Source organism: Haliotis cracherodii, unplaced genomic scaffold (assembly GCF_022045235.1).
Source record: "Haliotis cracherodii isolate W230 unplaced genomic scaffold, xgHalCrac1.p SCAF_2, whole genome shotgun sequence".
NCBI classification, from domain to species: domain Eukaryota; kingdom Metazoa; phylum Mollusca; class Gastropoda; order Lepetellida; family Haliotidae; genus Haliotis; species Haliotis cracherodii.
This window is the reverse complement of record NW_027266275.1, coordinates 19,490,707-19,628,283: the sequence shown is the minus strand read 5'-3', so window position 1 is coordinate 19,628,283 and position 137,577 is coordinate 19,490,707. Positions and strand designations below refer to the sequence as shown.

General features: G+C 39.3%; 4 protein-coding genes across 6 annotated transcripts; 3 read left to right on the top strand and 1 right to left on the bottom strand.

Moving 5' to 3' along the window:
* Positions 1-16,069: 16,069 nt before the first annotated feature.
* Positions 16,070-31,839, top strand: LOC139467496 (sodium-coupled monocarboxylate transporter 2-like). Its single transcript, XM_071249036.1, has 12 exons — positions 16,070-16,441; positions 17,020-17,085; positions 17,630-17,681; positions 18,139-18,206; positions 19,407-19,561; positions 19,838-19,978; positions 22,876-23,005; positions 24,968-25,056; positions 26,802-26,917; positions 27,705-27,743; positions 31,342-31,460; positions 31,702-31,839. The coding sequence occupies exons 1-12, from the start codon at positions 16,070-16,072 to the stop codon at positions 31,837-31,839; spliced, it is 1,485 nt and encodes a 494-aa protein (XP_071105137.1).
* A 12,282-nt stretch (positions 31,840-44,121) lies between these two features.
* Positions 44,122-46,160, top strand: LOC139469923 (sodium-coupled monocarboxylate transporter 2-like). The gene is made up of 4 exons (XM_071252281.1): positions 44,122-44,155; positions 44,718-44,818; positions 45,784-45,902; positions 46,023-46,160. The coding sequence occupies exons 2-4, from the start codon at positions 44,734-44,736 to the stop codon at positions 46,158-46,160; spliced, it is 342 nt and encodes a 113-aa protein (XP_071108382.1). The 5' UTR covers positions 44,122-44,155; positions 44,718-44,733.
* A 9,993-nt stretch (positions 46,161-56,153) lies between these two features.
* LOC139467495 (sodium-coupled monocarboxylate transporter 2-like) lies at positions 56,154-70,098 on the top strand. The gene is made up of 12 exons (XM_071249035.1): positions 56,154-56,525; positions 57,897-57,948; positions 58,118-58,185; positions 59,020-59,174; positions 60,693-60,833; positions 61,406-61,535; positions 61,813-61,924; positions 63,819-63,980; positions 64,601-64,668; positions 67,157-67,374; positions 68,991-69,129; positions 70,030-70,098. The coding sequence occupies exons 1-12, from the start codon at positions 56,154-56,156 to the stop codon at positions 70,096-70,098; spliced, it is 1,686 nt and encodes a 561-aa protein (XP_071105136.1).
* A 3,399-nt stretch (positions 70,099-73,497) lies between these two features.
* LOC139469919 (Golgi-specific brefeldin A-resistance guanine nucleotide exchange factor 1-like) lies at positions 73,498-121,221 on the bottom strand. Of its 3 annotated transcripts, none has more exons than XM_071252275.1 (38): positions 120,935-121,221; positions 119,933-120,043; positions 118,198-118,267; positions 116,747-116,878; positions 115,433-115,551; positions 114,643-114,751; positions 113,659-113,768; positions 111,560-111,835; positions 110,375-110,581; positions 109,540-109,696; positions 107,098-107,318; positions 105,702-105,800; positions 105,108-105,302; positions 104,422-104,602; positions 99,408-99,524; positions 98,797-98,927; positions 97,071-97,273; positions 96,636-96,759; positions 96,122-96,247; positions 93,946-94,028; positions 93,374-93,437; positions 92,132-92,304; positions 91,893-91,992; positions 91,493-91,669; positions 91,042-91,109; positions 90,599-90,791; positions 90,028-90,143; positions 89,321-89,712; positions 88,694-88,866; positions 87,506-87,740; positions 85,576-85,911; positions 84,872-85,002; positions 83,791-83,892; positions 83,004-83,117; positions 82,227-82,395; positions 81,561-81,731; positions 80,619-80,866; positions 73,498-78,726 (listed from the first exon to the last, which is right to left on the bottom strand). In XM_071252275.1, exons 2-38 carry the CDS (start codon positions 120,029-120,031, stop codon positions 78,685-78,687), a joined length of 5,763 nt encoding a protein of 1,920 aa, XP_071108376.1. In that variant the 5' UTR covers positions 120,032-120,043; positions 120,935-121,221; the 3' UTR covers positions 73,498-78,684. The 3 variants fall into 3 exon arrangements, with proteins under 3 accessions (XP_071108376.1, XP_071108377.1, XP_071108378.1); XM_071252276.1 differs by having other exon boundaries at positions 80,726-80,866; XM_071252277.1 differs by having other exon boundaries at positions 85,576-85,779.
* Positions 121,222-137,577: the final 16,356 nt, after the last annotated feature.

Below are 137,577 nucleotides of genomic sequence, written 5' to 3'. Positions count from 1 at the left end.
TCAGGAATGACGCCCTACGCACCTGTGTGACGCTACTGCTTGAGGAACGTGCAAACTGTAGGATATGTTTCTGTGTGAGGTTTTACGGACATGAAGGTTCTTGCACAGGATGTGTGTTGGCAACATTTATCTTTGTTCTAACACTAGGTATTAACATTTATATTTCATGATCCCCTTCTATTCTTAATAGTACATAAGCGACAAAACCCTTTCCATAGCCCAAAGAAATGTCTGCTAAAAGCTGAGTCGACTCTACGATTACGCCTGTATAATGAGCATGTGTTTATGAAACACTATCAGATAGTGCTGATACCACGTGTTCGCCAAAATGGTGAGCGTATCCTGCCCAACCGGTGACACGCGTCACAAACACATGCAAACCCAAGTCAATTGTTCACCTAAAAAAAGAGCATGCTCGATTGTACCTCAAAAGTTATGAAATGTAGATCAGCTGGCTACATCAGTGGAAGGGAATTGGCTATTTGAAGGTTATTGAACGATATCAGCTCATCGGTATACCCGAAGCTGAAGTTTGTGAATTTGGTAATCCGAGTAGAAATTCCGATTCATATGTATAAAGAAACAGATCAGCGAGACGTGGAGCACAGTTTGTACCCATGGGGAAGCCTACACTTCTTTCCTAAATGCCTTACCACCAAATTTTACATGGATGTTATCAATGAGAAAGTTCAGCATTTCACATGTTGTTTTCTCAGTAAACATCAGATGACATTTTCTTACTCTTTTGACAAATGGTCTTGAACCTCAGAAGATAGATGTGTAACTGTATCTATGGTCACCACGTTTTGTAACAAAAAACCCATGGATCATTGAATAAAGTTTGAACTTAAGTTCGTCATGTTGGATAGTGGTGTACAAAGTTGAAAAATCAAATGTTATAACCGATTTGAACTTCTGTGGAGGACATTAGTTCACTTAATTTCTAATTTATTGTACGATAAACAACGGCTACGAGTCGTTCATTTCTTATATGAGATATCGACATTATGTACGGCCTATTTAATGATGATGATAAGATGTAAACACATGTATTTAGACGTATTTTAATAAATTAATGATGACCTCCTCAATAGGTCAATTCCATTTAATGTCGGACAATTCTATGTAATGCACAGGTCGGTATTTCCCGCATATTCTCACGCTCCTTGCGTCGATTACATAAACCTATTCTCCAAATACCGATTGTCATATCTCTCCTGCTTTTGGAAACGGTCGTTCGGCCATTCCGTTTATCTACGTTGCCCGGGTACTTCTGTGGGGAACATCTCGCAAGACACATTCCACTCAAAAATAACGTCGTCCGATATACGACGTCATCAAGCTGCGAGCGCATGTTCGAATCCCCAGAAATGAAGTCATGGTAGAACAATGTTTTATCATGAAATAAGCCACGCTTCGTTCTCCATTGTTCTTTGCGATTTATCGCGTAACTATATAATTTATATATAAACTCCTTTATCCACACAAGGTCTTTCGCCGTTCAACGGCTCTTCAGGTGTAATGAAAACTTATATCGTAGTCCTTGGCGGCGCACAACAGTCGTATTACACACACACGCACGCACGCACGCACGCACGCACGCACACACACACACATACACACATACATACATACATACATACATATACACGTTCCATCGTCACGTTCCATTCGTGTTAAAGTCATGAACTATTCTTGAGTAGGATATAAGACGCTTTTTGTGCACTCCCAAGGGTAACCTAAAGTTCAAAGAAGTTTCAACAATGAGGTGATGACCGTGCTGTCAAAAGGCGGCTGTAGACAACAACCCGGTGAGACGCGCTAGATAAAAGGTGTCACAGTTTGAATTTAATGAAATGGGGTTGTGCCTTCTGTATACTAGCAGCAAATACATAATTATAAAACATAAGTGAACGAAAAAGGAAACTTATTCTTTAAATGATCATCATATTAATGGTAACAGTGTCGCTAATTGTTGATGTAATTGCTATTAATGAGTGAATATTTCACACACTAAAATGACAAACATTTCATAGTCAGCGAGGGGAGTACAAGGAAGTGGGGGTGGCCTCAACAAACGGAAAAACAAATTCATTGAAAAAATTAATTTCGCTTCAGACTGCTGAAAACTTTATTGCATGGCCAAAAAATACATCGTTGCAAGACGTAATTTATTTTAATTCTATTTAGACTCTTAGTTTTCATTAAGAAGGTGACTATGTCACTGGTATTAATATATATGGCCTTATACTAATTATTCGCAGTCGGTGATTAAACTGTTAAACTCTCATCGTACGATGGAGTAAGTATTATTATACCTCTTTCTCCGAGATCAATTGAAAATTATAAAACGTGCATTACAGTCGAGCTACAGGTGAAATGGGGTTTTACGTCACGTTTAAGCTTAGTGCACTTATAATCCGATGTGCAAACTCGTGTGTGTGTATCACTCGGTAACCCACTCTGATACCATGTCGCGGTTTAACATGGATACCAATCTCAGATACAGGATGAAGCATTTGAGCCGTCCAGTCAGTCTTTAGCCCCACACTGCCGAGCACCAGGCAGGGTAACAACAAGTACCATCTTTTCAGGCCTTTTTGGACGGCATGTCGAACCAGCGACCTCAAACGGTTTATCCACTTGACACATTAATCAAGAGACATCTGTTCTCAAATAATGGGTAACGGTCAAGGTTCATGATATGAAACAAAGGCGAGGAAACATACTATATGTTAGTGGGCTATTTGATTTCACGCCAGAAATATTGTTTCAATTACCGTTATGAAAACCGATATGATTCCCGATCGAGGTGAACTTTTCTCGACTTGCCTTTGCATATGTTTGTGACAGGTGCCAAAATGGGGCTCACCTTTTCGCGAACATCTGCTTTTGTCAGAGACTTCTTATGAATATGCGGAAAGTGTGTGTAGTGTGTACTTAGTGTGTGTGCGTTAGGTGCTAGCCATGATAATTTGTGGGTCATCAGGTGTGGGTGGTGTGTATAGTGTGTACTTAGTGTGTGTGCTTAGGTGCTAGTCACGATAGTGTGTTTGTCATCCGGCCTTGGATAGTGTGTATAGAATGTACGTACTATGTGTGTCAGGACAATGTGCTGATAGTCTGACGAAGATAGAAAGCATATTACATGTATATGTACGAGCCATGATGTGATGACCACTTGGTGTGTAGAGTGCGATTTTGAAATAAGCAAAATATGCTACTGAACTAGCCTTCTAACGATGGCGTGACTATGTTTTATACGAACTATGTAGTGTATAACTTTGAGTATGCCGAAGGCTTTAGAAGCATGATAATACAAAGTGCAATGATATGGTGAATCACTCTTATTGACAGCTAGATGAATCGTTATCTGTTGATAGCAACAGCACAAACGCAGATCCCTCGCTTTTAGGTGGTGGATTGTGGGTGGCGCAAGAGAGCGCCAATTTCGAAGCACCCTCAACATATTAAATTTTACAGTTGATCGTGCATACAAAATGTAAATGTTTAACACCTGTTTTATAACTAACCTATTTTTGGACATATTTTCAACACAATTATAGAATTACTGAATTCAAATAGCCAAAAGGCACCGTCGTTTTAAAAAAAGATTTATCCGCGTTTGCATTTTCCTTAATGTTTGCCGTAAAAGGCGACTATGCTTGTCGTAAGAGGCGACTAACGGGATCGGGTGGGCAGGCTCGCTGACTTGGTTGTTGCATGTCATCGATCCCAATTGTGTGGATCGATGTTCATGATGTCAATCACTGGATTATTTACAGATCGCCGTCATATAGCTGGAATATTGCTGAGTGCGGCGTTAAACAACCAACCAACCAACCCTATTCTGTTTTATACGTAACTGAAGTAGTTTTATCCATGGACATGCATACATGTTGTAAATATACTACGGTTCATCAGTTTGGTTATAGCTATCCACTTTCCGTCAGCATGGGATGGCATTACACGATGTGTACCAAAGCTTTTGTTTTGTTATAAATGTGTCTGTCACAAATGAAGAAAAAATGTTTGACATTCATTGCGAACCTCATAGCCTTGACCAGTGACCTTTCGAGCCACGGATATAAATCATACTAGATGTCAAGTTGACCGTTTGACCATCGCTGTCTTCCTTAGGTGTCACACTGACTAGTCTATCTGACCAGCGGGGCGAGAATGACACAGGCAAGTACACTCGATCCTCTGTATGATTGTGTTCCAATGCGTAACTCATTTTGCGGATCTACAAATGATAGCCGCTTTGATATATATTCCGATTATATCACGGCGTGGCAGCTTCATATGCAGGGAAATCCTAAAGTGACTCCGATCGCACCACAGTTACGGTGCTCGCAGGCATATGATCATAATCTGGGCTTACTGGGACTCGAACCTGCGACCGGCGGATCCTGGCAAGGATTTAACCCTGTACTTTTAGGATAAGTTGGACTATAATACGTAATTCTTCATGATCACGGTTATCATAGGTCTGCATACACGTGTATTGTGTATTTTGAGTAAGTAGGGACATTTTTCATTTTTGTTATAACCCAATACTTGAAAATATTTTTATGAAAACGGTTGGGTAATTTTGCGGTTTTATATATATTTCCATAACGTTATATTAAGGGGGTGAAAGATGATTCGTGTAACAAATGTCTCAACATATAGGTTAGGAGCGGCGCTGTACTGAGTGATGCACCAACTAAGGTAGTTTGGTGTTCTTTTTACACGAGTGTGGCATAAAAGAGCCTATAAATTAACAATCAAAAAGTGATAATTTTTCTTTGGTTGATTTGAAATCTAATGCAGTCTTTTCTATTTTCCAGACAACTTATTTGATCACATTAGTCCTGCTCTTCAGTTGTTATGCATCCTCTGATTCTGATAGAACGGAAACTGACGTTGATACTGACGACTCACACAGTGACCACAACAGAGGTGACCATGTCGTGCTGTACACATTGCAGCTATTTGATAGATATTGCAAGGTAGGCTGGAGGTTGTATGCATATGTATGGTTGTATATTATTTGTCTTTATGGAAAGGATGTTTCAGCTCTTATTCACGAACAGAAATTGCTTATAGCATAAGGACGGATAAATAAGTTAAACAACGCCTGGTTCATTCATATAACAATAGTTAAGCTATGACAGTATAAAGTAATACAAATTCCCTGGCACGTTTTGTGTTATTCTAGTTATTTAATTATGGTTCACTATTTTAGACTAGTCATTTCATTACTCATTTTACACGCACAGCAATGGGAAATGGAATATTTTCGTTGTGTAGTAGATCTCTTTTGTTTGTAATGCTACAAAGGTCATATTGTAACCGATTTAGTGTGAATTAAAACAAAGATCCAAGACACTGGTCACGTGGTGAGAACGTTTATTCCTGATAACACACCCTGAAACAATATATCATTCAGTAAATACAGCGTCATACAATATACTTGAGGCTTAAAAACAGGCCATTACACAAATTTGGTGAAACATGAATGACATTATATGACAATAAACAACAAAGGGCGATAACTCCTAGATGAACTCATACATTCAAATCAACTATATATGGTACAGACACAGACGTCTTAATGCAATACGCATGCCAAATGAAATAGATGTGATACTCAGTATCACATAAACATATACAAGAATGAAAAAAATATTATTACTCCTACCCGGTGTATGGCACTAGGGTGCATACGACGTTCGCTCCGCCAAGCCAGAAATGCCAAGCGTACCTAAAATCTGTGTAAACAATATACAACATTAACTTTACAGTAACTACATATCAACATATCTATTATCATTACAAACGCATGGAACACATAAAAAAACAGCCTCGGCTGAAACCACATCCGTACTTACATCCACATATACATTATCCTTCCTATCACATGAAATCAGTCAGTCAAACGCTCAAACATGTAGCAATTCACTCATAGGGAAAATATAAATACTTGAATGAATTAGATGAGTAATTTTTATAGTTTCTATATTCACTAAATCCTGAATAAAGTATTATTTACACTTAGGTTAGATTTACCATTGTTCAGGTTGAATGTACTGGTTTTAGTTATACACTTACAATACAAATATAACATGTAAAATGTACACACTTATAAACCAATATGTCACGATATGGCTGAAATATTGCCGATGTGACGTAACTATAAACCAATGTCAAAGATTAAACTAACCTGTGAGGTATTTACAACTGTTTATGACTCCATGGTTTTACAATCCTGCTGGTGCAAAGGGTGAATCTGAAGTGCAGATTTGAATTAAGAAAGAGGGTAACAGTTTGAATGATCCAATCGGTGTTAAATCAGGCCACGTAATAATGTGGTAGCCCTACCTGTCTACCCTTAATTATATTAGAATGAAACGAACTAAAGAGCTAATAATAGACCCAACTCTGAAACCTTCTGCGTCATTATAACTATAGTCTGTTTCAAAATTACCAAACCTGTTGATAGAATAATACATTCATCAGTTAAAATAGGAAATGATATACCTACAATTCTTAAAGCAATTGTCATTATACAAATATCAACGCAACGCTTAAATGACTAAAGACTAATATTTACATAACTGTATAATACAATAATATGTATCTGCTACAATATCAACATAGTGATTATTGACCTTTCAAATGCTTATACGTTTAAGCATTACTAAATCGTTATTTGTTATATGTAGTATGATGCCAGAACATAGGTGTTCAGCTTAAACTCATTGCACAGTTCCGACGGGCGTCACGAAGCCACGCCTGCAATGGGTATTGTTGCCATGTCCCCCAAGCACGTGTTGCCGCACGCACGCACGCACGCATGCACGCACGCACGCACGCACGCACGCACACACACACACACATTCACACACACTGACACTAAAATATATAAATAGTTGGATTCACTGCACATGGGAGGTAACAATGACATACATACTAGTAACGAAGACACAATCTTTGTACTTGGTATCATGTTAAATAATCTTATAGTTACAAGCAAATACACTGCTCACCCATACACGTACACTAACAGCAGTCGTAGTGAATAGGTAACACTGCAAACAAACTGACATGCATGGTTTGCTCCCCGTTGCGTCGGTATGTCGCTGACAGTTCTCACGGTTCTTTTTCAGTGTTTCGTAGTGCATCCCGCATCTTCAATACAATAAAACTCTCCTGCCTTTATCTTGCCGATTGTAGACATGTAACCACCATCACACAAATAAATGCAACTTCGGGGCGTGGGGGAAACTCTCGAATGTGATGCTCATGACTTCAGCAAAGTATATATCTAAATGAAAATATAAAAATCTTAATATATTTATTACACAGATTGAGGTACGGTGAAGAAAGTTCAGTAATCAGCTCTTAGTGAAAATGGTTAAGGTGTTGGACACGCAACTAACACCGGTGAGCGCAGGTCATTTTTCACACCGCCCCTCATTCATAATCCCTTAAATAAACACAAGTTAAACAACAAGAAACTTCAAAGTGCACTGCGATTCGCCTTCATGCGAATACATAAAATTAAAAAAGTCACCTCCATGCGAAGACCCCAATACAACACGTGGCTGTAAAGGCCTTTGATAACGTTTGCGCATAGGGGACAAGATGGCGCCCTAGTTCCAAGCTATTTCGGCAGTGAAGGAGAGCAGCGCTCTGATTGGTTGAATGGCTTCCGGTCGGAACTATGTAGAGATCGGGGTATTAGTCGGCATCGTTGACTGTACATAGAATTTCAGCAAACCTGTATCAAACTGCACCAAACCTAACTGAGTTATGATTTGCACAAACGCATAATTTATATCAATATTACTGAGGTAATGCAATTTTATCAGGGGTATGAATGTTACCACAGAAAAACGCAACACATATATCAGGCAAAACTGAAAGAATATTTTGTGTGATAACCAATGGAATCGAAAATCGAAAATGATAGGCATGCCACTGTCGTGTGTTGATGGGAGGAAGATCTGTTACAATCCCCAGAAATCACTCTTTTGAGTTTTATGAACATGTGTCTTTAATGTTGTTTGCCACACTCAGCAGAATTCCAGCCATATGACGGGGCCTGTAAATAATATAGTTTGAACCGGACAATACAGTTCTATTGGGAGCAAAGGTCCTCGCCGCATGGGCATAACGACATGCAATAAACCAAGTCACCGGATCAAACATTCCGATCCATCTGTCGCCTCTTACAACCAGTACAGGTTGAGGTTTCTAGCCGGAATCCTCACAGGGCGTGCCAGTAATAATGCGTGCGGCCTCCTTTTGTCTGGGTGCAAGCATCTTCTCTCCGTCGATTCGAGGTTTCTCGTTCAGAGCATGAATCAGCTTTTACCTGTTGATCGACCCAATACATTTGCATCTGCCAGGGAGATACGGAGATGTAGATACAGAACGGTCTACCCGTTCTTGGTATGTTGAATGTTTTGCCTGTCTGACTATCCTTGCATCAGGTTGGTGGCAGCAACAAGGAAAAATACAAAGTTCTCGCAACACCTATTGCTCTAGTGCTAGTACATTTCGCACATAAAGCCTGCTTTTCACGGGGATGCCGCTCGGACATAAGTGTGGTCATGTAGGAGCTATGGTTCTGTAATTGTTTGCATTCGATTGTGTTTGTTAATGTCCATTCCACATTCAATTTGGTAAACGTCCCTTTGTTTGTCCAGTTGTGTAGATGTTGGCAATTACATCCAGGGTTTTGAGTTTAAGCAGCATTATGTTTATATTATACATTTATATACCACAATTATCCAGAGACTATCTGCTCAAATTGGGTTTATTTGTTCCCCGACCTGTGGATCCGTACTTATTCCAGGTATCATTCTCAACTCCACGGGGAATATTCAATCCATGCTGCCTACAGGTGCTGGAGGGCGTTCACGTCGTTCTAGCAAACATAATTACCATCAATGGCAATGGCGACAGCTTAAAACCTACAAATCTACATTATATCCTAACTCTGATTACTGGTTGTCTAAAGTCCACCTTTAATAGTCATTACTTTTTCGTATCACTTATGAATGTTTTCATCTCTATACTTTTTCAGCAATATTGATGGATCTTTTCAAATTTGACAACAGGTCATATAATACTGTCCTTCGATGACAGCGTAATGAATTACCAAAAGTTGTCATCGCTATATGGCTGAAATATAGCCGAAGTGTTGTAAATACCTCATTCACTCACCATGAGTGAGTGAGTGAGTTGGGTTTAACGCCGCTTTTAACAGTATTCCAGTTATATCACGGCGTGTCAGCTTGATGTTGGAGGAAAGCCCAAAGTGATGCAGGTCTCAGGCGTTTACCACTTCGGCGAAACCCACGAGCACGGGTATGGTGCTGACAAACCTAGAAACATAATCGGGGCAAACCGGGATTCGAACCCACAATCATAGGTTTCTGGCGTGCCCAAGGGACGCAACTCTGCATAGCGAATCGGGGCACCTGAGATGCCCCTTATCACCTCGAAGGTGAGCCGAACGATTGGTTTATTTATAAATTAATCATCATATGGCATACTTAACTTTCTATAAATATATTCATGTTTATGTTCGTGTGACATATTTATCTTCTATTTCAGTTAACAACGATGGTAGAGATGGTAATGCTGATGACATCTGTGATGTCTTTGATGTTGCTGATGCTACTGGTTGGGATAACAATGTTGAAGGAAAATGGAGTACGCAGTTTGCCTGAAACTAAGCACCTATAGGCCGAATCCGAAACATGGCGCGTTAATATGTGCGTAGCCAATGAATGAATGTCATGTAGTGTTCATGTCATGTGTATTACAATTAAAATAAATAATTTATATAATTCCAACCAGCATGATTTTGTACTATATAACCAGGCGAGAATATAATATTAAAGGGTAAAGCAAACCAAAACAGGAACCCTTGGTGCATCGTTCATAGTAAAAGAAAGTAGAAAGAAAGTGACATCCTTGAGCCGTGCGAGTGCTTCTAGCTACTGAGTGTGTTTTAAATCGAGAAGAACCATACATGGTCTGGTTAGTGGGAAGGACGTTTGACATCTTACATTGAGCATATTGAGAATATGCTTAGTTTAACGCCGCTGTCAGCAATAATTCAGAAATAACACGTCGGGGACACCAGAAATGAGCTTCACACATTCTACCAACATGAGGGATCGAAGCCGGGTTTTCAATGTGACGAGTCCATCTTAAACCACTAGGTTACCTCACTTTGAAAACGAATTTAGCAGCAGCTACTGCTTGACCTGCAAAGTGCAGTGGGTACAGTTAGGGTTAGCAAACAATTGTTGTTGTTTTCTAAAAACAAAAGTTACGATGAGAAATAACAATTATTAAATAACAGCCCTGATGCTGTCCATATGCAGCAGCCGTTCTGAAAAAACCCAACGTTTTTGTAGCTTCACATGATAATCTAGTGGTACCATGAGTCTGCCTGCTCGGAACATTCCTGATATGATGTTGTCATCCCGTGTAAAAATAATAACAAAAGCAGACAAACATTGTGTATGAAAGGAGTGAAATGCAGGTTTGTTATTTAAATATTATTTTCTGATGCACCATTGGTCTGTCACGGAAGGCTTCGCGAGTTTGTATGCATTACCGTATGCTGTATGTGTTGTGGCGTGCGCATTGTCCCGACACTATACGTTGCATATCTACCAGAGCGTACATTGCGAACAAAAGTACCATAAACGCAGATTCGCATATGATAAATACCTTTTACGAAATTAGTTTTAATATGATGGTTCAAAGTATAAAAAGTCATTCAAATCCGTTTTATATCTATGTATTTCTATGTGATATCTTTATGATCTACCATACTACAAGTCCAGCCTTCCACGTGACGTTGCTTGTGATAACTACACTAACAAATTCAAAATGCCAGCACCAGAGAACAATCAATAAGTGCCGAAACAGATCCCTTGGGCGTAAAAGGCACAATAGTAATGAAAATCATATGAATGGATCCCTGAAATTCAGCGATGACACCAGGTGTTGGCGAAAAGGTCAAGCAAGTCATGCTCTATCGGTACCATCCGCCACTAACACAATTTGTATAAAAACGTATGTGTTTTTGGTTGCCTATCGTCGTAGCTAGTAATAGTGGGCGAAAATAAAGAAATTACTCCCGAATGGCTGAACTTCAACCTCAATAATATAGCCTAGAAATTAAATGTTAAATAACATGACTGATGACAACGGATTAAAATTAAAATCCCTTGCACCGGACTAAAGCCGTGGCCCTTGGAACACCACGTCTTCCGAATTGCCCTCGGTGTTTAATTGTTCATTATAAGCGCATATAAGATAGCAACGCGATAAATGGCAAAACCACAACGAGCATTGTTCTGTCATGACGTAAATTCTGGAGATTCGAACATACCCTCGCATCTGGATGACGTCGTAAATTTAACGACTCTAATTTTGAGAGGGTAGTATTGTTCTCCATAGATGCAGCTGTGCAACTCAGATAAACGCATTTGCTAAACGATCGCATCCAAACGTGGGCGAGGTGTTTAATGGGAGAAAAGGTACAGATAATGACCGTCAATTGTTTTGATGCCTTAGAGAGTATTTAGGAAATACCAATCTTAACCTAACCATTCGTAAGACTTGTTCATTGCCGCCGATATCGGATTGTATTCAGGGTGTCATCATTACTTAGATATGGGTAAATAATATTAAAGTTTGTGCATTGTAGTAACATCCTCAAAGAGACTGTAAATAATGCTGGTATCTCTTATAAGAAATAAGCGAGTGAGTATGGTTTTACGCCACCTTTAGCAATATTCTAACAATATCACGACGGGGTACACCAGAAATGGGCTTCACACATTGTACCCATGGCGGGAAACGAACCATATAAGAAATAATTCAATTCGGGACCGGGTGACTTGGTTGATGCACGTCATCGATCCCAATTGCGTGGATCGATGCTCATGATATCAATCACCGGGATGTTCAGACTCGATTATTTACAGAGCGCCGTCATATAGCTGGAATATTGCTGAGTGCAGCGTTAAAGAACAAACCAACCAACCCTCCAACCAACCAACTTTATTCAATCATGTAACTCATCCAACTGACGAAATCAGAGAAGTAAGAACATTCAATCAGATGTCGTCCTTTGTCTTTGTCCTCAATTTGGAAGATGATTTCAAAATACCCAGTTCATATATACACTACATGTAATTTCCCATCAAAGACCAATATATTTGTCCGTTTCATGCCGTCAGCTTCATAATCACCTGATTCGGTGAAACCACTGTGACGATGTGGGTCTATCATGCAATGGGCAAAGTCACAAGAACACTTACAAACATAAACACTGAAGAACTGAAATACAGGGATTTAGCAATTGTACAGTGGAGAGAGGGTATCTACAATTCAACGCCTCTCAATACACATAAGCTAACTGGAACACAAGCATTCATCCAGAACACACAGCCATCCATTCATTTAATCCTAAACGATGTTTATTCTCTGGCGTTAATGGTTTTACATTTACATATATCAAAGTACCAAAATTAATAATTAATCCGCAACTATACTAATTATGTACATGTGTTTCCCTGTACGTCACTGGGTTCTCACAGATGGTGTCTCATGTAAGGATGCTTCGTTGTGTGACGTGTAGTTTACCTGAACATTACTCTCCCTTTTGGGAGATTCATGTTAAATAACAATACAAAATTAACATATTTGATGTTTTCAATGGTGTTTTGGAATCGTGGTCAGACGCGTATACAGTCATTAAAATCGAAGATCTTTCTATACAAATAGCGGTTTAGAACGCCATGGAACAATTCCATTCCCTCGTTGCCTTCACTGCAATGTTCGACGTCCCGTGTGACGGTGACTAGGTTCGTTGTTCCAGCAGTAAGTAAGTACAGCCAGCAGCTTCCACGTACCAACTTAGGAGTCAGTGAGGTAATTCATTCTAATTCTTTGATCAACATTTATTCCATAACATTTCCTATTCTTTAGTGTTTAGGTACAGTTCATGAATATATAACATAGTGTATACAAAATGATGTCTTCTATATTAGAGTAAGTTTAATAGGACAAAAATACAGCTCTTAAGACAACTTCACTACACTGTCACTTATACTGAAACAAGAAAGTATGATTGTTGTTATGATCAGGTTTCAAAACGTTCAATTTAATTTTTTGCAGTCGCAGGAGGTGTGTGTCAAACTTACCTTTCTACGTTATGGAAAAAGTATATTTTGTTGTCTATATAGAAGAAGAAGTTTATTTATGAATGAAGGCCACAGAGTTCATTTACGGGAATAATATATACTATGCACATGTACAACGTTTCTTACAACACACGTTCATCTTGTTTGACATTTGTATTTACATAGGTAAATGTCTTTTTAAATATATGGACAGGTTTTTAATAACACAATCATTTCTGGTAGATAGAAGGCTGATAAATTTCGGGACAGATGGTTGCACATGGTAACATTTTGGAATTAAATTTTCTCTACTACTTTTATAAAAAGGGCAAATTAAAAAAAGGTGGTATTCATTTTCTATTTCATAGAGGTTACATTTCATACATAAACTAAACGATGACTCTGTGGTTGTATTAAATCGGGTTTTCTGTACATTTAGATTATGGCATAAACAACGGAATTTACATAAAGCTCTAAGAAAATCTCTTTCACATGCTAAAGTAGACAGATATTTTTCTGGTTCGAGTAGTGATTGATAAGATGAATAAACATCAATGAAAGAAGAATTGTAATTTTGTAATGCCAGCTTTGAAATTCTATATCTTTACATCGTTGTTTGAATATAACCATGAAACATTTCATATCGCCGCAATCCTGAGACAACCACACATATGAAAACCCAGTGTGAAACAATACAATTGTCTTATATAAGAAACCCAGTTAGTTTGACTATTTTCGTCAAATGCTTTTAACATATGGTCACAGGCATACGGATATCTTGTTTCATGTAATCTAAGTAGTCGACACCAGTACTTAATACAACGACTGTATAGTGTACACACAATGATGTTCTTCCCAGCTCTCCTAGAATTGCATTTGTTGATGTTTCTTCACCAACGGAGAGAACACTTTTAAAGAAATTACTCTGAACCTTTTCAATGCATTTTCTACTGGCACATCCCCAAATTTCTGAGCCATATAAAAGAACAAGAGCAATCTTTAATCAAATATTTTAGCAGCAGTAAAAAATGGGAGAGATTGGAATTTCTTTATCATATTTAACAGGATAAGTCGCTTTCCTTGCTTGAATAGCTAGTGTATCACAAGCTTTAGTCCAAACAAGCCTTGAAGAGAATAGTAGACCAAGGTATTTGAAATATGATACAACTTCAGTTTGCGAACCTTTATAAAACCATTTCTGTTTTCCTCACATAACCACCCTTTCTAAAAACTATGACTTTCAAAAAAGTTCAAAATGTCTGTGTCTTGAAGATGTGAATGAATGCCCTGCACATTCCAAGCGCAGACATTTATGTTAAATGTCGAGCTGAGAGGCGTTGTCTGTTGACGGGGCAGTTGACGTGACTCGGGCTTGTACTTCAGTGGGCCTTGTCTGAAGGAGCAGAAAGAGAAGCGCGCGAAAAAGAGCCTTCGGCGCGTCTCCCTTCACCCCTCCCCTAGGGGCCGGGTGGGCTATCCGCCCTGTCCGCTGGAAAATGGTGACGGGGTCTGCTATGGGTCGATTAGTTTAACCTCGTTTACTGCCCACCCGTTGTAATCCCCCATTAATGTTTAATACAAAAATATCGCCTCTGATGAGCTTGTCATAAGATAAGTAGGCCGTCTCGTCTTCCCCTTCAGCGTCCAGCATGTGGTGGATGAGTCCGGCTCTTGTCTGTCGTGTCTTCGACGTGTTGTCTTCTCCCACTCGTAGGGTCTCATTCTTCTTTAACTTATCTCTAGCACTCGAAAACACTCTGGATTTGTCTTTGTAAGAGCGGAATTTGCATATAATAGGTTTTGGTTTATTTTTGCCTTTTAACCGGTGTGCGCGTTCAATAGGAATTGAACCTGCATCCTCGATGTCCAAATCATCCTTAAAAAAAGTTCGCACTTATTCCTCAGGCTGATCCCAAGTTTCACCCGGAGACCCCTCTGTGTTACAATGTTATTGCGTCTGCTCGGTGCTTCAGCCTTATCAACACTATCCTCTAACTCTGTCACATGTTTCCTCAGTTCAGTATTTTTTTATTTCAGTTTATCAAATTCCTTATTGAATTCAGATTTCACATTATCAAACTTTTTGTTCAAGCCTGAAATTTCCGACCTGCTACTTTTCAAAATATCCGCAGCATTTTCCTCAGTATGATCAGTATCGTCATTCAATTCGTAGTCAGGGTTGATTGCCTCGCCGACCTGGTTCGACTATTAGATACCCTATCCCTTGGCCCAGGGTTCTTTCAATGTCACATCAAACTTCTAAGAGACTTTCAATAAATGGTTCAAAGCTACCACAATTTGTATCAGAATTGTCACATGTGAATTTGTAGACTCACTGTACTGCTCGGTACGCCTGTCCCCCACAATCAGGTGTGAGTCGGCCGCTCATGTACACAAGTAAACAGAGATTGAGTAGAAGGAAAATTGTTTTTGTAAAAATGTTCCTGATAAAGTCAATTTACTCACTTTGAACTTTGATGAGTTTGGGGTAAAAATGTCCCAATGCGAGCACACCAACACTGTTGTGTAAACCAGGTCGATTTTGAGAATTGAGTGTACTGTTTCATAAATTACAACATATCTCCATTCAAAAATTGAAAAATAAGTATTTATTCCTGGCATATGTATACTAGTTTATCAACTGATAGATAATCAATGAAACTGATTTCAGTATTGAGGTTATGTTATACTTTTGTCAGCCATGTCCATGTCCATGAAGTTCATTGTAATCGTAACTGCAAAACACAGCAAAATATTTTACGTGAAGAAAATGTATGTGAAGAGTTAATAACAAGAACGTATAATCTTACTGTACTGTTCACTTTGTTTCGAATGTTCCAGTAAACATCTGAGATCCTACCATGAAGACCGAAGGAAAGTATAGCTTTGACACAGGAAAGATTCAAACTTTCGGAGTGGCTGACTACACCATTACAGCCGCCATGCTAGTGTGTTCTGCCGCCATCGGTGCCTTCTACGTCATCAAAGACCGTCACAACAACAGCATAAAGGAGTACCTTTTAGGTGGGCGCAGCATGCACTACATCCCCGTGTCAATGTCTCTATTAGTGACATACCTTTCGGCTCTATCATTGCTGGGAGCGCCTGCGGAGGTGTACAGAAGCAACACCATGTTGTTCTGGTTTGGTGTTTCTGTTGCTGCTGGTTGTTGGATAGTTTCCAGAGTTTTCCTGCCCTTCTTCTATCAGCTCGGAATCTCCAATGTATTTCAGGTATGCTTTACTGACCTGCCTTCAATTTCATCTGTCTGGAACTGAATCTGTATTTTGAAGTCAAATTTAAGCCGTTTTGTTATTCCCGAAATACTCTTGTAAAAAGGTGACGCTAATTTTCGGTGTCATGTGTTATCCTTGGTGAATGATGAGGAGCAAGACAGCAACATTATTTAGAGACCTTGAAGGGTAGTCGGATAATGGAGTCTGGAACAATCAGACCAGAGATCTGTACAAAAGCAGACAAGATATATTTCGGGATAAAAATGTTATCTGGTGGTATTGTTGTACGGCTTCAAACATGTGTATTCATTTCTCTTTTTCGTTTGTTTGTTTGTTTGTTGTTTAACGCCGCTCTCAGCAATATTCCAGCAATGAGACGGCGGTCTGTAAATAATCGAGTCTAGACCAGACAATCCAGTGATTGACATCATGAGCATCGATCCACGCAATCAACCAAGTCAACGAGCCTGACCACACGATCCCGTTAGTCGCCTCTTACGACAAGCATAGTCGCCTTTTAGGGCAGGCATGGCTTGCTGAAGACCTATTCTACCCCTGATCTTTCTCTTTTTCAGTACCTGGAGATGAGGTTTGACAAGAAGGTCCGGACAGTTGTGGTGATTTCTTACCTCTTCCATTCGGTAAACACAGTCACACATGCTTTTTAATATCAAGTTATAAATCAGCCGATAAATGCGAAATAGACTGAGATATTGGCTTTCATCACATCTGAGTGTATGTTTTACAAGGCTCACTGCACGGATACCCAAACTGAAAACAATAGTTAGTTAGCTTTTAGACAGCTCCCAGGAATGTCCATGCGGGTGCACATTGTGTCAGTGTGAAGAACTGAGCCAGGAACTGATACATCTGCGACAAACAGACTATGCATCAGAATCACTCACATGTTTCGCATTAAGTAAATGAGGTAATTTATGCATATTTGAGGTAATTCCTCTAAAGAGGCAGAGAAGAGGAAGTGCTTGTTGGCCACATGAAATACCATTCCTATCAATATTGCTATTCTACATGTCTAAAAGCGGCGTAAAAACTTTCTCACGCACTCCAGTGCTGTTGCCACACCAAATGTCCGGTTTCGATTCCGATTCGTCATTTATGGTGTCCCCCACTAGTCTTCTAGAAATTAGAGACGCTGATCTTTCACGAAATTTGTTTTCTTCACAGCTTTTCTACACATCGATAGTTGTCTATGTGCCTTCTATAGCTGTCAGTGCAGGTAGGAATGAATCAAGAGATATATTTTACAACTTAGTGGCATTAATAAAACAATTTTTAATGAATATCTGTCAGCAATGTTTTGATTTCGGTTGCGCCTAATGAGATGAACATGTATAATCTAGCTTATACAAGTTGCAGAAAGAGTTGAAGAGAGGTGTATTTATATAACATGTGCACGGATTAGCACATACCATCTGTCACTTTGACCATCAAAGACCATTGATTCCGTCTCGAATTACTTCACTAGTTTTACAATTGAATAGGTATCACCTTTTGGGTCTTATTTCCAGGCCAGAATGTTGTTATTTGTGCCATAATTGTGCTATTCTGACTTCATCAGTAGGTAGTTTTTCAGTATTAAATTGATACACACAACAATTGAGCAACATCCTAAACCTAGCCAGTATTTTTTTTACCATAATACCGTTTTCATTGACACCTCAATATGCTTGCAGTGACTGGGTTCAACCTATGGGGAATCGTCATTGTCCTAGGAGTAGTCAGCACACTGTACACTGCTATGGTAGGTATACACTCAATTGATCCAAATGTCTTCATATGAAAAAGTAAGGAATGTTCTCGTTATACTGCTTCGTGTTCTTTATAAAAGTTGCAAAAATGAACACTCTGATCAGATCCCAATTCTTAACAAGACCCTCACAACACTCGTTAGATTCCCGTTTCAGGTTACGTCCCCACTAAACAATGCATGCCAGACGTTAAATTCCTAGAGTAGATTACGACCCCTTCCGCCCACACCACAATGCATGTCACCCGCTAGATTCCCGTGGTAGAATACGTCCCTTCTACACAATGCATGGCATCCGCTAGATTCCCGTTGTAGATTACGTCCCCTCTTCACAATGCATGTCACCCGTTGGATTCCCGTGGCATAACACGTCCCCACAACACAATGCATGGCACCCGTTGGAATCCCGTGACATAATACACACCCTCTACACAACACAAGGCACCTGTCAGATTCCCGTTGTAGACTACGTCCCCTCTACACAATGCATGGCACCCGTTAGATTCCCGTGGCATTTAACGTCCCCACTACACAACACATGGCACCCGTTAGATTCCCGTTGTAGACTACGTCCCCTCTACACAATGCATGGCACCCGTTAGATTCGTGTTGTAGATTACGTCCCCACTACACAATGCATGACAACCGTTAGATTCCCATTGTAGACTACGTCCCCTCTTCACAATGCATGGCACCCGTTAGATTCTCGTGGCATATTACGTCCCAACTACACAAAAATGGCACCCGTTGGAATCCCATTGTAGAATACGTCCCCACGACACAATGCGTGGTAGCCGTTGGATTCCCGTGGCATATTACGTCCCCACTACACAATACATGGGACCCGTTGGATTCCCGTTGCAGATTACGTCCCCAGTGCACGACACTTTGCATGCCACCTGTGGGTATTCCCATGGCATATTATTACCCCAGTATACTATGCCATGCATGCAACCCTTTGGATTCCCCGACTAGGTTACACAACCAGTACACTACACAATTAATGCCATCCGTTGACTTCCCGGGGTAGGTTTGTCACTCGTGGGGTGTCATAATATGAATATATTCCCATTACGTCATGCATACCACATTTATGGATTCCCGATGACAAAAGGTTCTCATATATCTCACACTTTCTATAATTGATCACACCTTCTTGTGTATAAGATTACTGCAACTCCTCTTTGACTCTAGGGTGGTATGAAGGCCGTGTTGTGGACGGACACGCTCCAAGGTAGCATCATGGTCATTGGGTGCATCGTCCTCGTCGTTAAAGGCTCTGCAGCTGTTGGTGGTTTCAGTAACGCCTGGGGCATAGCAGAGAAGAGATCCCGGATCAAGTTTGATGAGTAGGATGGTCTCTTTATCTCGAAATGTAGTTCACATAGAAGTCAAACCAATAATTTATCCTGGTATCTACGTATGTTTGACAACGAATACTCATTGCACTCTTTGTTCCCTTCGGAGTTTGTCTTATCATATCATTTGGTCAGTATCAGAGTACGTTTTCCTGTTTAATGTATTGTATTGACGTTTGTGTGTGATTTTGAATCAGTAAAAGTGAATGTTGACTCAATATTTAGCAGTTTCATGTACATTGAAAGATTGATTCGTCACCTTTGTAGATTCAGCTTCGATCCCAAAACCACGCATTCGGTGTGGGCATATGTATTTGGAGCTGGGACCATGTGGATGGGTTCTTATGGAACCCAGCAAGCGGAGGTTCAGAGGGCATTATCTTGTTCAAGTCTCAGAGGCGCTAAGATGTAAGTTGTGGGAGTGTGCGAGAGTATTTCAGGGACATTACGGCGAGTCGGCTTGACGTAGGAGGCCTTTGGTGAATCGAGGCCGAGAACGTGCTGTCAAACCAAGGGTCACCAGCCGAGTGAATCTAGGAATCAAACACTTGATCGGCGGATCCTTGCAACTAATTGACACTGATTGGCGCCAGCGACTGCTAGGCCACCCTTTTTTGTTTGTAAGAATGAAATTTCTGTTATGCAAACAACAACAATATACTTCACAGCATGTAAGGTTAACATCAACTCATATAAATATCGTGGCTTACGACATAAACTGAAGTACAAAGAAAGTACACACCCTGATTATGTTTCTAAAAATCAATAGCAACAAAACGTTTCAGTGCTGTTCATGACACAAACAAACTCTGTAGCTTCTGTATTAAAGGAGTGAGCTGCAGTCAAGCAAACTCAAGGTGTGAAAACAGATTCACTCTGAAACAGGAATCACGATTTTGTCTTTGAAAGTCAACAGTTCATCGTCACAACCGTCGACGGCAAAACACTTCATTATATGGTATGACATCCAATGGCATTGATTCCAGCCAGTAAGCGTCATCACATGTTAAACGTAAGCCGCTGGATGACATTGATGGGGATCTGTCTGCACTGCTCCTGTAGAGGCTGTTCCAGGTGCTGCCTCCCTAGATGGTCACAGAGAAATTCAATGGGGCATAATCAGCAGAGCAGACAGGCCATGGCAACACATCAAGTTTATGACAGTTAAAGACGTTTATGGTGATTCTGGCGGTACTGGAACATGATCCCCAATCGCTGTTCCGTTGTTGTAAATATATAACGTGAACGTCAGAAAAGTTTTGTCTTAATTATCCGCCGAAACAGGTTAGATTGGGCGTAATATTACCGATAACAGTACACTCACACTCACACAATTTGCATAATGTACGTGTTAGGATTCTACCTGACACGGCACAGCTGTTAGAAATGGACGACCAATTGACGAGTCCATCCCTATACCTGTGGACTGTTAGATTCAACTGTATGGTGACCAAAAGGGTCATCTATTTCCCACAAATGGCTCCCTAAACCAAAATACCACCGTCGCCACGTTTTGGATACATGCTAGGATATATTGTTCGCCTCCACGTGGGTATAACCTAACTGTACCATCAGCATGAAACTGGTTGAGTCATCACTGAACACTTGTCCAGCAAAGACATTTCATAAGAGGTTGCAAGGTCAACGACATCCCGCGACAACACTGTGCTTCTACTGATGGCGTGACCTATTCCCTTTGATGCTGACGATGCCGTCCACTTCAGGGACGTCGTTGAACTGCTGACAATCTTAACATGTTACTGTTATGCTTATTTTAAATACGGAACTCTTTCCGAATGACTGTTAGTCACACACAATGCAGGAAAGGCCCTTTATGGTGTTCTTTGGACACAAACACGATGGTTGCGTTTGAAATCCCTTTTACAAGGATTTTCAAATTCATATGTACACATTTTGGAAATAATTCTACAATATCAGGCGCGTAGTACTTTCTATTGTATAGCACTGTGCACAAATCTGTGTGGTAAATCTTTGAAAGATTGATGTTCTGGTACAACCAACTTTGTTTTGACCCTTGAATATTTGTATGGTGGTCATCTCCCTTGTTGATAGTGCAAGCCACGCGATGACGCAGGAGCAGACTACTGTTTCTAAGATCCGCGAACAGGCCAGAATTTGACAAAAGAAATCGTCTCTTTTATCTCTGCAAAACTTATTTCGAGTTAACTTGTTTACTTGTCCTGCTTGACAACGGTATAAGGATCTATACCGAAACGTCGCATTTTACAGTATTGAAGAAGTTGTTATCCATAAAATTATGTCTACCTAATCGCGAGTTGCATAGCACGGTCGGCATTCCTTTCCCTTCTGTTTAACGTTTGGCTCAGGCAGTGATACATGAACAGGCGTGTATTCAGCTTGCTCTCGCTAATACGATGTGGTCCGCTGAACAAACCGGTTTGGAAACTTGGAGAAGAGGGCGTCCTTCGGCATCAGGTTAGGCAGTAGGTAGAACTCTTAATGACACTGACTACTGGAAATCAGTTCCACGGAAAATCCCTCTAATGACTCTTCTGAAACGCCTGGCCTGGCGTTCTGGTAAATTCCCTGAACGTTTTGATAATGTGATTTTTAGAGATGAGTCAGTGTTCCAGGTCCAAAGAATATCTGTGAAGTGATGGTCCTGAGGAGGAGAGGCGGCTCTAAAGTATCACTGTGTCTGGCAGTATGGGCTGGTATCTTTATGAAAGGAGTTACCCCTAGAAAAGTATGGTCAAATTCTTTAGGAATCTGCCATGGAACAAAGTAACATTCCATTTGTGCTACAGCAGGGACAATGCCCGACCCAACACTTCAGCGTTCACAAAACGCCAGGTTTACAGAAAACGTGATGAATTGTCCGGCCGCTTTACCCTTATCTAGCAGCTCAGGAGGTCGTTTAGAAGTTGTAGCCTGGTAATCTTGCGCGATGGAAGGACACGGTCAGCGAGACGTGGTTGAATCTAGCCTAGTCTACAACAAGCAATTTAATAGGCAGTGTGACGCTTTAATCGAGGGTTCGTAAGCACAATACTCGTGCCAGTGGGTTTCACCAATAAAGTAAACGTCTTACGCTAAATCAGTGTTCAAAGCGGAGTTAAGAACATCTCACTCATCCAGAAATGATACGATAATACGTCACACAACTATAATTTCAAATTGTGATATATACTTCACAAGTTGTGGAGGATTCAGAGTGTTCGGCACGCAGGTCGGAAACGAAGCATGACATTTGGCTTGTAACCTGCATATACCATAACATTAATTACATCAAACACATAAATGAAGTTCTTGTGGTTTTTCAGGGCTCTTGGCATCAACGCAGTGGGTTATTTCTTGGTGTACGTTCTCCTGGTGATGGTTGGGATCATAATGTTCGCCTTTTACAGCGACTGTCACCCCGTCAGCTTTAACATCATAGATAAGGACGACCAGGTAAGAAAGGACACACATCGCGTATGGCAGAGTTATATAATTCCAGGTATTTCTAGGCCGGTCCCTATAGTATACGTTAATTATTATTTATCATCCAAAACTGGCTCCCACAGGAGATATCGCTTGGAAGAGATCAAGTGATATCTACACTGTAGATATTGCTGCAATGAAATTACATCACAATGCTTTGCAGACCATTGTGACGTTACTGGTTACCATGACGTCACAATCAAATGACATCACTAATGGCTCTGCTACTGAAGCTGTTTGCAGTACTTTTTACACTGAAAACACTCCTGATTACTGTCTACAAATTTAAAAAGTTGAAAGAATGATGTTGGATGATAAATAAAATCTCACCCTCGTGTCTTTTGATATCAAAGATATCAACACTCGTTGATAAAACTGGCAAAAATCCTCGGCAAGCCTCGGAATATTTCCACTTTTATCAACTCGTGTTGATATATTTGATATCAAAAGACACTCGGGTGAGATTCTCTATATAAACATAACATAAACAGCCGGTGAAAAGAAAGAATGCACTTGAAAACTGGATTTGACCAAAACAATACAAACGCTTTAAAAATGTTACTAGGCTGAAAACAATCTCCGTAACAAAGATCTTACTTAAGATCCAAAACGAAACTATGATACCCGTATCAAATAATCGAATGACCATTACTTTTTTTGCCACAATAAAACATGGGTGTATCCTTACATGGTGAAAAATAACAGCAGAAAAATGAATACCATTCGTATGTCATATATTAAAGGAATATCCAGTAAATTTACTTCCATTAATGCACGAATGTGTATGCCTACTGTTACGCGTCGATTCTCAAATTTTTCAACAGTATGTTAACCCAGAAATCTGTACGTAAAAGAGCCTAGTGTGTAACCAATAAACAAACGTCAAATGCTGTACAATCAAGACATGTATTACAAGACTTAACTATGTTAACAAATCAACATAATAGTACTGCACGGCAATTACAATGACAGTATGCAATAGAGTTGCCATGCAATATTCAATGGCAATAAATAATATGATGGCAGTGGTCAGTATTAAATACCCAATTACAGTGACGATAGCAAAAGTCACTGATAATAATTTATAAATATTCACCCAGCGGCGACAGTGGTCTTCTGAGATGGGCTAGACAGGGAATCAGGGATGATGAGCGATCCTCACATGAAAGCTGGTTTTGAAGCGATGAAAAGCGTGAGAGACGAAATGTGTAAGAAATACGTAAACACGCTCTTGTCCCACTAAATATACAGCATAACAAGCTACTGGGTCTTTCAATACTGTGCCTTCACCACATAGAACATTACAGAAATTCGAAAACATATTATCAGGGTATACGAACCGGAAGTTTACACACCCACTAGCATCTAAATATAGTAACACATCCTGATCACTGTCCAAGCACGTTGCAATGAGCGTCTACCGATTCTCAACAGAAGCATTGTAACACAGTTACAATCATTGTTAAACAATAAAACACACAACCATATAATACTACAGGGGTTTGTATATTTGGTGGTTGGAAACTGATTATGTAACCATGTATCTTTCAAATGTATTGTTTGCGGTATTGGCTGTACTGTTATTAAAGTGAATGAAGGATCTACATGTAAGGAAAACAAATCGTCACTTGACTACCTCATAATGTCTCGCCGGGCTATAACTCATCAGTAGTTCAAATCTTTAGGATCGCGTTATTGACGGGACTCCACAAAGTCACTACAGTCTAAAAATATAACTTCACGTAAACATTCTGTTTTATATTTTATAATGCAACACATTGAGCTATTATTGATTTGAGAAATGCGTTGAAGGGCCATGTTCTACAAAGCATCTACCTCTAATAGTAATTACTCTAATAGTTATGATGAGCAGATCATTTTCCTTACACACATTATAGAGTATCCTGTAACTTGAAACATGTTTATCTGCAGTTGCTTCCCCTGATGGTGATGGACATCCTGGGAGATGTGCCGGCGCTGCCAGGACTCATAATATCCTCCATACTGTGTGGGAGTCTCAGGTACATATTGTATGTGGGTCTCAGGTACATAATGTATGGAAGTCTCAGGTATATACTGTGTGGGAGTCTCAGGTACATACTGTGTTGGAGTCTCAGGTACATATTGTGTGGGAGTCTCAGGTATTACTGTGTGGGAGTCTCGGGTACATACTGTGTGGAGTCTCGGGTACATACTGTGTGGTAGTCTCAGGTACATACTATGTGGGAGTCTCAGGTACATACTGCGTGGGAGTCTCAGGTACATACTATGTGGGAGTCTCAGGTACATACTATGTGGGAGTCTCAGATACATCCTGTGTGGGAGTCTCAGGAGCATACTGTGTGGGAGTGTCAGGTACATACTGTGTGTGAGTCTCAGGTACATACTTTGTGTGAGTGTCAGGTACATACTTTGTGTGAGTCTCAGGTACATACTTTGTGTGACTCTCAGGTACATACTTTGTGTGAGTCTCAGGTACAGAGTGTGTGGGAGTCTCAGGTACATATTGAGTGGAAGTCTCAGGTAAATACTGTGTGTGAGTCTCAGGTTCCTAAAGCGTGAGAGACTCAGGTACATAAACTGTGAGAGACTCAGGTACATCCTGTGTGGGAGTCTCAGGAGCATATTGTGTGTGAGTGTCAGGTACATACTGTGTGTGTCTCAGGTACATACTTTGTGTGAGTGTCAGGTACAGAGTGTGTGGGAGTCTCAGGTAAATACTGTGTGGGAGTCTCAGGTACATATTGTATGTGGGTCTCAGGTATATACTGTGTGGGAGTCCCAGGTACATATTGTATGTGGGTCTCAGGTAAATACTGTGTGGGAGTCTCAGGTACATAATGTGTGGGAGTCTCGGGTACATACTGTGTGGAGTCTCAGGTACATACTGTGTTGGAGTCTCGGGTACATACTGTGTGGAGTCTCAGGTACATCCTGTGTTGGAGTCTCGGATACATACTGTGTGGTAGTCTCAGGTACATACTGTGTGGGAGTCTCAGGTACATACTATGTGGGAGTCTCAGGTACATACTATGGGGGAGTCTCAGGTACATCCTGTGTGGGAGTCTCAGGAGCATATTGTGTGGGAGTGTCACGTACATATTGTGTGGGAAACTCAGGTACATAAACTGTGAGAGACTCAGGTACATAAAGTGTGGGAGTCTCAGGTACATAAAGCGTGAGAAACTCAGGTACATAAACTGTGAGAGACTCAGGTACATAAAGTGTGGGAGTCTCAGGTACATAAAGTGTGAGAGACACAGGTACATAAAGTATGGGAGTCTCAGGTACAGAAAGTGTGCAAGTCTCAGGTACATATAGTGTGAGAGACTCAGGTACTTAATGTGTGAGAGTCTCGGGTACATACTGTGTGGGTGTCTCAGGTTCATACTGTGTGTGAATCTCAGGTAAATACTGTGTAGGAATCTCAGGTAAATATTGTATGGGAGTCACATGTTCATACAGTGTTGGAGTCGCAGGTACATACTGTGTGGGAGCCTCGGGTACATTCTGTGTGGAAGTCTCAGGTTCATACTGTGCTGGAGCAGCAGGGACGTATTGTATTTCAGGTAAAATTATGAACAGTATGAGTTGCCAGATAAGATTCCTTAAATCACGTTTATATCTTGACATGGTTATGCAATCTTTTTACATCATATTACATTATCCGTTATGTGTTGAAAACAAACTGCATCGTTTTGGTCAGTAGTGTACAAGTACGCATCATAATAACTAAGTTTTTTTCTGTTTTTCTCTTTATCTGCAGCACGATTTCGAGTATGCTGAACGCTCTCGGCACTGTGATCCCGGATCAACTCATCAAGCCATACTGCCTGAAGCACCTCTCAGATAAAGAAGAAATGAGACTAGCTAAAGTTTCAGGTAATGCATGAATTGGTTTCTATCTGTCAGTTTGGCCGTGATAAAACAATGCCCCAGGACAATATGAATACTCTTAATATATTCATAGATTGATCCATAAACAACGCGAATAATACTATGAACAATATAACTGATATCAATCACAAATGCATGCATACTTCTTAAAAGAAGTTAAAGAACAACCGATTCCATGACAGATTAGCGATAGAAATATGAAGGAATTGGTTGTTTTCAATTGCATCTGAGTAGCATATATCAATGTATTCATTTCGTACATTAACAAGTTTTTTGACATTTGTTTACCCAGTGCTTGTTTGTGGAGTAACGGTTATCTGTGCATCGTTCATCATCTCTCAGCTTGGTGCAATATTTCAGGTGAGCATGCATTAGTATCATGTTTCTTAGGAACAAAGCGCAGTTCCACATATACAATACCGTTTCGGGGGGCACGGGTGGCCCAGTCGTCTAAGGCGCCGCGATTCGCTGTGCAGAGTTGCGTCCCTTTGGCACGCCAGAAACCTATGATTGTGGGTTCGAATGCCGGTTCGCCCCAATTATGTTTCTAGGTTTGTCAGCACCATACCCGTGCTCGTGGGTTTCACCGAAGTGGTAAACATCTGAGACCTGCATCACTTAGGGCTTTCCTCCCACATTAAGCTGACACGCCGTGATATAACTGGAATACTGTTAAAAGCGGCGTTAAACCCAACTCACTCACTCACTCAATACCGTTTCAATTAGTCATATCGATTTGTGTAAATTACAGAGCTTATCTTTTGTGTTTCAGGCTTCCCTAATGATAATTCCAGTCCTGAACGGACCCATGGTGGGCTTATTTTGTCTTGCAATGTTTTGCCCATGGGCGAATAGAAAGGTGACATATATATCATTCACTGATCCGACATGTAAAAGAATTATCAATAAATAGTTCATACTCCTACGATACATAAGAAATAGCAAGGTTTATATGTACCAAATACTTTTCTAGCAGGTTATTATGAAATCATTCTATCAATGGACGGTAAACTATTAATGCTATGACCAAGCTTCCTTCAGCAAAGACGACATAAAATACTCTCCTACCCAGAGTTTCTTGCCTTCAACCTACACTGTAGTACCTTTGCCACAAGCCACCGAGATTCGTCACATCTTACACAGTATATGTTCTTTTGTCAGAAAGTCTAGACATTAGAACGTAGATATATCCTGAAATGGTGAACTTACATTAAGAATATATTCTACAAAATGAAAGTCTAGACATTAGAACACAGATATATCCTGAAATGGTGAACTTACATTTAAGAAAATATTCTACAAAATGAAAACTGTTTCATTTGCGTATTTATCCGCTGCTTACAATGATTATACGGTTGTACGTGGAGACTTCAAATCCCTACGGGTAGCTAGCGATACCGTCACTTTGATGAATAAAGATGGATGGTCATGCGCCTCACTTTTGTAGTTCTACAAGCATATCTGTATAATTATACAAAACAACCTGTAAAAAATCACTGAAAATCTTTCATTTGGCCGGATTGGTCTGATTTCAGAATTAGCGCGTGTGTTTACAAACAAGAGAAAAGTCACATGATGTGCAAAATTCGCTTGTCGTGTAATCCTAAGTCATTACTGCACGAGTGTCCGAAAATATTAAACAGCAATATGAAACATTTTCAGTGGTTGAATATAATTCCCCTCGGAGATACATTACTCACACACTCACATTTCCACGGAATTGTGCATCAAACGTTCCTTGTGTATTTGATGACGACCATACTTTGGACTAGTTTAATGTTCAGGGATGTATTATATGTTATTTGTTAACGAAATCTGTTTTGCTTTGTTATATGTAACGATGCATTTTATTTGATTTCTTTTAAACATCGAAGGGGGCGCTGAGCGGTTACTTGATTGGAATTCTTATCACAGGGTGGATTTGTTTCGGAAGCTTCGTGCACATGTCAACGTCGCATGGAGTCAAATTTCTAACTCACGGCTGCAATTGGAACGCTACCTTCACCTCTAACAACGTAACCCCAACAACTACGACAGAGGCTCTGACGTCACATGATTCAAAGAACATGTCAAATACAACGCCAGAGTATGTTCCTTGACCGTAACATATATCAATCAACAAATATTTATTTAATGATTTATTGACACATTAATAATGTAATTTTATCTGTATACCTATCATTATGACAACAAATTAGTGTCTGTTATACAACTAAACTGATATTAAGTTGACTATACGTGTAAGCATATAAGAGGTTTAACACAAATACAGTTGCATCTTCAAAATTATGGCACAAGCTTTGCACAGACGAAACAAATACATGCATTACCTAATATGAAGAGTATGCTGACTTTAGACGGAAGATCGGGAGATTCTTAGTATTTGTTTCTGGATTTAAGTGATGAACATGTGTTTCACATGGAGATACTTCTTTTAGTTTCTTGCTAAAAGTAGTAGACAAACTGTCACATGGAGATGCTTCATTTAGTTTCTTGATACAAGTTGTAGACAAACTGTCATATGGAGATGCTTCTTTTGGTTTCTTGATACAAGTAGTTGACAAGCTGTCACATGGAGATGCTTCTTTTAGTTTCTTGATACAAGTAGTAGACAAACTGTCACACAGAGATGCTTCTTTTAGTTTCTTGAAACAAGTAGTAGACAAACTGTCACATGGAGATGCTTCATTTTGTTTCTTGATACAAGTTGTAGACAAACTGTCACATGGAGATGCTTCTTTTGGTTTCTTGAAACAAGTAGTTGACAAGCTGTCACATGGAGATGCTTCTTTTAGTTTCTTGCTAAAAGTAGTAGACAAACTGTCACATGGAGATGCTTCATTTAGTTTCTTGATACAAGTTGTAGACAAACTGTCATATGGATATGCTTCTTTTGGTTTCTTGATACAAGTAGTTGACAAGCTGTCACATGGAGATGCTTCTTTTAGTTTCTTGATACAAGTAGTAGACAAACTGTCACATAGACATGCTTCTTTTAGTCTCTTGATACAAGTAGTTGAGAAACTGTCACATGGAGATGCTTCTTTTAGTTTCTTGATACAAGTAGCAGACAAACTGTCACATGGAGATGCTTCTTTTAGTTTCTTGAAACAAGTAGCAGACAAATATGCAATGCGAGCTGCTCGTTTAGTTTCTTGATGTAAGAAGTAGACACTTTCATGTGGAGATGCTTCTTTTAGATTATCCATATGAGTAGTAGAAAGGCGTTCTTCTTACGACGTTTGGTGATAGTAAACGTGGACTGTCATCTGGGGAAAGTTTCTTTAGTTTCCAGATCTCCTGATTTTGTTTACAGCGACCCCTTCTACCCGATGTATCGCCTATCCTACCTCTACTACTCACTGGTTGCTTTGTTTGTTGTCACCAGTGTTGGCTCCATTGTCAGTTTCTTGACAGGTATGTGACACATATGACCTTTGAGTAAACAATTATAAGTAAGAATGGGATGCTAGACCTCCCAAACAGTGGTTTGCAGCAGGCACCTTCTGACCCTTTGCACCATGGGGATACAGAGTATATGTAGATCGCCAATTCCTCTGATTTACTTAAAAGTTAACTTGATTGGCTTTTGGTAATCACAAGAGGAGTTTGGCTGCTAAGATGAACACTTTGTCATATTATTTTGCGTTTAAGTAGAAAAAAATCTTTAATCGAGGACTGTCTTTGAGAAAGTGAATGAGTGAGTGAGTTAGTGAAGGATTTTTAACACCACAGGCAGAAGTTGTCAAGCTTTAACGATTGCCTGCATATAAATCAAGTCAGTATCATATAAACCAATGACTACCATCATGATTTGTTTTTGTTTGTTGCTTAACGCCTTACTCAGCAATATTCCAGCTAAAATGGGCGGTCTGTAAATAATCGAGTCTGGACCTGATAATCCAGTGATTGACATCATGAGCATCGATCCACGCAATTGGGATACGATGACATGCATCAACCAAGTCAGCGAGTCTGACCACCCGATCCCGTTAGTCGCCCATTACGACAAGCATAGTCGCCTTTTACGACAAGCATCGGTTGCTGAAGACCTATTCTACCTTCATCCATTCACGGTATCGGTACAATCAGCCAAGTAAAGGCTCCTGATCTCCCCAATTTTTCGGCTTTTGAGACATTGGTTGGATATAAAGGACCACATTAGAGGTGATATTTCGAGAGGAAAGAATTATGTGTTGACAGAGGTATATGGAAGACCGGGAAATCAAGATGTACATAAGATATTATAGAATATAACCCGAGTGTCTTTTTTTAACACTAATTGATAAAGGTTTACTGTGGCTTATCATAGTATCTTGCATATCCGTTACTGTTTTATTACAATGATAATATCATTTCCCAAAAGGCAGACATGTATATGACACATTGAATGACGCATTTTTACATAGGTCCGGTCAAGTCTGAGTCCCTGGAACCTCGCCTGATCTGTCCTTTGTTTGACATGCTCTTCCCCTTCTTGCCAGAATGTGTTCTCAAACCTCTCCGATTTGGCATCGTCCATGAAGGGGTGAGTCTTGCGATTGAAAGCAAAATACACAACAACACAATTGTCTTGAAAGAAATCCATTTGGTGCTTTCCGCAAAGATACAAAGTATATCCAATTGACTTGTGCTCATCACATCGTATGTTTGCCATTTGAAAAATGACATCAACATTTTCTGGAATATATGATAATGGAGAAATCATAAAGAATTTTGAAGAGATATACCAACCGGTTTTTTTTACCTGAACTCATTTGTGTTTCTAGAAATATGGAACAGCTGTAGCAGATCCAGATCAGGATGTAGACGTGGCCGGGATGAATGAGAAGTTCATACCTTTACGTGACTTGGCAGAGAACAAGGGTGGACACACTGAAGATACAACTTGGAATAAAAAATTGTAGAAACCATATATAATTTAATCTGTATGAGAAGCACATGGTGTAGATTGAATATCCCACCAAAACTGGAATGTATTCAGTTGCCATCAATATTCTTGCGCCAGATTAGTGGAGTTTCGAAAGGATTTTGTTTGTTATGACTTACAGTGTAGTGCATACGAAAATACCCACTGGTTATCCAACTTCACATATTGTTATGCCTTTGCTTCAGGCACATGTAAATAAAAGGGACAAAACCCTTTCAACGTTATGTACGATTCCGATTATATTACGAGCGTGTGTTTCGTCAGTACTTTCAAATAGTGATGATACCAGGTGTTCGCGAATCATTGAGCACATCCTGTCCCACAACTGACACCCGCCACAAATACATGCAAAGGCAAGTCAATCATTCACCAGAAAAACAAACACGAAAACATATTCCAGACAAAACAGGGACTTGAATGGGACATCACACATCACACATCACACACGTGTCAAATTTGAAAATTATTGTACTCCACATGTCTACCATAACATGTTTTTGTTTTACTGAAATTGTCTTAGGCGTTTTTCAGAGTTCTCTCATTTAGCTGATTCGTGGTTCGCTGGTGATTGGTTTAAAATGCCAAATATACCAACGGAGGAAACGCTTGAGCCCTGCCTCATCCCCATTCCACATTCATCTGAGACACCCTGATTTAACATCTTCAAAGTTGCATAAAAGTATCTCACTTCAACAATACGTAGCCCCCTAAACACACTTGAGTACAATGACACAGTTAATACATGGAGTATTTAAGGATAGATGATTCAACCTGATTATGTTCAGATAGACAGATGTTCCCTAGACAGATTCATATAAGTACACGTGCTTTAACTATGATAATTCAGATCAATAGTGTGCATTATTGAACAACACAATGTGGTTCGTTGTTTATCAAAATTAGTAATATCACAATAGCTTAATGTACTATTTCTGGACGATAACAGCGTAATGCCAACTGGGGCAAACATTTAGGCTGACTTGGTTGATTGTGGTATAGAGTAACATCTCCTTATGTTCCCCTTTATACTTATAATATTGTCATTACTGTGTGCTGTTGAATCTGAAATATTGTTCCTACTGTTTTGATGTGACATATTCCCTCGGACATGTCTTTCTAAGAAACATTGCTCTTTTCGCTTGATGTTGTTTGTTTATTGTGTAAAGATGCCCCTCCCTCTCCCAGCCAAACATGTCCCCGAAAGGTTTTGTGCATATCCAGAATTAAGAATTTGTCAAACGTCTCTGTTCCACTTTTTCACTGCGATAATCATGTGGCACTGTCAGCAGTCATGCTATGAATATCACTTGTGGCATGTTGACAAGGACGTACCCAAAGCAAAACAAATCTGTACAATGAGTAAAGAAGGCTGAAAGGGTCGTTCTCGGCACGGGTACTACAAATATGTACCCAGGTACGTTTCTATAAACAGAAATGTACCCTAGCCATAATCAGATGAAAGAGATGTTAAACTGCAGCATGGTATCACAGTAAGCTAGCGCTGGAAACGTATTGATCAGTCTAAAAACAGTCAGTACCCCACATCTTTAAAAAGCCTGTAGTTAGTTTCTAATAGGCTTTGAATGCCGTAACCCTGATTGAACCCTTTTTTGAGCAAGCGTCGCATAACGGTGGAATATTGCTCGACATGAAGGGAAAGTTGACCATTGGAAAGTTGAAGTAATCCCTCTTGTCATACAGTCTTGGCATTCGGGATAGTTTGTCAGTCTGAATGTTTTTGCATACATGTAAATATAAAGAAGATGAGGTGGTCTCGGTAGTCTCTTTTATATGTGTTTCATATTGATAAATCAGTAGAAGGGAATTGGCTATATATAATGAGCGATGTCAGAGTTAAACTTCAATTCCCTGGTTATGATTTTGCCATCTTAAACAGACATTCCGTTTCATATGCATAAAGAAACAGATTAAGATTGGGAGAACAATTGACTCGCATGGGGTTTCCCAATTTCACTTATCTACACCTACAGTGAGAATGCATTTAGCAATGCTCTAACCTTATCACTGATTCGGATCCCTGAAAGGGGCTTCACACACTGCAACCATGTTGGGAATCGGACCCATGTCTTTTGCGTGCCGAGCGAACGCTTTAACCACAGGTCATCCCCTCGACCTCTCAAAGTTCAGCTGAAGTACATATAGCTCGCAACTGGTATCTGTATTCACCTATAAACTCTCACGTTTTGGTACTTTCACACGGCAATCATGTGGAACTAGAGGCCTACGTATCGTGTGTATCGCAGTCATATTAAAGCGACCGTGAATTTACAATAAAGTGAATTTAACAAAGCCTTGTAATTGAAACTTCCCGTCGTGGCTCAAGCTAACAGAAGCGAGACTAGCGAACAAAAGTATCTTTCAATCAGATTCATTATGGGAAATAAGATTTACATAATCAGTATGTGCAGACTTCAGACGCGAATAAATTTATTCAAATAATATCATTTCAAGCTTTGTTTTCTATGTGTATATAAGTTCATGCAGTGGATTGCTTTACTATAATGTGTGACGTTCTGTCTGACCTTGTCAAGGATTGCCCCAAATGGAAAGGAACATTGGAAGCTGCTGTCGATCTTCAACGCACAAGTCAGTAACGTATATACAATTGAATCTTAATACTTAAATAGCATTTCCTCACCAAAATAATGATAATTGCGTCTTTTCTTCAAGTACATGGTTCATCTCAACATGAACTAATGCAATAATGTTTTATATAAATTATATTTCATTTACATTATACATTATGCGGGGCACATTTGCAGCTATTGTGATAATTTCTCTTCGGTGCATTGCTAGATTATAATCCCACAGACTGTGTGAGCGGATGTTAACAATTTTAAAAGACCAACAGTGACTATTCAAACAATATATTTTGCTCAAGGGACAGGAGAAGCTAGTTGTGTACATATCTTTGTTCATGTGGTATATATTTTAATAACATTTTGGCTTTAGTTTTTGTGCTCATCATTTGTCTACGTTCCTAATGATCTAAAATGAATGTTTTTAATATTTTCTGAAAACGTACATGTTTCTGAAGTGTTGAAAGACAAATATATTTCTGTAATACTATTCAAATAGTAAATACAATTCAAGACCCTTCTTTTAAAAACTCACACTGCAAGGTGTAGGGATCTGAACCATTGAAATGACGTGTAGCAACATACAATGGTATGCAGAGTGAGATTTTTTCATGTTAGTGAAATGAAAAGATCATAAAAAATCATCTTACAAGGAAGCACAAGTCCTAAAGGGAATAACATCTCTCAAAATGTTTTAAACTATTCTGGTTTGTTCATGACATAAACTTGAAAACCCTCGTTTCTGTAGAAATAAAATGATGTTCTTATCCTGTGGAAAATATTCAAACATCAATCCAAGACAGATGTCCTTTTGGTAAGATATGTGGCACAACAATGGATTACGGATTTGATCTTTTAACAAGAGTAATAAGTATATTGGCCAAAGAAAATAAATACTTCAGTGTAAGGCTGTGATCACGCAGTAACGTTAAAAAGTGACACTTATTGTACGTTTCTTTTTTGTGCCATCTTAAGCATTCACCTAATCATTGTTGACGATGTTAGGAAAAGATAATCTCATAAACTGCTTTACCAAATGTATTTTAATTAATGTTTTTACCATATAATAATAATAGGAATATTACACTGAGATTAAACCGTACTCTCACTTCACCTATCCTCAATTCCATCATATTAGTTGATGGCTAAAGATTTTCACTTGATAGAACATTTGGCTTATGATTAACAATGCCTCAAGGTCATTTGGCATTTATCTTGTAATTTCTGCTGATTCTGCGTCTATTATTAACAGGTTTTGGCGGGGAATTGCTCTGTGAACCTATACATATATATGTTATCACTTGTGTGTAATATGCAAATTCAAAAACAGGACTTAGTGGCCAAAAGGTTCGGTACGTTTCGTCTTCTTGTATCTTTTTCAAAGCGCCAGGGGGGGGGGGGGGGGCTATTACATCTTATTCATTCTTCTTTTAGTTTTGTACTACTATCAATAGGTAATCTGTAGGTGCTACCGATAGGGAATATTACATTCCGTTTTAAACTTTTCTCTACATTCTACTTTCGACACCACATGCTTTTTTATTTTCTTCACGCTAAATTGTTATGCACGCTAAATCGAATATTCAGTTTATCCAGTTCCTATTTCGTCTTATGCCAAAGGCAATAACGGGACATAAGTACAATCCTATTGACGAGCTAAAACGGTGAAAAAAATCCAAAAGTAGCGAAAAGAATGTGGAAATTTTGAATGAGACAAAATTGAGAATTATTCGCCAATACTGAAAGCGATTAAACTATACTGCCTCGCGTTGTTTCAAATATTCTAGAAATCATATCTGTGCCTGGTGATTTCATCATGAGGGTGGACGGAAAGTATAGCTTTGACACAGGAAAGCTTAAAACTTTCGGAGTGCCTGACTACACCATTACAGCCGCCATGTTAGTGTGTTCTGCCGCCATCGGTGTCTTCTACGCCATCAAGGACCGTCATCATAGCAATATGAAGGAGTACCATTTAGGAGGGCGTCGCATGCACTACATACCCGTGTCAATGTCATTGATGGTGACATTCCTTTCGGCTTTATCATTGCTGGGGGCGCCTGTGGAGGTGTACAGAAGTAATACTATGGTGATTTGGTTTGGTGCCTCTGTGGCTACTGGTTGTGTGATGGCTGCCAGAGTTTTCGTGCCCTTCTTCTATCAGCTCGGAATCTCTAATGTATTTCAGGTAAACTTTACTGACCAATAGCAATTTCGAACTAATTCCTTATATTTTCAAGGCAGAGTTGAGCCAATTTGTACAATCCGAAAGACACTAATTTGAGACTATTACTAATTTTCCTAATTGTCTGTGCAATATTTATTTGGAGTACGATGTTCCTGATCACGCAAGCGGAAGCAAATTATTTGTTACTTTTTAATAGGACATGGGCCAAACAACAAGGGATATATGGAAACATGTAAGACAAATGTACAGAATATAGTTATATGAACTGAGGGACAAAAGAAATTAAACCGAGTTTATTTTTCGTGTAATTGAAATTGTCTGTTTTTTCCATCACTCATTCCTGCAAATATTTGTAAACAGTAATCTGTGGCTGGGTAATACTCTGTAAAATTGAATTGGTTCAATGACGAATGGGGTAAGAAATGAATTTGCAAAAAAAACATAACCCCAACATTGTTTGAAATGTTGTAGATTTGAGCCGAAGATTATCCATCAACAGTTGTGTAGTATGAGAAATCAAATTAAATCAAACTATATTTTATAAAGTAAAGTATTAAGTGATGACTAAGCGCTGGTATAGTCATTATGTTGGATATAATATCAGTTACTTAAGATTCTTTCAACTGAAAATCAACATATGATAAAATAAACTGAGACGTATAGTTTCTATTGCCCCTCAGTCAACAATGGTATTGCCTTGCATTGTTTGGACTTTGAAGTACACTTTTAAAAAATGTATTATTTCTTGTTTTCCAGTACATCGAGATGAGATTTGACAAACAGGTCCGGGCAATTGTGTTGTTGTGTTTCGTCATCTATTCGGTAATCATTAAACCGTTTGCTCCTGCTATAACGAAATCAAATGGACGTTTAAGCCAATCTCACTTTTAAATGACGTAACGCAAATATCGTACTTTTTAAATTATATATTTCAGTATGGTGCGAAAAGTTCAAAGATTTCAAGGCTTAACGTTAAATTTATCAAATGTCTGCACATACTAAGATTTACTTTTCATTAATCTAGAAATCAGCCAAAGAATGCTCAATACATAGTTGACTTATGAGGATATTGATAGTCGCAACCCAAGATCAGAGGTCTACGCATACGTGTACTGCAGCGGTTCTCAACTGAAAACTGCACTGTCACTGGTGTGACTGCCTTATGTCCCTACATTACCACCGATAGCTCTTTCAAAACATGCTGGTATAGGGTGTTACTCAGCTTTAAGATTTGTACCAGAACAACCTCATCATTGACACATTGCATCCATATGGGTAATTGAAGCACGCCGATGATGATCTTTCTACTTTAATACAGGTATTCTACACATCAGTAGTCCTCTATGCGCCGTCAATAGCTGTCAGTGCAGGTATGTATGAATAAACAGATGTTCAATAAGTTACAATCAAAACATATAGATACCATTGTTTATCAAGTTTTATTTGAAGAGGCTGATCTCATTTATACAATTGATGCTGAAGTAACTGTGGAGTAAGGCGTGCACGAAATTAACACGTGACATAATGACCCCAATAGATGAGAGATTCGATCTCACAATTCTCCACTATACGGTTCATGCCCCATAAGGCCATTTCCAGTGTATAGTTATCTAGATAATGGGATAGGTTCCGAAAGTAAAGCGGTGATAGAGTGATAATGCCATTATTACATATTCATAAAACAGAATAATAACCGTGCCCAAGCCTGATATTTCAATATGATGGACCACGCACTCTAACTGACACATGTCTTCTGTATCTCTCTGCAATATGCTTTCAGTGACGGGGTTCAACCTCTGGGGAATCGTCATAGTCCTCGGATCAGTCAGCACCATATACACTGCGATGGTGGGAATAATTATGAATGCATTTAAATTGTCCAAATGTCTTCATATTAAAACTAAATGTAAATGGAGAAGATACTGATCCAGACATGTAAATGTAAAGGTAGAACTCCACTTTTGAGGGGGATATTGTTTTCCATGATACTCAAAAATAATGCTCATAATATGATAAGTGTATATATAAATGTAATGACATCCCTGTCAGACGTTGAGTATTATACTCTCATCCCTACCATTGGTTCTAAACGAAAGATCCTGTTTCCAGAGAATTGGTACAAGCACCCAAGCATGACATCAATGGAATTCATAGAGGGATTCTGAGGAAGAATAGGCCCCCCGTACACTATTTATGTCAGCTGTGGCAATACCCGGCCACATAGATTCCAGTTACTGCTATAATATAGATTATACTTTTTACATATTATCACACGTAGTTTGTTTTTTTACACGATTACTGCATCTCCTTTTTGTCTCTAGGGTGGTATGAAGGCCGTGTTGTGGGCGGACACTCTACAAGCTGGCATCATAATCCTAGGGTGCGTTGTTCTCGTCGTTAAAGGCTCTGCAGCTGTTGGTGGCTTCAGTAACGCCTGGGTAATCGCCGAGAACAGATCCCGGATCAAGTTCGATGAGTATGATACAGATGAATACTATCATAATCATTAAATGATATTTCACCACGAAATAAAATCCCAGAGAGTATATCTTAACCCAATGTTTATCAGTATCAGAGTAAGTTGTGATTTCCTCTTCAATGGTTGTCTGTGACTTGTCTTTTTATTCTCCCTGGGAGTATTTCTTAACCATACTATCAATGTTACTTGAAACGAAAACTTTTTAATTTTCATTTCGTAGTTTGATGTAAAGAAGAAGAAAATAAATATTATAACATCTCTTTGAGAATCCGTGGTCCATTGGATAGAGCCTGGTGAGTGGAAGGTCGATGGTCCGACGAACGGTCGTATCATACCAAAAGACGTTAACGCGATTTTTAAAAAAAAATCAAAAAATCGCGACGTCTAAACCCATTTCATCTCCCTTGTTTCAGGATCAGCTTCGATCCGACTACCACGTATTCAGTGTGGGCGTATCTTATTGGATTTGGGACCATGTGGATGGGTGCATATGGAACTCAGCAATCGGAGGTACAGAGGGCATTGTCTTGTTCAACTCTCAGAAACGCTCAGATGTAAGTTGTGCTAATGGTGTTTGAGTAATATGGGGATGAACACCAGGAATAACCTAGTGAAGAGCCGATACTGGCAACCAAGCGAGGCAATTCGGCGCCAACTACTAGGTTGTGACAATTAAAGATTTCTGTTTAAATAAGAATCGTATTTTTTTTATGAACAAAAAATAACAATACTATACGTGATTTTACAGCATGTATCATTGATGGTTAATGATATAACATAAGTGGTGTTTATTCAATTTGTAGACATTATCACATTATGTGAGGGACAAAGAAACGATATTTCTCGGTTGATTTTACCAAATATTTGATTTTCAGTAGAAAATGTCGTAAGTTAGCGATGTTATAATTAAAAACTGGTCTGTGTTGGCGCTTAATCAGCATCCAAGACATACGTCGACATGGTTATATTTTGAAAAATATAATTTGATTCAAAACATTGACAAAATACTGATTGGTATCTTGGCAGGGGACATGTGATCTTAAGACCATGTCTTACACCAGTCATTCTTGAACCAATTTATCTTTACACAAAATTACCCAGCCATAGGTAACGTTTTACAAAGTGTTGGAATGATTGATGGTCAAATAGACAGATTACATTAAAAACAAGCTCGGTATACACTTTGTTTGCGCCTCATTTTAGTAAAATGTTAGAATGATTTTAAGAGAAATTCCAACATCTATTCATATCGACTGCAAAAATATTGAATGATGGATCATGTCTGTAGCTTTCATTTCAGTCTTGAGAAAATGGCATAAAGACTTGCATTACGAAAGAATTGTGTTCAATATTTCAACGTTGAGTATGCTTTGTATCTATCCATTTGAAGTGTATTCCAATGTACTAGCATGTGATTTGTATAAGGTGTATAAGCCCTCAATGACCGGGATGACAGAATGAGTATTTTAAATATTTTATATTTATTCACGAGGAATTTGTGTCAAGTCAAAACACGGTAATATAGTATGTGGTTTGTTTTTTGTACGTTATGCGGGTTGGTTGTTTAGAAATTATCTTAAACAAGAGGGAAAACCTTAATTGATCATTACAGCAATTTGTAATGCAAATCATTGCTGCTTTTAAGTAGCACATACTTTCTACCTTTGGCCTCTCTGCATAAACGATTGATTTTCAGCTTGCAGTTAAATTGATTTGGATAACGAGGAACGTTCAGATTCACGTGTCACCGTTATTGTGTACAGCACAGTCAGTGGCTGACTGACACCGATATATTGGTCGGTGTAATGATACCACCCGGGAAATGTCCCCTTGTACATTATTAACGTTTTAGGCACTCTCATCGAGAACAAATCAAGACCTAGACTTTCGGTGTATATGTAGCATGCTTTAGTTATAATACTATTTTTCTCGTTTCCTGTTCATTATGGTTCTCATCGTTATCTTTTATTATAACCCTATGGTTCGCACGAATGGAAATCATGCTTTGATAATTCCGAAGCATAATTTCTAAATTCAACTATTTACAGAAACTTTTTTTTAAATATTTACATTTCAAGCATTCTCCAGGAGAACAAATTATGACCTAGGCCTAGCATATAAGATGCTATCACATATGCCGTTGCGGCCAAAAACTGTTGTTTCAGACTCCAAGGATAATTTGTTGGTCCGCTTGTACACTACCTACATTCTCAATTTCCTGTTCATACTGATTCCCATCATATAAGTCTACCATACGAATGTATGAGTACGGTGATCAGTCACACAGGTATAATTGGAAATTCTTCACTCTCTCTAAGTGTAAAGAAATTCAAAGCTTTAGGTACTGAAGTCGAAAACGACTTATGACCTTAAACTTTACCTTGCAACCTCCACATACCATCAATCAATTATATCGAACAAATATATGCAGTTCTGTTGATTTTCAGAGCTCTTGGAATCAACGCAGTAGGTTATATCCTGGTGTACGTACTGCTGGTGATGCTGGGTGTTATCATGTTCGCCTTCTACAGCGACTGTCACCCCGTCAGCTTCAACATCATCGACAAGGAGGACCAGGTAAGACAGGTCCCACCTCTTTTATGGAATAATTAGTTTTAGTTTTAGGTACTAATGTAGGAAATTGCTGGAACACATTTTATGGCCATCAGATAAATTCCAGTTATTTCTAGTCAGGTCCATTGATACTTAAATCATTATCCGGGAATCCTACGATGTTGACATTTGTGCATAAGATATGATATATGATAAATGGATTATATATATGTCATCAATAGAAATGCATATTAGGAAGAGTATCTAGATTGAAACACGTATGTCTGCAGCTGCTTCCCCTGATGGTGATGGACATCCTGGGTGATGTGCCGGCGCTGCCAGGACTCATAATATCCTCCATACTGTGTGGGAGTCTCAGGTACATATTGTGTGGGAGTCTCAGGTGAATGCATACGAGTGTCTCAGACTGTGTAGTAGGTGTCAGATCAGTGTGCACATCATTTCTTAAACAAAGTTGGTAGAACCCTTATTAATGAGAGAAATCATATACAGGAGTATACAGAAGCATAAAGAAGTATAGAAGTGAAATATTAAATGTAAATGACCTCGTATATGTCTTCATATTTGTTGATTTGTTCATATGGGGCAAGCCGCCAAGAAAGGTTACTTTATACAAAGGATTGTGTCTGTATTATGCTTCATGCTTTATGTCAACAACACTTCTATTTCAAACAAACGTCCACTCGAAAGCGTTCGAGAAAATGATAACAGCTACATGTATGAGTGACTGATCGTTGACAGATATACTTTCTATCCTTCTCTTCACGAACAGCACGATTTCGAGTGTTTTGAACGCTCTGGGAACGGTGGTCCCTGGTGATATTATTAAGCCATTCTGTTTGAAGCACCTCTCAGATAAAGGAGAAATCAGACTGGCTAAGAGTACAGGTATTGTATGACTTGGATTTTATCTGTCAGTTTGGCCGTGATATAAATCGGGGCATGCAATGCTCCGTCATTAAGGTCAATTTATGACAATGGTGAAACCATGTTCTTGCAACATGAGTGAGAATGTTTTTTCTGATTTACTGAAATAAACAGTCGTGCTCGAAGGTTAAGGTCTCGACACTGGAATAGGAATCATATAATTATTGCCAAAGATTCTTTCAACCAATCAGGCTTCACTTCACTTGTTTGTACTCGAAGCAACATGTATTGAAGGCTCACTCATATAGATATGAATGGTAGAGTTGCAGCCATCCTCTTCAAACTTGAATAAGTATAGTTGATACAGGTGCGGGTAAACACAAATTTAAAACTGCGTTCGTGATCAGTGCTTATTATGGAACCCCCAGAGCCAAGGTGTTAAATGACTGATACATGTATAATGTTGCTTGAACAAAAATATTTATATAAATCGACCCCGTGCTTCAATATATTTATTCTGTACGTTAACGATTTCTACCATTTGTTTACTCAGTGCTTGTTGGTGGAGTAACCGTCATCTGTGCATCCTATTTTATCTCTCAACTTGGTGCCTTATTTCAGGTAAGTCTTTTTTACACTGTGTCATATACATCGTGACATGCCATACTGTTCCCATCAACCTTATCGTGTACGTTACAGAGTATGTTTTATATTTCAGGGAACATTGAGCATACTTCCAGTGCTACATGAGCCAATGGTGGGCATATTTTGTCTTGCAATGTTTTGCCCATGGGCGAATAAAAAGGTGAAATTAATAAATTTATTGCCAGGATTTTATTTTATATTAATTACTGGACAAAAATGACCCAACCTGTAATATGTCTAAGCTTATACAACATAAGTGATACCATGATGTTATCTATAATTCGAAATCATTCCAAGCAGGTTATAAGTGAGTGAGAGAGTATGGTTTTAGCAATATACCAGCAATATGACGGCGATGGTCATCAGAAATGGGCTTCATACATTGTACCCTTGAGAGTAAATGAACCCGGGCAGTCGACGTGACGAGCGAACACTTGAATCACTAGGCTACACCATCGCCTGAACCGTTATAAAAATAAAAATAATAATAATAATAATAATAATAATAATATATAATGCTATAAAAGTAATACTTTTAAGATCAAAAGGAAACAGTAATGAAATGTTGACCTTATATGTCATCAACTTGAAACGTCGTACCTCAATCACTCCATTCTTAGACATACTTAGATATGCTTTATGTAATTCTCTCCTGTTGTATCAAATATTTTTTTTTTCAGGGGTGTAATTTATTTGTTCATTTTGTACTGAAACATTTTCTTTGTTTCCTTTCTACACTGAAGGGAGCTTTAAGTGGTTACTTCGCTGGAATCCTCGTCACAGCGTGGTTTTCTTTTGGAAGTTTTGTTCACAGATCATCGTCGCATGCAGCCACTTTCTTGACCCACGGCTGTAACTGGACCGTTACCTTCACCTCTGATAACGTCACCCCAGCCGTGACGGCAGATGATTCAAAGAATGTGTCAAGTGTGCAGTCAGAGTAAGTTTCTTTAACAAAACCATTCATCCAGAGTTGAGACCGACCTTCATCTGGAGAGACTTGGTATTGCATTATTGATATTAATATAGGAACTTTCATCTGGAGATGCTTGTTATTGAATTATTAACATGAGTAGAGGGAATTTCATCTGGAGACGCTTTGTATTACATTATTAGTATGAGTAGACGGACTGGAGACGCTTGGTAAAGTGTTTTTTCATTGAGTCGTAGACTTTCTGTTCACAGAAATTCGCCTCGATGGTTGGTTGGTTTGTTGTCTTACGCCACTTTCAGCATTATTCCAGCTATATGACGGCGAGTCTGGACCTGACAATCCAGTGATTGAGATCACGAGTATCGATCCACGCAATTGGGATCGATGACGTGCATCAACCAAGTCAGCGAGCCTGACCACCCGATCCCGTTAGTCGCCTTTTACGACAAGCATAGTCGCCTTTTACGGCAAGCATGGGTTGCTGAAGACCTATTCTAACCCGGATTTTCACGGCTCACCGTCTTGAGATGCTTCATATTCATACTGTTTTGTTTTGTTTTGTTTACAGCGACCCCTTCTACCCGATGTATCGCCTGTCCTACCTCTACTACTCACTGGTGGCTTTGTTGGTAGTCTGCGCTGTTGGCTCCATTGTCAGTTTCTTGACAGGTATATGTCCAACTCCACCCCCTGGTTGATAAATCGCTCCTTGTCTTGAGTAATTTGCAGAATATCTCCATATCGCCAAAATATTACGATTGTCTTAAAAACGAACGTAATCGTTGGTCCGGTGATTAGCCTTTTGTTGTGACCTTGTTTTTACTTTTTTTAGTCATATTACCGTATATTCCTTGACCCTGGCCCACATTATCTATGCCCGTCTTCTCTGGTCCAGGTAAAATTACTTACAGGCTGTCACAGTATAGCTGCACGGCGTATGAATAAGGTAAATAACAAAACATCATTCATCCACACGCCTCCTACACCACCTTTCCATGAAGTTATATACGACCGCCTGTAAATAATCGAGTCTGTACCAGGGAAATACCAATGATTGAAATCATGACGAAAGTACGAACGCGAGCCATCAGCCAAGTTACAGAGTTAGATCCACGTTGATTGACTTCTGTGGCCAGCATGAGAAATTGAGAACCACCTCTACCTCGGAAGGTCATCGGAATGTTAAGAGGAAAGGCATATGTCTTGACTTGTTTGATAGGCATTACTTAGAAGTTGGCGGATGACAAGATAGACACAAGTTTTATGGATAACAACTTCTTTAATACTGTAAAAAGGGACGTTTCGGTATAGATCCTTATACCGTTGTCAAGCAAGGACAACGGCTTGACAACGGTATAAGGATCTATACCGAAACGTCGCTTTTTACAGTATTTAAGAAGTTGTTATCCATAAAAATTGTGTCTATCTTGAAAGGCATATGAACTGACATCCTGCATCGTGGATCGGAGATCAACAAAACTTTGATTAAGGGCTGTTCGGAATAAGGCGACAGGTGTTTTCATTGTATCTAAAGCCGCTTCTTGCATATCTATGAGCAGTTAATATCAATTCTAATGTCATTTCCCTAAGCACATACCTGTACATTAAACACAACATGACATTATCCTCCATAGGTCCGGTGAAACCCGAGACCCTTGATCCACGTCTGATCTGTCCATTGTTTGACAAGCTCTTCCCTTTCCTGCCGGAACGTGTTCTCAAACCTCTCCGATTTGGCATTGTCCATAAAGGGGTGAGTCAAGCTATTAAGAACCTTGAACGAGAGTCTTAAATGAATGTTGATTCAAAAGATATGTAGTTCGCTTTTGTTATGTGACGATTAAACTTACAGATTACTCATTAATGTTTCTAGAAATACAGAAAAGCTGTAACTCATCATGATCAGGATGAAAACGTGGAGGACCTGAGCGACAATGTCTTGCCTTTGAATAACAAGATAGAAAGCACTGATGACAACACTGAAGGGACAACTTGGAATAGAAGATTGTAGAAATCCTATATGGGATGTTCGTGAGTGCACATGACTTAGTTACCACGGAGTTCACATGTTTGTGAAGAAGCGCCTAATCTACAAATACATGTAACTGCAATCTCGAAAGGAGGAACATAATGTTGCTTTTTGATATACAGTCTAATGTTCTCGTGAGAAACGGATTTTTTGTCTAGCTGAAGATATGATGTACGTGACCATACTTCATGCACAACGAATGGGACTTCTCCCAGGAAGCGCTGCCTAGTCAAAACCCACCCACTTTTCCCAATGTCAGTCAACAGATTGGGAGGTACCAAACCTAAGGCACCGAGAACAATGGGGGCTCGGACAACTTGTTATTATTATTATAATTATTATTAGTATTATTAGTATCATAAGTATTACATAATACCCTCTGAACGCCAGACACTTCATGCCAAAGACACTGGATTGCCCGGATACCCCCTCTGTTGAAGGCCCCCTGGTGGTGTAAACGTTCTCCACAGCAGAAATGACGTCATAATCCTTTGCATAATGCTTTGCTTGCGCGACAGTTCTTTCTTCACGTTGGGTTAGAGATGGACATCTGACGGAGTCAAATCTGATGAATATGGAGGATGTTCAATTAGGTCAAAGCCACAGTCATGTATTGCAGCCATGTCGACAGCAGACATATGTACAGAATTTGCCACAAGGTCTATTCTGTATATTCTCAAGCAGTTGACTTCGAAGATAATAACGCCGGTCATTTATGTTTTGACCTATATTTTAGCTTAATGTTAAAGAAAACTGGGATAGAAAAAACAAACCATTAGAAATAATTGAGCATTTATCCTTTGTATCTTTATCGTGTATACATCCAAAATGTGAATGTTGGTACTGTTTTAAATCATTATATTAGCATTGTGTCATTTTCGTATCAGTACACGATACAAGTGTTTCTTTTATAATATCGCAATGTATTATCTTAACTATTGAATGGATGGCATATATACCGAATAAATATTGTATAATTTCTACCAGTGTTTATTTATTTATTGTTGATTTTTCTAATGAAGATGATGGGGTACATCTAGACCATGATGGGGACACGGGTGGCCCAGTCGTCTAAGGCGCCGCGTTTCACTGTTCAGAGTTGCGTCCCTTGGGCACGCCAGAAAACTATGATTGTGGGTTCGAATCCCGGTTCGCCTCGATTATGTTTCTAGGTTTGTCAGCACCATACCTTACTCATGGGTTTCACCGAAGTGGTAAACCTCTGAGACATCACTTCGGGCTTTCCTCCCACATCAAGCTGACAGGCGGCGATATAACGGGAATACTGTTAAAAGCGGCGTTAAACCCAACTCACTCACTCACTACTATTTTAAGCAACTAACTGACCTGCATGCACTTTTCGACAGATGGGTGATAAACCTTCGCCGCAAAAAAACCTAAAATCAATATTACAGATATCCCATCAGTTGATGTGTTATTTATTATCTGCCAGATAATCAAAACAGTCCTTGAAAAAGAATATATGTTGTCATTTTCTCCGTTGCCTGTGTCCTCAATTTCGTAAACAATATAAAGAACAAATATTTCTGAAGATCAGTGAACACACCAGGTTTGGGACAAAAGGGTATTAGCATGTTCTTCCCTACCGGTAGCACCCGCCACGCACACAATTTGCATACAAAAATAAGTGATTGTTTGTTGCCATAGTTTGCAACCATATTCAAATCAAATATAAACACTGTGATTCATTTCGTTGAGCAAATACACGGTTGAATGACGCGATTTTTTTTCTGTTTTAGCACAACAGAGTGTTAATAGCATTATTAATAAATAATAGCTGCCGTTGCTGGAGTCGCAATGTGTTTAAGGTGACTTTCCAAGCAATATATTGTAACAATTCACATAGATGGAATACATGAAAGTATCTAGTATAACGTATTAAGGGTAATATGAGTGGGCATTTCACAAAAAACAACTTCCGTGTAGGTTTTGTGAGGAGTAGTAGACTTTATCCGTCGCTTTTTTCGTATTTCAGGTCGTACCACGTGGAGGATCGAACTCAAAGTTGCAAGCTTGAAGCTAAGCTTGGCTAATGAGTTACTGTTATTAGTCAAAACTTTACCATAACACCACGAGCGCAATCACAATTAATCAGTCCTCTGTAATAAATCAATGCTTGTTTACCTTGATATATTATTGTACGGCCTTTCCTCAAATGACATTGGCTCCATTCGTTAAAATAGATAGCTATCCCATACCCTACCCCAACACAACTAACTCTGAGGATGGAAGAGGCACGCGAAATCTCTGAAGCGAGAGCCACAGTCGGCAGCCTGGGCAAATTAGCGCTATAGTACGATGCGCCTGGTAAACTATTCTCTCAGAAAACCTAACGAAATCTTGACCAGCGTCAAAAGAAACGCGCACCACAGAAACATGTAGAGAAGTATGTACGTTAAGAAGAGATGTTTCCAATGTGTACCACCTGAGGACAAAACTAACTATCAGTCAAGTGTTACCAAAGCGTGTCTTTATTCTTATCACGATATGCTGCACGCGATTTCCAAACATTACGGCTAATCTTGCACCAAACAGATGGTGCATCTCAAGGCAAGGATCAATGACTTCACATGTGATGCGCACATGAGGATCGGTTCATTCAACATTCCAGTATGAATATGAGTCTTCATATATTAACCAACATGTTTATATAAGGTAGGATTAATGAAACGAATAACAATATACTGACCATCCCGACAAATGACAAATGAAAATTACAACATATCATGTCTATGTCATTTGAAATAATTTTGAAAATCGTTCTTATCATCATGATACCGAGAGCTACACAGTCATCGTGTTATACCAGTGTACTTGGTGCAAGTAAAGAAATAGTTAAGAGCATATTCATAGTGGTAGCCTCAAAAAACTGTTTGGCATATGATAGATGTTTTGTCAACGTTGAATCACGTGTTTAATATGGCGTTAGAAAGACATATTTCTGCATATTAGTTAAAATACAATATTTATAAAACAAATGAATATTCAAGATTAGAATATGGCATGAAGAAGGTTTGATGAACGGTAACAATGCTTGAACACCCTTATCTGCGCTATTCAAACAGTGAAAATATGCCTTCGTTATAAGCGACTGGGGGGTGTACGCGGCGGAACTAATATTAGACTAAAAATATACGGCTAGCGCGTGCAAATCAAGGGCAGATAAGCATGTTTTTGATAGGACCAAAAGTTAGCTGAGCTCGGTTGACTGCATTGTTACCGATTTCTGAAACACAAACACAGGACACTATACACTACTTACAGAAGACGTGCTGCTGGCAAGTGCAGAAAGCTTGAGAATTCCATCATGTGCAGTTGACATTTTTAGTAATACTTTTAATAATTTTAAAATTAAAATAAAATTGTGTCAAATTGAGTGAGTAGGTATGTACGCCACTTTGAGGAATAGCACATACATACCATGATGGGTGACATCACAATTGGGCCTCACGCATTGTACCAATGATGGCAAGCAAACCAGGTATTCGGCATGACACCTGTACCACAAGACTATCCCACCACCCCATGGTTCTATGTCGTCAGGTGTAATTATTATATTAATATTTTACGCCACTTCTAGCAATATTTCGTCATGACAGGGTATGGGCTTCACACATTGTACCCAAACGAGGAATAGGACCTGGGCCTACTGCATGACGTATAAATCCTTTAACCAGTAGGCTACCTCTCAAGCAGGATGGTTAACTGATATGTGTAAAACAAAAATATGCATGTCAAACATGAAGCACAGCAAAGAATGTATATTTTTCTGCTTTAGTTATTATGAAGTTAGTCATTCTTGCAATCCATGAATGCAACAAAACTGTTTTTTTCTTTATCTAGGGGATATACAGTGGAGGAAGTATATCAATGTTTTTCATTCCATCTTCTAGAATCTTGAGATAAGGTTCAACAAAGCCGTGCGAAAACTGTTATTGAAACTTGCATTGATACAAAGAGTCATGTCAAACTTTCTTTCTTAACGACAGGGAGTGTATGTATAGTCTTTAAATATTTTTCTGGTTAATTGATATTGATAGAATTTATCTTGAGTATGCCCACAGTGGTTCAAGGATCAATAAAAACGAATGAACACCGTAAGCACAAACGAATAACGTGTGTCTGTTATCTATTGTGCAGATAAATAAAACAATGCAGGTCACCTATCGCTGAAGCGGGACCAGTGGTCCAGTGACGTCATACTTCGAAATTTGTGGTGCAGCTTCTCAACCCCAAAGAAGTTGACGGATGACAAGGTAGACACAATTGTATGGATAACAACTTCTTTAATACTATAAAAAGCGACGTTTCGGTATAGATCCTTATACCGTTGTTCCGCCACCTACTGTATATATTCTGTACTAAGTCCCTCTTTCAGTCTTGCTTGACAACAGTACACGGATCTATACCGAAACGTCGCTTTTTACAACCCCACCAGTCTTTATTATTCAAGATGGTCAATACTGCTATTGTACTCTATGTACCGTCTCTGACTGTCAGTTCAGGTAAGTTGGTCAAGTGTTCTTATCATTCAATGTGCTTTAAGTGTATTAACACGATTATCATGTTAATATGTTTCATATAATACGTTCTTGATACAAGGCACAAAGTGTTCGACATGGGTGTTTGAAAAGGTCCAAATCAGTGACATTTTATTTTTTAAATGTATGTCTAACTGATCGTTAATGTAATTGACTTGGTTTATTATAACGCAAAACTGCCTGTTCGCATCTGTATTTGTGACGCTTGGTAGTCTTGTCACATGTCACATGCACGAACATACGGTCGTCGTTGGTCCCAGGTAATCACAACTTTAGCACTAGTACTGCGTCACACATAGAAGCGAGAAAACTTCTATATTTACGAAACCAGTTATACAACATTCTATCATTTCATATCCCACTCATGTATGTTCTACACGTGATATTTCCATGTGAAAGCTTATACTGAGTTACGTGGGTGACGCAAGCCTTTTTTTGGTTACATATGTTGAAATTCGGTACTTCCGCCCATGCGCAGTAGTAATGTTGTCGTTCGCCATGCTGTATGCTTTGTTCAGCTGAGAAAATCTCACCTCCTTCCTCAATACCGCCTCCAGTCCATGTTTACAGTGTCGGTGCTTATAGTGTCTTGCACCAGACAAGCTGTACACATTTGTTTTTGTTTTGTTTTTTAGAATGTGTCAGCCCTTTGTTGAGATGGCACTTTTGCAGTTTGTTATTTATTAAGTCCAGGGGATGCTGTCTTGAACCCCATCATTCATTGTTTGTAAACTCATATTGTCTTTTGTACATATTCTGTACATTCCGTAACTGTCTGTAGGGGCAGGGATTCTCATGATGATTGATAGCAGGTAGTTAAATATCCATAATGTTTCTGGGTCGGAGGTACCGTCATGTTGACAGCAATGTATGGAGTACACCAAGCTGAGGTACAGAGGACACTGTCTTGCTCCACTCTCGGATATGCTCAGAATTTTGTAAGCTTTTGTTTTTGTTTGTTTGTTTGTTGTTTTAACGCCGCTCTCAGCGGTCCAGCTGTAATACGGATATCTGTAAAGAATCGAATCTGGACCAGACAATCCCGTGATTGACATCATGAGCATAGCTCTACGCAATTGGGATACGGTGACATGCAACAACTAGTTATCAATGAATAGCCGAAAAATACTTCGAAAGTGGCATTTCAAAGACATTATGTAGTAGAATATTCGTCGAAAATGTGATTTGTTTTCTATTGTCAAGTTATAATATGCTGAAACTAGTCATGGCAATATTTAATCACGTGTTCAACGCTTCCAGAGCTATGGCGATTAATGGCGTGGGAGTTGTCTCAGTGTACGTACTTTTGGTAATGACTGGCGTTACTATCATCATCGATAAGGACATGCAAGTAGGACATTCACGATTTCATGTTGGATTCGAACTAAAAACAAATGTTCGCTGTTTGAAAACAATATCAATATAGATAGTTCAGAGCATCTTTCATAAAAGTGATACATTTTACGTTAAAGTGAAATGTGATGGTGATGTCAAATATGAACCCTCAACTTGATTTTAAAATAATTTGTTTCAAAACGAAAGACGCCGACAGTTTAAGACAGGAATTCAGGAAGTATTATTAAGACAATGATGGAATCAAATTTTGGCACCACTAGTTTTCAATATGTCTCTGCACTTGCTTCTCCTCCTAGTGATGGACATCCCGGGAGATGTTCCGTGGACTCATCATGTCCTCCATACTGTGTGGGAGTCTCAGGTACATACTGTGTGTGAGCCTCAGGTACTTACTGTGTGTGAGTCTCAGGTACATACTGTGTGGGAGTCTCAGGTAAATATTGTGTGTGAGTCTCAGGTACATACTGTGTTGGAGTCTCAGGTACATACTATGGGGGAGTCTCAGGTACATACTGTCTGGGAGTCACAGGTATTACTGTGTGGAAGTCTCAGGTACATACTGTGTGGGAGTCGCAGGTACATACTGTGTGGAAGTCTCAGGTACATACTGTGTGGAAGTCTCTGGTACATAATGTGTGTGAGTCTCAGGTACATACCGTGTGTGAGTCTCAGGTATTACTGTGTGGAAGTCTCAGGTACATACTGTGTGGGAGTCACAGGTACATACTGTGTGGGAGTCTCAGGTACATACTGTCTGGGAGTCTCAGGTATTACTGTGTGGGAGTCTCAGGTCCACACTATGTGGGAGTCTCAGGTACATACTGTGTGGGAGTCTCAGGTACATACTGTCTGGGAGTCTCAGGTACATACGGTGTGGGAGTCTCAGGTCCACACTATGTGGGAGTCTCAGGTACATACTGTGTGGAAGTCTCAGGTACATACTGTGTGGGAGTCTGAGGTACATACTGTGTGGAAGTCTCAGGTACATACTATGGGGGAGTCACAGGTACATATTGTGTGGAAGTATCAGGTACATATTGTGTGGGAGTTACAGGTACACACTGTGTGGGAGTCTCAGGTACATACCGTGTGGGAGTCTCAGGTACATACCGTGTGGGAGTCTCAGGTACATACTGTGTGGAAGTCTCAGGTACATACTATGGGGGAGTCTCAGGTACATACTGTGTGGGAGTCTCAGATACATAAAGTGTGGGTGTCTCGGGTACATACTGTGTGTGAGCCTCAGGTACATAATGTGTGTGAGTCTCAGGTACATACTGTGTGGGAGTCTCAGGTAAATATTGTGTGTGAGTCTCAGGTACATACTGTGTGTGAGTCTCAGGTACATACTGTGTGGGAGTCTCAGGTACATACTGTGTGGGAGTCTCAGGTACATACCGTGTGGGAGTCTTAGGTACATACCGTGTGGGAGTCTCAGGTACATACCGTGTGGAAGTCTCAGGTACATATTGTGTGGGAGTCTCGGGTGCATACTGTGTGTGGGTCTCAGGTACATAATGTGTGGGAGTTTCAGGTACATACTGTGTGTGAGTCTCAGGAACATACTTTGTAGGAGTCTCAGGTACATATTGTGTGGGAGTCACGGGTACATACTGTGTGTGGGTCTCAGGTACATACTGTGTGGAAGTCTCAGGTACATACTGTGTGGGAGTCTCAGGTACATACTGTGTGGAAGTCTCAGGTACATACTATGGGGGAGTCTCAGGTACATACTCTCTGGGAGTCTCAGGTATTACTGTGTGGGAGTCTCAGGTCCACACTATGTGGGAGTCTCAGGTACATACTGTGTGGGAGTCACAGGTACATATTGTGTGGAAGTCTCAGGTACATAATGTGTGGGAGTTACAGGTACACACTGTGTGGGAGTCTCAGGTACATACCGTGTGGGAGTCTCAGGTACATACTGTGTGGGGGTCTCATGTACACAATGTGTGGGAGTTACAGGTACATACTGTGTGGGAGTCTCAGGTACATACCGTGTGGGAGTCTCAGGTACATACTGTGTGGAAGTCTCAGGTACATACTATGGGGGAGTCTCAGGTACATACTGTGTTGGAGTTTCAGGTACATAAAGTGGGGGTGTCTCGGGTACATACTGTGTGGAAGTCTCAGGTACATACTATGGGGTGTCTCAGGTACATACTGTGTTGGAGTCTCAGGTACATACCGTGTGGGAGTCTCAGGTACATACCGTGTGGGAGTCACAGGTACATACTGTGTGGAAGTCTCAGGTACATACTATGGGGGAGTCTCAGGTACATACTGTGTTGGAGTCTCAGGTACATAAAGTGGGGGTGTCTCGGGTACATACTGTGTGGAAGTCTCAGGTACATACTATGGGGTGTCTCGGGTACATACTGTGTGGAAGGCTCAGGTACATACTGTGTGGGAGTCACAGGTACATACTGTGTGGAAGGCTCAGGTACATACTGTGTGGGAGTCACAGGTACATTATGTGTGGAAGTCTCAGGTACACAATGTGTGGGAGTTACAGGTACATACTGTGTGGGAGTCTCAGGTACATACTGTGTGGGAGTCTCAGGTACATACCGTGTGGGAGTCTCAGGTACATACCGTGTGGGAGTCTCAGGTACATACTGTGTGGGAGTCTCAGGTACATACTGTGTGTGGGTCTCAGGTACATAATGTGTGGGAGTTTCAGGTACATACTGTGTGTGAGTCTCAGGTACATACTGTGTGGGAGTTGCAGGTACATATTGTGTGGGAGTCACAGGTACATACTGTGTGGGAGTCTCAGGTACATATTGTATGGGAGTCACGGGTACATACTGTGTGGGAGTCTCAGGTACATATTGTATGGGAGTCACAGGTAGATACTGTATGGAAGTCTCAGGTACATAGTGTGTGGGAGTCTCAGGTACATATTGTGTGGGAGTCACAGGTACATATTGTGTGGGAGTCACAGGTACATACTGTGTGGGAGTCACAGGTACATACTGTTTGGGAGTCTCAGGTACATACCATGTGGGAGTCATAGGTACATACTGTGTCGGAGTCTCAGGTACATACTGTGTGGGAGTCTGAGGTACATACTGTGTGGGAGTCTCAGGTACACAATGTGTGGGAGTTACAGGTACATACCGTGTGGGAGTCTCAGGTACATACCGTGTGGGAGTCTGAGGTACATACTGTGTGGAAGTCTCAGGTACATACTATGGGGGAGTCTCAGGTACATACCGTGTTGGAGTTTCAGGTACATAAAGTGGGGGTGTCTCGGGTACATACTGTGTGGAAGTCTCAGGTACATACTATGGGGTGTCTCAGGTACATACTGTGTTGGAGTCTCACTGAATAACAAACACATTGTTTTAGGTATTTGAGAGCAAGAGCATTTCCTGTTTCTATGTTTAGTTGTGTGAAGTAACCAATCCAACATTTTCTTCTCCCCACTCTGATATGTGTACTCTCTCATATAACCAACTTTCATTGGACATAAAAGGCAAATAGTGACAATCAATATGAATGGATTACTGAAAATCAGTGGAAACACCAGAAGTACTCCAAGAGAGTCCGTATGCCCTGCCCTACCGGTGGCAGCGGCCATTGAACACTTTGCATACAAAGAAAGGGATTTTTTGTTGTCACAGATGGCAACCATATTGAATAATATTAATAAAATACGCTTTTGTGATTCATTTCGTTGAGCCAATACACGTGTGAAAAATAGCATGATTAAAAAAATGTCATCAATACTAGAGTAACATTCAAACAAGCTGTTTAATAAAATACATACACGCTTTACATTTGAGGGTGTGTTACGTGTGGTCTTGTCATCTTTCTCGATTTGATTCAATTGTATACATTCTAGATGTGAATGTTTGAATTTGATTTGTATTTGTACGGATTCTTTTTTTATTGTTCAAGGCACAAGACGTCAAAAAATTATTTGTGTTTTTGTGATAAAAGAAGAAAAGTGATGACATTTATTTCTGAGAAGTCTTACAGATATCTTGTGACCTATTCAACACTTTGATTGATCATCTACGCAAAGTTTAAGAGGTTAGTGCATCACAGGATGAAGGTTCAAGGAGACTACAGTATCACGACAGGGAAGATCAAGACGTTCGGGTTAGCTGACTATGGTGTTACCTCTGCCATGTTGGTCGTTTCTGCCGCGGTAGGGATCTTTTATGTCATCAAGGACCGTCACCGCGGCACCATGACGGAGTACGTGTTAGGGGGACGTCACATGCACTACATCCCCGTCTCGATGTCTCTGATGGTGACGTTCATCTCGGCATTGTCGTTGCTAGGAGCGCCGGTGGAGGTTTATAGAAGTAACACTATGATGATCTGGCTTCCGGTAGCTGCCGTTGCTGGAGTCCTTGTGGCTGGAAGGATCTTCATTCCCTTCTTTTATCAGCTTAATATTAACAATGTGTTTAAGGTGAGTTTCCAAGCAATGTATTGTAACAATTGATAGCTTGTATGTATGAAACTATGTGGTATATATTTAGGTATCGAGCGGACATTTCACAAAAGGCTTCGGCGTAGGTTTTGTGTAACCTATGCACACATACAAGGGACACTATCGATATTTACCGAAAACGTGGTGCTCATGGCGTGTACAGAAAGAAAATTCCATGATAATTTATCACTTTAGTTCGTCCAGTCTTGGTGGCTATCAATAAGTCCAGTAAGGTAGCATTTTTATTAATACTTTTAATGATTTTATAATTTAGATATAATTGTTTGGTGTCAGTGAACTGAGTGAGTAGGGATGTACGTCACTTTTGGGAATACCACATCTTAGATAATTATCACGACGGGTGACACCAATATTGGGCTTCACGCATTGTATCAATGATGGTAATCAAACGAGGCATTCGACATGACATAGATACCACTAGACTACCCTACCACCCCTCAATCAGGAGGACTAACTGATATAGGCGAAGTATAAACAGGCATGTCAAATATGAAGCAAAGGAAACAGAAAATAGAATTTAAATACCTGTTTTGGCTAAAACATTTGCATTTTGCTGATTTGCTTTATCCAGGGGATATACAGTGGGGGATATCATATGTTGTGCTTCATTTCTTCTTCCAGTATCTTGAGATGAGGTTCAACAAAGCCGTGCGAAAACTGGCTTTAACACTTATCTTGATACAAACGGTAATGTCAAAATTTCATCCTTAATGGCAAGAGTGACTGAGTGCGTGAGTATGGTTTTACGCCGTTTCTGGCACAATTCCAGCAACATGACGGCGGGGGGCGTCAGAAATGGGCTTCATACATTGTACCCATGTCGGGAATCGAACCCGGGTCTTCGGCGAGACGAGCGAACGATTTAACCACTAGGCTACCTGACCGCCCCTTTGGGCAAGAAGTATATATATATATATTGATATCATTCAGATTAAGTATGTTCTAGGAACACCATAGCGGTTAAAAAAAATAATACGACTGAAGACCTTAACCACAAATTATCACTTGTCTATATCTATTGAGCAGATAAATAAAACAATGCAGGTCACTTGTTGTTGAAAGGTTACGAGCTGCTCACTGGCCATGAGTCGAAATCTTTAGTGCAGCTTCGCCCTCAAGCCCCTTCCACACACCTTAGCTGCAAGAATCCGCATATGATATGGGTTCGAATCCCAAATTCTCTACAACATATATCCATATTTTTCAGTACGATGCTTTTTGAACGTTTCACTATAATGAGTAGGGCCTTCGTCCCATGTAGTGTCTTCCAACACGAAGCATGGGTTCATGGACGTGTGAACCCAGCTCACCCAGTCTTTATTGTTCCAGATGGTCCATACAGCTATGGTACTCTATGCACCATCTCTGGCTGTCAGTTCAGGTACGTTAGTTGGTCAGTTGTACTTATAACCATTCAAAGTGTTCGTGTATTAACACAGATCATGTTAATGTATTTTATATAATACGTTCTTGCTACAAGTCACAAATTGTTCGACATGGGTTTTGGAAAAGGCCCAAAGCGTGATATACAACATATCATTATATTCCAGTTACCGGGCTCAACGTGTGGGCTTTGGTGTTTGTGTTCGGCTCTGTCACCACCCTCTGTACAGCACTGGTGAGTCTAGTACAATAGATATATTGGCCATCTATGAATAAATATTACTCATCAAATGAAATGAACAAACACACAACGTCATTGGGCCGATTTAACTAATGTACACAACACTTTTAAATGCAGGCTTGGCAATATTAACATTCACCTTGTTGCCAGTAAATCGTAAGTTAGGCAATAGTGAGTGAGTAAGTGAGTGAGTGACTATGGTTTTACGCCGCTTTTAGCAATATACCAGCAATATCACGGCGGGGGACACCAGAAATGGACTTCACACATTGTGCCCATGTCGGGAGACGAACGCGGGTCTTCGGCGTGACGAGCGAACGCTTAAACCACTAGGCAACCCGACTGCCCCAGTTAGGCAGTAAGTATTGAAGATAATTATATATAAACTCCTAGAATAAACGTATGGACATATTGAAGATAAAACGCAACGCAAGAAAATAACAAGCCTCGAGTATCCACCTAGACAGATTTTATCAGACGTAAAAGGCAGAATCGTTATGAAATTTATATGAATGGATAACTGAAAGTCAGTGATGACACCCGGTGTTCACAAAAAAAGGTGAGCACGATCTTCCCTGTTGGATGCACCCGCCACTCACACAAACTGCATGAAAAGTCAGTGTGTGTTGCCTGACGCCGCACAGCAAGATACGTGCCATGCGACGACGGCCTGTTAACAAACACGACAATCAAGTGATGGAGGCCAGAAAGTTTTCAAGAAAGACGAATAAAACATTAAGAATAGCTCTTCTTGCTACATCTTCCTAAAATGAAAACACGTTCAACCTGTTGTGAAATACATGCCTCTGATCACGCTGCATGCTACAGGGTGGAATGAAGGCTGTGTTGTGGACGGACACGTTCCAGGCAGTTGTTATGGTCGTCGGGGTTGCTACCCTGATGGTTCGGTCTGCTGCAGCCGTCGGGGGTTTCAGAAGCGCATGGGCCATCGCCGACAACAGATCCAGGATTAAGTTGGATGAGTATGCATACTGGTACCGTAACTATTTAATAGCAGGAGAGATAGTCGTACTGTGTATAGACTTTGCCTTTTAAAGCGATCATGACTTCCTGTATCTTGGTAAAATACCAATGGTCAACCCAATGCCGTGCAGTGACAAAGGTTCTCAAGGGTAAAAACCTGAGGGTTTTAGATATATTATGCGGTCGTTCAATTTAAAACAAGACCAGCTGTCCATTCAAGCATTGAAACCCGTGTGTTAACAAAACATGGAATTGAATTCACGTTTTATTATTGACTTTTTTATGCCTGTGGATGTTAAAAGCATTATATCAACATGAAAGTCGTATGCAATATACGTGAAAGCTTTAATTTCCCATTTGATAAATGAAAATGCAATATTCTCACAGAGACACGTCAGCTGGTGTTGACTGTCAGTCTGATTAACTGACTAGGTGCAGATAGGATAGGATAATACTTCATACTCGCCAGGAAAATATGTATTTCTATTATATACAATGGTTCACATATGCCTAAAACAAGTAAACACTTGCGGTGATGTTCGAGGTGGAGTGAAATGGTGTAACGTCGCGCTCACAATTATGTCACCTATATAGCGACGTGTGTGTGTATCCTCTTGTGTGTGTCCATTTTAATTGAAATCTGACATTGGGGGTAGATTGATGTCGCTAGAGAAAATAGCTTTCAATGTATCAATTGTTTTATCGCTAAGGACAAGTATATCAGTCATTTAATATTGTACATCACTGAAAAGGCCATGTAAAAAGTTTTCAAATGATATATTAAATGACCATTTTGAACTACTGTATTAGATCTTGGTCGAAATGGAGGCAAACTTGAAACATCATTTTTCTTTATGATTTTACTATTTTGGTGTTTTGAAACATTATTGCAGTTATCCCACCCTTCAAAAATATTAACACGATCTAAAACCATTTCTCAATAATCAATGTTCATCAAAATTGTTTTGGGTGATGGGGTGGCGTTGTATTCAGTATTTCTGTCGTTATGTAATATGTTTCCCCATTGTTTTCTGTATGGGATAGCACAATGGTTCAGGCCGAATTCATATAACCGAACATATTATCTGTAATCCAAGACGTAGGTTGATGACTTCATAAATATCTTACAGCTAGTTGTAAAATGTCAAACTATGTATTTTTCCTCCATTTTCTGCAATTTGGACCCCCTGAAAATTTACGCACACACCTGCAAGTTTACTACCCAAGGGAATTGTGTGCAGATATCGCCTTTGTGCAATAGAAAAGGCTTTGGGTATACAGGAAAACGAAACTTTTTATTCACCCCTGGGCAACTGATCATATGCCGGATACTGTATACTGACTCATTGGAAACCAGCTGGCAGGGTAACAAGTAGCATCTTTTAAAGTCCAGGGGATTGAAACTCCGATGCAGTGATAGTTTTAGAAAGTAAAGACTTAATGCAGAGAAATATGATTGAACTAAATCATCCGCTAACACATACAGTGATACTGATAGCCAACTAATGTGTTGTCAGATTTAGTCTGGACCCGTCAACAAGGTACTCCGTATGGTCCTTCATGGTCGGAGGTACCGTCATGTTGACAGCAATGTATGGAGTACACCAAGCTGAGGTACAGAGGACACTGTCCTGCTCCACTCTCGGATATGCTCAGATGTAAGTTTTTGTGTGCAATATTCCAGCTGTATGACGGCGGTCTGTAAATAATCGAGTCTGGACAAGACATCTAGTGACTGTCATCATGAACATTGGTCTACTTATTTGGGATACGATGACATGCATCAACCAAGCCTGCGACACAGACAACCCGATTCCGAGTGACGCCTCTTACGACCAGCATGAGTGGCTGAAGATCCACTCTAACAATACCTTCACGGGTCAGATGTAAGTAGTCGTATGGCCACTATCATATTGAATGCAAAGACCTTTCATATACAGTTTGTATATATGGACATGTCGCGTGTGTAACTGAGCATGTTGTTTAATTGTAACAATTCAGTTTTAAGACCTAAAAGGCGTAGTCCTGCAAATAAAAAAATTGAATCGGATAAAAGAAACCGCTATACTTCTTAATGAATAACAGTACATGACTTCAAAAAAAGGCGATTGCAAAGACACCATGTAGACGAATAAAGGTCAGAAACGGTATTTATGTTGTGTTGTCAAATTATGTTATGCTGAAACTAGTCATGGCAATATTGTATTATCCACGTGTTCATCGCTTCCAGAGCTATGGCGATAAATAGCGTGGGGCTTGTGTTAGTCTATGCACTTTTGGTGATGACTGGCGTTGCTATGTTCGCCTTCTACAGCGACTGTCACCCCGTCAGTTTCAACATCATCGACAAGGACATGCAAGTATGACAATCACGATTTCGTGTTGGTATCGAACTAAAAACAAATCTTCGCTGTTTGAAAGCAATATCACCGGTAGATAGTTTAGAGCATCTTCCTATACACCTTTGAGGTTAAAGTGAAATATTACGGAAATTTAAATTAGCTATAAAATTGTTCACGATAAACTGTCACATAACAAAAGACACTGACAGCTTTAGATAGGAATTCAGGAAGTACTGTGAGGCTACTGATGGCACCAAGTTTGAGTATCACAAGCTTCAAATATGTGTTTCTGCAGCTGCTTCCCCTGCTGGTGATGGACATCCTGGGGGATGTGCCGGGGCTGCCGGGACTCATCATGTCCTCCATACTGTGTGGGAGTCTCAGGTATTACTGTGTTGGTGTCTCAGGTACATATTGTGTGGGAGTCTCAGGTACATACTGTGTAGGAGTCTCAGGTACATACTGTATGGGAGTCTCAGGTACATATTGTGTGGAAGTCTCGGGTACATTCTGTGTGGGAGTCTCAGTTACATATTGTGTGGGAGTCTCAGGTACATCCTGTGTAGGAGTCTCAGGTACATACTGTGTGGGAGTCTCAGGTACATACTGTGTGGGAGTCTCAGGTACATACTGTGTGGTAGTCTCAAGTACATACTGTGTGGGAGTCTGAGGTATTACTGTGTGGGAGTCTCAGGTACATACTGTGTGGTAGTCTCAGGTACATACTGTGTGGAAGTCTCGGGTACATTCTGTGTTGGAGTCTCAGGTGTATACTGTGTGTGGGTCTCAGGTACATACTGTGTGGGAGTCTCAGGTACATATTGTGTGGGAGTCTGAGGTATTACTGTGTGGGAGTCTCAGGTACATATTGTGTGGTAGTCTCAGGTACATACTGTGTGGAAGTCTCGGGTACATACTGTGTTGGAGTCTCAGGTACATACTGTGTGTGGGTCTCAGGTACATCCTGTGTAGGAGTCTCAGGTACATATTGTGTGGGAGTCTCAGGTACATACTGTGTGGGAGTCTCAGGTACATATTGTGTGGTAGTCTCAGGTACATACTGTGTGGGAGTCTGAGGTATTACTGTGTGGGAGTCTCAGGTATATACTGTGTGGTAGTCTCAGGTACATACTGTGTGGAAGTCTCGGGTACATACTGTGTTGGAGTCTCAGGTACATACTGTGTGTGGGTCTCAGGTACATACTGTGTGGGAGTCTCAGGTACATACTGTGTGGGAGTCACAGGTACATACTGTGTGTGAGTCTCAGGTACATATTGTGTGGGAGTCTCAGGTACATACTGTGAAGGAGTCTCAGGTACATATTGTGTGGGAGTTTCAGGTACATACTGTGTGTGAGTCTCAGGTACATACTATTTGTGAGTCTCAGATACATATTGTGTGTGAGTCTCAGGTACACACTGTGTGTGAGTCTCAGGTACATGCTGTGTGGGAGTCTCAGGTACATATTGTGTGGGAGTCTCAGGTACATACTGTGTGGGAGTCTCAGGTACATATTCTGTGGGAGTCTCAGGTACATATTGTGTGGGAGTCTCAGGTACATACTGTGTGGGAGTCTCAGGTACATATTGTGTGTGGGTCTCAGGTACCTATTGTGTGGTTCTCAGGTTCCTATTGTGTGGTACATAATGTTTTGATAAAAGAGTATACTTCAATTGGGATTAAAATATATTTGAATTGGTATTATGAATCGAGTGAAACCATTACAGTTGATGTACCCTACATGTATCCAACTGCTTGTCGAATACATATCGGTCGCCTCCGTGGTCTAGTGGTAGAGCGTCTGTCCGGATAGAGGAAGGTCTGGTTTTCGATCCCGCGTCATACCAAAAGACGTTAAAAGATGGTTCTTGTTGTTACCCTGTCTGGTGCTCGGCATTAAGGGGCTAAAACAAGGACTGGTCGGCTCGGAGTAAATATATTGTGTCTGAGTGGGGTATTCATGTTAAACTGCGCCATGGTATTTCAGTGTGCTAGCACTATAAATCGGCATCAGTCCAGACTAGTACAAGCAGGCACACACACACACACACACACACACACACACACACACACACACACACACACACACACACACACACACACACACACACACACACACACACACACACACACACACACACACACACACACACACACACACACACACACACACACACACACACACACACGTGTATGCACGTCGCTATATAAGTGCAATAATCTTGGACGCGACGTTAAACATCATTTCCACTCACCTCTAATTCATATCAACTTACACACTGTATATGATTATTCACAAGGTAATGTGATGCCACTGAACATTAAATTCCCCATCTCCTTGAGCAGCACCGTGTCTAGCGTCCTGAATGCCCTGGGGACTGTGATTCCAGATGACTTCATCACTCCATTCTGCCTGGAGGATCTGTCGGACAAAGGACAAACAAGGCTTGCCAAGACTACAGGTAATCGCGCACGCCTGTGTGTGGGTGTCATGGAATATACATTGTGAGAGTCTCGCGGTACCCGAAACATAAAAGTGTTATGCGCCTTTGTGGTCTCATCAAGTTGAATTGTTTGTCAAATATTTTAGTCAGTACATTATTATAAATGTAAGCTTCTTCCTTCTTGATGTATGTGCTACTGACTCTCCCAGGCTCTATTGAACTGTCAGTACCCATGAACACACATTAAAAGTTTATCCAGTTTGGATCTCGTTATGGTGTCGTCTTTCTCTCCCAGTGTTGAATATGTCGGTAATTATGGTCATCTGAACCTAATCGTACCCTCACGTCCCAAATATCGACACACTATTCACTAATTTAGTTCGGTCAAAATGTTTCGTGTCAATTTACATGTTAAAGATAAAACAAATGTAACTAAAAGTTCACTCAAATATATTCAACTGCACACAATCGTTGAAGGAACTATATTCTTGATTCGAATCCCGGATCTATTTGTAGTGTATTCAAAGGGTAAAAGGGTAATCCTTAATATAAGATATGTTACATTTGATCACTTTGTACAAGGCATTGTCTGTTCATATTTCAACGTAGTTTCTATTCTTATTGTAATTTGCCTTTAGTGTTGGTGTGCGGCGTGATAGAAATGTGCCTCGCAGTTCTTGCCTCTAAAGTTGGAATTCTTTTCCAGGTATGTGCTCTTAAAGCAAATCATGTTAACCCCAATGTCTATATGATAGTCAGATACTCCCCTCTGTCACATCATATCCTTGACCATGTTCTGCTGCTGTGACGGGTGCTACCGCTAAGTCAGACTGGCTTGCGTGACAAAAACGATAACATTAAATAACAATCACAATAGTGTTTTTATTGTTGAAACATTTTTACATGAACATTTAATTCCAACTGTTGTCATGTTATTGTCATGATTCTTCTCTGAGCAATATACAGCACACGAATATTGGACATGGTTGTAAATGGATACACTTCGGGTAACCGATGGTTGATGTTTAAAGGGTCAATGATCCATACACCTTGGTTTATTAGTTTTTTCCACATCACAGTTCAATGTTTGGTAATATGGAACAAAGTCACCATCACATAATTTGCAATGAAACTGTTCATATATTATAAATGGTTTAATGTCTTTCTTATTGTATTCTTCATCAACCACATTGCATGGATGAATTACCTTCAATTCTTAATAAATAAACTTGGAATACACATGCTTTACGTGTCGTCAAGCATATCGAAATACAAACCTAATACATGTGAACTCGTCCTTGAATTTGCAAGTTAGGTAAAACCATGAACTATAAACAATTAGAGTGGTACAAGATAAAAACGGAAAAGATAATGCACATTAACCATAGATATAACACATTCAAAGTTGATTAATAAAATCACATGTGAAGTAAATAAAAGCGACAAAAACCTTTCCATAATCATAAGAACACTCAGTTTAGAGAAGAGTCCATTGTACGATTCCGACATTATCATAAGCATGTGTTTATGAATCACATTCAAATAGTGATGATACCAGGTGTTACGAAAAGGTGAACGTATTCTGCCCACCGGTGGCACCCATCACAAACACATGCAAAGGCAAGTCAACTGTTCACCTGTAAAAACACTGGAACATATGGTACAAGTCAAATAGGGAATTGCATCAGATATAATTTTTGTCACTGTTGCGTCAAATGTGGATGCTGTTGCCCTGGTCAAACAACATTTGAGCAAGACTTGCATGACGCTCTTTGATTACTTCGGGGAAGGTGCATGCTTCTTTGAACCCCGAAGGTTGTGATTTTAAAAAAAAATGTAGATTTAACTGTCAGACATGTCTCGGTAGTATGGAACAAAATGTTACAGTTCCTACTGTGATAATTCACAAAATGCATAGATATAACCCTTTTACAGATGACTCAGGAGCAAGGTTCTTCAGTTATGTTGTATGTAGGCAGAGTTGACTTCTTCAGTCTTTCAGTGCGACGATTTGGTTCAGATGCGGGTAGCTTTATCAACAAACTGACTTGATTTAGCACTGATTCGTAATTAGTAATGGATAAATGGAAGGTTTATTAAACCAGCTGGCTTCCATTCTTCCATTTGCTCATTGCTAATTACCTGTCAGCGCTAATTAACCCCTGCCTTCATTTGGTCCATGTCTTATTACCAGTCAGTGCTAATTGAACTCCTGGCTTCCATTTGTCCGGGGCGGTCGAGTAGCCTAGTGGTTAAAGCGTTCGCTCGTCACCCCGAGGACCCGGGTTCGATTCCCAACATGGGTACAATGTGTGAAGCCGCTTTCTGGTGTCCCCCGTCGTGATACTGCTGGAATATTGCTAAAAGCGGCGTAGAATCAAACTCACTCAGTCACTCCATTTGTCCATAGTCAACTCTGTCGTCACTGACACTTCAGCTCCTAAAATTCCGCTTATAGATAACCTTTAATGTAGATGTTGTGTAATGAACCCGAGAGCGCCTATAATGTCTAGGTCATTATAACCTGAAGTAATCCTGCAGCCCTCGTGTCTGTGTTTCAGGCGGTGCAAAGCGTTTCAGCAGTGTTTCTTGGGCCGACTTTAGGATTATTTTCCCTTGGGATGTTCTGTCCTTGGGCTAATGTTACGGCGAGTATTCTTTTTATGTACTTTAATAACATAATGCTTTGTAACATAATATATAAACATAATAGTATCATGGGTATTAATTACATAATGAGTAATATTTTTCAGAAATTGTAATTGTTTGTTTGTTGTTTAAACGCCGCACTCAGCAATGTTTCAGATATATGACGACGGTCTGTATGTAATCGAGTCTGGACCATATAATCCAGTAATTGACACAATGATCACGTATCTGACAAGCATGGGTTGCTGAATATCAATTCTAACCTGAATCGTCAAAGGTTTTGTAAATGGATATAAGTTAAATATATACAATCAAGAACTATATTGAGGTATGTATTAAAAGTAGAATTCCTACTATTGAGGGGTCGGTGGAGTAGCCTCTTGTAGAGTCCCGGCAGCGATTCCCTACATGGGTACAATGAGTTGAGCCCTGTTCTGGTGACGTGGTGATATTGTTTGAGCGCACTCACTCTGTCGTAAAACATCAAATGTTATTCGAATCATCTATCGCTTTGTAATGTTTATAAGTTCTCTATTTGGTGACAGGGAGCAATCTGCGGGTTTGTTTCTGCGTTTGTATTGACCGGGTGGATCGCGGTAGGGGCGTTTGTGCACAAGGTGGGCAGATCTCCCATTCCGTCATCAACTCTGGTCACCGACGGGTGTAACTGGAACCTCACGTTACTGGCGAATTTGACCTCGGAAACCACGACAGTCATGACGACACCGACAAACATCAACATGACATCGCCACTTGATTCAGAGTAGGTATTAGGTTTTAACACCAACTAATATAAGCCAATAAATAAGAGGATCGGGTGGTCACGATGGCCACTTCTTATGAATAAGAAACGGGTGACCACCTGCCTTCATCTCGGCAGTGCAGGTTCTGATACTGTCAAACTGCGATGAGTCTGGACCAATTTGTTTTAGTGCGGGAACTTGATCAGTTTTATCCTTAAAAGGTTAATAAGAGCTAAAGTGACTCTTTTGTCTCTGTTAGACTAAACTTCGAGGCAATAGAAAGCATACACCCATGTTTGTTTGACGGTGTTAAAACTGAAACAAACAAGAAATGGCTATTTGATGGTGATATATCGGATACAGGTATCATAGGCTATATTACATGTCTCACAACGGGCTACTGTTCAGCCTAGTAAGGTTTGTAATTGTTTGGTCAAATCCAATTTTCTAGTGCACACTTACTTTTGCCAGGCAATTTAGTTTGCGGTAACGCAATCGTTGCATTTGAGGTAACGTTTTCCACAGCTTCTGATGACTAATATGTTGTTTAAAATGTTCGACTCTCAGATTAAATCTAGTATTTTATATGGTTCGGAGATTTGGGTGTTCATGAATGGTTGTTTCTCCAACGTTTCCAAGCGAAGTTTTGTAAATCTGTTTTGGGTATTAGTTCCAAGTCTACAAATGTTGCAGTGTTCGGAGAATATGGTGGAAATGATATTTATATTGATTCTTACACAAGATGTTTAAGATAATGGTTTAAGCTTCTTAATATGTCTCACGAGAGATTTCCAAAACGGTGTTACGATATGTTAGTTAGGTTAGGTTAGATAGAAATACATGGGTTTCTGCTATTAGGAATATGTTATGATAAGGACTATCATGCAAAAAACATGGTATTCTGCATTGCCTGGACGCTCGAAATTAGAACTGTATTCATTATTTAAGACATCAGAATCACTTGAACCGTATCTATTAAATGTATTATCTAAAGAATAGCGACGTATGTTTACTCTTTTACGTATTGGAGAACTTGGAATTATGCATAACACAGGCAGGAGGGATGGCATGGAGAAGACTCCGGTTTTGTCCATTGTGCAAGCTGGGACAGATGAAAATAAAATTCATTTAATTGTAGTTTGTCCTGATTATGAAGATATTATCTCAAAATATTTCCCATATTTAGACTTTATTACTGGTACTTATCGTAAATATATAATACTTATTAGTTAGAATATTAAAATCTTCTGATGTAAACTGTCATGAGAACTTTGCCAATTATGTTAAAGATGCTAACTGTCTTCGTTCTTCTTACCTGTAAATATTCTTTCATGCAGCACTTGATGTAAAAATAAATTGTATATATCTGTACTTACAAATGACCTCTCGTAGTTCAAGGACTCATAGTCATAAATGTAAGAATTGGAAATATTATGTTTGTAAGTTAATGGCATACAATCTGTTGAAAGTCTAAAGCGGGTCCTAATACCATGACACATCTTTTATCCGAATGATTACATTTATCACACGCATACAAATACCACTTGCTCCACGTTTCCTCAATCTAGAAACTAGCTTGACAATGTAAAACTATATAAACCCACTCTGGTCACAAAGATTCCATGTTCTATTTCAGGGCTGAGCTGAACTTCCCTTACACCATTTCCTTCATGTACTACCAAGCAATTGGTGTGTGTGTTGTACTCGTGGTCGGCATCATTGTCAGCGTCATCACAGGTATCATACCTTCTGGGGGCACATGGGGGCACATGGGGGCAAGTGGTTCATCAGCATCTTGGGTTCGATTCCAAATTCGAATTCACACACTGGCATGGACGTCGCCATATAAGTGCAGTAATCTCGAAGGTGGCGTTAAACCCAGGTTCACCCCACATCATTCCTGAGGGCACAGCTGTTCACCTGTGTCGGAAGTACACTTTGGGCATCAAGCAACATGCGTCTCAATTGTCGCTCATGACAAAAATATGCTTTTACTCTTTATGGTGCCTTTTTAGACAGTATTTAACAATTATTGCCATGGGTTATCGAGTTGCTATTTATTTTTAATCTTGTCCCCTTTCGATTATCACCTCCGAATACGATGAAAGTAACATCATAAAGCATACGAATTTATTCAGGTCCTACAAGCCCGAAGTCCCTTGATCCACGTTTGATCTGTCCAGTGTTTGACCGAGTCTTTCCTTACTTGCCTGAATGGTTTCTCAAACCTCTCAGGTTCGGCATCGTACATGACGGGGTAAGTATATTACATCTGAGTGAGTATGGTTTTACGCCGCTTTTTAGCAATATTCCAGTAATATCACGGCGGAGGACATCAGGCATGGGCTTCACACAGTGTACCTATGTCGGGAATCGAACCCGGGTCTTCGGCGTGACGAGCGAAGGCTTTAATCACTGGCTACCCGAACATATTACATCTGTCCTCTTGATATAAAACGCCAGGGAAAAATCAGTCTGAAGTATGACGGGGATGATAAAGAAATGATAAATGCACATTTATGTTCAACCCCAGACACCATCATACAACCTTTAAGTATGCATGTCATGTTCACTTCAAACCGAAATAGAAAACACCACGCCTTATGATCATTCATGCTCAATAAACTGCCATGTAACTCAGACTATCAGTTAAGTAATGCGTCTTTCCACTTCAGAAATACAACAAATCCCGTGCAGAGAGCAGTCAGATGGACCCCAGGGGGGATGCAGAGACGTTTTTGTAAAACATCAGTCTTGGTCACTATACCACCACCATTTCATTGGAGCCAAGCAACGTCGAAACGTGGATCTTGTCATGAATGCTTCCCATTGGGTATGCCGGAGTAGATAAAGTCATTGTGTAGTCTCATATTTAAATGAGTTCTTCTACAGTTAATAGAAGTAAAGTTCAAAATGTCTTCTTCTTTTTTGTTATGGCTATAATAATGAAGCCGCTTTTGAACTTATGTAATCTTCAACACCCTTTCGGTTATCCTACACGCAAATCATGAGTAAAAACAGTGTGTGCACCGTTTGTAAACTACCAAATATCGTCAGTGATCTTAAGGAATACAGGATGTATGACTTTCCATATATACCTCAAAATTAAACGCGGAGACCTGCAACAGTTTGTTGTTTAGAGCTGCACTCGGCAGTATTCCAGTTATATTCCGGCCTGACAATAATCGGGTTTGGACCAGACAACTTCAGTGGTTGACATTGTAAGCAACGATCCACGCCGTCGGGGTACGAGGACACGTTATCAACAACGTCACCGAACCTGACTACCCGATCCATTTGATCACCTCTTACCGTCGCTGGGAACCTATTTTAACCCGGAATCCCAAACACTTTGAGAACTAGGGGTGTTTGCAAGCACTTGCAAAAACAGAAGCAGCACATTCACGGCCATTTCCTCGTAACTTCTAAAGTCTTTAAATATATATGTACGATCAACATGTACTTCCATTCCGAAAACATTACTACCAGACCTTGGCCCTAATCATGACAACTTCTGAAGATCCAAGTCTACCAAATCTCGGTAGTGTACAAGCAAACAAGCAAAAGTGCAACAGTAACTTTCTATGAATGTTGTTGGTGTTGTTGTTTAAGCCGCACTTAGCAATATTCCAGCTATACGACGTCGCTCTGTACATATTCGAGTATGGACCGGACAAATCATAAGCATCGAACCAGGCGATTGGGATACAATGACATGCATCAACCGAGTCAGTGAGCCTGACCACCCGTCCCGCTAGTCGCCTCTTATGGCAAGCATGAGTTGCTGAAGACATATTCTCTACACGGATCTTCACGGGATGTTACAACCATATTTCACAATAACAAGACGACCTTGCCCTTTGATAAGCATCATTAGATGTGGTAGGAGTTGTGAAGACACATGCAAATATGAAGTTCATTGCAGTAGCGGTAACCGTGCCTGACCATGATATCACCATGTTTTACAAAATCCTCAGTGCTGACCTCGACCTTTGACTAATATGACCAAAATATTTTTAATGCAGGGCCCGATTCTGGAGACGCTCTACACTAAGTTTAATGATACATGCAGATTGTATAACCACAAACAGGCAGATTGTATAACCACAAACAGGTTACTTTCTATCTCCATTTCGTGACCTTGACCTTTGACCTTCTCAATGCATGTGCCAAGAGAATTCCCAATACCCATGCAGAGTATCCTTTAAAGTCAACGTTCTTTGCACAATATTCAAGAGAAATATTATACAACTAACTTTGACAATGGTGGCCTCAAAGGTGAACTTGACATTTGCCATATATATGTGCAACTGACATTTGATGTTTTTAAGGATTTCTTTACATTCATGCAAACAAAGATTTATGCCTGTAAGGGACACCATGCCTCAGAAAATGACACTGATATAACCATGTTTTACACAACCTGAACGCTGACCTTGATCGTTGACAAATATGGCCCATAACCATTTAAAAATACTTTGACACAAACCTTTTTGTGTGTTTTTTCGAGAACTTGGGCTTATCTTGATACATTGATACAGTTTTGCTTGCGATGCTGGGGCGATTTTATCCCAGTTTCGTCGAAGGCCTTCTCTTGGCTGTCCAAAAAGTTCTGAACAACTGTCATGACGTCTTCTTTCCGATCAAAATGGATTCCGGCTGGAGCTTTCTTCATGCTTGAACCAGATCAGGAGAGTAATACCCTGTTCAAATGGGCCTCTATACATATGTGTGTATATGTGCATACGTGTTTAGAAATACATACGTGAGTATACTTGTCATGTGAACGCGTTTACTCATGTTTGTATATTTACACCAGGAGCAAATTTGCATGTCTGGAGCAGGTGCTAATGTAAATGTAAATTTGCCCTGTGTGTATATGCTGCAATGTGAACGTTTATGTCAACGTAACATGATGATCTAATTAATATCTGTTCTTTTGCCTACACCAAACAAATTGTCAACATTTGCCAACTTTTATGCGTATATGCAGAGTGGAGCGGACGGTGTTTTCTTTTGGTTTCAAGGAGTCAAAAATTTGTGTACAAATTAAATCAAACACATGTTGCTTCACGCGACAATTTTCGGTGAAGTAACTATCTTTTCATCCGACTTTGATTGGAAAACAACCAGTTTGTGTTGAAAGTCGTGAACAGACTGACGATTATATGTTTGCCTTACACAATTAACATACTTTATTAACACACCTGAGATGCTTTTCATGTGAACGCATAGTAAATTTACATATACGCACGTACGTATAGTTACATATGTGTAAAATTACATACGTTAGTTAATGTTGTGCATGTGAACGGGGTATTAGATGGGTGTTGAAGGGGTTCAAAGCCACACTGGAAGGATTGTCGTCACGTCGCTTAGTCTTCATTTCATCCCGTAATTGCCTGAAACGTGCATAGGCTCTGTCTATTGACTGTACTTTTGGAAAGGTGTCCACCATGATGACACCCTCGGCATCCGAGAAACGGAGGCCATAACCTTTCCAACTGATGGGAGAGCCTTCGCCTTCTTTGGTGGTGTCGATGTCAAATAAGTTTGGTGCCAGCTTTGGCAATACTTTCTTCATTAATTCATGATAATACAATGTACTCTCCTGGGAAATGCCTTCTGAACTAGCAAAATGATGCTCAGTCATTTGCCAGTTGGTGATCACCATAATCGGATTCTCTGGATCATTTCTGGTGTTGCTAACGCGACAGGGGTCATCTTCAAGGCTCCCCCTACAAGGCTTAAACTCTGCTGCCCACCTCTTTACGATGGCATAGGAAGGGCATCCTTCCCTAGTGTTGTACTCATACCTTCATGCATGGCTTTTTGGTTTTGTAACAGATTCCTGCTTATTTTACTGACATTTCATAGCGAAACCATTTGCTCAACTAACTCAAGTTTTTTTTTATATACCTCTATAGTATCATATAATGTCCACAACAAAAGATTTCAGTAACACAATTTCTTCGATGTGAGGCTCTGAACTCAATCAATCCTCATATATAAAACAGTTTGATACCTCTAGCAAATGTTGAACAGTACACTATGGTAATTCTATTATTATAAAGTACTGGTCAAGATATGTACATAAGAGTAGCAATGATAACAAATTTGTGATCCTTGTTTTTCATGGTTTATTTGACACATCCAGTTAAATTAATCTACAAGTTAACACGTTCACCATGTTAAACTGTATACAACAGCAATAAATGTAGAATACTGGATTAAAATATGTTCTTTCTGTGATATAAGACACCAGATCTGTACAATATCACAATTATTACTGTACATATTTCACAGGATTATATCTTCAACAACGGATGTACTCACAAATGTACAGAAGTAACAAGGAGATGCTATTGCACAGGGTGAGGTGCCACCGAGTCTGCACTGGCTCCCCCCACACAAAGAGGTTTCCAAACCAAATAGGACTGCACATTAATATTTCATAAATTTATCATTTGACAAAACATGCTAGGAGTGTAACCGTAAGAAATGTAAGAGCTCTTTCACATGAATAGTCTGAAGTTTGAATGCTGGCGTACAATTTCATTTTACAATTTACTCTGGTCAATTGAAAAGTGAAGGAGTGAAAGTAATGTTCTTTTAAGAAAGTTTCTCATAATTCAATGAAGAGCTTGTAAGTGAAAGCATTTTTACTTACCACTCACTTGGTCAGCCTTCATAGAACACAAGAAACCTTCCGACATTTAAGAGGTCTCATATAAGGCTGATATGGGTAAAGAGACAGCTTTAGAAAGATTCCTGCATCCTACTGATTAAAAGACATGAAGATTGGTTCAAGGTAAGCAGAATGTCATCCTCAAAATTAACTAACAAGAGGTTCACAGCGGAAGTCATGGATACAATGGGATGAGCGGTATGAAAGCCTCTAAATACTGATAATTGAGAATGTTTCAATTCAAGATAGGCCATACAGCAATATCAACATGTTACAATTAACTCATATATAAAAGTCAATAAAAGATCAACATTCGAACTTACAGGTTGATGTCAAGTTGTAGATGTAGATATATTTAGGAGTCAAAGACTTCAAATTGTGAGAAGTGATCCTTGACGAAAGCTTTTCTTTTTGTTACAAAAACATTAATGATATCTACATTTTGAAGATGAGCCTAATTGGATAATTTCATCACGATATAATCATGATACGAGGTGAACTATTACAACACTCAGGTAACAAGGATATCTTACCACCAGAACAAACTACTTGGTACATGCTGAAAATCTTCATGGAAAAATAATTCTTTAGAAGTTCAGTCTGTTGGTTAAATAACAAGAGTGCAAATTTTGAATCCTTTGGTATTGACCAAAATTCTAAATCCTAATGATATTACAGAGATATTAATAAATACCGGTAGCCTGATTTGGTAGATCACAAAGTTTCAGTCCCACATGACATGAGCTGAGATTAATGCTGACTAGAATTGACCCACATGGTACATGTTGCAGAACTTGTATTAGTCATGGCAGGTACTGTTTCAACTTAGATTGTTCTTGATCACCAGTCTGGTGTACACGAATCATTTAAACTATAAGAGGGATATAGTGACATGGGTGACAGCATTTCAGATATATCACAGCCTGTCAGCTCAATATGTGGGGAAAACTCAAAGTTAACCACAATAGAATAAACCAATGTTCACAGATGCTGACAGATTTGAGATAATTAGGCCGAATCTGGCCTGTGAACCAGTGCCCCCTGACATGTCTATGCATGCAAATCTGCAGAGAGAGATGTTAGTTGGCCACCTGCATCCCAAAAGAGAAAAGTAACAATGCTAACATTCAGAGATCATAACTTTAACTACATGGAATTACCATAACCGAAGATCATATGGAAGTATCTATGTTGTGCAATGCTTGGGTATTGGCAAGCCACTGTGGTAATGCAGGCACAAACTAGTAACAGAGACAAGACAATCTACACACGAACCTCTGTACATTAACTAGACCTTCAACATGTTTGTGACACCGCAAGATATATTATAAAAAGAATCCAAAGACTGATTCTTAAAATTCAAGTTTAAACATAATTTGATTTGGCAACAATGAGGAATCTATCTACAAATATTTGTTTTAAATAATGAGGGATATGTACAAAAAGAAGCAGCATCTCACACAGAATGTGTAGGTTTCTTACTACATTGTACTCTGATGTTCATCGAACAAAATAAAATATCATGCAGCATACTGCACATGATGTACTGGCAAAATGCGAGGAGCACTTCATGTGAAGGCAAATGAAATTGTAGTTTCAACATGACCAAGTTTGAGTTAGTCCATCTGTGGATATGATTTAGTTCACAACCATGATAAGGTCATCAAATATCCTTCACTTCAGGAATGGGTTTTGATCATGAGAATAGAAATTTCCCTCAAGTGATGTTCTACGTCAATTAAGCAATCCACAATATCATTGACAGGGACATAAGTGATGAGTTTCATAGTACCAACAATGGGACGAAATATGTCTTCAGTATGAATATTTGAAATTCATCATCAGAGCAATATTATAAACTTGTGATAGTTCAAGCAACTAACTGTGTTCATATCTCCACTACGTCATAGTAACACGGAATGCAGGATACAACCAATGGATGAACAAAACAATGAAGTTGACACCAGTTCAGCAATACTGCAGCAATATCAGGCCTTTTAGTATTTATTAGTTGGTGTGCACAAATGCTTGCCTAAAATTCAATGAAAGTGCTTGGAAACATTTAAAAAATAAGATCAACTTCCAGAATAATACTGCTACCAAATAATGAAAAACTTGTAGGTCACACGATCATGGAAGTATGATACCTAATTAAAATTGAATGGTTTCTTTTTTGTTAGAATAGAAGATAGAATTCTATAGTTAAGAAGACTTTTATACGTATTATTTATGAGGCTAAAAAAATTAAAAGTATTGGTTCACATGACTTTTGAAACTATATTGCAGCAGGTGGTGTGGTTTTTTCAACTTGTTCAAACTACATGTAGTATGTAACCAAATAAACAGTTGTGTACCATCAATCTGGGAAAGGGCCTCCCTACATAAACAAACTCCTATTGCTGCCATGACCTTAACACCAGATGCGCTCTAAAGCAGTGTGCATGTAAAGGAATGTGACTGCATGCTTTTTTGGATCACATTGTTTTTAAGTATCAGGAATTTAAAAAAAAAATTAAAATGGAAATACAAACGAAACAAGTGGCAGACTTTATGATGATGTGCGTGGTGCCTGAGAACCAAGACTATTATTTTTTTATAGCCTTACTTACAAAAACTCTCATGCATTTTCATTTCACCTAATTGTAAAAAACAGTTGGACAAATTTATATATATTGTGAAAGTCATTTTATTTCTTCTTTCTAATTTCAATGCTGTGGTAGGTCAGCCTCATAAACCAAGCATAAACTATATAAGACCTTACTGTGACCCCAATAATTGGTTTATCATACTGTATCCAACAGGGGAATAACTTGATTCTTTGGGGTTTCAGTATGCATATCGACTCAACTATCTCATGCCGCATAACTTCATATTTGTTCTTCGGACTTCAGTGTTGATACTGATGATAATCTCACTTTATTCCTCTTATATTGTTTCCACAGATACAGATAATTACTCTTGACAGAGGTTACAGAAAAAAAATCAATATCAATTGTTTTCGTCATAGCAGAGAGTTTATGTTGACAAACACTTTTTTCACAAGTTATTTTAAGGTAGGTATTACATATAATTCCAAGTTTAGATCACATACTGATCCCAAGTGTCTTCGTGAAGTCAGGAATAGTTACAAGAATGATTAGCTTAGTCCATCGTGTAGTTTGGCTGAAAACATGAACGACTTGCAACAATAGCTTATACTGCCCTTAGGATAGATGATCGATGACAATCACAGAAAACAACATGCTGACTGATACACACAGAGTGAATAACAGTAAGTAGAGACGGAAAACATGAACCATTATTCAGAAGCTTAAGAGGCATCACCACCAAGCCACTGTGAACTGAGGATGGAGACATGGTAACTGGATGAAATACTCACAATCAGATGAAGCTGACAAAAACACATGAACAAAACCAAATATTATCCCTAAAAGAAATTGTGTTTGCAGTAATACATATTGACTTTCACCAAAGCTGTCATAAATATAACACTGTGTGAAAACTCAGGACAATCCTAATGTATAAGATTAAAATAATTTCATAAAGAAGCCTAAGGTCTGCCATGACACAACTTCAACAGACCTGTTCCCTTCTAAATTTATACATTTGTACGAGATAGATCATACAAAATGTGTGTGGTAAAATATATTAATCTGAATATTATACATTGCATATGTGAAGTAAATAAATAATCTAATTTTTGAGATTGTGCATAACAGGTCTAAGTACTCCAAGAGTACCAACATTTTTACCTTTCCTGAAAAATGGACAGTTTCCATGCATAAGAGTCAAATTCTCAACTCTAATATCAAACAAGACTGGAAATTACCAAAAAACATAAAACATCATCACGATGTTGTGTGTTCAAATAACTTCAGCTAATATGGTGTAAATGCAGTTTGTCCCAATGACCCCAAAATAATTTTCATACAAAACAAATATGCACATTTCTATTTCGGGATCGACTCGAAGGCTTACATAAAACCCACCTTAACCTTTTCGAAAATAGAAAAATGTCACTATTGTTATGGATACAAAGCTCTGATTTCTAACAAGACTTTAAATTAATCTTGTCATCTTATCTTTGGCCATGGAATAGGATCACTTGGGCTTAACTTTTGATTAAATCATACTGCCTGTGCTAATCTTATCCTGAAATCCATGTGAACAACAAATAGTCAGGAATGGACAAAGTTTTCCGATTGGCTGACATTAGCCCATCTGGCCAACAACAAGTCAAACATTGTTCACATGAATAATAGAAGCCTTGTTCAACAGGACGAAGTCTCCAGTCCACAGTGGTCTGGTACAGCTGAAAATGTTTTGTCACAAATGGCTCCTGATTATATGAGTGCCTTCTCGTTTTCCAAGGTCCACATGAACATCACCTCAACACAATTCCCACCACATCATGAAATAAAACCCTTGGACACTTCAGAGAGAAGACTACTAATTTGAAGAAGCATTATTGTCTGTGTATGACATGCAACATTCTAAAAGGCAGATTCTTGTATCTGGAGCAGGTGTTGGCTTAAAGTCTTTCGTATGGCGACAGTAATGTTAATCTTGTGGTGGTACTGGACAATGAAGTGTGGTTATATTGTATGGATGACAGGGGACTGCCTGGACGAGGTCCCCAGCATCATTGGCTGTCGCTGACCAGGGGACGTGGACTCTCCGCTATCTGGAAGAAATAGCAAGTACCTTCACTCCATGCACTCAATACATAACACCTACAGTCCTACTTTTGTTATTGTTGAAGTTTTAGTACTTTTACCAGACATGTTTTCAAAATTCAACACTCCTTTTAGAAAATGATCTTTTTTAGACTACATGAACATGCTATTTGTTGTGTATCAACATTATTTGATAAACTCAAAACACACTTGAATTGACACAGTCAGACAAATCATCAGTTGCAAGTGCTGGTTTTCAGATCATTTGTAACTTTAAAGTCCTGTATATACAATGATATTCTTTGTTCGTCATTTACATCAAAGCATTAAAGTTAGTCTGTTCAAAAATACATATACACATGATGTCATAAATATATTGTACATGCAGACACATGCCTTGTACAGTAAATAATTAACAGTTAAAAGCATGCATATTGTAACAAGGCTCTTCAAAGTTGTTGAGAAAAGTAGACTAAGAGCAGTAGCTATCTTTATATGAGCTACAGGCGTGTGTAAGTTTTGTTAGAATACAATAGGTATTTTGGCATTATTTAATGATACAGTTTCTATTCTAATTTGGGATCATCCATAAAAATGTAAGCTTCTGTTGATTTAAGACATCTGTAAGTGTTTCAAATAATAGGAATTTCCAGGGAAATTATCAACACTTATCCAGATCCAATCTAAACTGGGGGACCATGACTCAGTTCACACAATATACAAAGTTGTGATAATCTCTCATCATTTAAACCTAGTAACTACCACAGAGCAAATGTTAACAAAGGGTTTTCAAGTGATAAATTCACTCACTAACTCGGTAGCGGTTCCTTTAATCCTGCAGAGTATGCGAGTTAATACTTGACTAATCTATTTTTTTTTCCAGTTTCTGTTGTTAACTTAGATATGACCTGCTAATAATATATAACATAAATACATGATCTCATATTCCCCATACACCAGCATTCTTTCAGATTATCAGGTTTTCTCTAATGCCTGGTACTTATATTCAGCAAGTTCCAGCAATGGCGATAAACTAGGAAAGCATCAACTGTGCTAAATGTGGCTTCCAACAGCCCTCAGTGTGAATGTCCTTTACATCTTGATCCAACCGACTTCAATGAGTGTGTAGGGGACTAATGATTCTTGCTGTATTTAGCAACATAAACTACATGGTGGGTTACCAGGTACCAGGTGTTAGTCACCTACCCTACTCGGAAATCCACGCACAGTGAATCTAAGTGTTAAGCTTTTACCAGCTTTCATCCATATCGAATAAAATCCGATGGGCCCTTATCTACCAAAGAAATGTCCATACCAGCGAATAGAACACTATCAATGCCTTACAATATGAATACAGTACAGTAACAGGATAAACTACACTAAGCAATAATGACAAGACAGGGTATTTTAACATGGACTCAAAGCATGCATAATATATATGACAAGTAAATATAAATACACTGTATGTTGGGTATTAGTTGGTAACTACGTTATTCAAGGTTAAAGGTTCATGCAACATGCAAACATACATTGCAGAAGTTCAATGTTAGAACTGCAAGAAATCAGAAACCATGTAATATAACACTCAGTAGTTCCTGCAGTAATGCATGGGGCTACAACTATCATGCACACATAATGCTTAGCACTGTGAACCTGTTCACAAACAAGTATGGGAATTGTTTTTCATGCTGACTGTTGAATGATTCTTTCTGTTCAGTTGACTTTACTTTCAACAAACTGAATGACAACTTGTAAGTTGATAAGGAACCTATTCTTTCAGTTCTGTATTTTTGCTATATTATTTTTATGACACAAAGCCAAAAGTGGAAGGTGCATATAGGCCAGTAGCAATAGACGGATGCAGGTAGTGATGGGAGGTAACACCAGGCCCAGTACTTACTTGCGGAGTTATATAAGGAACAGTAGTGCTCTGCATGATGTCTGGGTTTAACAGAAGAGGAATATGGGCGGGGCTGGCGCTGGCCCCACTTGGGACTGCCGAGCTACCTGGAGGACTAGGTTGGGAGGACGCAAGGGAGGTAACTGTTGGCAAGGGTGGTTGGAGGATGTAGGAGGTGCCGGCTGGAGACGGGTCTGGCTGCGACATCAGTGGGCTGCTGGGACGTGGAGGAGATGGAGCACTGTATTCTGAAACAAGGTGGTTTGGAATGATTATGAATTTTGAAGAGACAAATTATGATTATATTTGGTTGGTTGGTTTGTTGTTTTATGCTGCACTCAGTAATATTCCAGCTATATGACAGCTGTAAATAACTGAGTCTGGATTATATTTACAAGAATGTCTGACTCAACGAAAAAGATGATGTCATCATGGGACTTCATCAAGTTATCTATAATTCATGTCACTGGAATGTTGTAAATGTGAATGATTAACAACTATTAAATCAAATGTGTTTAAGTCAACCTGTAGTTTTTTTTATATCTACCCTGTCACAGGGACAATTATATACTGGACAATTCCAAATCTTGCCGGTCGGACCAATAACAATACCAGTAATACATGTCATTCCACTTTCATTATATAGCCATGGTTATTCTGTGTGTGATCCATTTACAACATGAGGCTACATGAAACGTAAACTGATGTGCTAAGATAAAGCCTACAACTTAAAAAGGTACACATTGATGGGGTGGGGGAGGAGGCAGATGTGAGGAGTCATAAAGACACCAAACATGCCCTAGCTGGCATGGTTTCAGGGCCATACAATTTATTTTAGATGATATGCTGAAACCTTTGTTTGTGAGCTAAAAGCTAAGAAACTATATATTTGCCAGGCTGAATTTACATTGCAAATATGGTGTGTTGCAGTGTGTAGCCCACCTGGTCTTGTGTCCCTGATGACAGTGATGCCCTGAAGTGGGGGACAGTCAACTTCTGCTGGTTGTGGGGCAGCCTGGGCGGCAGGTGCTTGTGACGTAGGCAGACTCTCAACATACTCAGCCTGAGATGCTGCTGGTGGACTTGTCCCAGTACGGTCTATACGCCTGTGTTCTGCAAAGTTCAGCAATCAGTATTTGAACTACATTGTCTATATAATAAAAGAATGACATGACAAATTTACGACATCAATTTTCGAACTCATTTGAGATAATGACTATTAACATCAGTGTGCAAAATTTCAGTTCTCTGACTTCAATACTTTTTTAGAAAATTTGTCCCCTTTGAGAACCGGACGGACGAATTGGAGGATGATGGACGAACTCCAGCCCCACCACGTGGCAGGGGATAATTGGAAATAATTGGTCATTTGAGTTACCACAATCACAACAATACTCATTTTTTAGCATAACATAAATGCTGCACCAACATGTCCTGTTTGCATTGTTTCATTCATACGGGTATCATTGTGGATATTAACACAGTGCCGCAATATTCTCTGAAACAATCGAGTCAGAACAAAGGTCATGACAAACTCTTGTGGATGTTTGAAAAACCATATAAAGCCAAATCAAGAAGTGACCAAGAAAATGTTTAGCAAAGTCATACCAGGTTCAAATGGCTTGAAGAGCTCTTCTTTGAGATGAGGTAAGAAGGTGTCTATTTTGTCCCAGGTGAGTTTCCAGAACTGGGACTCCCGTCCGTCTCCGGTCTGGAAGATTCCGGCTGTATCCATCACCAACAACATGTTCTTCAGGGACTCGGGGATCGCTTCCGACTGGACAACAGACACAACAATGAAGGGGTGCCCTTTCTGAGATAATCACTCACGAACACATTTTAAAGAATGGTTCCAACTCAGCATTCAATGTTACTAGCTGAATATAGGTAACTATCATTTAAAGGTATTTCCTCTTTAAATAATAAGATTTATTATTTAACAACATGGACGGCAAGCTACAGAAACTGCTCAAGCATTCATTCAGAACACACAAACATAACCTTCATGAATTGATCTGTACATATCAATCAGTCGTAAAAACAAAATTCAACATATGTAACATTTAACTTTGGGGTTATGACAAGGACTGCTTAACTTTCAAGCTGAACTTTCACACTCTTAAGTGCCAGTGCCACTAATGTAATCATGACAAAAGACATTAATGATATTTGAGGCAAATTTATATCTAAGGCTGCAGAAAAAAATATTTAATGGTTTCTCGGGCATATTTATGTTTTGAGAAAGGGAAGTCTTTTTCAAGAAACCAAACATCATTAAAATAGAAATAATGGTCGGATACATAGGTTAAAGTGCACCGACTGCCTGTGATCCATTTCTGGTTTTAATATACATTTCCTTTCACCTAATCTATGAACATAGCCTACCAGCAAGTCACTGCGATCAGCCTTCATGTATTTCTCCATGAAGTCGAGAATAGTCAGCCAGAGAGCTGTGAACGTTGTCAGCGACAGCAGTGGCGTCAGATGTTGCAGGAACACCTTGTGTCAGAAAAGTTGTTTAATGTGTTGTTAGGCATGTGGCCTCCTTGACAAATGAGCACGTTTCAAGGATAATGGATCATTGATAAATGATAAGCAAACATACCCAAGTAAATCGATTGTTTCCATTAGGAAAAAACAAAAGTACATGCAATGTGGTTCCTTACTGAACAAATCTGAAACATTGACAAGTTGTTGCACAAAGGGTACAGTTACTCAAGATTCAGTTGCTTCAGATTCAGAGTTTTGACATGATTCATAAAAGCAGACACTAGATGTATATGCTATAGCTGAGCACGTGACCTGTCAAATGGGTTTGAGTGCAATGTCAGCGCTAGGGGCAACACTGTAGCATTAAGACCAATAAATTAACTCTTTAGGAAGTCTGCAAAATGTCTCAAGACTTAACAGGAGCAAATGAACCTGTACAAACTTCAATGGAATATTCCTTCATTTCCAAAACTGCATTGATTTTGTTGACAAAAAGAAGTTTCTAAAAGCAAATTAACCATACATCATAATTGAAACACATCTCAAGAAATCATCTCCAGTCTCAAGGAATTAATGTGAATATTATTCTAATGCAAAGAAAAGATCGCAAAGGGAGAATCACTGTGAAATCATTTGATGAAATAATTTTCATCTCATGATTATGTCCAAGTGAGGTCATCACCTTGCATAGTAGAGTTGAGGCTCTCATGCGTGTCTCCTCCATGCCGGCCGGGTCCTGTGGGTTGATGTTCTCAAGCAGCTTCGTCAGAAGTGGGAACAGCACCTGCAACCAGGGCTCAGTCACTACACACGTTGCATGACTATCTCCACAAATCACAAATCAAGGCAATACATGTTGAGTAAGTGTGTGGCAAAAACAGGTTACATGTTGAACACATAACACAGCCTCTTATTTAAGTCTCAACCTCTACCTCTCGCCAAATCATAGTTATAATCTTCATCTAGTCACATGCCTTCTAAGAAAGTAAGAACAATAGCATAACTAGTTTACAATATATTCTGATATTTCTGAAAGATGAAAACCTACCTGAATCAGGGCCAATTACTTGGAACTAAAACCAATGACAATTGCACAGATGCCAACCTCAAATTGAGGCAACTAGGAATATCTGGGGAAATTGGTGTCCAAAATTAACTATCATTTGTTTCATGGCTGATGGTGTGGACAGTATGGCTTTGAAGAAAACAATCATCTTTTGAATTGTATTTTATCCCCTTCTAAAACTTGGTGTAAACATCTAATCACAAGCTAATACTCACTTGGCTGATATTGAGATCAAGGGTTGATATGGGGTATGATATGAAAACTGATATGGGGTACGACATAAAAACTGCCATATAATAACCTTTTTTATCACATACCACAACATGAGTTTGTAAAATGTATCTATTTGCAAGTGAAAGCAACACATTTTCCCTTTGCTTGGAAGACATTATCACGTGAAACCTCACCAAGCATATGACACACTAAGATACGTCAAAATGTTTTCTCTATCGTACTTGCAAAAAACGTCATAGAATTGATAGGTATATGATAATAGTGATTATTAATTGACCATTAATTGGTTCTATATGTGACAATGCCTGTAGTGAGGTAAAGATCTAACTCAACATACAGGCGATGTATTTTGAACAACATTTGTAATATATTTCACTGAATCTTATTAGTAGAAATCAATCTAAAACATTATACTTGTCAGGAACTTGAGGATTAAATCTTGAGCTGGAAGAGAGTTGTTTACCTTATTGAAGCATGCCTCCCACTCCACGGCTGATAGAGTCTGCAGGTCGTGTACCAGCAGCGCCCTCTGTAGGTACGTCAGAGCCTGGCTCCGCACTTGTCGTCGGCTGTCACAGCACAAGCGAGCTATACCTGGAGGCAGGAAACATTTTTCTTACAGATCACTCATCTACATCTGCTCGTCATACAAACTCACAACTACAGCACATTAACTATTGATACTGACCTCCATCATATCCATTAGCGCACACACAGTTCCCTGTTTCTTTAAAGTGCTTTACAACACAAATTGTATTTCATGTCATGTGTCTTGACTATTATTGGCATAAAAAATTAAAAAAGGTTTAGAATTCCTACCAGAAATGGAAATCTCAGTCAACAATTGCTTATTCAGGGGGGTTCCGTTATTTTTTTAGGTATCTTGGGTGTCCAAAAAATCTTTCATTTTAGAACTAGGATTATGACAAGTACTCTTTCACACTTTCAAGATTTCACTTTTGACTATTATTCATTCTCAATGATGAATAGAGTGTAAGTACACCGCTTTTAGCAAAATTCCAGCAATATCACAGCGGGGAACACCAGAAATGGGCTTCACACATTGTACCAATGTCGGGAATCAAACCTGGGCCCTCAGTGTGATGAGCGAACAATTTAACCAATAGGCCACCCCACCACCCCTCAATGATGAATAATACAGCTCACCTTGCAGGAGGGGACACCAGCACTTGCCCCATAGTGTGCTGGTCCCTGCATCAATCTTCACAGCTGCTTCCTCTTTCTCTTCCTCCTCCGCCCAGGAGCTGAAGATGGTCGCTGCCCGTGTGTGTAACGTGTGCATGAGGTCCAGCAGCTGTATTGACAGTGAGTGCAGGCCAGCGGTCATTCCCTCGCCTTCAGCCTCATCACCTGAATTGGTCATGTGAGATAACTCACTGGGAGAGGACTGGGACTTCTTCATCGACTTGTTGCTGTTTCTCTTTGATCGGGGAATCCTATGTGATCTTCTTTCTTTGTTTTGAGGTAATGACTTAAGATGGCCTTTCAGGGGAATAAATTATATTTAAATATTAGGGGTGAAACAATACAGCAAGGTCACGACACAATACATAGATCAAATCACAACACGCATCGCGATACACATATTTACATTAAATCACGTTGAAGCTTCTTGAGCACAATTATTTCAGAGCAGCTTTAAAAAGAAAAGCTAGCTGTAGACACACGTTCTTAGCAGCTATTTTTAGTAGCCAACTTGAAACTAATTTCCACACGTTTTGCGTCACATGAAAACTCACAATGCACCGGTGCACCGATGTATCGTTTCACCCCTAGTAAATATATGGGGAGGTGAGGGGGGAGGTGAGGGGGGAGGTGAGGGGAAATTGAGTTAACGTCACGTTCATTACATTGTCTCTGTTAAGATTCAGTAGAAGTTTATAGCATTGTGTTTGGACACTTAACCTTTGACACTGGTGAGTTGTCAGGAATGTAGTACTATCTAATGTAAGCAGAGGTGTAGAAGCAACTATATTTAGTGTAATCTGGAATGTTCTGGAACAGCTAGTCTAAACCAGCACTGAAAAGAACATTCCAGAAGGGATTTGACTATATAAGGGGGTAAGTGCGTGTCTCTCTTAACTTGGATTACATCTCACATTACATCAAGACCAGCGAATGAGTGAAGGTAATTGTTTTCACGCTGGATATCCACTCTAAGCCTTTGGAAGCTTGATCATTGTTGCTGCTAGGTAAATATACTGATATTATATCTTACTGCCACTCTATTGTGTACTGCCACTGTAATTTCTGAGCAGTACTTAAGCCAAGTTAAGTTTATGATACAAATGTTAATTGTTCACCATTTTTGTTCTTGTTTGTTGGTTTCACACTAAATTATATTCACAATCATCATAGATTATCACAATACCTAACTTTACATTTGCAAAAAGAAAGGCGCCAATTGATAATTTACTTTAGAGAATTGACCTACTGTTTTGCTCCAAGTAAAACAAATAGTACTTAACCTTCTTAAATATGTTTACCACACATGATCATCTAATGGAATTTCTGTAGGTGAGAGTGCAAGTTTCAAGTAAATGGATAAGTACGATCGCATGTGCCATAACATTTCAATGGTGGCATCATACAGTGCAGTGATGTCGTAGCTTAAAGATTGTGTTGGTGCTTCTTTTATTAATTTTTCTGTAAGCCAAATAAGACCTCACTTAATTAAATAATATTTATTGAAAAACTGTTTTGAGTTGTATTTATTTATTCATACATGCACGGGCATTATTATTATCACATAAAGTGATCTTGGCACTACAACTGTTGCAAGTCTATGTTAACACATGGGAGTTACAATTGTCACAACTTTGTGATATTCAGCACTGGTCATAAAAGGTCCAATATTTTTTATACAAAAAAAATGTAATGTCAACTCAACTATTAAGAGTCGCACTCTAACATGTGAATGATAAGAATTTAACTGATCACAACACCTTCACAATGAGAGTGAGCGAGTTGTGTTTAATGCTACCCAAACCCTGTCAGTTTTTTTTACAGGAAGATATTGCGTAGTTGTGAATGTCCTGAACACCTGATAGCACTGATCATTCTGTTAATCACTCACCTCCATTAACACTAGCTTCAACAAACGTGCGGATGGCATGAACACAGCTTTCGAAGTTATGAGGAGTGACATGAGCAGCATCGCGCACCAGGAACGAGAGAGTTTCCGACGACTTGAGAAGGGCTTTGCTATCACAGTAATGGAGTTCTTCATTCAAGTCAATGCTGAACTGGTTGATGGGGTTGGACTTCTTGCGTTGTGGAGGCTGAGGGTTGCTGGTCTCCTCTTTGTTCACCTGCAGCATCAATGGGGTGGAGTGACATGACTGTGGGTTGGGAACATGACATGCTTTCACACTCAAGCCTACCACAACTGTCTACTTCAGCACACAAAGATAGCTAAGCTAAGCTAAGGTTGGGTTGGTTGGTTTGTTTGTTGTTTAACGCCGCACTCAGCAATATTCCAGCTTTATGACGGCGGTCTGTAACTAATCGAGTCTGGACCAGACAATCCAGTGATTAATATTATGAGCAACGATCCACACAATTGGGACCGATGACATGCATCAACCAAGTCAGCGAGCCTGACCACCCGATCCCGTTAGTCGGCTTTTACGACAAGCATAGTCACAATTTACGGCAAGCATGGGTAGCTGAAGACCTATTCTACCCCGGAATCTTCACAGGATCATCTATAAAGTGCTGTTCACACTCATCACCCATTAGTTATTGTGTTCACTCAAAACACATTGAATTTGCTTTTGTGACAAGAGGTTGAATGATTTCAAAATCTTTTCCTGTTGATATTCGCCAGACCATAATAAATTATTAGATTTTTAAACCCACTTGCCTCACTACCAAAAACCTGACTCACATAATTTTATTGTCCCCAAGTATTTTATTGCTAGTTCATCATGCAGCAGATCACAACTTTCACAACAGCATTCACATGTACATAAAAAACTACCCCCATGAAGATCTGTGTTAGAATTCGTCTTGAGCAACCCATACTTGTTGTAAGAGGCAACTAACTTGGTTGGGGGTTAGACCCACCAACTTGTTTGATGTATGTCATCATATCCCAATTGAGGACCACAGAGTAATGCTCATGATGTCAATCACTAGATTGTCTGTACCAGACTCGATTATTTGAAGACTGTTGTCACATAGCAAACATATGACTGAGTGCGGCACTAAACAACAAACAAACATACAAAATACCAGATAAGACATTCAGAGGTGGACCTACCAGCAGCCAGCTGCCATTGTCTGGTATTGGTCTGAGCTGTAGTTCTGCCTGCCCCCGCTGATGGTGATGGTGTTTACTCTGACTCTCATACAGCTCGCTGTCAGATGTGTACCCCCTGTCACTCAGTTCCGACATGCAGTTTTCACTGACAAGTTCACTGTCACTCTGGGCACCTGTGGGTCAAATGTTTCTGGTTGGTTTCATGACTGGGAATATGGATTCAAATCCTCAGTGGCGACTATTTTTACATAAGTCAGAAATCTGTTCTACCCAGAGATAAGACTTTCCACTTTTTACTGTAACATGTCTAAGGCAGAAATACACGCTCTTCTTTAGGGTGTCATGAGTGATGCACTATCTCCTAGGAGTCAAAAATGTTGATTCCTCAGCCCAACATGTTCAAGAAATATCCAGTATTCAAAATTAAGGTTGATCCTGGAATCCTTATGGTTGGACCCTGTAGTATTTGAAACTAGGGCCCCCCTATATCTGTTACATTTAACATCAGACTTCTGACAAGGACTTTCATATCTCATTTCGAACACTGCTATCCATTATCATATTTGAAAATAAAACAAACATGCGTTGACTTATGGATCACTGCACACTGTATAATTATATACTAACCTGCATCATGTATGGCCTCCCCTACATCCACACCAGAACACACTTGCATGACAGGCGGAGGATTAGCTCCCGCCCCAACTATCTCCAACGACATGAACAGGGTATACCAGTCCTGGCTCGAGTGAATATTTGCTGCGTTAGTCCTCAACAATTCATGCAGTCCGAACGCCACCTGGCGACTTATACTGTGTATCACATTAGGTTTCATCATCATTAATATCCTGAGCGACGTGAGCACCTGAGAAGCAATTTCCTCCCTACGTAATAATCTCACAGCCAATCGAAGCAGTCCAACTACAGCACGCTCGTTTAAGAATGTGTGCTCATTAGCATTGACAATCACATTGTAGAGAAAGTCCCTCACAGCCTGCCAGATGGGGGACACTCGATCTCTGCAAACAAGGGTGAAAGCATGGATTATATACTACCAAGAATTAAGAGTAACCTCCCTGTAGTAGATCACATACAAGCATCTGTATTTGTTCAAGAGCATATCACAAAAAACAAGTTCCTGTTCTGCAGCATATCACACAAGACAAGTACCTGTTCTGCAGCATATCACACAAGACAAGTACCTGTTCTGCAGCATGTCACACAAGACAAGTACCTGTTCTGCAGCATATCAAACAAGACAAGTACCTGTTCTGCAGCATATCTCACAAGACAAGTACCTGTTCTGCAGCATATCACACAAGACAAGTACATACCTGTTCTGCAGCACCACCTTGATGAGCAGCTCCAGGAAGAAGACTGCTGCATCTTCATCATACTGGAGCCCCATGGTAGACCCGTCCTCGGAGCCTTGGCACGCCACGATCAGCGCCTGAATGACACAAAATCGTATTATGATAGTGATAATGATATTACCAGGGTCACAACAACCTTGCAACATCACAGCAAATCAATGATACATTGGGGAAGAAGGTAAATTTGCATGTGCAGACAAAAGTGAGAGAATGAATGGGTTTTCACAAAGCTTTATGGATCAAGTACTGAATCACACAAGGGCAATAGAAATAAAAGTGCTTCTTCACATATGTAGAATGAGAAAGATAATTAATCTCCACAACAAAGCAACTTCAGAGAGCAGTTCTTTACCCTTACCAGCATACACACATTGGAAAATACATAGCAAATTTAACGTGATTTAGAAGTTTCCCTTAACTTTTCAAAAAACATCACTGTTATGACAGTGCTTGTAATAAAGCTGCTTTAAGGAAAAACAACAGAATGTGTTTGTGTCATATAGCAATACAATGACAATGACCCCATACTAACCTTGACCAGTTCTTGAAGTGAGTCTTCTCGGAGGAACTTGCTGTCTATAATGAGCTGGTCAAGATGACAGTCCCGGATGCAGCTCTGAGCTTGTTTGATGGACTCCTGGTCTTCCAGTGATGGTCCTTTTTGATTGGATGACTCGGACAGGGAGAAATAGGAATAGAAGCTGCTCAACACTCCGGAATCGGATCTGAAGATGGGAGTGTCAGTTGAGCAGTTAAAGGGCACAGAGACAATTTGCTACCACTAGTGATGAAGAAATTAACTTGCTGAAGACAGCTAATGTTTATGTTTAGCAACCAATTAGGCCTACCTGAAGTTTGAGTTGCTCTCAATATTTACCAATATTATTAACATATATCCCAGAAAATCCATTCTATCTATTTTGTACTTTTCATGGCAATTCCAAATATAAATTTTACAATAACTTAACTTAGTACCTTTGGTTAGCTGTATTGTCTTCTCTTACAATGGAAATTTTTCCACTTGAATCTGCAAAGTCTTCAACCTTTGGGACATAACAAATAGACTCAAATCAATACATCACAAATCAAACTGACAACTCTGTGTTGATAACTTGAAGAACAAATATGATTTTTTTTACATAAAATCAAGGCATTCGCAATATGCAAGTCCAGAATGGAAACTTATTTATGTTAATATTGCTCCACTTGAACAAAGTGAGTAAGTGAGATTGATTTTACGCCACTTTAAGCACTATTCCAGCAATATCACAGCAGGGGACACCAGAAATGGGCTTCACACATTGTACCCATGTCGTGAATCGAACCCGGGTCTTTGGTGTGACAAGCGAACGCTATAACCACAAGGCTACCAGACCGCCCCTGAACAAAGTGACTGAACAATAGGTTGATGATTATTGTGCCTGACCTCTATCATGGCTTTTGGTAGGAGTTTGGCTCTGAACAGTTGCAGCATACAGTCCAGGATGTTCTTCCAGCCTTCCCTCAGTATATCCCCATGTCTGTGTGCCAGCCCAAACACAGTACGGCCGGCCAGCTGGGCCTTGAAGTTGACACCGAATGTAACAGGAATGTTTTCCGGGGCCTGAAAAATCAAATGATAAGATAAAATGTGTTTTTGTCTTGTTATCATTATAACACAACATTCATGTTGTGATAACTGTGAACATCAATTTTAAAGTTCATGGTATAAGGTTAAAGCTAAGGACCAACCAATTCTTTCATATCCTAATAGTTGATATGTCATTACCTTATTTTTGAGATGGATATAAAAGCCATACAAGACTAAGATAAGGCTAAGGTCTTACCTCAATTGAGCTGAGTAGTGTAGTGAATTTACACAGGGATATCACAAGGTTGTCAAACACATCACTCATGCCATAGTGAGCTGAAATCATTGCACATTTCCTGAAACAGATGTACAACAGAATTGAAGTCACACATTTATAAATATTAAATGTTATAGTTATTTTTATGTTAAACAGATAAACTTCTTAATAACTGGAGAGCAAAACAGAAAAAAACAACATTGGCAAGTGCAACTCACCTGAAACCTGATATTGATTTCTGTATGATAGACTCGTCAGTGCTCTTATCAAAGACAAATGACAGAGCAGCAACGGTGGGGCCCCAAATGAGAGAAAACAACTCGTGGTCGAAAGCTCCAGTCGGGGAATGGCGGAACACTCCTTCTTTGGTTGAGCCTCGGCGCAGTAACACCTGTAACAGACATGCACCATGAGGAAGGTTTGCTTGTTTGTTGTATGATGGTAACCTGTAAATAATCATGTGTCGACCAGACAATCCAGTGGTTAATATATTGATCAATGGACATGCTGTCAGACTATAGTCAGACATGCAATCAACTAAGTCACCAAGTCAGACCACTCAATCTATTAATGGCCGCTTATGACAAGCATAGGTTACCAAGGGCTCTTTTTATCCTGGGACTTACAAGAGGGAAACAAAGGACACATATCATTGACTGATTATACTGATTGTCGATATTTATTATCTACAAGGAAAGAACATTTTAAGGGTGCTTCAAGCAACTAGAACGTTATGGTGATATAAAGAACATAATGGTGATATAAACAAATGTCCAAGGTGGATATTTATAGATAACTGATGTTTTAAATGGTGTGTATTCTAATACTTTCCTACATGAACAGGAGATCTCATAAATTTTATGTGTATTTGTTGCAAAACAATTTGTTTCATAATTCTGAATTTTCAGTGTTAGACTTCTCCTACAGAGGTCATCTTGATGGTCTTTGTCCCATGGCAAGCTACCTTTCCTTTGTTCTGTGATGCTGATGCTGATGCTGAAGCTGCTCTTAATATACCGTGCAATACCAAATCACACTAGAGACATTTAACTGATGGTAATCACTAATCAAGTACCGTAGACTAAACCATACTTAATGTAGGGGAGATAACTCTTCCAACCAACACAAATGGATGTTTTGCCCTTAATTTCAAGATGCATGACCTTATTCATTCTCTGAGTACTATGTGAATTCAACCAGAGTTCAACTGTGTAGTGAAAACATTGGTTCTAATATTTGTAACTGGTGGGGGGAGTGGCCACTTTTTGTTTTTCTTGTGAAATAGAATGAAAACACAGGTGCCAGAAACATGGCAACAACTGAAAAACTAAAGTCATGAAGGGATGTTTTACATTATTTCTGTTTAGCCTTATTATTTATGTAATGGACCATGAAAAGGTATATGAATAGAGTATTTTTGAAGAGAGAAACTATCGCCAGATACAGCACTAAGCTCTCACCTTCCACATGTAATTCTCCTTGACTAGACCAGTGTGTTCTGCAGGCATAACAATCTCATCAGACCTGAAACACGATTGTCACTGCAATCACGTTCCCGGAACAAAATGATAACATTTTTAATCAAGCAAGAAAACTGACTGAAGATTATTTTAAGTTGGTCGGTTGGTTTGTTGTTTAATGCCGCACTCATCAATATTCCAGCTATATGACGGCAGTCTGTAAAAAATTGAGTCTGGACCAGACAATCCAGTGATTGACATCATGAGCATCGATCTACGCAATTGGGATACGATAACATGCATCAACCAAGTCAGCGAGACTGACCACCCACTCCCATTAGTCGCCTTTTACAACAAGCATAGTCGCCTTTTACGGAAAGCATGGGTTGCTGAAGACCTATTCTACCCCGGATCTTCACAGGTCACTATTTTAATTAACAGATACTGTATTACAGAATTTGGGTTCTTTCAAGCCATGTCAGCAATTGTTGTTTAGGCTTCAGCAGTCAAACTACCACCAACATAGGTAGACTAGAACTATAATTCAAGACCTATGAGTTTTGTTCACTTACTTGATGGCTGAATATATTTCACACAGCATGTCAGATTCAAAATCAAGACCGCCATTTGTTTTGGACACATTCTTCTTAAATTGCTGAAATAAGAGAAAAATACTTTTTGGCACACATCATTTACAAGCTATTATGCAATCTAATCTCATAACAGGACAAGGCTTATAGTAGTTATTTCACAGCATGTCAGCTCATGATCCTGCCTTCAAAGTACATGCAGGTCCCACTCTCCAAAGATGGATGTCCTCATTAACTGGTAGTAGTAGCATTTAACGGCTATAATTCTGAACTTCGAAGGCTGAGGATAGTAACTTATGACCAACAGCCCCTTGAATTATGGGTACAATTGTGCACAAAAAGTTCATGGGCTTTATTCACCACTCAGTCATCAATCCTCTGTAGCTAAGGAATAAAGACTTAAACAGTTTCTTGCAGTCGAAAAGATAAATGAAAAGGTCTGAAAAAAAACAAATCAAGCATAAAATCATTGCACTTATATTGCTACATGCATATGTATGTGTGCGGATGCTTTTACTATTCTGGGTTGGCTTATAATAGTTTTATTGTGCTAGCCCACTGAGATACTGTAACATGGATACCCAACTCAGACACAGCGTACTGATTCCAAGTGATAAGTTTGCTAGTCCTTGTTTATCCCCGTAATGCCGAGCACCAGGCTGGGTAACAAGTACTATCTTTTAAGCCTTTTGGTGTGACACAACCATCAAACTTCTGCACACTGGCAGACTCTAAGCTCAACCAGACCACAGAGAAAGAGTAAAGCTTCAATGATAGCTGCCTATATAGACATATAAATACAACTGCCGTGGCTTACATGGATACAATTACAACTGGCTCCATATACCTACATCTACTGTCATGGATACAATTACAGCTGGCTACATATACCTACATCTACTGTCATGGATACAATTACAACTGGCTACATATACCTACATCTACTGTCATGGATACAATTACAGCTGGCTACATATACCTACATCTACTGTCATGGATACAATTACAGCTGGCTAAATGTACCTACATCTACTGTCATGGATACAATTACAGCTGGCTACATATACCTACATCTACTGTCATGGATACAATTACAGCTGGCTACATAAACCTACATCTACTGTCATGGATACAATTACAGCTGTCTACATATACCTACATCTACTGTCATGGATACAATTACAGCTGTCTACATATACCTGCATCTACTGTCATTGATACAATTACAGCTGGCTACATATACCTACATCTACTGTCATGGATACAATTACAGCTGGCTACATAAACCTACATCTACTGTCATGGATACAATTGCAACTGTCTACATATACCTGCATCTACTGTCATGGATACAATTACAGCTGTCTACATATACCTGCATCTACTGTCATTGATACAATTACAGCTGTCTACATATACCTGCATCTACTGTCATTGATACAATTACAGCTGGCTACATATACCTACATCTACTGTCATGGATACAATTGCAACTGTCTACATATACCTACATCTACTGTCATGGATACAATAGCAACTGTCTACATATACCTACATCTACTGTCATGGATAGAATTCCAACTGTCTACATATACCTGCATCTACTGTCATGGATACAATTACAGCTGTCTACATATACCTACATCTACTGTCATGGATACAATTGCAACTGTCTACATATACTTACATCTACTGTCATGGATACAATTCCAACTGTCTACATATACCTGCATCTACTGTCATGGATACAATTACAGCTGTCTACATAATACCTACATCTACTGTCATGGATACAATTGCAACTGGCTACATATACCTACATCTACTGTCATGTGTACAATTACAGTTGGCTACAGCTGGCTACATATACCTACATCTACAGTCATGGATACAATTACAGCTGGCTACATAAACCTACATCTACTGTCATGGATACAATTACAGCTGGCTACATATACCTACATCTACTGTCATGGATACAATTACAGTTGGCTACATACACCTACATCTACTGTCATGGATACAATTACAGTTGGCTACATACACCTACATCTACTGTCATGGATACAATTACAGTTGGCTACAGCTGGCTAAATATACCTACATCTACTGTCATGTGTACAATTACAGTTGGCTACAGCTGGCTACATATACCTACATCTACAGTCATGGGTATATTCTGCTTCTTGACATTATGGTTGTGCTGGTCCACATTCAGCATTATCACAGCGTAGGCCAGGGTAAAGGCTGCATCGTTGTTGACAAATGGCTCACCATTGGTTTTCTGAAAGTAAACAATGGATTTGTAACTATTCAAAACCTAGGAAAATACTGTTTCATGTTTAGTAATGAAACATGGAGTTGTAACAGAATTCATGTTTTAGTAGTTGCGCCCCATCAAAGAATTTATCGCATCAAGGGGCACAACTCTGCAAAGAGTGGCCTACCTGTGCCCCCCACCATTTTAGAAAGAGAAGTTTCTAACCATTCTTTGGGTGGGATTTAATAACTTGATATCAGAAAAGAATCAAATATCAGTTACATCCCTGACTCCATAACAACATCCCCAGCATTCTACTGAACCTAGGGAGTTTGAAATGCTAGGAATTGACATGTCAGGTTGGGTGATTTTTTATTTTTGTGAGAACTCTTGTTGTTCTGTGTCAACTCACATGCCAGTGGTCTGCAAAGTGCTCCATCAAGTAGGAGATGACTGGAGCTTCTCCAGGCAGACGGAATGCTTCTAGGTACATCCTCAGTGCCTCGTCAATTCTGATATCTTCAAAGTTAAAGGACCTGAAACATGATGTATGAATTATTGTCAAAGGGAGACAACTTGACGTTGATTTTACTGATACTCATCTCCTTCATGAGTACTGGTACAAAACCAAGGCTACAACAACAAACAATCTAAGTCATGTTAAATAATAAGTATGATAAGCATCAGGATCACTGAAATATGTAAGTCATCTTGTTAAACTGTTTCACCATACATGAGTTATCTTTGGCTAAAGATACCTGAATCATGAAAGAAATTACATTGAAATTCAAATAAATAATTCTGAAACAAAATAACATAATATTCGCAGGCATAAGCAGTAACTCACTTGACAAATGCTTCAAGCACTTTGTTATTTTTCTTATTGCTGACATATTCTCCAATCATCTTCTTGTCCATCTTTGGGTTTTCCTTCAGCAGCATGACAACCTGTCCTGTGTCAAGTGGGGAGTCCAGAAGACCTTGCTCCTGGAGGAACGTGATGCCTTTGGATGGCTTCATGTTGAACAGCTCAGTCCCAGTCTGGTACAACTGTCAGGGGAAGCATTTCTCATTTAGCACTTACATTCCAAAAAACTAAGTCATTAGTCCAAAGCAGGCTAATAGACTGACTGAGTATGATTTTACGCTGCTTTTAGCAATATTCCAGCAATATCCCGGCGGGAGACACCAGAAATTGGCTTCACACCAGGCTAATAGAACATATGTTAAAGTGTAAGTATCATTAAAAATAGTAATAGATTTTAATTACATCATTATGTAGCCAGTATGATGTACAATACAATGGCCGAAAAAAAAAGTTTGAAAGTGTAAACTTAAATCTGTTGCACTTAATCAAAAGTACATATTTTGAGGTCTGTATTTGTAGTGAGTGAGTGTTGTTTTCCGCCGCTTTTAGCAATATTCCAGTAATATAATGGTGGGGGACACCAGAAGTGGGCTTCAAACATTGTACCCATGTTGGGACTCGAACTCGAACAGAATATACGCATTTGTTCCATTAGTTGTGGGGAGACCTATGTTGTACATATAATACTGGTATGGATTCCGCATTTGTAAGTGTATGGCTGGTAGGGGCATGTCAAGCAACCTTACGTGATTTCTGCAATTTCAACATTGTAAGATATTTTCTTTACAATCTCAGGGCTGTGGGTTCAACAGTGAAAAAATGTGTACATTGAACAAATGATCACTGCTAAGTGTGGAAAGGAGAATGTACAGGGGGGTTAAAAAGTGTGAAAAAATAGGTTAGCTTTGCTGAGAATGAGTGCAGCCAAACATAACCCTGAACAGAACTAGAGTGCAAATGGAGGACTGGGCATGTTGTGCGATCAATTGCATAAGTTTGGGTGTCCCTTGTCTGATCAAACGCGTAATTGTGGAGGCAATTTCCTCCAAAGAGACCATGTATGGAGCCTATGTATACAAAGGCTCTGCCTCCGATGTATTTTCATTTCAGCCTTGGAAATTGATAGACATTCCAATGTTTTGAATACGATATTAGCGATATTACGATCTATCCAAATTTGCAAAGTTTTATATACTCATGAAATTAAACTTGCACCTTAACTCTAACATCCATTGAAAATGAAATCTAAACACAATCTTGGTCAGGTGGATTTCATTGACAATTGTTTTAGGATGGTTTTATGTCACTTTTACCATTTGTCCAGCGCTATCACAGCGGAGAACACCAGAAAAGGCTTTTATATGGAATCAAACCAGGCCTTTGGCGAGATGAGCAAAAACTTTAGCCACTAGTCTCATATATACCCCACCACTACTCAAATGTTTTTGGCACAGACTGTAAACCGATGCACCTGATCATTTACCTTAAACATGTTAAATCAACCTATTTATTACTGAGCTAGATAATTCATGTACACATTCTCCATAACCATGATCAGAAAATGAGTTCCACATTAAAAGTTTAAGCCCAGTCCTGTGAATCTTATCCCCTTCATATTTCATATTGACAATTTTTGCTACAAATTTCAACTCTTGAAATCAAACTTGATGTCAGACTTAATTTCACTTAATAACAAAACGCAGACCTTTTTCTTGTGCTTGATAGCAGCCAGTTCTTCAAGTGAGGGTATTTTCGATGTAATCTTCATCCTGTTAGGTTTGATATGTGGTCCCCGCTTGGGTTCCTTTGTCTTTGAAGACTTGGAGGCATCAGCACCTGACGTACGTACATAACCAACAATCAATACATTGCAGTAGGCAGCAGTCAAACTGAGTTATTATGGTTTTATGCCGCTTTTAGCAATATTCCAGCAATATCAAGGCGGGGGACACCAGAAATGGGCTTCACACATTGTACCCATGTTGGGAATCGAACCCCGGTCTTTTGCGTGACCAGCGAACGCCTTAACCTCTAAGCTACTCGATTGCCCCAATCACACAAAGAGTCAGTGTGAGTTTGGTTTGACATTCCTTTGAAAGTAATACTGAGGTATGTCTGCCTTGTGTCAGGGCTTACGTCCCTTTCTGCAAATTTAAGCAGTATCAGGATACCAGGATTTGTCTTCACACAATGTACCCATGAGGGAAATCAAAGCCAGGTCTTCAAGGTGATGAATGAATGCTTTAAGCTACCCCACGACCGCCTTACACACATTATAACCATAATTATGTCTTTTCCAGCATGCATCCTGTTTACCTGCGAGACTTCCCTTCATGATGTGGTGTGCCATGCCATACCCCGTTGTGGGGGGTCCGACAAGCTTGCTCTCCCCGCCCACATCAGCCTCCACTGAACCAGAAGACTGGTCACTGCCTGGACACAAGATTCATCATTAACAACCATGACAAACACAGGCAGTCAATCACAAGTGAGGAAGTGAGTTAGGTTGAACACTGCTTTTAACAGTATTCCAGTTATATCCCAGCGAGTCAGTTTAATTTAGGAGTAAAGCCTGAAGTGATACAGTGTCAGATGCTTACAACTTTGATGAAACCCATGAGACGGGTATGGTGCTGACAAACAGATAAACATTATCGGGGTGAACTGGAATTCAAACCCACAATCATAGGTTTCAGGCATGAGCATGGGACGCAACTCTACAAAGCAAATAGCAGCGCCTTAGGTGACTGGGCCACCCATGCCCCCTCAGACAAACACAAGCCAAGAGCAAAATTGGATAATTTATAATAAATTGTATATTTATATACTTATTCTATCTCACATTATGCAATTCTTCTTTCTTATTCGATCCTATGTGGAAACATGCTTGAACAGAGTTTCCAGCTTCTAAAACACAATTCCCTTGGACACAGCATCAACATGGTCACTGCCCATAGTTCATAGCGACCTACACGACCTGATCATGTGCCTCCTGTATCAGTCACTCCATTCTCTTTCATCAGAGCTATCAGGCTAGATGAGATAAGATGCGGGGATAGTCGTTTTGGCATATAGATAGGATAAGTATAAAAATATACAATTTATTGAAAAATTCTAAATTTTAAAACTTTCCCTATCTGACACTATGCATTTATCCCACGGTTGGATGCTGGGTGCAGATACCCTAGCCTTTAAGACTACAAACGTAACATAACAGTGAAATAAACAGAGGATATTTCATGTGTTGAGTGAAATAACATGTTTCTCTCATCGAATGGTGGGAAAAGGAAATATTTACTTTCCCCCCGTCACGAATGAGAGAAACATGATATAAACATGACATATAGAATATCATATTTATTACATACTTTTTAAGGTGTCTACCGGAAAATTAAATAATTTCATTAAAAATGTAAAAGCTTGAAACGTAAATTCTCCCTACCTAACACACAGGGACGGTTCACCACCCCCTTGTGTATGAGACGTAAAAGTAGTTTCATTTTTGACAAACCTTAAACAACATAAACAAAAGTATACAAAAATATTAAGGGTCACAAAAATTCTTTATCATACATTTAGATATGATTATATACAAAACCAACTTAACTAGTAACAAAACCCAGGAAACGAACAGTCTCGATTGACGAGTTAAATGCGAACTTTACAGTGTAAAGTTTACAGTTTTTTAAAGAGAATAACAAATTGCAAGAAGTGATATTAAGTCCATAAATGACAATCAGTCATCATTTTGCCTTGTCAGTGTGGATCTAACGTACAATGGACATCAACAGTTTGTGTACAGGCATGCGTTCAATAGGCCGAGGCGCTTTCTAAGCGCTTACTGAGCGCTCTCCGCGGGCGCTCGGGTGTAATCGAATGATCTGGCAACTACCGCCGGCAGAGGGCGTGGTTTTCAAAATGGCTTAGCAGACTGATTTTAGCAATATTGATGAACATTGTGTATGCAAAGTATTATTGTTTAGAATAAAGATACGATAAACTTACTGTTAGTTAGACGGTCACCGATCAGACAACAAAACTCTATTGTATGGCATTATTGTGATATATGTCGACCCAACTCATGTAATCCTACCGACTTATTAACTTTGGAAAATCAAAATATGGACTAGATTGTGTTGATTCGCTGCAATCTGCGTACAGCCAATTGTCAGTGACAATTGACACTGAATGAGATTTCTCAGTTCGCTGTACAAGTCACTAATTAGTGGTAGATGGGCTCGTTGGGGAAATTAAATTTTATATGATAATATATAGGAGATAAATCGTGGATTTTGTAACAGCTTGTTGCATCCATTTGTTCGCTCTATCCGTGTTCGTTATATCCGTGTCGTACTGTATTTAAAAACGTACTGGGGTAAATAAAATAAAGTCGAATGGGAACGTTAGGTGAATAAGAACTTCTGGCTCTGCATTGAAGCTGTCGAAGATGTGGATTTAAGAAGACAAATAAAATCTTACTTCTTAAAACTGCATTCCAGGTATTTTATTTACCAGTTATTTGGGTAAAACATATTGGTTTGATGTTTATATTCATATATATTTAATTTCAGAATATTCTGGACAGTTATTAAGGGGAATAAATTTAATACGTTGGGTTAGACATGTCACTATATTGCCAAAACAGCAAGAACAAAGTCTCATAATTCACAAAAAAATAATTAATTACCTTTAGGGTTAGAAAAAACTCGAGTTACTAAAAGTCGTATGTGCATTGGTGCAATATCGTTCACGCGCACTAGTATATTGTATGTCACCCGGCGGCATTGTTATCGTATTTCAAATTTTATTCTGACACTAGAAATGACGTCATAGCTGAAGACAGTTGACGTCATTTGACAATTGTAGTTTTCTAAGACGGCGGCCGTGATTAGTGCATTTCTCTAAAGGAAAGCTCAGATGGATTAGGAAGTAATAGGTAACAAAGAAGTTATTATACTCGCATGTTTGTCATACTGATTTTACAAAACTCGTCTAAGAATAAATGTATTACCCTTGCTCTCGTTCGGGAAAAACAATATTTCCTGGGATGTGTTTTTTAGTCAACACTTGGAGATTCCAGGTTATGTTTATTGACCAAAAGTAATCTATGCATGCAGATTGTATGATTCAACTAAATGGATCGGTGCCTTGATGGATTGTGTTTCATTGTACCCCGACGGCCATTCTTCACCACTTGCTCCTTTCCGTAACCTGCTTGTCCCGGAATAACACGGCATGGGACGTTGTCCAAATCAACCACTGGTTAAGTTATCAGGGACAAAATCGATTATTTACAGGCCGCCCTGATATTGCTGGAATATTGTAGACTTCAGCAAAAAACAACAAATCGCAATGTTTTAGATTTATTTAATAGAAGATAGACACCTATGAAAATATCTCAATTTACGTTTCCAGTTTCGGAAAATGAAGGTTTATATCGCATAATAATACATGTCAAATGTTTACAAAAAGAAATCATGTGAGTGTTATTGGGACAAAACTGCAACTTCATACCAAAATTTATTATACATGTATCTTGTTCACAAACAGACGTATGAAAAGGAATTTTTCTGTACTGAAATTAACATGGGTTGCAAGGGAAAATACTCCGTGCTGAGAGTATTGGAATGTCCTGGTTTTAACAAGTGAAAAGTCTTCAAAAAAATGTATTTACTAATGTGGTGGTATCAAACTTCTCCACTGAGTGCGTGTATGTCTAACAAGTTGTTCCATGTCGAAAATGTAATGTTCACAGGCCCCGCATTTGTCCAAGTCCGCCATCTTTGTCCCTCGGCGTGCCTACTCCTCAGCATGCGCGGAGGCGCTAGAAAGCGCTCTCAGTGTGCCTTCCATTCATTAGGAAATATTCGGAGGTTCTCGCTAGCGCTCGCTGGCGCCTCGGCATCAAACGGCTCATTGAATGCACACCAGGCTAGACCCTTATGATAAAGGGAGACAATTTAAGGGGAGGTAACTCTTGTATGACAATAGTTGTGCAAAGTGTTAAGTTCACTGCAGATATGGCAGAGAAATATCAAGTGTCATGTTCACTGAAGTGAAATATCAAGTGTTATGTTCACTACAATGAAAATATCACTTTTCCCAACTTCAGAAAACTCAGTCTTTCATAGTTAAATGAATGACCGTGTAGATGTAAAGAAATAAACGAAACAGCATACATCTTCTAATCGATCCGGAAGGGGTCTCCAGGCAATCGATTCTACAATACAGAGCACAACACTTACACCCATGGACAATAGCTATTTTAATGCTTTGTCAAGGCCATTAAACATGCCTGATCACACCGTACCAATGTGGGGAACCAAAAACAGTGAGACATTGTCGAAGGTGCGACAGCAATCATGGATGAATTAGCGTGGCTGGGAGCGGTGACAAGGACCATCTAGGTATCAGAAGTGGCCAGCGCTGTTGTAATAGACGATGACCCAGGCTGATCGGCAACATCTTCTGTTAAAAAGCTGTCAGAAACCCCGTCTATGGCCACATGTAGTACAGGTAACAAGGAGTCCTGGGGTTCAGCAGATGGAAGAAGAAGGCTTGTTCATTGATCTATTAGTCACAAAGGACGACATTTTATACTTCGTTGCATCCTTTTGACTTCTTGCCAGAGTCATGGGTGTTGGAGTGGCGATTCATTTCTCTCCGAAGGCACTTGTGTAGGTAAATAGAAAATGCAGCCTCCAGAAGGTGTTTGCATTCAGCATAGCATGCTTTCCAGGCTGCATTTACCGTGACAATCACAACACTTTCGGGTCAGAGGTCGAATAGGTACGTCTACATTGCAATCAAGCTGGGCACAGAATATCAGTCTCTTTTTCCTTCTTCTCTCCCATTCCCCTGAGTGTGGTATAAAAACGGCTATGCTAAGATAGGGAATCCGTTGAGAGAAAAACACCACGGAATGAAGTGACAGACATGGAGGCACGTGATCAGGTCGTTAGGGTCGATTATGTGCATGACCCATTTGTTTGGGTGGCGACAATGGTGATGCTGGGATGAGTTCGAGGGAATTGTTTTTGAGAAGCTGGAAACATTGTTCAACCCATTTCCACATAGGATCGAAGTAGAAAAAAGAAAGGCATTGTGTGAGATGGAAGTCCAAAAATTTATATTGACCTTTTTACTTCTGTTGTGTAGATATTTGACTCTGGGCAAGTTAATACTCAGGTTTTAATACTTGATTCATCCTCATTATTTGTCTTAAAATCCAATCCATGAGATTTCACCTATCAGTATACGATAACAAACAGGGAAGCAGTCAGGTTCCCCAGCCTGTGTAATAGTGTACTGATCTGTCCAGCATGCTTACCATCTGCCTGGCTAGCTGCCATGTCTTGCTGTCTGGGGTCAGTGTCGACGCTGCTGCTGGCTGTCTTAGTGGAGGTGAGGATGCGACTGTGACAGTGCTGCTCAATGCTGTCCACCACGGTCAGCAGGGCGTCCAGGGACAGAAGGTGTGTAGTGAACAGCCCTGACACTGGAAATGCATTCTGGAGAGGACAAAACAAACAAATGTGATACAGAACACATTTGTTATCAACTGCTTATTTTTCCAATGTCAGGAGAAATATTTCTTTGAAAACAGTTAAAGAAAATGCTAAGCCTTTTATTTATGTTTTTCATGTTTTGGGCCAAATCTGTTTTACAATTAGGTGAAATGGAAAACTCACTGATATTGGTAGGAAATGGTGAACAATTTATGTCAAATCTTTATTCAAAAATGTTAAATGTTATTTTTTTATTAGCATGATCAGTAGCAGGCCTCTCAGGCCCTGACCATCTACATTGAATATTAGGGTACACTTTTGTCAACAAAATAAATTACATTATCTTGTTTAAGCATGTTTCTTTCACAATAGAATTTGGATAGTCACCTGAGTAATCATTTCAAGATATTTATATACACATTCCAAATACTGATAGTTGCTGAATCAGAAAAAAGGAGGACATTAAGTCAAGAAATTGAAAGAATTCTGACTTATCTTTCAAACTGACCTTTGAAAGAAGCTTTGTGAGTTCCTCAAAGAGGTTGGAGCAGTACAGGTCACAGTCATAGTTGAGATAGAGTTCTGTGACGAGGCCAGGGATCCTCCACAGCTGCACCACAGACTCCAGGGCAATTTCTCGAACTTCGTACGACAATTTGGGGGACTCGGACACTATAATTTCACTGAGTTTTGTCAAGAACATCTGCAATAAATGGAAAACATGTTCTCAAAAAAGTGTACCAACATCTTAATTAGTTTCAGGTTTAATACTTATACATATTTTTTTTATATTTATCCAGAGTTATGGTTCTTTTAAGATTATCTACTTGTGGGTCCGTCCTGGAATTAACTTTAACTTTGAACCACCTTTCCGCTAACCTTCTACAATGCTTAATATTTCCTCATAGTTAAAGATGGTAAATTAACCAGAAATTGAAGTGCTTGAAATGAGCAGAGAGAATGACATTATGACCAATCACATGCAGCAATTTACATTATATGCATGTGATATGAGGCTATTCAACATGTGAAGCAGTATTATGGGTATTTTCAGTGGACCCCAAGTGTCCGTATTTCCTATGTCTATCGGGCAAGAACATACCTCCAGCTGGAACTTGAGGTGTGAGCGCATGGACTCAAACAGCAGGAAACAGACTCGCAGAGATGCAGCAAACAGGGACAGCCTCTCAGCCTGCAGGAGCTGATACACAAACAATGGGGGTTAATGAGGGATATACAGGTCTGTATTGCCTAATTTATAACGACAATAAAACAATTGTTTTGGGGGGCAATCATTTTTCGAAAATGTCTAAATGAAAGACAATTCTTAAGGATCAAGCCTTCTTAATCTTATGCATGTCAGAGATTCTGGGGTTCATCTAGAATTCTAAACTGAGTCACCTGGCAGGCAAATTTTCTTAAATTAAGAGGTATTTTCAGATTGTATTTTGAAATTGCACTCAATGCAATAATATACAATAGGCATTAGAAGAAGACAAATGCCCCGGCCCCCCAAAATTCGAAAGAACAAATCATCTGACTATCCAGCTTGATGAGAGAATTTCTAACTAATCTGTCTGTCCAAATACAAGAGTAGTTATTTAGCTATCAAAACAATACCATAGAGTTTCGGATTCAGAACTTTGTATTTCTATGTCAGGTACACACCAATATGAACAGAGTCAAAGTCAAACTTGTTGCCATGGAAAGGGGAAAAAATATATATTCTAAAAAATCCCTCAAAAGCAAAAGGCACCAATTGACAACCTGATCTTTATGTGTGCAAAATGTCATGAAAGAATAACTATATGTTTTAGAGATATGGTCTGGACAAACACACCACATGACAGATGAGGGGAAAAAAACTAAGCATTAAATGGAGTGAGTGAGTGAGTTGGGTTTAATGCCGCTTTTAACCTTATTCCAGTTATATCACAGCGTGTCAGCTTAATGTGGGAGGAAAGCCCGAAGTGATGCAGGTCTCAGACGTTTACCACTTCGGTAAAACCCATGAGCACGGGTATGGTACTGACAAACCTAGAAACATAATCGGGGCGAACCTGGATTCAAACCCACAAACATAGGTTTCTGGTGTGCCCAAGGGACGCAACTTTGCACAGCGAATCGTGGCGCCTTAGACGACTGGGCCACCCGTGCCCGCCTAAGCATTAAAACCTCTTCCTATTTTTCTGGTTCTGTTATTAGTAAAATGCAGGTTATCTCTACAACGTACAAAGCCATAACATCAGTCATTAATCATATACATTAACATGAATTGCAATGACATTTGCCATGTTTGCAGCAGATTTGGGGTCGAATATAGGCTTCTGGTTAGGTCTAGACTGATCCCTGTGACAGTGAGTGAAGTTGTTTTTTTTGGCCAGTCAACAGTATTCCCTATATATTATGTGGCCCTTAAATAACTGGTTATATATTGCCTGAATAGACTGGAAAGAAGTACAATTGTTATATCTAATACATCAAAACAATCTACTGACCATGAAGAGGTTCCTGCACATCTCATCCTTGACGAGATACAACAGAGAGTTGAATGAACTGATGTGGTCTGCACCAGCCTCCAGTGCTACAGTGGCCAGACTGAGGCCCATGTGGATCATGACGTCAGTGTTGTGGCGGTCGATGGGGTTGGTGAGAGACACCAGGAAGCGGAACAGTTCTCTCACACAGGGCAGACCATAGGGAATGAGAGGGCCAGAACCTGCAGGAGATGAGATCAATGTTGTCTGGTGTCAAAAATACTGTCATTAGTATTGGCATGGTTAGGTGAGGTGAACTGGGTTTTTAACATTGTGTTTATGATTACTGCACTTTTGTTGTGATGTGTGTGTGTATGTGTGTGTGTGTGGTTGCTTGTACTCGTCCAAACTAATGGCGGTTATAATGTACTAGCTCACTGAGATACCATGCCACAGTTTAACATGAATACCCCACTCAGCACAGTATACTGACCCCAGTCAACCAGTCCTTGATGTAGACCCTTAATCATGTTAATGTCAAACATTGGCTCACATGCTGCACTCAACACTATTCCAGCTATGTGTTGCTGGCCTGTAAATAATCCATTTAATTCAGCGGTTTATGGATTTAAAACTCATGTCAAAAGTGAGGCAGGCCAATTTAAAAAAAACAAAAAACCTCTCACATTTGTTTTACTGAATTTTGTCCTAAAAAGTTGGGTAGTTATAAAAAGAAAATATCCTGGATTAACAAATGTAACCAGAAGATTACTGCTGTGACACCGAGTTCCCAGAGACTCTTGTGTGATAGATGAAGCCAACATTTATCAAGGAAATTATCTGGTTGTAAAACATCTTTGCTTCAACATGTTTGGCTATACACCATTTGATGGGTCTAATTAATAATCCTACTGATTATAAATATGAAAGTTACGTGTATCTCATTATTGAAATAATTCATTTACAACTCAATTGAGTTTGTTTTAAAATAAAGCTAACACATTCATAACGTCCAGGTTAAGGACCAGGGAAGCGAAAATTGAACGATTTTCGGCATATTAGATTTTATAAAATCCACTTGCCTATTTCTTTTTTAGTTTCATTGTAAAAATGTTTATGTAATCTAAAAATTATTTTAAAAAGAATTACAAATAATATCTGTAATGACCCATTTATCGATACCAGTGGCTTTCTGCTCACTATCATGAGGAAATACCTCCGTTTTCGAAGCTAAGTATGAATGATACGTACGTCAAAGGTAGCCAATCAAATTACAGAAACGGCAACAGCAATAGCAATTGTGAGACTTTGACGAAAGGTTTTGGTTAAATCATGTCATTCTGAATGTTTTAAGCAGTAAATCGCGATCTATATTGAAAATATGGAACTTCAGTGCTAGGTTACGAGCTGTGACAAAGATTTCTTATGCATATATTTGGGCATTAAACATTGTGTACAAGCAGAGAAATAGAGGCGATGAAAGCCAAGATGTCATTTGACTTACACTACACACGATCGCACGAAAAGATGGGAACAATAACTTAGATGTCAGTTTGGCAACTTTTAGATATATTTTTGTTGATTTTATTACTTTGTATAATATGTTTAAAGATTTGCTTGAAACGTCTGTATTTTGCTGTTTGACATATTCGATGAAGACCCATTGTCGAAGTATGTACGAGAATTTTATTTTCAATAACATAGCAGGAAATAGTTAATAATATTTTAATCTATTGATAAAAAATGATAAAATCAAATGGAAGACGTATTTCAGACATTGTGAAATGTGATAGAATTAATGTATGAATGATATGAAAAGAAGGTTAATAAAATTATGAACTATTTTGACCTGACTTGGCGGGTCTACCCTGTGGTGTCTGGTGACTAGTTCTTGGCCAACAGTGTTGAAAGGGTTAAACTGGTCCCACTGCACTTTGCGCTGACAAGCTTTGATGGTATTAGAGAAGGATCCCAGTGAGAAATATCAGAGTGACTTCCCTTTGCTTTACGCTCAACGAGGAAATGAAATCTCTTTTTGTTTGAACTTTCTGACGAAAAGATCAGCGGTAATTAAAACAAGGGGTAATTTTCATTTTTTTTTTTTTTTACCATTTGGACTTTAAAAGAGCTGCGCATCAGCAAACAAAGAAATAAAAAAAATGTCGCCTAATTAATATTATAAGCAATGTTCCATGCCATCAGGGTACACTGACACACAATCAAACGAGTTCATGAGTCTGACCACATTTAGTCGCCCCTTATAGCTAGCTATGGTTGCTGGGGACCTATAGTCTAACAAGGGATTTGCACGCAGGGTCAGCAAAAATTAACTTGATGCCACTGTATCAACATTGTGAGGGTACATGTAATGATAGATCATGACAACTATGAACAGATTGAAGGGTGTTCAAAGATCAAGTTGCAAATAGTTTGAAGATTGTTCATTCATGCAAAGTCACTGACCTTCCTTCACATAGTGATGCTGAGTGAAGCGCACGCCTCGAGGGTTGATGAATTCGCTGTCTTGGACCGAAGATGTGTCCACAGAGTCTGCTGTGGAGTTTATAGACTCAGTGTCATCCCCGCCTTCAGAGTTCAGCTCAGAGTCACTCGCTGATTTCTGTCAAACAGAGACACTCAAATAAAAGACGCAAAAGACGGAACACATCTCAAGCAACAGCAAGTGGCAATGGCAAATTTGGTTTCAAAATTGTTGCAACATTCTCTATAGTTTCCTTCTAGTCTGCAAGCTATTCCTTAGAGCCAAGACTAGTTATCCTAATCATAGACGTGTGAACACCAAAAATGTTTGAGCTCATCGATACTATCAATACTGTACTGTGTCTCCAGACACTGTAAAGCAAATGGAGTGTGTTCTTTAATCATGTCAAAATACTGTAATATGGGATCTGTATTCTGGACTTTTCACTGCGTATGAATACTTTTCTCATATCTTTTGTCTCAATCTCGAAATATCTTGCAAGAATAAATTTCATTAAATTCTTAATAACACCCTCAAATCTCATGTTTATCTCCAAAATCCTTTTTATTCATTGCCCAACAGCTTTGAAGAAATAAAAGCGACAAGGACGAGTGAGCAAGAAAGTGAGTACAGTTTAACGCTGATTTGAACAGTATTTCAGTTATATCCCAGCATGTCAGCTTAACATGGCATGGAGCGGACAAACCGAGGGGCATAATCAGGATGAACTTATAATTAGGCCCCAGCAACAACCTTGTGGGATCTGAAACAACTGGGTCATCCATTCAACTAAAAAACAGTGCAATCTGCTGGTACCTTGAGTTGGTAACTATCTTCTGGCAATGTAAGTGTTACTGCTGGGAGCCTGTATGCCTTGTCCTCCGGTGCCTTGTCTTCCAGTGGCTCGTCTGATGGGGGCTCTCCTGCAGGCTGGTCTGTTGAGAGTTGTTCTGTGGGTTCTACAACTGTTGCCTGGCATCCCTCAGCAGCATGTAGCTGGGCCTCCTCAGCCTTTGAAGCAGCCTAGACACACATAACTCATAGTAAACTCATGAAGCATGGATACAAGAGATAGAAATTCATTCAATTTATCTGAATAGTGTGGAACCTTGAAATTTCAACTTAGCATCTTGAAATTTCAAGAAAAAACAAACAAACAAACAAACAACCTTAAAAGGCTTCTGTCAAATAGTGATAAGATGTAAGAAAACTTTTTAACAGTTTGATGTATTATTGTCACTCAGGAAGCTCTAACCATTAAGCAAACTGTCTTGAGATTTTGCTTATTCTATTCCAGGATAATCAATCAAATGTTTTCTCATTTCTAAGCATGATTAAATAACCAGCAAATCAAGTGCCTGGTTGAAGGAAGAGACAGCAGAGAATAACATTCCCACTGATCCCATTATTACAGCTGAAAGATGAAGTAATTTGAAGCTATTAAAACAAAACTCTGTTAGCCCTCAGGTCGCTTTGCCATTAAAATAATGAAGCAGACTGTCTTAACATATTGCTAATCTGTAACCCTGGATAACCAGTCAGGAGTACATATGTAAAGTTGATGACTTATGGACAATAAACTAGTTCATCATACACATGTCAATGAAACGAGGCATTTTACAAGTGTATTAAAGCCAACATAGACAGGGTCATATTACCAATCCCTGTAGGGTTGATATGGCTTACCTATATGTTTTGAATGGGCGATTGATATTAGTCTGGGTTTAAGAAATTGGAGTTACATCCCTTGGTGCATCGTCTGCTCAACTAACTTTCCTGTGGCAATGTCTTCCAAACAAGGTGAAAATAGAAACAATTTTACAATTTGATGTTATAGTATCAAACAAAGATGTTATTAAATGGCAGTTTTCATATCATACCCCATATCAACCCCTGAACCCCATATCGACGCACTGGCTGAGGGTTGATATGAAAACTGCCATGTAATAACCTCTAAATATCATTAACCTGAAAAGAAACTACAAACATTCAAGGACTTACCTCAAAACTCCTCGTTATATCAATGACCCTGTCTCCATTGGGTGCTACAGGTGTTGTGGCAATGATTCTGTCTGAAGTAATATGTTCAAAGGACGAGGTGTCCATAATCTCAGGCTGTTCCAGGGGCTCCTCCACCCCCTCTGCTATAGAGGCATGACCCTGGGGGCTGTCTGTGGGTTGCTGTGTATTGGTGTGAGATCGTTTGGGCCGAGGTTTTGGAGACCGTTTCCGTTTCGACATGCGTGTTGGGTCTACCCCACCAGCTCTCATCTTCAACTGGATTGGGAAAATAACACAAACTGACTTCTATGCCCTAAACCACTAGAAAGACTTAAATACTCAACTCATAATCATCATGCAGGGATGACAAAAGCTGATTTATTTTAACATATTGAACAATCAGGGTCCTGAAATCCAATTTCAATTAAACTATGCAATCTGTGTTTAAGGTCTTTATTTTTATATTAGCTGTATCACGGATCTACCGACCCAAAATTGTAAAACACAACAATCTAAAATTTATTTGTTTCTGCCGACATGTCATACATGTAAAAATATTTTGAGATTACGCAGTGTGTTAAATAAATGATCCATAAAACTTATGGTGTTTAATTTGACAAAAATATTATGCCAAATCATTCAGTCAATGAGTCGTAGACATCTTCCTTGCAAAATGAATGTATGTCCCTAGTAAATTAAATTAAATTAAAATAAATAAAGTTCAAAACATAAAAAAAAGCCATATTTTCTCACAAAATCCACTCATAAAAATCAAACTTTGCACTGACACCTCTCCTCTTGGTATAGAAACTGTACCCAAAATTGGAAAAGAACCCATACAGTGGTTTTCAAGTCATAGGTCGCATAAATGTTGAAGTTAAAAAGATTCTAAGTTCAAAACAAGAACAAAATACACATATCAGAATCAAACTTTGCACGGCACCTCTCCTATTAGAATAGAAATTGTTCTTTAAATTCGAAAAGAATCCATGAAGTAGTTCTCAAGTTACAGGTCGCACAAATGTTGAAGGTAACCAAACATTCTAAGATCAAAACATGTAAAAATTCTAAGTTTCTTAGAAAATCAACATCAAACTTTGCACTGCACCTTAAGTTATAGGTCTCACAAATGTTTAAACATGTGGTGTTTACATGGTTAAAGGTGAGTGGGTTGGGAATTCCAGGATTAGATCTTGTCCTTCATGCCTAGCGGGTGGATGGTTTTCAGATCAAATATCCATTTGAGTTCAATGGATCGGCGTCTAGCCGTGCTATGAACTGATTCAGGGTCTGTTTTAAGCTGTTGTATGATTTGGTAGTGCAGGTCTCTGGTTGAGTGTTCTGCAGAGTTGAAATGTTTTGCGACAGGTGTGTCCCTTTGATGGTTGATATCAGCAAAGTGTTCTTTGAGTTTAGTGCCGAAGTGTCGTTTGGTTTCACCTACGTATTGTTTGCCACATTTGGTGCAGCTAAGGAGGCAGATTATGTTTCTACTTAAACAAGTAAAATGCAAATGGCATTTATATTTTTTGCCTGTGGTGTGGCTGCTGAAGGTGTTGACCGGCTTCATGTTCACGCAGATTTTACACAAATGTTTGTGACAGATGTCATCCAGGTTGGACACAGTGCAGCCTCTGATTTGTGGTTTAAGTGGTGGATATGTGATTGCTGCTCTCATGAGGATATCTCTGAGTGTGCGGTTCTTTCTATCATGTCTATATGCTGTGATGTGTGGGACTCGGAAGGTGTCTGAACCGTGAAGAAGGGGCCAGGAATTTTTTATCATGGAGCTTACTTTGAGTGCAGTGGGGTTGTAATCTGTGATAAAGATCACTGATGAGAGCATCAAAGCTCCAAACTGGTAACTAAGATTGCTCTTGCGTTTTAGCCCAAAACCTTTATGTTGTGTTAAAGTAAAATGATTCCTCTAAGTAAACAACTGTACCGTGTAAGAGTCACTCCAACAACATCTACAACTTCTTTGGGTAGCAAGCTTCTATTCTGTCCTGTAAACTACCTTGGGTCTGTTAAATGTGCCAAAAAGATAATATTTCTTGTGTAAACGTATACCAACTGATAGAAATCTGAAATATCATCACCTTCTTCATGTTTGCACTCCACTTAGGATCTTCTTTGAACTGTGGCAGCCTTGTAAACAACAGTTGAACCATATCCATCAGGGTGTGCTCGGCTGACTTCCGTAACAGTTCTGTTAATGGTAACAAAGATTCAGGATTCTACACTTGTATAGCAATAACATATAAACACATCAACAGACATTTGCTTCAAACCTTTCTTCCTAAGGAAATGGATGTCAGTTTCCAATAAATATACTAAAGTGTTATATACATCATAAAAATATTGTATTGTTGAGCATATATACTTTTCAGCTGAACAGTTCTAACAATACGGGTTCAAATCCTTTTTTACTGCATGCTTGATTTCAGCATCATTTTAATAGCCTAGAAACATGGTGATGCCCAGCAACATCACATTTTTTATCAATGGAAATAGATGAGAGTAAGTTTTGAACACTCAAATATCAAAGTGTACATAGCACTGGTGAACAAAATTTTATCATTAAAAATACAGTGGACAAACTTAAGTTATTCACCACAAACAAAACTGCTTTGATTTGTTTGTTTGCTTATTGTTTAACGCCACACACAGCAATATCCAGCTATATGACAGTGGTCTGTAAACAATCGAGTCTGGACCAGACAATCCTGTGATTGACATCATGAGCATCGATCTACGCGATTGGGTTGGTTCGTTGTTTAATGCCACACTCAGCAATATTCAAGCAATATGATGGCGGTTGGTAAATAATCGAGACTGGACCAGACAATCCAGTGATTGACATCATGAGCATTGATCTACGTAATTGGGTAAAGATCAACCTCGTCAGCAAGTCTCACCACCCAAACCTGTTAGTCGCCTCTTACGACAAGCATAGTCGTCTGTTTTGGCAAGCACGGGTTGCTGAAGACCTATTCTCTACCGGGATCTTCATGGGTCACTTCTTTGATAGTAAGGCTCAAGTTTAAACATGATTATACAGAAATGAGAGAACCGTGACTTACCACTGAGTCTCATCTCGAAGCAGATCCGGAAACATGACTGCATGATCTCGCACACAGACTCATTAGTGAGCAGGACACCAGCCGGACACAGCAGCAGAGTCCTCAACACCTGGTAGATGGAGAGTTGGCATTAGATTCCATACACAAGGTATCCAAAGGTATCATATAACACTGCTATAACCTGACAAATGTTTGTTACAGCAAATCATTCAGAGACAAATCAGCTTGGCCGTCAGTTTGCATTTTTATATATTTTTTTTGGCTGTTAGATTTTTGCTTAAAGCTGCGTACAGCAATATTCCAGATATATGATGGCAGTCTGTAACTCAAATAATCCAGTTGGGACCAGACAAACCAAAGATAAGGACCTATTGAAACTTCAAAAAAGGCGATTGGCAAACTGAGGCCATTTTGATATTCTTCCGGTCAACCTAGTCAATCTGCAGTCTGAAACTTGGAGACAATATGTTACGAAAGATTCATTTTCTGAGCTAGGTTTATGCTGCTTTGAACAGTTTTTCAGTTATATCACATCTTGTCAGGATAATGAGGGAGGAAAGCTCAAAGTGATGTTCACCACCTTGGAGGAAGTACTTAAACCTAACAAATAATAAGCATTGGACAGACAGATCAAGGATCATAATACGGGACTTGAACCCACAACAGACAAGTGCAGTACCTGAAGACCACTGAGCTACCAAGGCCACTCTGGGATTTGAACTCAAAACCAGCAAAATAAAGTCTGAAGAGCACTTGGCCACCCATACTGTCGATTGAACCAGGAACTTACATATAATATCCTCATGAGGACAACTTCATCTGATGAAGGGTCGGTGCCGACAAATCTGGCATGGGTAACAGCATCAGCTATATTCTCAATGGCAGCTGAGGCAGACTCTCGAGTTGGAACTAAAAAAAATGACATGATGTCCATTTCATAAACAATACCTGTCAGCCAGTTCAAGTCAGAAGAAGTGTCTGTTACCAAGGGACATCCTTCAGTTTAACATGTTTAATCAAGTAATCAAGCCTGGTACACGCTGAAAACAAAAGTGAAAGAGGAAAGAGGTGGTCATACCTCCTATTACTACCTAGCAACCATTTTGACCACCTAATCCCTTATCATCCTATAATACTGGTGAGCATAGAGAACAGAACAACTGTACTACTGTTACCACCTCAGAAATCCTACAGTCACGACAATCAGTAATCTGGTTTGAGGGAAGCTCTGGGTTAAAACATTTTAACAGTATTCCAGTTATATCAGGGCATGTCACTGTCAGCATAACGTGGGAGGATAGCCCAGAAGTGATGCAGGTCTAGGATGTTTACCACTGTGGTGAAACCCACAAGCACAGGTATGCTGCTGACAAACCTAAAAAAATGATTGGGGCAAACCAGGATTCCAACCCACAGTCATAGTTGTCTGGCATGCCCAAGGGATGCAACTCTGCACAAAGAATTCAGAGCTCCAGATAACTTTTGGAGCCACTGAGTTTTTACCCAAAGGTTTCTATCTTAATTGGGTTATTACATTTTTCATTGTTTATTCATCACTCTATCAGGTTTTTCCCAAAATGAGTAAGCATTTTGAGACTTAAAAAAAATAATGAAATAATGTTTAAGATGTAAATAACGGTTTTAACAATAGGCTTGACTTGGAAAGTAAATTAGCCAAAAAACCTTCTTCGGGTATTTACGCGAGCTGTTTTCGAACAATTCAGTTTTCAATTTAATGCATGCGTTTCAATACACAAGTTAATAGAAAGTTATTGCGTTTTGAAAAGCTTTGGGGGGTATTTTACGCAAAAAGGCAGTTTATTTGTAGATCTGGAATTGTCAAAAATCATAAACTTGGTAAAATTTAGTGAGTGAGTACGGTTTTATGCTGTTTTTAGCAAAATGCCAAGCAATATCATGGCGGGGATACCAGAAATGAGATTCACACATTGGACCATTATGGGGAAACAAACCTATGTCTTTCGGCGTGACAAGCAATCGCTTTAACTACTAGGCTAGCCCACTGCTCATATGACAAAAGCATAATTAAATAAATTAAACAGACATTTCCTAAAACATGTCAATGAGGTACTGGTCTACTCACCAACCAAGCCATAGGAGAGAAATTTGTTGACAGAGGTGAGAGCAAGTCCTGTAATGGGCCCAGTTGTATCCTCAGATCGAATAACCTCAAGAAATGGGCTCAGGAAAACATTGGGCTCAAGCTCATCTAAATCTACAAGAAAAATACATACCCAGTGAGCATGGTGAGTTGGTACAAACAAGACTCACACCAGGGATTCATCTAGGCTTATAAACTAAGTGCCTGTGACAGGCAAATGTGGTAAAGAGTTAGTTTAACATTGCATTCTATACACTATTGTAAAACCAAGAATTAAAATATTTGTCTCTTTACAGAACATGTTCTCGGTATAGTATAGTAAAGTACTAATGAAAAAAACCCTGTTTTTTCGATCTCAGATTTTAAATAAATGCAGTTAATATACAAAATATATATATATTCAAACAACTCAATTAGTACTAATTGGGCCTTGGCACAAATACAACGCATCAAAGGTTTTTATGTCTTTTTACACGTAAAAGTGTGTAAAAATATGAACAAAACAGACTATTGTGAAACTGAGCATAACCAGGTGTTAGTAGATCAAGGTGAATGTCCATGACCTATGACACCTTGACGACAGGTGAAAACAGGTGCTTGAAACCCTGTGCATGTGATTTGTCAGTGGTTAGTGATTTGTGAATGGCATTGTGGGATAGTGAATCATCGTGAAAATATCAGAACGTAAAAGTAATATATTCCCTTCTCAAACAGCTTACATGTCATTATTATTATGTACATAAACATAGCTGTTATTTTTATTGTTGTTTTGATAACCTTTTTCCAGGCTAATTTGCATAATGCCAATACACTATACATGCTATAGCCTGTTTCTGCCATGTCAATTTGGACTTAGTTTGATTTTTGAATGTTGAGAGTACCTACAAATTACCTCCTGTAAAGTACATTTTGTATAGAGCACTGAGATAAAACTAGCAAATCCAGACTAGTACTTTTCAAGTTGTTTTGTTATTTCGTATATACATCTACATAATCAATGGTAATGCTTTGTGTCGATTATTAAATCCCGCAAAACAGGTTTTTTTTCATTTCCATGAGTACTTAAGTCACCTTTGCTATGTTAAAACATTAACAATAATAAAGATAATAGCCGTAACAAACACCTGAATTGGAAATGTTCCATTTGGGAATCACTGACATCTGGGGACGAACATCAACAACTGAGATCTCAAGATAACCCCAAGCATATACATTGTGTATTACAACACTTGAAAGAAACAAAACCTACTGATTATTCCTGATGTGGAGGAATACTTTCTAGACATATTCAAAACAATGAGTTACATGCACCAATGAAATAACTTCAAATGTTGAGGTAATGATCTAAATTACGCTATACCTAACATGAATTAACAACATGCAGTGACGCGCTGCCTACACATTACTGGGAACACTGTTGTGAATACACATACCTGCAATGTTGTTGAGAACATCCTTAAGCTGTGAGAAGCTGCCAAACAGAGGATCATTGTCTTCATCCTGCTGCAATTACAAATTTACAATTTATACAACACACAATATCAAACTGCATCATATTTTGTAATGAGGACTTGCTATGGACTGACACCCATGGCCCCAGTCTGCTTAGCATGAATAGGAAGCGAAGGCAAAAATTAATATAAATCACACAAAAGCTGTGTCCAATTTGGTAGCAGTAAAATAAATATGATAAAAAGTATTTGTTAAATTGTTATATAATTATCATGGTTATTATCCTATAAACATGATAAAGATATTAAACTACAAATTTGTCCTCTTGCAGTCACCTTTGAACACGTTGAAAAAGAAACTGGCAATAATAAAATGTTGCCATGGAACGGTCATTTAGTAATGTACATGATGTATGCTGTGCCTGACACTCTCGTAATATACCGGTATCCATTTTTTGTTTGTTTGTTGTATAACGCCACACTCAGCAATATTCCAGCTATATGACAGCAGTCTGTAAAAATTGAATCTGGACCAGACAATCCAGTGATTGACATTATGCATTGTTATGAGCATTGATCTACTCAATTGGGATACGATGACATGCATCAACCAAGTCAGTGAGCCTGACCACCCGATCCTGTTAGTCACCTCTTATCACAAGCATAGTCGCCATTTACGGAAAGCATGGGTTGCTGTAGACCTTTTCTACCCAAGATCTTCATGGTTATTAATATCCATGTGTGAATGTTTAGATGTGGAAATATCTGCATTCTATTTGTCCATGTAACGATGCTCTAGAAACAAAAACTAACTTGTCAAACACTAGCCAAAGCTGTTATTGTGGAATATGACATGTTTGAAATTGAATATATATGAAAATTCCTAAGTTCATGCCCAATTTCAGTGAAGGCCAGAATGATCAATATTAAATGCTAACTGGCCAAATGTTGCATGGAAAGTCAACTGAAGGCAATCTCCCCGTGAATAGGATAGAGAAGCAACAGGCTGAAGCTCTTTGTTAAATCACTTCAGTGGCCAAACTGAGTGCGAACATTAAGTTTTAACTGAATTAATAAATGTTAAATACAACCAAGGAATACCAATAGTGTTTAGAAACAATTATTTATTTTTGCATTACTGGTAAACACAATTATTATTATAAAAAAACAACCATCCATAATCATGATCAGAATGTACACATAATATTTTGAGGTTGTATCTGAATATCAAGTTGACACTACCTGTTCTTCTGAGTTTATTGCTAAATCGTTATTGTAATTTTGAGGTACAAGGACAAGGTTAACAGGTTAAAGTTGCCTTGGATAAATCAGAACTTTCAACATGGTGAATACGGCATTTAACTTATAAATAAAAAACATGTTCCTTCGACAATCAGTGGAGTCTTCAGTGGTCTGTTCCCGCTATTCTTGCCATATTTGTTGTTACAAAGGCAAGATATCTTAGAATGTTGGTCAAGATGCATCATCATGGTTACAATAGGTCTTTCGGCGTGGGATATTGTGTAGCACAAAGAACACTTTTGTTTGCTTAATGTCACATATATTAAACATGTACGCAATATATAAATGAAAGGCAAAGAATATAATTTTGACACAAGGTGGAACTGACACTATTCTAAAGCATGGCAGAATGCATGTCCAAGAGCAAAGAGAAGATCACGAGCCTTGGAGGCCATGATGAGAACAGTTTGCTTACATGATGTGTATGTGTTGCCCATCGAGATGTCCTCCTCATTGCCGTGACAACCAGGGAGATCTCCCCCTGGATAATGTAGATGCCATTTGGTGGACTCATCCTGCAGGTCAACTGTTTAAACATGTTGAGAGAGATGACAAATGAGACATTTAAATCATTCATGTTTAACTTCACAAAATAAACTTGTATTTCTATCTTAGTACCTACTAATCATTACATAAGCTATATGAAAAAATTGAGTATTACCTGCAAAAAGATATAATTTGGCATTCATTCTCTTCACACAATAATAATGTCTGGTAGCCATGGTGGCCAAGTAATCAGAATATTATCTTGCAGATGTGTGCAATGGTCATGATGGTCGGTATGCAATCGAGCTGTTTATTTCCGTAAATAAACTTTGAGTTACAAAACAGTATACATAATAAGACATGCCCCCTACTACAGTTGCTAACATGGTTAAGATAGATCTGGCTTTAATTGAAACTGACAACAGTTACAGATATTGTGTAAATGACAATCAAAACAGTGCATTAGATAAATTAGAAGGCCAGGGACCAGATCATTGACACCTTAAATTTATGCACAGTCCTCAATTTCACATTGTTGGATGCAGTGTTCCTATGTTTCTGAAACAAGGCCCATCATTGTCAAATTAAACGGGACTTGACAATACACTGTCAAATCAACTGAGCTATGGTGCCTTTTTAACTACCTAGAGGCACAAGAACAAAATGCGATTTGTGTTTTTGTCAACAATTGATTATCACTTATAAACTGGTAATTATTTTGACAGTATCAACAAGAACACATGCGTAAAATACTGTCGACGTTAACTAGATTGGCTTAATAAGACAACGTCATGTCACCAAATGGCCCATTTGCCTAAGACTGTCACATTTTGTAAAACATGTCAAGCCCCAAAACCACAATACTAACGTTTGTCCTTATCCGATGAAACCAAACAGATAACGATACACAAATCGGGTAAAATATGAGTACCTGTGTGACTTGCTGAGACGATCACAGATGAGATGTCGCTATCAGAAATGATCAACAAGAAATAATTGGTAGATCAAACAAAAATGGCTGACTGGTTCACTTTGATAATTTCGTTGAATAATATCTTCGAACTGACAGCGGTTATTTTGGCGACATCTTATAGGACAATTGCTGTCATATTTGCCTATCCAGTCTGCGCAGTGACTGTCAATAGGACACACATGCTTATTGACAATATCAATCCATGTTGCACATTATTTCGTCCTCGAAAGTGACGTGGTGATAGTCTAGATGGCGCTGATTATGTCTGCTGCCAAAGGGAGGTTACTCTAACAACCGGGGCTGGTTGTGAAACCGGTTTCCAGAAAAAGGTGATGTAAATGTTCAATACGGATTTATTGTTTTATTTACGAAGTGAACGGGAAAATGCATCGGAAGTTTATTTCGGCGAAAAATAGCAGTAAAAAGGGAAGATAGGAAATTCGGACTCGTGGCGCTGGTGTCGAAGCCTAACCTCCGATCCAGACTCAAAATGCATGACAACTCACTAATGATCCTGATGGAAACGCGTAATTTCAAATCGCGGTACATTCATTCGTCACCCGGCCTGTAGTATCGGATCACTTGTGTCATATATAATCTGTTAGTTTTCATTTGTCAACGCTCGCATTTTACTGTACCCTACATCCAATCAGAATGTGCAACAGGAGAACTTTTAAAATGGCCATAAATATGATCCCGAGTATATTTATTACGACAGAGTAGTACCGTTTAAGAAAAAGTGGGGAAATATAGATTGTCATTTCCATGCCACAACTTATATGAATAACAAAACTGTGTTGTATACAGTGCGGTTGTTACCTGGATTAAAAATACTCGCATTTGTTTTTTGCAATATACCAGGACAACCAATGTTTCAATAAAGACAAAAAAGGCAAAATATACGTTGTACTGAAATAGTAGAATAGTGAAATGAACAAGCAGCCACTGAAAGAACAGTACGTGAGTTGGTTGGGTGCGACGCTGCTTTGAACAATATTCCAGTTTTATCATGGTGTGTCAGCTTTATGTGGAAGCCCGAAACGATGCGGGTCTTATACGTTTATCACTAAGTCTTTGGTGAAACACACGAGCACGGGTATAGGGCTGATTAACCTAGAAACATGATCGGGGCGAACCAGGATTCGAACCCACAATCACAGGTTTCTTGTTTCTAAAACGTTTAACACGTTGTTGAAACACACGAGCACGGGTATGGGGCTGATAAACTCCTAAATGGCCATAAATATGATGCCGAGTATATTTATTACGACAGAGTAGTACCGTTTAAGAAAAGAATTGGGAAATATTGATTGTCATTTCCATGCCACAACTTATATGAGTAACAAAATTTTGTTGTATAAAGTGCGGTTGTTACTAGGAGGACCATGTACGATGATATCTTTACACGCACACGCGCGTTTGCTTACATTCAGGAAACGTCTCACTTGACTGACATTCCATTGAGCAATAGCTCGACTTGACTTCACAAACTATGTTCAGTTTTATATTCATTTTGATAATATCCCACGAGTAGACAAATATATAGATCTTCTGAAGTAATTGAACTAATTATCAGCTTTAAAACAATATATATTTACGCGATGTACCTTTTAAACACTATGTACAATAAATATATTAATTGTGTTCATATTTCAGTCCATTTTAAAAATAAAAAATATAAAAAAAATAAAATAAAATAAAAAATACTCGCATGTTTTTTTTGCAATATACAAGGACAACCAATGCTTCAATAAAGACAAAAAAGGCAAAATATATGTTGTACTGAAATAGTAGAATAGTGAAATGAACAAGCAACCACTGAAAGAACTGTGAGTTGGTTGGGTGCGACGCTGCTTTGAACCATATTCCAGTTTTATCATGGTGTGTCAGCTTTATGTGGGAAGCCCGAAACGATGCGGGTCTTATACGTTTACCACTTAGTCTTTGGTGAAACACACGAGCACGGGTATAGGGCTGATTAACATAGTAACATGATCGGGGCGAACCAGGATTCGAACCCACAATCACAGGTTTCTTGTGTGTCCAAGGGACGTAACTCTGCAAATCATTAAAGGACATCGACACGGTACAACAAGTTGTATACAATTTGGTGCACGCAACACATTACATCGTGTGAACAGATAAGTCGGTCCAACTTCTTTTGAAGACTGGGCCACCCATACCCCCTGAAAGAAGAGTAGGCTTGACATAGAATCTGACGAGTTGGTAGCGAATGGGTTGTTTTGTATCCCTTAGCTCGTTAATTTCGAAACAGGGTGGTTTCTTATTCCTAAGTCATATATTTTCACGTTATTTGTTCATAAGACCACACACGGATAAGGCTTCATTTAGTTAGTATAAGGCATTGTTCACTATCAGAAATATCCGTTAGCAGCTGAAATAGATGTCGACTTGCCTAGTTACAGTGAGATATACCACCTGGTTCACATAATAGTAGCATTCAACGTGAGCACAAATACGAACAGTATAATATTAAAGTGGACGGAGAGCCTTACGTTTTGGTTTATTGTAATTCGGTATACAGTATCATATATATTGTGGCTTTTGGTGTAAATTCAAACAACCTTTAACCCACAATTCTCAACGGACAACGATTACATAGAACAGTTACACTTCATTAGCGATAAAATATAACAATTGATATTCATGAAAGGTTGTCAACATAGAAACACATACACGACAACGTAATTATCTAAAACAACAATAAACTACTACTACCACTACTAGTAGTAAAAGGCGAAGTCCTATGCTTTTCGTAAGAGGCGACTAACGGGATCGGGTGGTCAGGCTCGCTGACTTGGTTGATGCATGTCATCGTATCCGAATTGGGTGGATCGATGCTCATGACTCCATTATTTACAGACCGCTGTCATACGGCTGGACTATTGCTGAGTGCGGCGTTAAACAACAAACAAACAACTACTGGAACATGGCTGGCCCACTCGTCAGACGCCAGAAACCTGTGATTGTGGGTTCGAATCCCGGTTCGCCCCGATTATGTTTCTAGGTTTGTCAGCACCATACTCGTGGTAAACGTCTGAGACCTGCATCACCCCGGGGTTTCCTCTCACATTAAGCTATTATGCCTTGATATAACTGGAATACCGTTCCAAGCTGATTTAACCCAACTGACTAAATATTAATACTAAAAAGAGTAGGGAAAGTTAATAACAGCCATAATAGGGATGCTGACGACATATCTATACCCGTAGAAAGCGTAGGGGATACGCGGAAATAACTTAAAATTTCCAAAATTGTAAGAGATATTAGTTTCTAGTAATAGTTGTATGATAATAATGAATGAATTGGGAACACATTACAATCGTTATTGGAGTATAACAGTAGATGCAATGACCGCCAACGATCTTGAAGGACGATATCGTTAATTTATAATTAAGATGGAGAATTTAAAAGTTGACGTTTTTGGATCAGTAGTGCGTAAGACCGACACAATATGTCAAACATCCATTCACTCGACGAGGCATACTGCGTAAGTGTCTCCCAATGGCGATTTGAGTAAGTCGGTCCCATTCCTTTTTGCAGCGTCTGGCCACGTTCAGCCAACGTGGTCGGCGGCCTATGACGTTAACGCACGCGTCTCCCTATCATGTCCGAGACGTGTTGCATGGGGAAAGGTCTGGGTTCATTGCTGGCCATGACATTCCATGGATATTGTGCTGCTGGAGGTGAGCATTGACGATTCTGTACACGGTGAGCACGTGTGTTGTCGTCCTGAAAGACAAAACGTCGAGCTACACGACTTCCAAACGCAACAGCAAAGGGTGTCATCGTCTTGTCCCAATAGTAATGTCCAGTAACCCTCGCTTGCACACTATAGAGTGGGGTTCAGTCAGTCATAGTGATGCCACCACACACCAAAACCGATCCACCGCCAAATCTGTCATGAGGTCTCAGGTTGACGTTTGCTTGAGGTTCATTTCGACGTCGCCAGACACGACCACGCCAGGCAAGGAAGTGCAAAGTGATTCGGGACTCATCCGAAAACATGACACGTGACCAGCGACGATTACCCAAGTTTCGAGGTTGAGTTGACCATTGACGTCTGTTGGCAATATGACCATTTGTAAGGGGCGACACGTGACCGTCAAGCATGGAGGTGAGCTGCATGTAGAAGATTCCTATTGTCTGACCCTTAACTCGTACTCCAGTAGCCTGGTGAAAGTTTGCAACAATTTGATTCGTCGTTTGAGGTCAATTTCGTAGAGCCTGGCTTCGGAACAATCTATCCGGTCCTCTTGTCGGTGACCTGTGAAACATTGAACTGTACTGGCCACCGCACGGCGACTTCAGCCAATTTCCAGCATGTCCATTGATAGACCGTAGACGCTCCGCGCGTTGCAGACGCAGCATCGCTTGTTCATACACAAACAATGAATGAAATCAAGTAAATCACAACTGCATGAAAAGCAGAATACATGAGATTGACAGACATAATGGTCCACAGAAATTAATTGACCTTCCTTGAAAGTGTCAAAGTCAGGAATTCACACCCTACCCACATGCGTTGCGCTACTGCGTGAGGCACGTGCAAACTATAGCATGTGGTTTCGCGTTAAGTTTTACATACAGAAACAATCTTGCGTAGGATGTTTGTCGTCAACACTTATCTTAAATTCTCATACTTAGTATTAACATTTACGGTCAAATCCTGTTAACCCGACATGGGTGGTTGTATATTGCATGATCCCCTGCTGTTTTACGGGTTTTATTTCAGAAGCAAGATTTGCAAATTTGGCCAGTTCCCCATTTTGACTGCAACGATGCGAAATGAACACAAAAACAATGATATGAGTAATGTCATTTAAAATAATGTCGTCATTAGTATCATCATCAGTCGTCTTAGGCACTGAAATTCGCTGTGCAGCGTTTTGCGTCCCTTCATTTTAATGAGATTGGCGTCCCATGGACACGACGGAAAAGTATAATTTTGGGTTCGAGTCCCATTTCGCAGTGCTACTGCTTCTAGGTTTGTCAGCACATTACCCGTGTTCTTGGGTTTAACCAGTGTGGTAAACATTTGCGACCTGCCTCCCCTCCGGCTTTTCACACATTAAGTTGACACGTCGTCATATAATGGGGATACTGTTCAAAGCGGCGTTAAAATCAACTCACTCACTCATGTCCTAATATTAATTATTCATAGAATATGCTTTACATAACCATTCTCATTTTGCGACTATGCTTTTAGTAGTAACATTTCGGTCATATCCAACACACTAGTAGTCTTTGCTAAACAAATCCACCACAGTATATATATATATATATATATTGTATTTCATCAATTAAAGGGAAAGCGTGATAGCGATTGTTCTCATCTGCAGGTGTACTTGGAGACAATAAAGATGGGCATGTTTCGAAGTCCAATAATTAATGTATTATCTCAAAAACCATATCATATTAGTACAATGCCTTCACACCCAATATAATTTTGAAAAAAGTCTGAAGATAATCGTTCTTAAATGTCACAACCATCTTTTATATTGGTTTAGCACACTTATCTGACGCTTCTAGTAGGGCTGGGACGGGTATTTCGGGTACTCGGGTCGGATGGGTCCTGAGTAGGACCCGGGTACCCACAGTACTACCCGGACCATTTGCTAGTCACGTGACATATTGTTTAATGACAAAAACTCAGAGCTCAGTGGTGGTTACACTACAAGTCGCTAATGTTCCCATTGCTTTCTGATGATGCACACATTCCTTTTGACTTGTATATGAGTAAAGATAAAGCTTCAGTCAACTTCAGTGTACGCATGATTTGATCGTTTCACAAGAGACCATATATCTATTATATGGTCTTTGGTTTCATACATGAATCTTAACAGTTTTTGCCAGGGTTACAGTTAAACTATCCCCAATTAGACATTGTGTTCCTAACTCTTGAGACCTACGGTGGGTACCCGGGTAGGGTCGGTAATAGGGGGTTGAGTACACGGGGAGTAAATTTGGACACGCCCCAGCCCTAACTTTTAGACCCAGCGTTGATATGGGGGCAGTAACATCTTCCCGGGGCAAGGAAGTAAACTGATTATACTTTTACAGTCAGTTAACTCCCTTGCCTCGGGAAGATGTGGCAGGAAAGATTCCCAGTTTTTAATGCTGTTTGCAAATCCATTGCTTACAGTACGTATCATCGTAACCTGGCGGCGTAGATCGTTGTTCGCACTCACTGCCGTCGTGTAGTGAGTGACTCGACTCTAATCCGGACGGTTCGTTCGTGTGGAATGATCAACGGATTTCCGGATAAAGAAGTTTCCGGATTTACTAAGCATGTTTGTGGATTGTTCCTTTGTATTTGTGTAAAAGTTCCTAACAGGAATTGTGCCGAAGCCGGCGATTCCATAATATCGAAGTCCGGAATAACGTGTTTCAATGTAAAGTGTCCACATTACAGAGGGGCAGGATCTTTACTACCCCGGTAAACCAACCACTGTGCATTCAGATTGCATTCCCGACTCCCGGGGGAGTATACATCGTAGTTAAATTTTCATTACGGCTTGGAGAACCCATTCACATATGCATGCTAATTTTGAGTTCAGCGTAACATTATTTTCCATCAACCGCTCCTGTTGAAGACATCTTTGATATGAAACAAATGACTATTCCACACCTCTGCAGATTCTCATTCATACTTCTGTGGCGAGGTTGTTAAAGGCAATTTTAGCTTCCATATGTGCGTATTAGGCAACTTGTGTCAATCACTTGACTCGGCGTAAAATATGTTTAAATGCTTTCACACGGACATGCTTCGATTGCCATAAAGATAGCATTTCCTGAAGATGGAAATCCCCCTGCAATACGCGTCATCCTTAAAACGGTATTTTTATTTGGATGGTGACATCAAGATCACAGTTAAGAGAAGTGAATCCCGGGTGATGAAGTACGCAATGACGGAGACAAAGACAGGCTCTTCCCCGACAGTCATGCTCCGTCCTTCACACCTGCACCCCTCTTTATATTGTAATGAATATCTGAACGTGATAACCAACGGGAAACGATATAAACATATTTATGTCGGGAGACTTTCATGTTGAGGTTTATTCCTAACTTTGAATTGTGTTATAAACAATATCGGTAATCGTTTCAAAGGGGCGACAGTGTTGCACGAGGAACTGGAGTACGTGCTCATTCAGAGCAAGCTGTTCAAGGGAGATAACTGCGATAACCTTATTTCAAACTTCGGCAGCATGTCGCCAATGTTTAATATGTCTTTAAAATCCTTCTCAGCTCAGACCGTAGCAATGAATGTTTTGTTGTTTTTTCCCTGATTTCAACCTCAAGATTACGGGGTACGGTTCGTTACATTGATTTCTAAGATTTTGATATTTTGTTTTGCCCCGTGTTTATATGTAATATACACAATCAATATAAATAATTAAATTGTGTTGTCGTTAGATTTCTGTCTTACAAAAAGGAAAACAGCTAACTACGGATGTTTTAGAATACTTGTGGTACATACCCCGGTATACCACTGAAAAAAGTTAAGAACTAACCCGCTTCTTTCACATTACTATAGTTTATCTGTCATGACATGGAATATTAACTATAGTAATATTTGAAATAAACACCCGATTTTTGCATGTTACTATTAGTCATAAATTAAAAATAGTAATATGGAAAGAACCGGCTTGTCCGTAACATTTTTTAATTGTATACACGTGTGCATGTAACAGAAATATTGAAAAGGTGCTGTGATACATACACAAAGCCTCACACATCCTTGTTCTAGTTCGTATTTTTTTTAATATTTCGCATAAATGACGACTGCTTATAAATTATCGAGTCTTAACCAGATAAACCAGTGATCGTCGGGGTACGATGACGCTCAGTTAACAAAGTCACCCAGCCTGCACCCCCGATCTATGTTGCCTGTCCCCTCTCACGGCACACGAAGGTTCTTAGCGATCTTAGATGAACTCCCATTCCCTAACTGGGACTTACGACAGTCGTAGTGCTAAGGTACTATTTTAATAAGTAATTTCGACGGGATTCACATATATGGGTCTCATTATGTTACTACTTACACCCACTATTCGCACATTCATTCAGGGGTATTTGTATTCATTGGTCATTGTTTGTCAACCATTGAATTATTTCTGCAATTCTTTAAGCTGAGTTTCACAATTTTCTTTCATCACCTTATCTATTCATTAATCTAATCACATGGGTCGGAAATTTCTATTGCGACTGATGTGAGTAGTAGCCCAAATACTTAACGTGTCGTCACTATCAGTTGGTGAGTGAGTGTGAGTATGGTTTTACGCCGCTTTTAGCAATATTCCAGCAATATCACAGCAGGAATCGAACCCGGGTCTTAGGCGTGACGAGCGAACGCTTTAACCACTAGGCTACCCGACCGCCTCCCTATCAGTTAGTCAGTGTCCTCACACTTGTGTATTGCTAGGTGTTGTTTACTGTGGATTGGTTGGTCCACGATAGCGAGATGACGGTTGTTATGTTGTAATTAAGTGGAACATTGCGCATATGGGGGAAGCGAGATATAAGATTTACGCTTCTTTAAAAACATATTCTAAGCTGCCGGGAAAAAGATAGTATACACCCATGTTTGATTGTGGCTAAAAATGAAACAATCAAGAAATGGTTATACAATGGTGATGTATTTGATACGGGCCTCATAGTTTTTTGGATTAGTGATTTGGACCTATTTTCGGCGACTATTTTCAGTCGAGTAACGTTTTTTTAACAATGTTTGTATTTTTGGTAAAACCAATTTTCAGACGTATATTTTCTTTTGCCCGGTTTAACATCACATCGGACGACATAAACATCCAGAATGTTTATCAAGAAGTGTACCAGTGTGGAAAATCCAACCTGGGTCTTAGACAGGACGAGCTAAAGTTTGAACTGGTGCCCCATTGTGACATTGATGTGAAAGCGGCGTAAACCCGTTCTCACTCCACACTGAGGCCAAGTACACTAAATACAAGATATTTTATGGCCGCTTTGTACACTTCGCATGCACATACAAACACGGACAAATACACACACACACAGACACATACATATACTGTGTGTGTACACAGTAAAATCCACACCCCTATTACCCGACCCTACCCGGGTACCCGCTGTTGGTGTCAAGTGATAGGTACAAAATGTCCGATTGGGAACAGTTTGACAGTAGCCCTGGCAAAATGTATTTTGATACACGTATAAAACGATGTCGCCATGCATACATTGAAGTTGACTGAAGTTTTAGCTTTGTTCAAACATAAAAGTCAGAACTAACGTGTGTTGTGTCCTTAAACCTACAATTGTCTTAAGTCTACAATATTCGTGAGTGGGAGTGACTTATGTATGCACGTGTTCATAGTCATGGAGAAATGCGAACGGTAGAGACATAAAATTGTCGTGTAACCATGTAGTTATATAGTGGATTTTTGTCATGAAACAATAAACCACGTGACTAACCACGGGTCCGGGTAGTCCTGTGGGTACCCGGGTCCTACTCAGGACCCACCCGACCCGTGTACGCGAGCTACCCGTCCCAGCCCGAATACATACACACAGTCGAATCCCCTGAACACGAACCTGGAACCAAATGATTTCCCTGACCTTTTCGGCAAAGGGGCTTGTAACGCAAAAAATAGCAGCTACAAGACAAATGGTCACACCAAGTGTCAGTAGACAGATAGTCCTGACACTGGCTGTGACCATATATCTTGCAGATTCTATTGTTTTGCGTAGGAAGCCCCTGTGCTTTTCGGCATGTCTGCATGGGCGCATCTCCGTTCAATTGAGAAACTTTTTTAAAGTTAAATTTTATTTTGTTGTAAGTACTTTCGCGGGGAGTTTCAGTGAGCATGCGTTGCTGTTATTGGTAGAGGGTAGTGTATCCCATTTGGTACTCGGGAGATTGTGTATAGTGAAATAAGATCTGTGCAAATGATCCATCAACTTGCAGTGAGTTATCTCCCTTACACCAAGCTGTGTCTGGCTCGTCCGATGACTTGGAACGGTATTCAATGTTTTCTGCAGGCGTTACTAATTTAGGTTTTAAGGTTTAGAAATGACAGATTAAAAATATATTTAACGTTTCCCGACAATTTATAACATACATATTTAAATAGATAAAGGTAAAGTACAATTGTTTTGTCCGTTGTAAACCCGCCATTAATGTACCACAGACGCGTCACAAGTACACATCTTGGGACAAGCAAACGTTACATACATTATTGTTTTTATATAACCTATTTTGTTGTTATGTTAATGTACATTTTAAAATATTGTTATTTATGAAATCGTGCTCCTTTGCAATTTCGGACGAATTGTCTACTTAACTGGGGTGTTAGTGTCTTGTGTACGCTTGTGTGTCAGTGTGCCCCGACAGAATGGATAATTGCGCGCTCTTTCTCTAACTTTAAATAATCATTATAGCGCATTATCGGGTATGTATGGCCACGTCTCTGGTCCACTGGCACTGGAGTAAATTTACTACTTTAAGAGAGTTTTCGATATTTTGGAAGCTGTTGGAAACTGATTTTAAAATATCTCGTCTAAACTACAGTAGTTTAGAAAATTGAATCCAATATCTCAAACAGAACAGTGGTAAATACGGTTATATTAAATCAGTCGCTTATTCGTTCGTTTGTTTGTTTGGAAATGAGTAAAGTGCTTCTCGTCTTGTTGACAAGCTTGGAAACTATACTTTTTCTTACAGTGTTGCACGTGTAAAATATTCACCATTTGGCATACACCGGGAATTGCACTGTGCAAGAATGGTTTGTCGGTTAGTTGGTTTGTCGAGTGTGTTAGCGTGTGTTTGTGCGTGCTCGGTGCGTGCGTGTGTGTGTGTGTGTGTGTGTGTGTGTGTGTGTGCGCGCTCTCAGCAATATTCCACGTATATGACTGTGATACGTAGGTAAACGAGGTCTGGACCAGAAAATTCTGTCATTGACAACATTAGCATCGGTTTACGCCTTCGGGATACGATGGCGCCTTACTTCCAGATCGTATTTATTTGTTTGTTTGTTTGTTTTTTAACGCCGCGCAATATTCCATCTGGATGACGGGGTCTGTATATAATCGAGTCCAGACCAGACCATCCGAGGATTGACGTCATGAGTATCATGGGATACGATGACATGCCCCAACCAAGTCAGCGAGCCTGACCACCCGATCCCGTTAGTCGCCTCTTAGGACAAGCATAATCGCCTTTTACGGCAAGCATGGGTTGCTAAAGACCTATTCTACCCCGGATCTTCACGCGTCTGATGTGTTGGTACAGCGGTGAAGAAATGGCCTTTGCATCGGTTTAATTTATTACGACAACTGTTTTTTAAAATACTGCAATTCATTGCAAGCATGCCTTTTGGACCAAACGAACTGAACGCGCAACGCGTTTGCTTTGCTTAGAGACCAATTCTAACCCGGATATTCACGGGGGTATGCACCCAAATATGATGAGAAACATGAAAACGGTTCCCATTCCATTCATGAGTAATTTATAACTTCCATGACATTTCTCACGATAAATAATGACATGTGAATAAACGTATATGTCATCCTTTTCAACTATGATTGATGTCGGTAGGTGTTTTCTTACATAACGTAATCCTCCACAAGGCAGCGGTCTGAGGTGCACGCATGGTCGTGTGCTAATTTGATAAATGCCCTTCACAGGGGACGTCGCGACCCATTCGTAACACTCTACATACAACTACCGAGTAAAATACCATCTATCATGGTTCATCCCAGTGCAAGTTTACATACACCAAATATTCGTTAGTCTGGACCTGCTTATCCCGGAAAACTCACCATCCCGGCCGATTACCAGTGGTAGCTCCCATTTGTTTTTAGTAGGACTTAATACGTGTCAGTGATTCTTTCATTGGGAAATGTGTTTGTCCGGGCGATTTCACTGGGATCAGTCCTGTCTGGATGAATGAGGTTTCACAGTATGCGGGGCTGGGCTGGTTAAATGATATGGTCAATGTTGTTGTGTTGATTACAGAAATGTTAACCTGTATTTGCTTTCATATACTTTCTTTGATCTTAGGAACTTATTTCTTTAGGAACAATACATGAACTAATCTAATACTTTTATTATTCCATTCACTCGTGAATGCATGGATTAAACCGAAATGGATTAAAACGAATGCTATAATTTGGAAGTTATTTTATTTTTTTAAATTGGTCAACAAACGGAAATGGTGTTGTCGAAAAGACATAAATGGAAAGGAAAACAGGATTTGTACATACACTGTATTTTCTAGTCAACCTGTATATATTTTGCTTAGGTCGTGTTTCTATCATACAAAATAAAGGGCAATAAAGAGTTTTTTCTTTCTTGTTCAACCAATCCCATATTTTACCCTGAGGCGACGTGAAAAAATAAATAACGGTGTCCTGGTTGCGATTTTAAAAGCATGTTCATAGACGAGACTTTCATATGGAATAAATTGTGCGATTGGTTTATACTTTTTAAAACTATTTTATTCAGGCAAGGCAGTCCGCGTATAAATTGTCGTATCTGTCTTATATAACAACATGGAGGAACCGTGTTATGAATTATTAGAAATATGTAACACGTTTATGCTACATAACATTAGTAATACTGACTAGGATAGTGACATGTATAGTAAGACAAGGTTTGCAAGTATTAATAAACCTTCTAAACATTCGTTTTTTCTCAAGTGTTACTGTCATGCTATAGGATGATAATATCATTGTTCACTTGCAGTACATTATGTATTTATGTAAGAGACAAGATAAACGTTGCTTTACATATATAAAACAGACCATTTTTCTTCCCAAAATACTTTAGACAAATTTATCAGGAACTAAATTACGATTCAACATAAACTTAACCTCAAATTATTTTTTGAAAATTGCCCGTAAATGGCTATTTGTTACGTTTTCAAATGTATGCTGATTAATCGTGAAAGAAGAAATGAATGGCCTGACAATAGAAGAAATACATTGTTAATGATACCTAATCAACCTTTATAATGAGAATTTAATTTTACAATAAAAAGAAACAAACACACGATACCAGTCAGGAGAGTATTTAAGGTGTGATCAATAACTGAGTGATTAACAAGACATGTATCCCCCAGAAGCACGAAAACAAGGATCAGCTCCTCAGATAGCAAATGAAAACATATCTCGCTGTGTTGTGATGAGGGACAGATTGCAGGACTTCCGAACACACTGGGAAAGGGTGGACATTAATTACACTGTGTAACAGAACTCACCACTCTGGTATCACAATGCCCAACCAATCGATTAATTCTTTATTAATTGACTACAAAATGACGAATGATTTGGTTCATGTCACCTTAATCCACGATAAAAGACCAGACTGATTTGTGTTATAAAGACGCTTCCTTCGCGGTGATGGCTACGGCATCGTGTATTACATGCAGTGTATGGCTGAATGCATCTTACATGGCTTACAATTAACTATACTGCTGCAGATCATAGTTTATGGTCCAGACACACTGAACGTGGCAGTTGTGTCGGTTATTATGATAATTCTATATCCTCTCCTTGACATGGATCTGACAGTGTATTCTTGATAACTGGTTAAAGTGAAAACGATTTAAATCCGTTAATATTCGTATCCGGATGACTTAAGATCACTGGATTCACTTTTCTGAAACCACTTTAACTGGCTGTGATGCACGTTAAAATATGTTAACAGGTACAATTCTGTGATCTGAGCTGTGCATTAAAATCTTAAAGTATAACACGCATGCTTGATTTTATTATACTAAACATAATTTTATTACAGAACGGATTGCAATACACTAACTGTCCTCTAATACAATATAATCTGAAAATAATAAATGACAGTTTACGTGTTAGACAAATATGCTATGCATTATGTTAATGCCAAAAAAAGAAGTAAAATCCAATTCAGAAAGTGGTTTTGATTTATGTTAAATATTTTGCGACATGAATAAAAACGAAATAAGAGTGTATCGTCTACATTACATTAGACTAGGTGTAGTGCCACGTGTAATTCTGTTGCGGCCTTGCCTGCGCATTCTCTGTTGCATATATATATAACATTTAATTAAGCTGCAGGTGCTCAAGAAAACAGCTGACTTGTGATTGACATATAACAAAAGCCATATGTTACACACATAATGGACGAGGTAGGTAAAGGGACCCTTTTGGACCACTGGAAATATCATTTAATTATGTAGTGGTTGAATACTTTGAAATATTGGTATGGAAAATATGATACATGTTCAAGTCGCATCGACCCCTTTCCTTTCTCGACACTTAAAAATATATCTATGTATAAATGGCATGGTAGCGCTAACACACTTATAAGGAATGGATATTTGAATAGGATCATAATACCCTTCTGGTGATATTAACAGCTGCCATTTGTTTGTTTGTACACATGCAAATATACGCGAAAGCGTCCTTTTTGTGCATGCAAATAGGGCTTTAAGGGTTTATTCACTTAGTATGTTATCGTGTTTGGTGTCTTCACGAATAGAACTAGTATATACAGACGAACAGATTTCCGTTGAACACAGAGAAATGTCTGTTGGGAGACAAGATGTACTTTCTGGAAACTTAATTGCAAAAGCTAATTTATATTTCAATAACATAGCTTAAGTTCAAAAGTGTGGAATCCTTTTCGTTGGACATGCTTAGCTTTGTATAATCTTCAACTTCACGAAAGCGGTTTATTTTTTACACATGTTTCAAAACAATGAATACCTCTTTTGGGTGTTGAGTGAAAGCTTTTGAAAAAAGAATCAAGCTAAAACAAGAATTCGATATTTAGTACGACCTTGCGACTCAATGACGCTGGTATCGGTTTCAGAAAACACGCACAGTTTGAACTTAGCAATATACTAAGGCATATTTAGAGTACAAAGAAACCAATGACATTTGGTGGATGAATGTTTGTTGTTTAAATAAACCTCCCACATGAAATGAAATCCTGCATTTCTGAGACACAAATCATTCTTAGATCGAAAAGAATCCGACTTGTCGGGAAAAAATCATAGCTCGTGTTTACAGTATGTCTTTTGGACAAGGAAGCGTTTGCTTCTGTGTCACGTGCTTCTTCAAAGAGAGCCGCGCTTTGGGGCCAAAAGGATGTGTTTAGTTTTGTTAAACTTTGTCAATATTTCTGCAGGAAGAATTTGGAGCTCTCGCCAGCAAAAAGTTAAACTCTCATTTTGTGTTTGTGTGTGAGCTGAGTCTTGATGCTTTCACATTCAGCGTGCACCACGTGTTGAATACAACGCGCGTAACTTCACAAGACAGCATGTCACGAATGTCAGGAATGTTGAAGGAGTAGACGAGCATGAACAGGAGACAGAACATGCAGGACAATTAGTCATTTTAGGCATTATTATGTCATTTTATAAAACGTTTTGAAAAACTAAAAACATTTTACAACTGAATGTAACGTAGCACATAAAGTTAATGGATTTGATAGTTAATTATGTTTATGGTGCAAATGAGTTACTTGTCCGTACGAATTTTGTCATGACATTATAATCACAATAAAGTTTCAAAACTTGCTCCTGGTTAATCAATTATGCACCATAAGCACATGCTGCACAATACTTTATGTCAATCTAGATCTGAAACATGTCAACCTTCGTCTATAAACATTTCAAAAGCACCTAGACCTTGAATGAAAAAAAATATTTGAAAACGCAACCAACCAGATAAGTGACTGTTCTGTCATATCTTTGAGTATACATGTTTTACAAATTAGGAAAATCATACATATATAAACTTATGTGGAAAGTCACATACCTTATTTCATCAGATTATATTTTATGAAATAATAAATGTCATCCTCCCATCCGAAATTATATGTTTGTAAAGTATTTGCCAAGTCCTTTCAGAAATACTTTATTTGTTTACCTTGAAGAGACAGTCTCATTTAATTAGAAGATACTGATTATTGTATCAGTTCACAGATTAGCACATTAAAACTAAATCTTACTTTATATTTTAGATCACTATGTGCAACATTTAAAACAAAATCGCCAATTTTCCGATTTAAAAAATAAACTGTCACTAATCCGAACAATATGTAGGAACAAAAATTGCACAAACATAGATTATTGTCTAAGATGTATTGCGTCTGCTGTGACTTATTAGTGAAGTTTGATTTATCAGTATGAAATAACGTTCGGGCTATCAGCATATAGTGCGTGTGTACTTCCTGTTCGAGATTCCAGTATGTATCACATTTGCGGGTCGAATTCCGTGTGTGTATCACCTTTGCGGTTCGAGATATCAGAATGCATGACCTTAGATGTTCGAGTCGTCAGTATGTATCACCTTTGCTGTTAAATTGATATATCAATTTTGATTTTGAAGAAATCACAGATATATCTGTGTAAGCAAGTGAGTGAGTGAGTGGGGTTTTATGCCGCTTTTAGCAATATTCCAGCAATATCACGGCGGTGGACACCAGAAATGGGCTTCACACATTGCAGTGTAAGCAAGTGACTGAATAAGATCTGAACACATCAGAAATTACGACAAATATATGCAGGATGTTTGGACTGCTAAATCTCCACGTGGAGCATTTAAGTACAAACTTAACA

Excerpts from the sequence above, each read along its gene's own strand:
- LOC139469923 (XM_071252281.1), top strand. The coding sequence starts at position 44,734 with ATGTATCGCCTGTCCTACCTCTACTACTCACTGGTGGCTTTGTTGGTA. Across the intron at positions 44,819-45,783 it reads CATTGTCAGTTTCTTGACAG|GTCCGGTGAAACCCGAGACC; the intron begins GTATATGTCCAA and ends TATCCTCCATAG. Across the intron at positions 45,903-46,022 it reads TTGGCATTGTCCATAAAGGG|AAATACAGAAAAGCTGTAAC; the intron begins GTGAGTCAAGCT and ends TAATGTTTCTAG.
- LOC139467495 (XM_071249035.1), top strand. The coding sequence starts at position 56,154 with ATGAAGGTTCAAGGAGACTACAGTATCACGACAGGGAAGATCAAGACG. Across the intron at positions 56,526-57,896 it reads ATATTAACAATGTGTTTAAG|ATGGTCCATACAGCTATGGT; the intron begins GTGAGTTTCCAA and ends TTATTGTTCCAG. Across the intron at positions 64,669-67,156 it reads AAGTTGGAATTCTTTTCCAG|GGAGCAATCTGCGGGTTTGT; the intron begins GTATGTGCTCTT and ends ATTTGGTGACAG.
- LOC139467496 (XM_071249036.1), top strand. The coding sequence starts at position 16,070 with ATGAAGACCGAAGGAAAGTATAGCTTTGACACAGGAAAGATTCAAACT. Across the intron at positions 17,682-18,138 it reads TTCTATAGCTGTCAGTGCAG|TGACTGGGTTCAACCTATGG; the intron begins GTAGGAATGAAT and ends ATATGCTTGCAG. Across the intron at positions 23,006-24,967 it reads TCATAGATAAGGACGACCAG|TTGCTTCCCCTGATGGTGAT; the intron begins GTAAGAAAGGAC and ends GTTTATCTGCAG.
- LOC139469919 (XM_071252275.1), bottom strand. The coding sequence starts at position 120,031 with ATGAGTCCACCAAATGGCATCTACATTATCCAGGGGGAGATCTCCCTG. Across the intron at positions 94,029-96,121 it reads ATATACCCATGACTGTAGAT|CAATTTAAGAAGAATGTGTC; the intron begins GTAGGTATATGT and ends CTCTTATTTCAG. Across the intron at positions 91,670-91,892 it reads CACTACTCAGCTCAATTGAG|GCCCCGGAAAACATTCCTGT; the intron begins GTAAGACCTTAG and ends TTGATTTTTCAG.